Source organism: Heterodontus francisci, chromosome 29 (assembly GCF_036365525.1).
Source record: "Heterodontus francisci isolate sHetFra1 chromosome 29, sHetFra1.hap1, whole genome shotgun sequence".
NCBI lineage: Eukaryota > Metazoa > Chordata > Chondrichthyes > Heterodontiformes > Heterodontidae > Heterodontus > Heterodontus francisci.
In genome coordinates this window covers 2,392,021-2,536,199 of record NC_090399.1, presented here as the reverse complement: position 1 = coordinate 2,536,199, position 144,179 = coordinate 2,392,021, and the positions used below count along the sequence as shown (strand labels likewise).

Genomic DNA, 144,179 nt, shown 5'->3' with positions numbered 1-144,179 from the left:
TTCAAGATATGAAAAATGCCTCTATCCCTTTCCTCAAACTTAGGAAGAGCATGTATAAATTAAAACAATTTTTCGCTGTGTCCTGATCTAAATTCAGATTCTTCCTGACCCGAATTTTCCCCGGATTCAAGACTACCCTTTTGTCTTAGTTCCATCTCTTTGAACTTAAATTCCCTCTTTCTCCCAAATTTTGCAGTTTTTACTTATCTCTTCTATTATCCTCGTATGCCCTTCATCAATCACACCTGCATCTTTCAGTAGCATTTTTAATCTCTAACAAGAAGGGTAAGCAAATTGTCTATGTAACTTTAAGAAAATTTGCCTTTTATCTCTGATTCTTAACACCTGATGCCATTAACAATTCTAACACTCAGGTTTATCAGGTTTTTTTTAAGGGGATGCAATAATGCCGACTGGGTAAACTGCAAATTCACTGGCTTCCCGAAAACAATTGTTTTACCATGCTCCATATCAAGTTTCGTCTGTGCCTTTTTCATTGAAGGCTTACTCAGGAGTAAAGCTCTCACTGGAGACTACATCAGTACTGATGAAGTGGCTTACCCCAGCTATTTTACATGGGATTACTACTCTCTTCAGTAACTTCAATGTGTTGTCATCACCAAACTTGAAGCTGGTAGTACTTTTATACTCCTTAACCTTGCATCGATCCTCGCTATTGAGTGAATCCAAATAACACTGTAAGCAATCAGTTCCACGTGCTGTCGACATACAAGCACTATCCAGTACAGCACAGTTGAATGAATCCACAATTAACACATTCATCACAGCATTAAAACGCCTTGTGATTAGTACAATTCATTCAGATTCATCAGTATCTTCCTCTTCTGCCTCAGAATTCTTTGTGTCATATTTCAAAGACTCTGCCCCTCTGCTTAGGGAAGTTCATTGCATAATGATACTTTGGGTCACATCTGAAGCACCTATTAACTGTTTCTTGGGCATCCCTGGGATTCATTTACCTGTGATTGCTGTTCCAATTCTGTCTTTCACTGTAATATTCAGACCTGCAAAAGTTGTTTTCGTCCACATTCCTCCTGTCTTTAACTCTGGATTATTTTTAAATCTAGTAAATATTGAGTCCTCCATTCTTTATGTCACCGCCGAGTGACCTGTTTGTTCTACCAGGATTGTAGGAAATGACTGTTTCCCCAGGAATTTCTTTAAGGCTGCAGACATTTAGTTCAACAGGGAGTCTTTGTCCAAGAAACGAACCCCAGTTAGAACCAGGAGCCTGTTCAAATGCAACACCCAAGTACGATATAAATGCTAGCACTGAACCAGGGATCTCCAAATTGAATTTCTTCAATCTTTTATACAGTCTGTTGAAGTCCATGATGTATTCCTCCATTGAATAACCATCTGTTTTTCAAACTCTATCAAAGTCTGAACATGCCTCATATGCATTCAATAGGTCATCTTTCTTGTAAATCTAATCCAAGAATTACAAAAGAAGATTCAACCCTTCCTTAATCTGTATCCAACTGACGAGCATCCAGTTCACAAAACACTTTACTTCTGATTTTACTTTTGGTAGTAAGTGACAACACCAAAGCCATGCCTTGTTTCCTCTTTGGTAGAAATGTAACCCGTGTCCACATATCCACTTTATTCTTCCACTGGTCATATGGTACAAACTCCAAGAACACCGGAAGGAAATCACACCCTGACAATTTATATTTGCTTTCTACCTATTTTCCATATTTTCCGCAATAGCCCTTGAGATTTTAGTTTTCTATCCAAATTACTTTTTCTATTTACCAACCTTCCAACGTAGGCAAACGTGTTAAATTCCAGAACGCTTTTTTATGGAAGGGTAATGCTGGAGCCTATATTTACTCAGTTTCACATTTATTGTGCAGAATAAATGGATTACAAACATGTAGCTCCTCGCTCGAACCCTCCACCAATCTCAGTGAGTGTCTGCTCATGAGTGCTCAACTAAAACCCCAGTTAACACCCTTCACCTGCAGATAATCAAACCATTGACACACAATTAACAGATTAACATCTGTGCTATCATTTTTAAACCAGGCCTGCTGGGCTTCAATTAAGGAGGGTTTATTGTATACCTCCCCTAAATCTCCAAATAATGTTTCAGCCTGCCAGATCACTGAGCCATCTGACTGAATTACTCAGCTTTTTCTGGGGGAGCTTGCTTGGCCATGGCCCTAGTTACTACACAGGCAGGAAAGATTCCAGGGACTTACTCCTGTATTTATTCTGTCTCCCTGACCTCATTTGGCTGTTCCAATACCACTGGGGCTGAGACCATCTTATCTCCAGCCACATCATTACTGAGTAGAAAGTCTGTTCTGGCCACAGGTAGATGAGGGATAATCCCTACAGTAACCTGTCCAGAAACTAGGTCACACTGCAAGTAGATCTACTACTGGGGTACAGACATGTATATTCCCTCAATCCCTTTTACCAGAACCTTCACTTTTAGCAATCTGTCTTGTGGGAAGGTCATTCCTTTACTTAGCATGCAGGATTGAGTGACCCCCTAATTCTCGAAGTAAGACAATGGGTCTGCCTGTCTCTGTAGAGGGGTATGGGGACATCTTTCCCTTTTAAATGAAATCCTGATAGCCTTCAGGAATTTTCTGTACTTCTGCTGCACCTACGATGGTATTCTTTGCATGGTTGCTTACCATGGTTAGGGCCACAGGTGGGTCTATCGTGCTGATTGCTTGGGCACCCTTTTCTCAGCAGGCCTTGTGCACTCCTACAAAATTAGTTGGCTTTCCCTTAACTTCTAACATGTCAGCCTTCACATGCCCTACTTTATGGCAATGCCCTTTGCATTTTCTTTCCTTACTGGTGGAGGCCTTCTTGCATGCTTACCTTTTGCTTCCCTGTCACTAACACCCCATGTCTTATCATTTTCCTGTTTTCTGTCCTTTCTGAACCTCTGGGAATTATTTTGGAAGGATTTTCCCTGTAAAAGGGTTTATGAGTAAGCTCATAGTCGTCTGCCATGGCGGCAGCTTCTCTCATCCTTATAATTCTTTGCTCCTCAATACGGGTTCTTATGTCAATTGGGATGCTTTTAATGTTTTAATTTTTTCTAATAGAGTTACCTCTCTCAAATTTTCATATGAGAGGTCTAACTTGAGACATTGTGATTGAAAACCTTATGTTTAATTCTTTCAAATTCAATAAAAGTCTGGGTAGGTCTTTTACTAGCGTTTCTAATTTTCTGTCAATAAGCTTCAGGTCCCAACTCATATGCATTTAGAATTGCCATTTTAGTTTGTTCGTAGTAAGAAGAATTCTATTTTGACAACTGAAAAATAGCTTCACAGACCCTGCTTACCAATTCGCCTTGCAAGAGGACAGTCCAATGGTTTTTTCGGGCAATTTTAGGATATTAGCTTTTTTTTAAAAGGAGATACAATAAGTCTTGACCTCCTTATTAAATTTTGGCACTAGTCTTTAGTGTCTCATAATGTCACAGTTTTGCTCTGAATTGGGGATGCTGTTTGAATTGCTGGTGGCCTTCTTCACCACTTCCTCTCTTTCCTCTCTTCTACTCTGCAATTGTATTTCCTCTCCTTTCAACTGAAACTCTCTTTCCTCTCTTTCCTTTCGAAGCCGAAACTCTCTCTCCTCCTTTTCCTTCTGCAATTGCATTTCCTGTTTTTTCAACTGCATCTCCTCTCCTTTTATTTGCATCTCTCTTTCCTCCTGAAATTTAGCTGGGACTACCTTTTCAGACTCAAATTCCATGCTTACTTCTTCTGGTTCAGGGCAAAGAAATCCAGCTGGACTGTTCACTCTTTCAGGTTTCTTTGCTTTTTGCTTGAAAGTGACTCCTACTCGTACAGCTAAGGGTTTTTAAATCTTCAATATTTAAATGATTTAATTTATCATGGGAAATATCTCCCTGCTCCACAAACTCCTTAGCATTAAATGCAGTCATGTCTTTTTTTCTAGCACAATAAAGAAACGAAGAATACAAGAAAACCTGTTTGTTTAATTTCCCACAGCTTTAGAGATCAATCTTCCTCCTATTTCCAAATCTCTCATTTAATCTGATTGTTCAGAATCCCAGCTGAGCCCCCAGTTTGTTAGGGACAGGTGGGAAATGGGGTGGCTGATTTCCACTGATCACATTCCAACTGACCACAGATAGTGTTTTTGTTTTTGTTTTAGTGTTTTTGAAATAAGTGTTTCAACCCCTGTGTTTTATTTGCCAAATAAACAGATAGTGATGTTTTCTAGCAGGTTTAAAACAGAAGATTAAATATTTATTGAACAATAATCACTGGAAATGTTCACAACACCACCCACTCATGCATTCATTCTCACATGCACACTCAAGAAAGGATAGATAGAAGGTAAAGGGTAAGAGACATTAAGAATTCAAGGTGCAAAAGTCTGCTGTTCTCAGGAATTAATTAATGCAACATATTATTTAAATGAAGAGAATTTGCAGAACTCTGGGATGCCGAGGGATCTGGGTGCCCTAGTATGTGAAACATGAAAAGTTAGTATGCAGGTACAGCAAGCGATTAAGAAGGCAAATGCAGTGTTGCTGTGTATTGAACAAATGCGAGTCAATTAAGGAAAGCCAGCATGGATTTCGAGGGGAAAATCATGTTTAACTAGCTGCAGTTTTTGAGGAGGTAACAGAGAGGGTTGATGAAGGCAATGCTGTTGATGTGGTGTACATGAACTTTCAAAAGGCATTTGATACAGTGCCACACAACAGATTTGTGAGCAAACTTGTAGCTCATGGAATAAAAGGGACAGTAGCAACATCGATACGAAATTGGCTGAGTGACAGGGAACAAAGTGTTTTTCGGGCTGGAGGAATATTTGTAGTGGAGTTCCCCAGGGATCAGTGTTGGGACCCTTGCTTTTCCTGATATAGATAAATGACTTATGACTTAATGACTTAAACATGATAAAAATGACTTGGTGTACAGGGCACAATTTCAAAGTTTGCAGATGATATGAAACTTAGAAGCATTGTGAACTGTGAGCAGGATAGTATAGAACTTAAAAAGGGCATAGACAAGTTGGTGGAATGGGAAGACAGGTGGCAGATGAATTTCAATGCAGAAAAATGTGAAGGGATTCATTTTGGTAGGAGGAACATGGAGAGACAATATAGAATAAGGGGTACAATTCTTAAGGGGGTGCAGGAGCAGAGGGAAGTAGGTGTATATGTGCATAAGTCATTGAAGGTGGCAGGACAGATTGAGAGAGCAGTTAATAAAACATACAGTGACCTGGGCTTTATTAATAGGGGCATAGAGTACAAGAGCAAGGAAGTTATGTTGAACTTGTAAAAGACACTAGTTCAGACTTAACTGGAGTATTGTGTCCAGCTCTGGGCAATGCACTTTAGGAAAGACGTGAGGGCATTGGAGAGGTACAGAAAAGATTAATGAGAATGGTTCCAGGGATGAGGAATTTCAGTTATGAAGATTGATTGGAAAAGTTAGGACTGTTTTCCCTGGAGAAGAGAAGGTAGATGTGATTTGATAGAAATATTCAAAATCATGAGGGGTCTGGACAGAGTAAATAGAGAGAAACTGTTCCCACTCATGAAAGGATGGAGAACGAGAGGGCACAGATTTAAAGTATTTGGTAAGAGAAGCAAAAGTGATATGAGGAAAAGTTTTTTCATGCATTGATTAAGGTCTTCAATGCGCTAAATGAGAATGTGGTGGAGGCAGGTTCAATTGGAGCATTCAAAAGGGCATTAAACAGTTATATGAAATGGAAGAATGTGCAGGGTTATTGGGAGAAGGCAGGGGAATGGAACTGAGGGAATTGCTCTTTCGGAGAGCCAGTGTTGACATGATGGACCAAATGGCCTCCTTCTGCACTGTAACAATTCTGTGATTCTATGTATGGCAAGGGGAATGGAATATAAAAATAGAGATATTTTGCTACAGTTGCACAGACCACATCTAGAGTATTGTGTACAGTTTTGGTCTCCTTATGTAAGAAAGGATATAATTGCATTGGAAGCAGTTCAGAGAAGGTTCAGTCAACTGATTCCTGTGATGAGAGGGTTATCTTATGAGGAAAGGTTGGACAGGTTGGGTCTGTATTATTGGAGTTTAGAAGGATGAGAGGTGATCTTATTGAAACATATAAGATCCTGAGGGGTTTGGCAGGGCGGGTGTTAAAAGGATGTTTCTCCTTGTGGGAGAGACTAAACTCAGGGGCACAATTTAAAAATAAGGGGTCTCTCATTTAAGACAGGGATGAGGAGAATTTTTGTCTCTCAGAGGGTCGTGAGTCTGTGAAACTCTCTTCCCCGGAGAGCGGTGGAGACAGGGTCATTAAATGTTTTTATGGCAGAAGTCGACAGATTCTTGACAAACAATGTCAAGGGGTATCGGGATTAAGCAGGAAAGTGAAGTTGAGTACATAAGCAGATCAGCCATGATCTTATAGAATGGTGGAGCAGGCTGGAGGTGCTGAATGGCCTAATCCTGCTCCTAGTTGGTATGTTCGTATAAAAAACCCATGGGATTCTCTTGGAAGTGTTACAACTGCTCAGGATAAAGCCCCCAATCAAACTATGTTATGATTGTGATTGTGGTGGGGGCAACGCACTGTCAATTCAGTCCCGTCGCTCCGCAGGCCGCATCATATTTCTTTAAGCTATCCAAATCAAAAAAAGCAGCAGCCGAATTGAACCAATCTAGTAACTGCCTGAATGAGGCAAATAAAACCAGATATCTTTAGTTATAAACAAATTAACTGTTTATTAAAAAAACTAAAAAAACTTAAACACTACTCAGGTAAACCAATATTTAAAGACCTTATAAAGTCTTATTTAAAAATCTAACTCCTGCGTTCGCATACATATACTCAAACTAACAGTCGTTTGGTTTTTAATTAGCTGCCTGGAAAATAATAGAAAACAATAAAGTCTTTGCAGATTACGCTTCTGACGAATGGTCTTCAACTTCAACATAGTCCAAGTTCACTTGCAGTTTTCCAAGGTCCGATAAGAAAAGGGTCCTTCCAGAGATAGTGGTTCAACAGTATAGTTTGGCAGTTGTCGTATTACACTCTTCTTTTTTCCCAGTGATGAACACAGCAGATCAATAATTTGTTATTTCTTTAAAGTTTTAATCTGGCTTGAAGCTTTTTATAATTTTAGAAGAGAAACTACCCAGGGTCTAAATTGACCAGAGAGAGAGCTCTCCTATTTCCTTCAAGGGCTGGATCAGTCTGTCAACTGTGTGTCTCTGCTAGTCAGTTTCAAAGTCAAAATGGATAAATTGAAGCCCTGTTCTCCCTCTCTGTATGGTTGTTGCCTGGCAACCAGAATGCATCTTTGCCCACTGACTTCAGAGCTTGCTGTCTTAAAGAAGTACTGATCTTTTACAGCCTTAAAGGTGCACTACAATATTTCCCAAGGAGAAAATAAACAGGATCGCGACACCTCCACTCCTGGTGAAATGAATCACCATTCCTGAAATGCGTTTCATTACAATGTAAAAAATAGAAATTGAAAAAAAACAGTAAAAACTTTTTCCCCGCATTTACACACCATTCACTCTACTAATAATTTGCAGCATTCTCTTTATACCATCGGCACCTACATAAATTAACATGGTTAAATCAGTGACAAAGCGCCGGCGAGAACATTATTTTTCCCCAATATATCTACAACTCTTAGATGATAAGGCTGTAACAACAGACTCCATCTAAAGATTCTAGAATTTTAAACTTTTCCACAAACATTAGTGGGTTATGGTCAGACTATATTAATATTTCTTCACAGTCCTGGCAGACATATACCTCCAAATGTTTGAGAGCCAGAAAAAGTTCCAATGTTTCTTTTACCACAGTGGAATATTTTTCTGATGACAATTTAATTTTCTGGAAAAACACGCTACTGCCTTCTTCGTGGCTGATTCGTCATCCTGCAGTAGGACTGCACCAACGCCCAGGTCGTTAGCATCAATTGCTAATTTAAAGGGTTCAGCGAAATTTGGAGCAGCCAACATTGGTTCATTAGTTAGGATTGCCTTTAGCTTTTCAAAAGCTGCCTGGCATTCATCTGACCAGACCACTTTGTTTTTCTTTTTTTGTAGCAAGTCCATTATGGAGCAGCCACAGTACTAAAGTTTTGTACAAATTTCCGGTAAAAACCCCAAATCCCTAAAAAGCTAATTATTTCCCATTTATGGATAGGGAACTCCATTAAGGCTTGTACCGCTGCCGTTTTTGGAAATACCTGTCCTTGCCCCACTATGTGTCCGAGGTAAGTTATTCTTGCCTTTCCAAATTCACTTTTTTCCAAATTTATCACTAAGTCCACGCTTGTAACTTTTTAAACAGACTTTTTAGCTGGTTTAAGTGTTCTTACCAACTGTTACTGTATATTAGTACATCATCAAGATATACTACACAGTTGGGGACACTAGCTACCTGATTCATTAATCTTTGAAGAGTGGCTGGGGCATTTTTTAGCCGGAATGGCATCACCTGGCACTGATAAAGACTGTCAGATGTTACAAAAGCCGATATCTCTTTGGCTCGAGGAGTCAAAGGAACTTGCCAATATCTCTTTAAACAAGTCGATCTTGGTAAGAAACTTAGCGCTGCCCATTCTGTCAATACAGTCTTCTAAACATGGAATTGGGTAGGAGCCTGCCTTTGTTACCGCATTGACTTTTCTGTAGTCTATACAAAATCGGGTTGACCAATCAGGTTTAGGTACTAGAACTACTGGTGAACTCCAGCTACTTTGACTAGGTTCAATCAAATTGTTTTCCAGCATGTACTGGATCTCTGCTTTCACTTGGGCCTGTTTGTCTGGACTCAAGCAGTAGGATGTTATTTTAAAGGAACGGTTCCCCCTATATCCACATCATGTGTGACTAAGGTTGTACATCCCGGCTTATCCCTGCAGACTCTTTTAAACATTGTGAAAATATTGCTTAGGTCTTCATTCTGCCGCTAAGTGCAAAAGCATGTGGTCTAATTTTCCTTGACATTCTGTATTTGCTAATCTGATAGTTGGAGGTTCAATCTGAGAATTTCCTGGGCCTTCTTCTGCCACATCCTCATTATCGTTTTCCGCAGTGGTTAGCACTGCAGCCTCACAGCTCCAGCGACCCGGGTTCAATTCTGGGTGCTGCCTGTGTGGAGTTTGCAAGTTCTCCCTGTGTCTGCGTGGGTTTCCACCGGGTGCTCCGGTTTCCTCCCACAAGCCAAAAGACTTGCAGGTTGGTAGGTAAATTGGCCATTATATAAATTGCCCCTAGTATAGGTAGGTGGTAGGGAAATATAGGGACAGGTGGGGATGTGGTAGGAATATGGAATTAGTGTAGGATTAGTATAAATGGGTGGTTGATGGTCGGCACAGACTCGGTGGGCCGAAGGGCCTGTTTCAGTGCTGTATTTCTAAACTTCTCATCAGTCCCAATTACCTGATATACCTGTACTGGCTTATCCTCCTCCCCGCGATAATATTGATTTAGCATATTGAAGTGACACAAGTGGTTCTTCTTCCAACAATCAGGGGTGTCAACCAATATCCACTCTTTTGATCACTCTATATCGGCCACTGAACCGTGCTTTTAATGGTTCTCCTTGTAACAGTAACAACACGAATACTTCATCCCCGATTGAAAATCGTGGGCTTTTGAACTCTTGTCTGCCCGTTTTTTCATATTGGCTTGGGATGCTTTAAGGTGTTGTTGAGCTACACCACAAGCTTTCATGAGCCTTTCCTGGAACATAGATACATAGTCTAATATCGAAGATTCATTCTTTTGTTCCAAGAATCTGTCTTAGAGGACCCCTTACTACATGTCCCTAAACCAACTCGAAAGGACTGAAGACTGTAGACTCATTTGGTGAGTCTCTGGTGGCAAATAAAAGAAAGTCTAGTCCTTTATCCCATTCCCCATTCATGTGGATATTTGTGACAGTATGTTCTAATCATTTGTTTTGAGAGTTTGGTGAAATCTCTCTAAAGCTCCTGTGACTGTGGGTGATATGCTGAAGATTTCAACTGTCTAATCCCCAAATTGCCCATGACTTCTTGAAATATCCCAGACATGAAATGCAGGGGTCTAATTCTGCATTCCTAAAGGGAAGGGGGAATACACCGGGTTCTAACTCTACATTCTTAAAGGGAGCAGGGAGGGGGATATGTAGAGGTCTCACTCTGCACTCTGAAAGGGAGGGGGTCTGGGATTACTGGAGGGAAAGCTGTGCTGGCATGAAGGGAGGTACCATGTACCATCCCTCCATTAACAGTGCACGCTCTGTGTTTGTGAGGGGGCAATGGCACACTAGGCACCCTGTGTGTGGGGAGGGTGCCAGAAAGGGCAGGAGCATTAAGGTTTTATGGATGGTGGGGGAAATCGATTCAGCTGGTAGGATCGTGATGTGGTCATACTGTGCCACTCTGAGTGCTGGCCAAGATGGGCAATGCCATGGCACACCACATAGTTGATCCAGGAAAGCAGCTGATGTACCCGTCAACACCAATTCATGCCCTGTTAGGAACCTTCGAATACATGCAGGGTTCAACTTTATTTATCACATCGAAATAGGTATGGCGCATCCTACATTGTGTGGTCCTCTGCATGTGAGAATCTGTATGCACCAGAGGCAATACCACAGGCAGGTGTGATCCATGTAGAGGCCCCCGGTCGTGAGCAGCAGCCCCCAAGGGGAGCCCGCCATTACAGTTGCCGTGCATCTACAGGCCCCACATGACATGCCATCGGATGTCAGAGCACCTTGCGCATATAGCGAGGGTGGTGACACTTATCTGTGCCCTGCTCAAGGATGACCTGCAGCCCATGGGCTCCGGTGGACATCCCATGCCTTTGTTCCTCATGGTGGCAGCGCTTCTCAAGCCTGACACCTCTGCAGCCTTTTAGGGGCCCACCAGAGATCTTTGTGGGGTCACACAGTCAGCAGTGCACCCCTGCATCAGGGAAGTCACCAATGCCCTGCACCAGAGGGCCAGTGAGGATGTCTGCTTCAGGACGGACTGTCACAGCCAGGACCAGAGGGCCATTGGTTCTGGCACCATTGCTGGAGAACTATAGGTTATAATGTTCGTAGACTGCACTCATGTGGCCATCAGGTCTACTGCCAGGCTACCACCTGCAGACATCACCATTAAAGGAGCCCTCTCAATCCAGGTGAAGCTGGTATTTGAGCACTGCAGATGCTTGCAGCAAATGTGTGACCGCTTCTCAGGCAGCTGCCATGACACCTGAGTCTTGCGCCAGTCCCTGCTGCCACCGCTGTTCACTGAACTGGCTCAGATGGAGGGGTGGCTTCGTGGAGATAAGGGCTATCCTTTGTAGACCATGTGTGAACAGATTAAAGATAGGCTAACAGTTTATAAAGAAAACTATCAGGCAGAAACTGACAGGACAGCTGCAGCTCACGGTTCAAGGAAGAGGGGGTGGAATGTGAAACTTGCTGGTACGAGCTGACCAATTAGGCTCTGACACCACAAAAATTGCAGAAGTCTGCAGACCAATTAGGAACAAAGTTGGGGGGGGGGGTGGGTGGTGGTGTTACGGACGAGTATAAAGGAGACTGGTTTTGGCGCACAAAGAACAGTTCGTTTTCGGCGCGCAAAGTTCGGTCCGTCTTTTCTCCAAGCTGTAACACAAAGTTTGGTCCGTTTTTATAACGTGGCTGAGCTGTTTGCTGCAGTGAAGAAAACCTACATCAAGGAGAGCAAGTCAAGCTGTAACAATTACTTACCTCAATAAAGTTTTGAAAGTTACCATCGGACTCTGACTGTCTCTGAAATTGACAAGCTCAACAACTTGACGTAGTCGGCAGGATCGCTGGAGGATAGAGACCGAAGCCCTGGACATCGCACCTATATTGGCCCCGGAGGTAAGGACTCCTCTTTACTAAAAAAAAAGTCCTCGGCCGTTGTCTAGTTTTGGTACTCCACCCCGCGATCCCGAACTTTTCCGGCTCGAGACCCCCTTTATACTCGGCGGTGTTCAACGATAACACACCGACCAGGCTGAAAAGCCCCACGGCATCTGCAAAAGAAGCCCCACGGCTCGAGACCCCCTTTATACTTGGCGGTGTTCGACGGTAACACACCGACCCGACTGAAAAGCCCCATGGCTGAAAAGCCCCACGGCATCTGCAAAAGAAGCCCCACGGCTCGAGACCCCCTACACAAAATCGGTACAATGCCTGATGAAGGCAACCGACAGTTACCAACCACCGTAAAAGGCAGACGGGCCCCGCCAGACCTTCCCGAAGACGAAATTCTTCGGCAACTAAAAGAATAGATAGAGCAATGGTTTAACCTGGCCAAAACCTGTACTGAGATTGAAAAGAAATTCGGTGTCTCCAAGAGACAGTGGTCCCTGGAAGATATAAAAAGAGCTTGGGGGAAGGTGACCCGTTTAAAGGATAAAGAACGAAACAGATGGTCCTTAGCCATAATGGGCCAGATCCGACAGTGTAATGAAATTATCCGACAAGCTCAACATGATCGCGACCTGACTAATGTGAAGGACCAACTGAAGGCGGTCTGCGAACAATTAAGAAAGGAAAAGCTTAAATTAGAAAAATTAGAAACTGAAAAACTATCTGAAAAGGAAAGGCTGGAGACTGAAATTAAAGAACTTAAAAAACAATTACAAGACGGACAGTCGACCCAACTGAAGGGACCGGGACCGCCCTGCGGACCCCGCCGACCACAACCGTCTCACCTGTACCCAAATCTGGAGTCGTTACTAAAAAAACTACGAAAACCGCAACGGCGTGAAGCCGGTAGAGAGGAAGCTGAGTCCTCCAGCGATCAAAGTGATACTGATGATGAGTTGCCTTTTGCGCGGCTTGCTCCACTTAGGCAGAAACGCATTAAGGTCAAGCAGGAAAAGAGGACTACAGACGGTAACGAAGTGATCACGTCTGAGCACAACACTCATTGGATGAATGTCCCGGCGGATCCTGAGAAAATTGATATATGGTCTAAAGAATTGCCTGACCTGAAAAAGGGGGGCCAGAAGACGTGGGAGCAGTTGGAACGTCTGAAGGGAATTTACCACCTCCACCCGTGGGACGGGGTACAGATCGTGACTGTGATGGTGCCCGGGCGAGCGGGGCGAAGGCTGAGCAGAGAGGTCCAAACCGCTTTGGGCGAGGATGAGCAACAACTAGATGCCGGATGGGCTGCGATTAGTGAGTGGCTGTGAGCGTTCTGTCCCGCAAAGACGGATTGGGGTAAAATTGCCGCCTGTCAGCAAAAAGGCAGGGAGGAGGTGCGGGAGTGTGAAGAGAGGTTTAGATCTGCTTGGTTGGAATACTCGGGGATAACAGAGACATTGCCCCAGAGGCACTAGACGACACTTGCTTTCCAGCTCTGAAGTCGGCTTTTGTTACGGGATTAAAACTAGAACTATCCAAGATGTTGAAGGTAACCCTACCGAATTGGGACGGCACAGATACATCCTTTGCAGCATTGGTTGACCGATGCAGTCAGCTGGACAGGGACATGGGAGCAAAGCTCCGAGACCTGCAGGCGGGCTGGACGCCCAAAGGGCCTGATAAGTGACCCGGGATATACCACCACTGCGGGAAGGAAGGCCATTGGGCTAAGACGTGTAGAGTAAAGGGATGGGGAAGAGGACGGCAAGGATACAATCCGGCACCAAGACCAGGTCCCTCCCCTGAGGACAATGACCAAGAAAAATTCGAACAGTTGTCAACCCAGCAACGGAAGGAGATACTGGCGTTACTTGGTGCGGCAAAAAACTAGCAGCGCCCTCCCTCGCCCTTTCGGCGCCCCTCCTGGCACTAATAGGACAACAAAGAGATGGATTGTATATAACTGCGAGGGTGGACGATCAACATATAGACTGCCTATTATGGATACTGGGGCCGAATTAACATGTCTACCTCAACGACACAGGAACTCTATACCGATGGACAGTAAAGTTAAGACTGCCCACGGAGCTGGTGGCCATGGAATTCTGATCAGGAAAACTCAGCCCATACGTATTGGTCTTGGTCCACACGAATTGATAACATCAGTCTAGATAGGTCTGGTGGACCAGGCCCTTCTGGGTATGGACGTTCTTACCCAGTTGAACTCCTCGTTGCATTTTGAAGGCAGCCAGGTAACATGGTCTATCAGAAGTCTGAAGAAGGAGGAGCTGAGGGAGCACCCAAGATGGACTCAGGATAAGAACGATTGTGGGCTACTTCAAATGGAACCGGCAATGTTTACAGGATCCGCTCCGCCCTGTACTAAACAATACCCCATTAGTCCAACATCTATTGCAGGAATCTTACCTGTAATTGGACAGCTAGAGGAGCAAGGCTTGCTGGTTAAAACACACAGTACCTCCAATAGCCCTGTGTGGCCAGTACAGAAACCAAACGGGACCTGGCGGCTTACGGTTGACTATAGAAGGGCTAACCAGTGTATTGATCAAAAGGCCCCTCTGGTAGCTGACCTCTCCACGATATTCAATGCCCTGAGGCCGGAACATGAATGGTTCTCTGTTATCGACATGACCAATTAATTTTGGTCGGTGCCACTGGCACCCGAGGTCCAACCGTGGTTCGCCTTTACCGTACAACAACAACAGTACACATGGATCCGGTTGCTACAGGGTTTCCACAACAGCCCTACGGCATTTCATATGGCCCTACAAAACCATTTGAGGGAGTTACCTTCCATGCACTCCAAGGTCATACAGTACGTAGACGACATCCTGTTAGCCTCTGAAATGGAAGAACAACACGAACAAGATCTATGCACCCTGCTGGACCACCTTCATCGGAGAGGACACAAGGCCAGTATCGACAAAGCGCAAATAGCCCAAGAAGAGGTCGTGTACCTGGGACAGAAGATTTCGAAAGGAAAGAAGGAACTGACCCAGGACAGGACCACAGCCATCCGGGCTGCCAAACAGCCCAGCACTATCCAGGAGCTGAGGTCCTTTTTGGGTTTGTGTAACTTCAACAGAAATTGGATCGACTCCTACACACAACTGGCTCAACCGTTAAATGATCTCTTGAAAGGGCCTCGAAGGAAGCGGTCACCCTTATGAGAGACCAACAAGAGGCCTTCGAGAATTTAAAGAGAGCCTTGTGCTCGGCGCCGGCCCTGGGAATCCCTGACAACGGGAAACTGCTTACCCTGTTTGTACATGAAAAAGAGGGATATATGACCGCCATATTGACACAGGAGCATGGGGACCAACAGAGACCTATTGGATACTATTCAAGAAAACTGGACACCATGGCCCTTGGATGGGGCAGTTGCCTCAGGGCCATAGAAGCTACATGCCAAGCTGTGATGGCTACTGCGGGTCTGGTATTGGATCAAAAGCTAACAGTCAAGTGTCCGCACACCGTCCACACATTGCTATCCATGAATAGAGTATCCCAAGTAACAGCAGCCAGAAGGACCCGATGGACAACGGTCCGAGAGGCCCCCAACCTCCATATACTCCAAGCCAGCCCGATAAGCCCAGCAACTATGCTCCCGTTGCCTGGGGAGCAAGAGGGGGAAGAGCATGACTGTGTGGAGGCTATGAGAGAGACAGAGGAAGTAACCTTAGCAGGGGAGGAGGCATTGCACAATCCGGATTTAATCCTTTTTACAGACGGCTCCTCCTTTGTTGACAACGGTACCCGGAAAGCAGGATGGGCAGTTACAACCCTGCACACGGTCGTGGCGACGGGATGTCTGCCCTCGGGGACGTCAGCCCAACAGGCCGAATTATAGGCCCTGTCGGAGGCATGTCAGATAGCAGAGGGAAAGACGGTTAATGTTTATACGGACTCACGATACGCCTTTGGAGTTGCTCACGACTTTGGTCAGTTGAGGCGTAAGAGGGGATTTCTCACTGCTGCTGGTACACCTATCCGAAACGGGAAAGAGGTTCGAGACTTGCTAGAGGCGATGCAATTACCACAAGAGGTGTCCATTCTGAAATGTAAAGCCCATACGAAGGACAATACCATAGAGGCGCAGGGGAATGCCCTAGCTGACCAGGCAGCCAAGGGAACCGCCTCACTGGGTGATTCTTCGGATGTACTGACAGGAATATGTAAACCAGATGCACCCAGTCTGGCACAAGAGCTACAAATAATGCAGGGCGAGTGCTCCAGAGACGAAAAATGGACATGGATAGAGGCAGGGAAGACGGCATCTGGAGACGAAGGGACACCGATAGGCCAGTCGCGCCACAGGCGCTGATGCCCTTTTTAGCCCAACAGATTCACTCCTGGGGGCACCTGGCCCCGCAACAGATGACGGCTCGGTTCCAGAAAAGCTGGTGGGGTCGGGGGTTCAAAAAACACACCCAGCTGGTGACTGACCGCTGTGTGGTCTGTCAGAAAAACAATCCAGGACCCACCACGATAATGCCTCAACTAAGAGCTCCTGCTCCAGCCAGCCCATTACAGTGCTTGCAAGTCGACTATATCATTCTCCCACCTTGCCAGGGATACACCGGCATTCTCATCATTGTCGACAGATTTTCCAGATGGGTAGAGACCGTCCCAGCCAGAAGAGCCATGACCAATCACACCGCTAAGGTCCTGTGTAAGGAACTACATCCCCAGATGGGGAGTACCGGTCAGCATTGATTCTGACCAAGGGACTCATTTTACAGGCGAGGTCTGTCAGGAAGTCTGTCGGCTACTCAATATTACGTGGGCTTTACACTGTCCTCACCATCCACAGTCCTCGGGCCAAGTGGAGCGAATGAACCAGACTCTAAAACAACGACTATCTAAGTATCACCAGGAAGGAATACAATGGCCCCAGGCGCTGCTGATAATTCTGTGCAGTATTAGAGCGACTCCGAACAGAACTACAGGCCTGAGTCCATTTGAAATAATAACAGGGAGACCCATGTCTGCCGGGAACAATTGATTTGCGAAAAGCTGATTGTCACCTGCTGAGTGACGCTCTATTAGAGTATTGTCAGAACCTAACAAATGCTATCAGTTCTGCTTTCTCACAGGTATCAGCAGCTTGGGGTGTCCCACCAGAAGGAGGGCATGACATCGTCCTGGGAGTCTGGGTCTACATGAAGAAAATACATAAAGAACCATTGGGCGCCAAGTGGGAGGGACCTTTTCAGGTGATACTGACCACCCAGGCAGCAGTTAAAGTCGAAGGGAAGAAAGCCTGGATACACGCCTCTCACATCAAACGAGCGATCCGTGACTAAACACCGACCTGCTATTAGGACAATTACCATTTGCCAATATGTTCAGAATTTTTATTATCTGCTTACTTTTAGCTAACCAAACCTTTCCACTTTGGGGAACTAATCGTGTGTCCAGGGAACTGCATGTCAACTCTTTCCTTTATATGTCCTACATATATGCCAAAGGAGCTAACCTCTCTAGCTGTTGGGTTTGTGCCCACGTGCCTACCCACTCAAGGGAGGGCATCCCCTTATGAACCATCTCCCTCAATGCATCGGAAATGGCGGAATGGGTTGAACGAGTAAAAGGGTACCTCCCCGGGGGACAAGCAAGGAAATGGCAATCAGCGGGCTATTCCTTGAACACCTTCGCGGGGTGGAAACAGCCTGATTGCAATTGGACCCCAGAGCCCCCATTTTTGGTCCTCACTAATACCTCAGGAGTGGGAAGACCCCAGGGATTGGTGTGTATAGTTAACCAAGGAAACGGGAGCCGCGTAGGTTGGAGTACATGCAGGAAAAATATAACCATCAGGAGGTCCAGTACCACTGTCACTGTTCAGGGACAATTAAACTTTGAACCCCAGCCTGCAAACTTGTCAGGTGCGGGAGAGACCTCGGGACTGTATATAGCAGGCAGTAATGAGGGACTGGATACCCAGGGCAGGGACAATTTAACAGCATACAATGGCACTGACTTCATTTGCGGCCACAAGGCCTATCCCTGGTTACTGAAATCCTGGACAGGGTCTTGTTACTTGGGTTATGTGACACCCTATATCCGCCATTTGACCTCCCTGCTGGTGCCACATCACTGGCAAAGGAGGAAGCGAGCCATCACGGAGACAGAGAGATTCTTTGCGATCTTGTTTCTCTGGTATGGGACAGCCAAGCTGGCCAGGGAGTCTATTAACATGGCTTCTGTCCCGGAAAAGGTGGCCAACAACACCTCTGAGGCCCTGGTTAAAATAAATGCAGACATGGTGGCCATCCGAACCGTAGCCCTTCAGAACCGGATGGCCCTAGACTTTATCTTAGCTGAAAAGGGTGGGCACGTGTGCCGATTGGGTCCGAATGCTGCACCTACATTCCAGATAGCTCTGAAGAGATCACCAATCTGGCGGAACACATCCGAAAGGAGGTAGAAAAGCTCAAACAACCCCCAACTCCCACCTTGTGGGGTTGGGCGACCGGGTGGTTGGGCTCAATAGGGACCTCAATGGTACAGGGTTTGATCTTTTTTGTTATAATCATAATTTTGTGTTTTACGTTTTTGCTTATTAAGTGTTGCTGCAAACAAATGACCGAAACCCCCGCCAAGCTTATGCCCTTACAGAGCTCCTGCCGTTCCCTCTTGCAGCACAAGCGGGCAACGTATTAAGCACAACCCCTCCGGCTAGTAGACCATCAAAGGCACCAAGGCGGGATTGAGGGACTGATTCTTAAAAAAGTTTGAAGAATCAAAGGGGGGACTGTGGGAACAGATTAAAGATAGGCTAACAGTTTATAAAGAAAACTATCAGGCAGAAACTGACAGGACAGCTGCAGCTACGGTTCAAGGAAGGCGGGCGGGGGAAATGTGAAACTTGCTGGGAAGAGCTGACCAATTAGGCTCTGACACCACAAAAATTGCAGAAGTCTGCAGACCAATTAGGAACAAAGTGGGGGGTGTTGCGGAAGAGTGTAAAGGAGGCTGGTTTTGGCACGCAAAGAACAGTTCGTTTTCGGCGCGCAAAGTTCGGTCCGTTTTTTCTCCAAGCTGTAACACAAAGTTTGGTCCATTTTTATAACGTGGCTGAGCTGTTTGCTGCAGTGAAGAAAACCTACATCAAGGAGAGGAAGTCAAGCTGTAACAATTACTTACCTCAATAAAGTTTTGAAAGTTACCATCGGACTCTGACTGTCTCTGAAATTGATGAGATCTAACAACCATTGGAGGCAGCAGCTGACTGAGCCAATGTCCATGTCACTGAGTCCGTGGAGACGCTCATGAGTAATGGTGGCATGGCAATGATATTGCATAGATTGGCTCTCCTGAAGGGCCAACGGTGTAAAGGGATGCGATATTGGTGCTACATGCTGGCACACATCATTCACACAGAGAAAAGGACACACAGTAGCAGGGTAAGTATGTGGCAGCAAAGTGGGAAGTGTTAGGGGTCACGTAGTAGGTCAGGCAGTATTTCGTGAGAGAGAAGGAGAGTTAACTTTCAGGTCTGTGAACTTGGACAAGTTAACTCTGCTTCTCTCTCCACAGATGCTGCATGACCTGCTTGATTTCTGCAGGACTTTCTGCTTTGCTGCCAGATTGACGCAGCCCCAATCTTCAATAGTCAGGTCGGTATTCTTTGATGGCTGTCAGGAAGCGCGTGCTGGGTTGCTTAAAATAGGGCCCCAGCACCTGCTGCACAGCTGTCAAAGACTCTCTCACTGTGCCGAATGTCTCGGCTCTCCCCACATAATATGGGGAGGGCGGCTCGGCGCCATGATTCTAATGAGCCCCCCCGGCTCGACGGTGGCCAGCGAATGCGGGTACGTCACCAAGTTCAAAGGGCTCTGCAGCGGATGGCGGCGCCCCAATAAAATTCAGCCCACTGTGTTTTTAGCTCCCCTTGGTGAATCCTTGTTCATCACTTTCCAAATATAAGGCAAAGAAACCAGCACAAACAGGTTTTCTTAGGTTTAGATAAGAAAGATTTAAATTGATTAAAGTTAAACTTAAACTCTAATTCGGTTGACGCCTACGGATACATGACGTGCCCACACTAGCATGCATACGTGATACACACATGCAAATAGAGACAGAAAAGAGCAGAAGAAAAATAAAGTGAAACGTCTGAGGCAATATCTGAAGAGTTTTTGTTACAGTTCTCCGGGCTCACTGTAGAGTCCTTAATTGTAGATGGTTCTTGCTTTTTGTTGGGGCCCAGTATTCTTCTTAAACCTTGTTCGTTGCAGGACACTTTTCTCTCTTTGGGTTGTTTCCAGGAGCAAACAGACACGCTCTGAGTTCAGACTGTTTGTATGATTCGGAAAAAATCAGGTTGCCAAGCAGGTTAGTCATGTGACTAACTGGTCACCTTAGCAGTCTCTGAAATGCTCCTCTTACACACAATACATGATGATCAAGGTCCATTGTGGGTTGAATGTGTCAGGGAATGATTCTTTGTCCTTCTAAGCACCGTCTGCTAATATACAAATGTATTTTCCAGCCATGGCTGATCTGCTTAACAAGTCCTTTCTTCACTCCAGTAACAGTTTAAAATCAATGCTCATGACAAAATTAATGTGCCTCATTCTTGGCAGGTGGGGACCTAGCATGAGAATAGTAAGTATGTATTGATTCCCACTTTTGTTTTTGGCAAGTGTCCTACACAGTCTACCAATACCCTGCTAAATGGTTCCTTAACCACTGGTATAGGAACTAGTGGCCCCGGTTTTATGGTAGGTTGTGGTTTTCCCAACATGTGACAGGTCCAGTGTGTTCAACAGAATTGTCTCACACCCTTTGTAAGACCTGGACTGTAATAATGTTGGCTTATGTGTGATTTGTTCTTCCGAATTCCCCTATCTCCTGCAAAGAAATGTCATGTCTAACCTTAATAATTCTTGGCAATATTTAGGTGGCACCACTATCTGTTCAACAACAGTCCAAACTTCATCTGCAGGTCAATGAGGCGGCCTCCATTTCCTCCTCAAATCCCTGTTTGCCATATAACAGCCTTCCGGAGCTCCTTTCACCTCAGCGTCTGTCACAGCCGTCTGTGCCATTCGGTATATCTCTGGATCATCTTGCTGTGCTGCAATGATAGATGATCTATTAAACATCTCATTTGGATTATCTAAATCCCCAAATAAGGTTTCAGATACTTGGCTATCTACTTGCGGTGCCCCTTTCACCTCAACAGTGGATCCTGTTCAGCTATTGCTTGTATAACTACACACACCGGAAATATTCCTGGAACTTGTTATTCCAAATGTTCTGTTTCCTTAATTTCACTTGGTTCCTCTGTAAATATAGGAGAAACTATTACTTTTGATCCAGCCAAACTATTTCCTAGAAGTAGATCAATTTCCTCTACTGGCAAACCGTGGACAACTCCCACAGTTACTATCCCAGATGTTAAGTCACTCTCTAGGCGTATTTTATATAAAGGTATGGTTATATACTCCCCGCCAGTTCCATTAACTAAAACTTTAGCGTTCAAGGTGCTCTCTGGTGGAAACCTTATATCTTTCCCCAGCAAGAGTGTTTGGATTGCTCCTGTATCCCTGAGTATAATGATAGGTTTTCTTGCCTCACTTACAGGACACGGAGTTACTTTCTCCTTTGACAAGAATTTATTATAACATTCGGGTACTTTATTCTTAACCTCTACACTCCTTTTAGTTTTAGATCTGGTTTTACAACTATTGTTAAAGCTATAGCCTGGTCTGCTATACTCTCAGTCAGAGTCTTCTGCACGAGCTTTGTCTATCCCAACAAGTTCTATGGGGTTACCTCGCAATTTCCAGCATTCTGAACAAAGATGACCCGTTTTGTTGCAATGATAACACTTTGGCTTGCAAACCTCACTTCTACCCTCAGCACCTTCCTTTCTGACCTGAGGAGGTGATCCTGGGGCATTCCCAGCTGTTCCATCTTGTCTCCGGCTCCTTGCCTTCCTCCCACATTCTATCCTTGTCGGGTTTATGGGGTGACAGACAAAATAGGTTGGCTTATTCACAAGCTCAAAATCATCAGCAATTTCCTCTGCTTGCCGAGCTTTCAAAACTTTCAGGTTATCGACATGAGTTCTCACTACTGAGGGAATGGAGTTTTTAAACTCTTCTAAGAGCATCAACTCCCGAAGGTTCTCATATGTGGTTTTGATCTTTAATGCCCGTATCCAACGTTCAAAGTTAATTTGCTTCACTCTCTCAAATTCCACATATATCCCCTCAGCCAATCTCCGTGAGTTCTGAAACTTCTGACGGTAAGCTTCAGGGACTAACTCATACGCAGCGAGAATAGCCTTTTTTGCCATCTCATAATCTGCAGAAGCCTCTTCAGGAAGCATGGCATGAACTCCATGAGCTCTGCCTGTCAACCTGCCCTGAATAAGCAGTGTCCAGCTTTCTTTCGGCCATTTCATTTGTTTGGCCATTTTTTTCAAAATATATGAAAAACGCCTCAATGTCCCTTTCCTCTTCCAGACCCGAATTTTCCTGGATTCAAGACTACCCTTTTGTCTTAGTTCCATCTCTTTTAGCCTAAATTCCCTCTCTTCTCTTTCACTTTCTCTCCAAAATGTTCTCTCTTTCTTTCTCCTTTTTCCAATTCAAGTTTTCTTATTGCTATTACTTTTTCTGTTCACCATTGAAGCTCCAGTTTTTTCATTTCTAACTGAATCCTAGCCATTCCATTGCATTACTCTGTGACTTACGACCTTACTGTCTCTCGTCTTCTCCTTCTTCTTCTAATTCCAGATGTTGGGCAATTATGCCAATTATCTCTGCTGTTTTAGCACCTGATTTCAATTTGAACTCCAATTTTGCTGCCAATTCTTTTAATTTGTTCTTAGGTAAAGTTATCAAGTCACTGAGGGAAACATTCTGCTTTCTCAAAAACTCTGTTGCAACCACAAATGCCATTACCATGGTATAGACTGCACCTTATTATACAGACCTGGTTCCTTTTATTTCTTTGTAATTGGCGGTAGACTTAGATCCCAACAATCGAGTTTCCAATTAATATGATGCCAGACGCAAGACCCCAATTTATATGTTATCCCAGAGTTGAGCAATTAATATGATCCCAAACACGAGTCCTCCAAATTAGTCTGCTTCTGATCCCAGCTACGAGTCATCTAATTAAAATATGATTCAAAGAACAAAGAACAAAGAAAATTACAGCACAGTAACAGGCCCTTCAGCCCTCCAAGCCTGCGCCGATCCAGATCCTCTATCTAAACCTGTCGCCTATTTTCTAAGGGTCTGTATCTCTTTGCTTCCTGCCCACTCAATACCCTGTCCGATGAAGGAAAGCATGCCGTATGCCTTCTTGGCCACTCTATTGACCTGCGTTGCCACCTTCAGGGAACAATGGACCTGAACACCCAAATCTCTCTGGACATCAATTTTCCCCAGGACTTTTCCATTTACTGTATAGTTCACTCTTGAATTGGATCTTCCAAAATGCATCACCTCGCATTTGCCCGGATTGAACTCCATCTGCCATTCCTCTGCCCAACTCTCCAATCTATCTATATTCTGCTGTATTCTCTGACAGTCCCCTTCACTATCTGCTACTGCACCAATCTTAGTGTCGTCTGCAAACTTGCGAATCAGACCGTGGATGAGTCCCCAATTTAAGTAGAGTCATTGAGTCATAGAGTTATACAGCACAGAAACAGGCCTTTCAGCCCATCGTGTCTGTGCCGGCCATCAAGCACCTAACTATTCAATCCCATTTTCCAGCACTTGGCCCGTAGCCTTGTATGCTATGGGATTTCAAGTGCTCATCTAAATAGTTCATAAATGTTGTGAGGGTTCCTGCCTCTACCATCTCTTCAGACAGTGCATTCCAGATTCCAACCACCCTCTGAGTGAAAAAATATTTCCTCAAATCCTCTCTAAACCTCTTGGCCCTTACCTTAAATCCATGCCCCCTGGTTATTGACCCCTCCGCTTAGGGAAAAGGTTTCTTCCTATCTAACCTACCAATGCCCCTAATAATTTTGTATACCTCAATCAGGTCCCCCCTCAGCCTTCTCTGCTCTAAGGAAAGCAACTTCAGCCTTTTCAGTCTCTCTTCATAGCTGAAATGTTGCAGCCCAGGCAACGTCCCGGTGAATCTCCTCTGCACCCTCTCCAGTGCAATCACATCCTTCCTATAGTGTGGTGCCCAGAACTGTACACAGTACTCCAGCTGTGGCCTAACTAGTGTTTTATACAGCTCCATCATAACCTCCCTGCTCTCTCCCTGCTGTTCCGACCGCTCAGAACAAAACTCCAATCAAAATATGTAATGATGCAGTGGGAGCAAAGCACTGCCAATTCAATCCCGTCACTCCACAGGTCATATCATATTTCTTTAAGCTTTCCAAATCGAAGAAAGCAGCAGCCGAATTGAAACAATCTCGTAACCCCGGAACGAGGCGAACCAAACCAGGTATCTTTAGATATCAACAAATACACTGTTTATTAGAAAAACTAAAAAAAAACTTAAATACTACTAAGATAAACCAATATCTCAAGACCTTCTAACTTGTTATAAAAATCTAACTCCTGCATTCCCTTACGTAGACTCAAGTAGTTTGGTTTTTAATTAGCTGCCCGAGAAAAATAGAAAAAAAATGGAGTCTTTGCAGATTACGCTTCCAACGAATGATCTTCAAATTCAACACAGTCCAAGCTTTCTTGCAGTCTGCCAAGGTCCGATGAGAAAAGGTTCCTTCCAGAGATAGAGGTTCAATAGTTCAGTTTGGCAGTTGTAATATTGCACTCTATTTTTTCCCAGCGACGAACACAACAGATAAATAATTTGTTATTTCTTTAAGGAATTAATCTGGCTTGAAGCTTTTTAGAATTTTGAGAGAAACACTACCCAGGGTCTAAAGTGACTTAGAAAGAGAGAGAGCTCTCCTATTTCCTTCAAGTGCTGGATCAGTCTGCCAACTGTGTGTCTCTGCTAGTCAGTTTCAAAGTCAAAATGGATAAATTGAAGCCCTGTTCTCCCGCTCTGTATGGTTGTTGCCTGGCAACCAGAATGCATCTTCGCCCACTGACTTCAGAGCTTGCTGCCTTAAAGAAATACTGATCTTTTACAACCTTAAAGGCCCAATATTTCCTGTGGAAAAAAAAAGGTTCGTGACATAAGGTAAATTTTAAAGTTGCATGCCTTTTTGTTGGTTTTCTTGCCTTTGCTGAGTTGCCAAAGTCTTCTGGCAGTCAATATGTCCGTTTGATGACAGTGCTGGTATTCCTTAATTCAATATTCACAGGTGGAGGAGTTTTTTAAAAGGCATTCTCTTATTTCTCTGCTGCAGTTGGCTGCCAACTCATCTTCACAGGGTTCAACTGTCTTAGATGGAATTGATCTCTTTCTCTCTCGCCCTCAGCCTTGTGCTAGACTTGAAGATGACTTTCGATGTTTTCTCTGTGGCTGGAGTTTTCAGACTGATGTTCTGATGATTTGAGGATAGATAACTTGATGATTGACAACTCCCTTGTTCTCCAGAAAGGTTACCTTTAAAGGTAAACTCATAAAGTGTTAGTTTCGGCTATGTGACTTTAGGTTTCAGTTCCAGAAGGGCTATACAATTGCTTCTGATTGCATTCCATTTGATGGGATGAAGAATTTTCACACTATTGTCATGATTGTAGCTGTAAGACAGAGCGTCTGCCAGTGTCTTTGTGTTAGCTCACTTTGTGGAGAGCTCATATCCATATGCGATGAGCTGTCTAATTTTAATGCAGATGGGGTTAATGAGTTCCAGTTCTAGCAGACATGGATGCGTATTTCTTATTTTTTAGAGATACAGCACTGAAACAGGCCCTTCGGCCCACCGAGTCTGTGCCGACCATCAACCACCCATTTATACTAACCCTGCAGTAATCCCATATCAACTACCTACACTAGGGGCAATTTACAATGGCCAATTTACCTATCAGCCTGCAAGTCTTTGGCTGTGGGAGGAAACCGGAGCACCCAGCGAAAACCCACGCGGTCACAGTGAGAACTTGCAAACTCCACACAGGCAGTACCCAGAATCGAACCCGGGTCCCTGTAACTGTGAGGCTGCAGTGCTAACCACTGTGCCACTGTGCCGCACTGGAGAAGATATTTTTGACTGTGTTCTCCATCATGTTGAAGGCAAGTTTACTAGTCTTTTTAAATTGTTCTATTTTTTAATAACTCGTCAGTATATTTTTGTATTTCCATTGCTGCACTTCCTGTGAATGTGACAAAGGACTTTGGGATAAGATCAAATTTGTGATCCAAGAGACAGGCATCCAAATCATTGGGTTCGAATCTCGCAGGCAACTAGACTGGTTCAACGAGAATGATATAGAAATATGCCAGCTTCTTGATCTGAAATGCCAAGGCTTCTTTATATATCAAAATCAGCTTACATCGCAAGCAGAAAGAATATTTACTACTCAAATCCGAACCTCAGAGAATGATACGAGTCATAAAGAATAAGTGGTAGGTAGAGAAGGCCAGTGAAATTCAACGCAACATGCACAGCTTTTTCCAGGCTGCCAAAATCATCTATGGGCCAAAAACAAATGGTCCATTCCCCCCTCCAAGCTGAAGATGGCAATACTCTTCTCAAAGACGATGGAGACCTCCAAAACTTTTGGAAGGAGCACTACGGGAACCTTCTCAATCGGGAGTCTGTACTATCAGACAAAACCATCGAAATAATCCCTCAGCAGTCTGAAAGATCAAATTTGGGGATGCTGCCAAAGCCTGCTGAGATACTGAAGGCTATCCAACAGATGAAGAACAACAGGGTCTGTGGTCCGGACAGCATTTCCTGCAGAGATCCATAAAGCTGGTGGGCAAAAACTCTCGCTCAATATCTCAGACCTTTTTTACAAAAATCTGGAAAGAAGAGATACTAGCTCCTGACTTCCGCAGGGCAATAGATCTATCTGCAGGAACTATAAAGGCAGATCCCTTCTGTCCACTGTCAGGAAGATTCTCAGACAAATCCTTCTGAACTGTCTCCTACTTGTCAGCAAAGACATCCTTTCAGAGACACAGTGTGTTTTCCAGCCAACCAAGGGAACCACAGACAAGATCTTTGTTGCTCAATAAAAAGTTCTCCAGAGACTTGGATATCCAGCAAACTATTTTACTATTTTGCAACTTCTGCATGATGGTATGACAGCAACTGTTCTTTGAAATGGATTGGAGACCTTTCGTATCCAGACAAGTATCAAGTAAGGCTGTGATTGCACATACACTCTTCATTATCTGCCTCAGCCTGGTCCTGGAACACATTTGCAACCAACTTCCACAAGGGGGCATGATTGAGCTTCGACTCAACGAGAAGTTTAGCAACTTCAACAGGCTGAGAACCAAGACGAAGGTGACCCTCCAGCATATCCACGATTTACAATATGCTGATGACTGTGCAATTGTGGCCCACATTCAGACCACCTTCAACCTCTTCAATTCCGTATACAAAAGGGTTGGTCTGTCACTCAACATCAACAAGACCAAAATCCTCTACCAGCCCTCCCCCGGATAAGTATCTACACCTCCAGCTATTCATATTGATGGGGAGACTTTAGGAGTCATTGAACACTTCTCGTATCTCGACAGCTGCCTTTCTCAAAAGGTCACCATCAAGGTGGAGATCCAGCACAGAATCAGCTGTGCTAGCATAACCTTTCAAAAATCACACAATCAGGTCTTCAACAACAGACAGAGATCTCCAAAAGAGGACAAAGGCTTTAGTCTACAACACTGTTGTTGTTAGCACCCTTCTATATGGCAATGAGACTTGGATCACGTACCAAAGACACCTCCAGGCCCTGGAGAATTTCCAGCAGTGGAGTCTCCGTAAGATATTCAAAGGAAAGTGGGAAGACAAGCGAACAAATTCCAACAACCTCACCAAGGCCAATTCCACCAGCATCGCAACCATGATCATGTGAAATCAGCTCTGCTTTTGTGGACACTGCATCTGCATGTCAAATAATCAGCTTCGGAAGCAGATCCTTTTCTCACAATTTAGTGGCGCTCATTCTCAAGGAGGACAGAGAAAATGATTTCAGGACACTCTGAAGGCCTCAATGAAAAGAAGACAAATTATCATCGGTGCATGGGAGGAACTTGCCACAAACTGTACCACGTGGCAGTGCCTCATCCAACAAGCCGCAACACAGTCGGAAACTGACCGCATAAACTCTGCTTCAGAGAAGCGACAAAAGTGGAAGGGGAGAGAGCAGAATCCCAGCTTGAGAACCCCCATTCCTCAGGGCAATTCTTGTCTTCTCTGCCCGAAAACCTGTGGCTCTAGGATTGGCCTGTTGAGTCACCTGATGACACACAAATCATGAAGCCTGGTAGATGCCATCCTCATTTCAGGAGACTGACAACAACAACTTGTTTAAAACCTGTTCCTTCTCTTACTTTTCCAACTTTCCATAAAAGGACATTGAGCTGAAATGTTAACTCTGTTTTTCTCTCTCTCTCTCTTTCTTTCCCTCCCTCTCTCTCTTTCCCTCCCTCTCTCTCTCTCTCTCTCCTCCCCACAGATGCTGCCTGAGCTCCCGAGGATCTCCAGCATTTTCTCTTCCTGTTCTACATTTCCTCAGTGTTGACCCTCCAATAGTGAAGCACTTCCTCAGTACTGAACCTCCGACAGTGTAGCGTTCCCTCAGTACTGAACCTCCGCCAGTGCAGCACTTCCTCAGTACTGACCCTCCAGTAGTGAGGTGCTCCCTCAGTACTGACTCTTTGACAATGCAGTACTCCCTCAGTACTGACCCTCCGACAGTCCAACGCTCCCTCAATACTGACCCTCCGATACTGCAGTACTCCCTCAGTACTGATCTCCAACAGTGCAGCATTCCCTTTGTACTGATCCTCCAATGGTGCAGTGCTCTCTCAGTACTGCCTTTCAATAGTGTAGCCCTCCCGCAGTACTGCCCCTCTGACAGTTCAGTGCTCCATCAGTACTGCCCCTCCATCAGTGCAGCTCTTTTTCAGTACTGACCCTCCGACAGTCCAACGCTCCCTCAATACTGACCCTCCGATACTGCAGTACTCCCTCAGTACTGATCTCCAACAGTGCAGCATTCCCTTTGTACTGATCCTCCAATGGTGCAGTGCTCTCTCAGTACTGCCTTTCAATAGTGTAGCCCTCCCGCAGTACTGCCCCTCTGACAGTTCAGTGCTCCATCAGTACTGCCCCTCCATCAGTGCAGCTCTTTTTCAGTACTGACCCTCCGAAAGTTCAGCCTTCCCTCAGAATTGTCCCTCCAACAGTGCAGCACTCCCTCAGTACTGCCTCTCCAACAGTGCAGCCCTCCCTCAGTGTTATATTCCAGAAAGCCAATTACTAAAGGATGATACTGGAGCCAATGTTTACTCAGCCATATATTCAATTACAGAGTAAAACATTACAAGCTTATAGCTCCTAACTCAACCTCCACATAGTTTCAGTAAAGGTCTCTTTAGATGTGCTCAAGTAAGATCCCAATTCATGCCCTCCATCCACATATCATAAATCACAAAAATAAAAGCAAAATATTGCGGATGCTGGATATCTGGGATAAAAACAAGAAATGTTGGCAATATTCAGCAGGTTTGGCAGCATTCCTGGCCCCAACCACCTCCTCTACACTTTGGACGTCCAAACTCTCTATACCTCCATCCCCCACCAGGACGGTTTGTGGGCTCACCGCTTCTTCCTTGAACAGAGGCCCAACCAATCCCGATCCACTGCCACCCTCTTCTGCCTGGCTGAACTTGTTCTCACATTGAACAAATTCTGCATCAACTCAACTCACTTCCTTCAAGTAAAAGGTGTTGCTATGGGTACCCGCATGGGTCCTAGTTCTTCCTGTCTTTTTGTGGGATATGTCGAACATTCCTTGTTCCAGTTCTACTCAGGCCCCCTCCCCCAACTCTTTTTCCGGTACATTGATGACTGTATCGGTGCTGTTTCCTGCTCCCGCCCCGAGCTGGAAAACTTTATCAGCTTTGCTTCTAATTTCCACCCTTCTCTCACCTTTACATGGTCCATCTCCGACACTTCCCTTCCCTTCCTCGACTTCTCTGTCTCCATCTCTGGGGATAGGCTGTCCACTAATATCCATTATAAGCCCACTGACTCCCACAGCTATCTCGATTACACTTCTTCACACCCTACCTCCTGTAAGGACTCCATTCTATTCTCCCAGTTTTTCTGTCTCTGACGCATCTGCTCTGATGATGCTACCTTCCATGACAGCGCTTCTGATATGTCTTCCTTTTTCCTCAACCGAAGATTCCCCCCCCACTGTGGTTGACAGGGCCCTCAACCGTGTCCGGCTCATTTCGCGCACCTCTGCCCTCACCCCTTCCCCTCCCTCCCAGAACCACGACTGGGTTCCCCTTGTCCTCACTTTCCACCCCATTAGTCTCCATATCCAAAGGATCATCCTCCGCCACTTCTGCCACCTCCAGCATGATGCCACTACCAAAAGCATCTTCCCGTCCCTTCCCCTGCCAGAATTCTGAAGTGATCATTCCCTCTGTGATACCCTGGTCCACTCCTCCATTACCCCACCACCTCATCCCCTTCCCACGGCACCATCTCCTACAATCGCAGGATGTGAAAGACATGCCCATTTACCTCCCCTCTCCTCTAGCACCAAACACTCCTTTCCGGTGAAGCAGCGATTTACTTGTACTTCTTTCAATGTAGTATACTGTATTCGCTGCTCACAATGTGGTCTCTAGTACATTGGGGAGACCAAACGCAGACTGGGCGACCACTTTGCGGAACACCTCCACTCAGTCCGAAAGCATGACCCCGAGCTTCCGGTTCTTGCCATTTCAACACTGCTCCCTGCTCTCATGCTCACATCTCTGTCCTGGGTTTTCTGCAGTGTTCCAGTGAACATCAACGCAAGCTTGAGGAACAGCATCTCATCTACCGATTAGGCACACTACAGCCTGTTGAGTTCAATAATCTGAGAGCTTGATGGGCCCCCAATTTAACTTTTATTTTTAGTTATTTTTCTTTTTTTTTCTTCTTTTTTTTTGTCTTTATTTTATTTTATCTTAGTTAGTTCAGTTTTGCCTACCCACTGATTTTTTCATGTTTGTCCTTGTGTCTGTTCAGTTTTCAGTCCATTAACATCCCATCTGTACTCATGCTTTGTCTTTCAACACACCATTAACATATTGTTTGCCTTTGCTCCATGACCTTCTGGTCGGTTATTCTCTGTGACCTTGTCCTATCTACACCTTCTCCTTTGTTATCTCTTGCCCCACCCCCTCTTTACTTGCTTACAGCCTTTCACATTTCTAATATCTGCTAGTTCGGAAGAAGGGTCACTGACCTGAAACGTTAACTCTGCTTCGATCTCCACAGATGCTGCCAGACCTGCTGTGTATTTCCAACATTTCTTGTCCTCCAAAGGTGCAGTGCTCCCTCAGAACTGACCCACCGACAGTCCAGTGCTCCATCAGTACTAACCCTTCCTCAGTGCAGTGTTCCCTCAGAAGTGATCCTCCGACAGTGCAGCGTTCCCTCAGTATCGCCCCTCCGAAAGTACAGTGCTCCTTCAGTACTGACCCTCCGACAATGCAGCGTTCTCAGTACTGACCCTCTCACTGTGCGGCGCTCCCTCAGTACTGACCCTCCGTTGGTGCAGCGCTCTCTCAGTACTGACCCTCCGACAATGCAGCGTTCTCAGTACTGACCCTCCCACTGTGCGGCGCTCCCTCAGTACTGACCCTCCGTTGGTGCAGCGCTCTCTCAGTACTGACCCTCTGACAATGCAGTGCTCCTCAGCTTCTCAGTACTGTCATTCCATCACTGCAGTGGCCACTAAGTACTCCCCTGTATTGCCCCTCCGACAGTGCAGAACTCCCTCAATACTGACCCCCCGACAGTGCAGCACACCATCAATACTGACCATCCGACAGTGAAGCACTTCCTCAGTACTGACCATCCGACAGTTCCATTCTCCCTCAGTACTGACTCTCTGAAAGTTCCGTGCTCCCTCAGTACTGACCCTCCGACAGTGCTGTGCTCTCCCACTACTGACCCTCTGACAGTGCAGTGCTCCCTCAGTACTGACCCTCCAACAGTTCTGTGCTGCTTCAGTACTGACCCTCCGACAGTTCCATTCTCCCTCAGTACTGACTCTCTGAAAGTTCCGTGCTCCCTCAGTACTGACCCTCCGACAGTGCTGTGCTCTCCCACTACTGACCCTCTGACAGTGCAGTGCTCCCTCAGTACTGACCCTCCAACAGTTCTGTGCTGCTTCAGTACTGACCCTCCGACAGTTCCGTGCTCCCTCGTACTGCCTCTCTATCAGTGATGCACTCCTTCCTACTCTAAATTTGAATACGAACCTCCATTCTTCTGATTCAGAGGCGGGGTGCTCCCACTTGAGCCAAACCGTAGAGGAGGAATTCATGTGTATACAAGATAGTTTTCTGGACCAATATGTTGAGGAACCAACCAGAGAACAGGCTATCCTAGACTAGGTATTGTGTAATGAGAGAGGAATAATTGACAGTCTAGTTGTGTGAGACCCCTTGGGGATGAGCGACCATAATATGATAGAATTCTTCATCAAGATGGAGAGTGATGTAGTTGATTCTGAGACTAGGATCCTGAATCTTAATAAAGGAAACTACGAAGGTATGAGGCGCGAGTTGGCCATGACGGATTGGGAAATGTTACTTAAAGGGATGATGGTGGAAAGGCAATGGCAAATATTCAAAGATCGCATGGATGAACTACAACAATTATTTGTTCCTGTCTGGTGCAAAAGTAAAATGGGAAAGGTAGCCAAACCATGGCTTACAAGGGAAATTAGAGATAGCATTAGATCCAAGGAAGAGGCATACAAATTCACCAGAAAAAACAACAGACCTGAGGATTGGGAGCAGTTTAGAATTCAGCAAAGGAGGACCAAGGGATTGATTAAGAAGGGGAAAATAGAGTACGAGAGTAAGCTTACAGGGAACATAAAAACTGACTGTAAAAGTTTCTATAGGTATGTGAAGAGAAAAAAGATTGGCGAAGACAAATGCAGGTCCTTTACAGTCACAAACATGGGAATTTATTATGGGGAATAAAGAAATGGCTGACCAACTAAATGCAAACTTTGGTTCTGTCTTCACACAGGACACAGATATCATACCAGAAATGTTGGGGAACACAGGGTTTAGTGAGAGGGAGGAACTGAAAGAAATCAGTATTAGTAGAGAAATGGTGTTTGGGGAAATTGATGGGATTGAAGGCCGATAAATCCCCAGGGCCTGATAATCTACATCCCAGAGTACTTAAGGAAGTGGCCCTAGAAATAGTGGATGTATTGAACATAGAACATAGAACAGTACAGCACAGTACAGGCCCTTCGGCCCACGATGTTGTGCCGAGCCTTGAACCTACTCTAAGATCAAACTAACTACATACCCTTCATTCTATCATTCATGTACCTATCCAAGAGTCGCTTAAATGCCCCGAAATGTATCTGCTTCTACTACCACCACTGGCAGCGCATTCCACGCACCCACCACTCTCTGTGTAAAGAACCTACCTCTGACATCTCCCCTAAACCTTCCTCCAATCACCTTAAAATTATACCCCCTGGTGAGAGCCCTTTCCACCCTGGGAAAAAGTCTCTGGCTAGCCACTCTATCCATGCCTCTCATCATCTTGTACTCCTCTTTCAAGTCACCTCTCATCCTTCTTCGCTCCAATGAGAAAAGCCCTAGCTCCCTCAATCTTTCTTCGTAGGACATGCCCTCCAGTCCAGGCAGCATCCTGGTAAATCTCCTCTGCACCCTCTCGAAAGCTTCCACATCCTTCCTATAATGAGGCGACCAGAACTGAACACAATATTCCAAGTGTGGTCTCACCAGGGCTTTATAGAGCTGCAGCATAACCTCGCGGCTCTTAAACTCAATCCCCCTGTTAATGAAAGCCAACACACCATACGCCTTCTTAACAACCCTATCAACTTGGGTGGCAACTTTGAGCGATCTATGGACATGGACCCCAAGATCCCTCTGTTCCTTCACACTACCAAGAATCCTGTCTTTAAGCCTGTATTCTGCATTCAAATTTGACCTTCCAAAATGAATCACTTCACACTTTTCCAGGTTGAACTCCATCTGCCACTTCTCAGCCCAGCTCTGCATTCTGTCAATGTCCCGTTGCAACCTACAACAGCCTTCCACACTATCCACAACTCCAGCAACCTTCGTGTCATCGGCAAACTTGCTAACCCAGCCTTCCACTTCCTCATCCACGTCATTTATAAAAATCACAAAGAGCAGAAGTCCCAGAACAGATCCCTGTGGAACACCACTGGTCACCGAGCTCCATGCTGAATACTTTCCATCTACTACCACCCTCTGACTTCTATGGGCCAGCCAATTTTGTATCCAGACAGCCAACTTTCCCTGAATCCCATGCCTCCTTACTTTCTGAATGAGCCTACCATGGGGAACCTTATCAAACGCCTTGCTAAAATCCATATACACCACATCCACTGCTCTTCCTTCATCAATGTGTTTTGTCACATCTTCAAAGAATTCAATAAGGCTTGTGAGGCATGACCTGCCCCTCACAAAGCCATGCTGACTGTCTCTAATCAAACCATGCTTTTCCAAATAATCATAAATCCTGTCTCTCAGAATCCTCTCCAATAATTTTCCCACTACCGACGTAAGACTGACTGGTCTATAATTCCCAGGGTTATCCCTATTCCCTTTCTTGAACAAGGGAACAACATTTGCCACCCTCCAATCATCCGGTACTACTCCAGTGGACAGTGAAGACGCAAAGATCATCAGAAAAGGCGCAGCAATCTCTTCCCTCGCTTCCCGTAATATCCTTGGGTATATCCCGTCTGGCCCCGGGGACTTATCTGTCCTCGTATCATTCAAAATTTCCAGCACATCCTTCCTCTTAACCTCAACCTGTTCGAGCATATCAGCCTGTTCCACGCTGTCCTCACAAACAACCAGGTCCCTCTCACTAGTGAATACTGAAGCAAAGTATTAATTTAGGACCTCCCCTACCTCCTCTGACTCCAGGCACAAGTTCCCTCCACTATCACTGATTAGCCCTACCCTCACTCTGGCCATCCTCTTGTTCCTCACATAAGTGTAGAACGCCTTGGGATTTTCCTTAATCCTACCCGCCAAGACTTTTTCATGTCCCCTTCTAGCTCTCCTAAGTCCATTCTTCCTGGCTACCTTGTAACCCTCTGGAGCCCTGTCTGATCCTTGCTTCCTCACCCTTAAGTAAGCTTCCTTGGTGGTCATCTTCCAAGATTCTATAGTCTCTGGAACAGTTCCTACAGATTGGAGGGTAGCTAATGTAACCCCACTATTTAAAAAGATAGGTAGAGTGAAAACAGGGAATTATAGAGCAGTCAGCCTTCTATCAGTAGTGGGGAAAATTCTAGAGTCCATTATAAAAGATTTTATAGCAGAGCACTTAGAGACCAGTGATAGAATCGGACAGGGTCAGCATGGATTTATGAAAGGGAAATCATGCTTGACAAATCTACTAGAATTCTTTGAGGATGTAACTAGTAGAGTTGATGAAGGGGAGCCAGCAGATGTGGTTTATTTGGACTTTCAGAAGGCTTTCGACAAAGTCCTACATAAGAGATTAGCGTGTAAAATTAAAGTGCATGGGATTGGGGGTAGTGTATTGCGATGGATAGAAAATTGGTTGGCAGACAGGAAACAAAGAGTAGGGATAAATGGGTCTTTTTCTGAATGGCAGGCAGTGACTAGTGGGGTACCACAGGGGTCGGTGCCAGGACCCCAGCTATTCACAATATATATTAATGATTTAGATGAGGGAACTAAATGTAATATCTCCAAATTTGCAGATGACATAAAACTGGGTGGGAGGGTGAGTTGTGAGGAGGTTGCAGAGAGGTAATTTGGACAAGTTGAGTGAGTGGGCTAATGCATGGCAGATGCAGTATAATGTGGATAAATGTGAGGTTATCCACTTTGGTCGCAAAAATAGGAAGGCAAATTATTATCTGAATGGCTATAATCTGAGAGAGGGCAATATTCAACGAGACCTGCGTCTTCTCGTACACCAGTCACTGAAGGTAAGCATGTAGGTGCAATGGGCGGTAAAAAAGGCAAATGGTATGTTGGCCTTCATAGCGAGAGGATTCGAGTACAGGAGCAGGGATGTCTTGCTGCAATTATACAGGGCCTTGGTGAGGCCACACCTGGAATATTGTATGCAGTTTTGGTCTCCTTATCTGAGGAAGGATGTTCTTGCTATCGAGGGAGTGCAGCAAAGGTTTACCAGACTGATTCCTGAGATGGCGGGACTGACGTATGAAGTGAGATTGAGTCGGTTAGGATTATATTCGCTCGAGTTCAGACGAGTGAGGGGGGAATCTCATAGAAACCTATAAAATTCTAACAGGACTTAACAGGGTAGATGCAGGAAGGATGTTCCCGATGGTGGGAGAGTCCAGAACCAGTGATCATAGTCTAAGGATATGGGGTAAACCTTTCAGGACTGAGATGAGGAGAAATTTCTTCACCCAGAGAGTGGTGAGCCTGTGGAATTCGCTACCACAGAAAGCAGTTGAGGTCAAAACATTGTATGTTTTCAAGAAGGAGTTAGATTTAGCTCTTGGGATGAAAGGGATCAAAGGATATGGGGAGAAACAGGTTACTGAGTTATCATGATCATAATGAATGACGGAGCAAGCTCAAAGGGCTGAATGGCCTACTCCTGCTCCTATTTTCTGTGTTTCATGTTTCTCAACTGAGGCTTTCTTTGGGCTGCTGTGTCTCCATGGACTACTGATTCACCTTTTCCCCCAGCACATGCACTGACAGCAATTGGACTTCAATTTTCTTCCATAGTTTTTTTTTACATTTTACTTTTAGCTTCACTCGCACTATTTCTCTCTTTCTTCTATGACTCCGCACCCTCACATACTGGAATAATGTGGTGCAACATCCCGATGACTGGACTTAAAGCTGCTAATTTTTCAATGCAGTTTGAGTGTTGCAGGTGGGAGAGCCCACACTCATTGAAACAAGTCTTTTATGTTTATTAAGTGTCAGGAGGCTCAAGTTCTTTGTTAACTGTTGCAGTGTTAAAGTTTACAGTGTAAGTGCGCAAAGCCCATTGTCTGTATTTGCTCCTTTTAAGATCTTTCTTTAAACCTACTTCTTAGACTAAGGCTCTGGTCCCTCTTCCTCTTCCTCTTCTTAGACTAAGGCTCTGGTCCCTCTTCCTCTTCCTCTTCTTAGACTAAGGCTCTGGTCCCTCTTCCTCTTCTTAGACTAAGGCTCTGGTCCCTCTTCCTCTTCCTCTTCTTAGACTAAGGCTCTGGTCCCTCTTCCTCTTCCTCTTCTTAGACTAAGGCTCTGGTCCCTCTTCCTCTTCCTCTTCTTAGACTAAGGCTCTGGTCCCTCTTTCTCACATCTGCCTTTGTGGTTTGGCATCGATGTTTTTTATGGTGCCTCAGTGCAGCCTGTCCACCATTCTCTACACTAAAGGCACTATAGAAATGCAAGTTGTTGTTCCTTGGTGTAGATTTTTGTTATCCGTTGTGGGCAGGACATGACCCCTCTCTTCATAAGAACATACGAATTAGGAGCAGAAGTAGGCCATTCGGCCCTTCAATAAGATCATGGCTGATCTGTTTGTGTTTTGAATTCCACACTCCCGTCTAGCCCCGATAACCTTTGATTCCTTTCGCCTTAAAAATATTCAATGACCCTGCCTCCACCACCTTTTGAGGCAAAGAGTTCAACCCCCTCACCTATTGGGACTGAACACAAAGTCAGTTTCATCCCAGAAAGAATGGCCAAATTCCTGAAGTGAAGGTTGTTTTGTTTATTGGATGTGGATTGAAGATTTGCCAGCCAGAAACATATTCACATTTTATCACAATAATCAGCATTAAGCCTCAAATTGAGGCTTTTTTCACAAGGCCAGTGAATGATACAAGGAGCTTTGATAGAGCTTTTCAAAATGCACAGAAGTTTTGACAAGACAAATAGGGAATAGGGCGTGTTGATAGCAAGAGAGCATAAATTTAAGGTCATCACCAAAAGGATGAAGGGTGATGGTCAGAGATTTTTAATGTAAACAATTGTTCGAAGGAAGAAAAGACATGGTAACGGGGATAAGTGTACATCTCTTCCAGAGGGCTGGCACAGGCACAATGGGCGGAATGGTCTCCTATCCTGTAAAATTCGGATTCTGTCTGTATGGCACCCTGGTAATAAGACAGTCAATCACCCTACATTATCAACTCAAGACGGAGAGTGGGGCTTGGATGCACAACCTTTTGACTTTTGTTCTGGATATAGCACTGATCTAGCATACAAAATGTACAGTGTAGATTTCAGAGAAAGCGGGAGCTGCTGGGTGCAGGAACTCCACTCCCCCGGGCTGTCAGCTTAGTCACCACAAAAATCCAGTGGCAACCTGGTTAGTGTCTCAGTTCAGGCAGATTATTCAAAATATTATGTCTGAGCACCTCCACTGTCATCCCAGGCCTGTGAGGATGGGCAATGTGGGCTGATTCCCCAAGGAACAGAAACGTCACTCTCCTTTCATCCCCAGACAGGAAAAGTCACAACTTGCAGTTTTGACAATGAACTGACAACATGTTGTGGGAGATATTTGCCTTCTTTAGACAGTACATGTTATGTGACTCATTGTCTGAGAATGGCCACATCATGAATGTAAGTCAATACCTTGGAATCGGTTCTCTGCAGCTCTGGGCAAATATTATCCCAGGGACATGTTCATTAACTGAATGCTGTTATCCCACTGAAGTGCTCAGAGAAATAATTAACCCTTGAAGAACTGTTTCCTTTACTGTGTTGTAATAACCAGGGTTCCTATGAAATTAGAAGTTAGATGATGGGGGGATGTGACAAAAAGTATGCATTATATAAAGAGGTCATGTTTAATCAAGGTGTGAGACAGTAATATCAGACGGTGCTATAATCCAGGGCAGTGATACAGCGCTGACTGTTTTATCAGGGACAATTATATCAGATAGTGCTGTCATCCAGGGCAGTGATATATTGGTGACTGTTTATCGGGGCGGCACAGTGGCGCAGTGATTAGCACCGCAGCCTCACAGCTCCAGGGACCCGGGTTCAATTCTGGGTACTGCCTGTGTGGAGTTTGCAAGTTCTCCCTGTGACCGCGTAGGTTTTCGCTGGGTGCTCCGGTTTCCTTCCACTGCCAAAACTTGCAAGTGATAGGTAAATTGGCCATTGTAAATTGCCCCTAGTGTTGGTAGGTGGTAGGGAATATGGGATTACTGTAGGGTTATTTTAAATGGGTGGTTCTTGGTTGGCACAGACTCGGTGGGCCAAAGGGCCTGTTTCAGTGCTGTATCTCTAAATAAATAAATTATATCAGACGGTGCTGTAATCCAGGGCAGTGATCTATCAGTGACTGTTTTATCAAGGAGTATTGTACCAGATAGGGATGTAATAAAGGGCAGTGACATATCGCTGATTGTTTTATTGTGCAGTATTTTATCAGACTGTTCTGTAATCCAGGCCAGTGATAAATTGCTGTTCTATCGGGGAGTATTATTATCAGACGGTGCTGTAATCCAGGGAGGTGATACATCAGTGACTGTTTTATCAAGGAGTACTGTACCAGATAGGGCTGTAATACAGGGCAGTGATGTATCGGTGACTGTTGTATTGGGGAGCATTACATCAGATGGTGCTATAATCCAGGGCAGTGATGTATCGGTGACTGTTTTATCAAGGAGTATTGCACCAGAGAGGGCTGTATTACAGGGCAGTGATATATTGGTGACTGTTTGATCAAGCAGCAATATATCAAATGGTGCTGTAATCCAAGGCCGCAAAATGTCGGCGACTGTATTATTGAACAAAGAACAGTACAGCACAGGAAGAGGCCATTCGGCCCTCCAAGCCTGCGCCGATCTTGATGCCTATCTAAACTAAAACTTTCTGCACTTCCGGGGACCGTATCCCTCTTTTCCCATCCTATTCATGTATTTGTCAAGATGCCTCATAAACGTCGCTATCGTACCTGCTTCCACCACCTCCCCTGCCAGCAAGTTCCAGGCAATCACCACCCTCTGTGTAAAGAACTTGCCTCGGACATCCCCTCTAAACTTTGCCCCTCGCACCTTAAACCTATGTCCCCTAGTAACTGACTCTTCCACACTGGGAAAAAGCTTCTGACTATCCACTCTGTCCATGCCACTCATAACTTTATAAACCTCTATCATGTCGCCCCTCCACCTCCGTTGTTCCAGTGAAAACAATCCGAGTTTATCCAACCTCTCCTCATAGCTAATGCCCTCCAGACCAGACAACATCCTGGTAAACCTCTTCTGTACCCTCTCCAAAGCGTCCACATCCTTCTGGTAGTGTGGCAACCAGAATTGCATGCAATATTCTGAGTGTGGCCTAACTAAGGTTCTGTACAGCTGCAGCATGACTTGCCAATTTTTACACTCTGTGCCCCGACCGATGAAGGCAAACATGCCGTATGCCTTCTTGACTACCTTATCCACCTGCGTTGCCACTTTCAGTGACCTGTGGCCCAGATCTCTCTGCCTGTCAATACTCCTAAGGGTTCTGCCATTTATTGTATACTTCCCACCTGTATTAGATCTTCCAAAATGCATTACCTCACATTTGCACGGATTAAACTCCAACCGATCCATATCCTGCTGTATCCTCTGACAATCCTCATCACTATCCGCAACTCCACCAACCTTTGTGTCATCTGCAAACTTACCAATCAGACCAGCTACATTTTCTTTCAAATCATTTAAATATAATACAAACAGCAAAGGTCCCAGCACTGATCCCTGCGGAACACCACTAGTCACAGCCCTCCATTCAGAAAAGTACCCTTCCACTGCTACCCTCTGTCTTCTGTGACTGAGCCAGTTCTGTATCCATCTTGCCAGCTCCTCTCTGATCCCGTGTGACTTCACCTTTTGTACCAGTCTGCCATGAGGGACCTTGTCAAAGGCTTTACTGAAGTCCATGTAGACAACATCCACTGGCTTCCTTCATCAATCATCTTCGTCACTTCCTCAAAAAACTCAATCAAATTAGTAAGACATGTCCTCCCCTTCACAAAACCATGCTGTCTCTCGCTGATAAGTTCATTTGTTTACAAATGGGAGTAAATCCTGTCCCGAAGAACCCTCTCTAATAATTTCCCTACCACTGATGTAAGGCTCACCGGCCTATAATTTCCTGGATTATCCTTGCTACCCTTCTTAAACAAAGGCACAACATTGGCTATTCTCCAGTCCTCTGGGACCTCACCTGTTGCCAATGAGGATGCAAAGATTTCTGTCAAGGCCCCAGCAATTTCTTCCCTTGCCTCCCTCAGTATTCTAGGGTAGATCCCATCAGGCCCTGGGGACTTATCTACCTTAATGCTTTGCAAGATACCCAACACCTCCTCCTTTTTGATAACGACATGACCCAGACTATCTACACTCCCTTCCCTAGACTCATCATCCCCCAAGTCCTTCTCTTTGGTGAATACTGATGCAAAGTACTCATTTAGCACCTCGCCCATTTCCTCTGACTCCTTGCTTATATTCCTTCCTACTTTCTTTATATTCCTCAAGGGATTTGTTTGTTCTCAGCCTTCTAGCCCTTGCGAATGTTTCCTTTTTCTTTTTGACTGGGCTCACAATATCCCTCATTATCCAAGGCAAACACGAGGGGACATAGCTTTAAGTTGAGGGGTGATAGATTTTGGACAGATGTCAGAGGTAGTTTCTTTACTCAGAGAGTAGTAGGGGCGTGGAACGCCCTGCCTGCAACAGTAGTAGACTTGCCAACTTTAAAGGCATTTAAGTGGTCATTGGATAGACATATGGATGAAAATGGAATAGTGTAGGTCAGATGGTTTCACAGGTCGGCACAACATCGAGGGCCGAAGGGCCTGTACTGCGCTGTAATGTTCTATGTTCTATGTTCCCTAAACTTGCCAAACTTATCCTTCTTCCTCACAGGAACATGCTGGTGCTGGATTCTAATCAACTGACGTTTGAAAGACTCCCACATGTCAGATATAGATTTACCCTCAAACAGACGCCCCCAATCTAAATTCTTCAGTTCCTGCCTAATATTGTTATAAATAGCCTTCCCCCAATTTAGCACCTTCACCCGAGGACTACTCTTATCCTTATCCGCAAGTACCTTAAAACTTACGGAATTTTGGTCGCTGTTCCTGAAATGCTCCCCTACTGAGACCACTTGGCTGGGCTCATTCCCCAATACCAGGTCCAGAATGGCCCCATCCCCAGTTGGACTATCTACATATTGTTTCAAGAAACTCTGCTGGATGCTCCTTACAAATTCTGCCCCATCCAAGCCCCTAGCACTAAGTGAGTCCCAGTCAATCTAGGGGAAGTTAAAATCACCCACCACTACAACCCTGTTGCTTTTACATCTTTCCAAAATCTGTCTATATATCTGCTCCTCTACCTCCCGCTGGCTGTTGGGAGGCCTGTAGTAAACCCCCAACTTCGGGGACTGCACCCTTCCTATTGGGGAGCATTATATCAGACGGTGCAGGGCAGTGAAATATCAGTAACTGTTTTATCAAGGAGTCTTGCACCAGATAGGGCTGTATTACAGGGCAGTGATATGTCAGCGACTGTTTTATTGGGGAGATTATATCAGACTGTATTGTAATGCAGGGCAGTGATATATCAGTGACTGTTTTATCGGGGAGTATTATATCAGGCGGTGCTGTAATCCAGTGCATTAATATATTGGTGACTGTTTTATCAGGGAGTATTACACCAGATAGGTCTGTAATACAGGGCAGTGAAATATCGGTGATGGATTTATCAAGCAGTATTATATCAAACGGTGCTGTAATCCAGGGCTGTGATATATCTTCTTCTTTGGCCTCCTTGTCTTGAGAGACAATAGGTAAGCGCCTAGAGGTGGTCAGTGGTTTGTGGAGCAGCGCCTAGAGTGGCTATAAGGGCCAATTCTAGAGTGCCAGACTCTTCCACAGGCGCTGCAGATAAAATTAGTTGTCGGGCTGTTACACAGTTGGCTCTCTCCTTGCACTTCTGTCTTATTTCCTGCCAACTGCTAAGTCTCTTCGACTCACCACTCTTTAGCCCCAACTTTATGGCTGTCTGCAAGCTCTGGCGATCACTGGCAGCTGACTCCCATGACTTGTGGTCAATGTCACAGGACGTCATGTCGCGTTTGCAGATGTCTTTAAAGCGGAGACATGGACGGCCGGTGGGTCTGACCCCAGTGACGAGCTCGCTGTACAATGCATTTTTGGGGATCCTGCCATCTTCCATGCGGCTCACATGGCCAAGCCATCTCAAGCGCCGCTGGCTCAGTAGGGTGTATATGCTGGGGATGTTGGCCGCCTTGAGGTCTTCTGAGTTGGAGATACGGTCCTGCCTTCTGATGCCAAGGATTTTCCGGAAGCAGTGAAGATGGAATGAGTTGAGATGTCGCTCTTGGCTGACATACGTTGTCCAGGCCTCACTGCCATAGAGCAAGGTACTGAGGACACAGGCTTGAAACACTCGGGCTTTTTTGTTCCGTGTCAGTGCACCATTTTCCCACACTCTCTTGGCCAGTCTGGATATAGCAGCGGACGCCTTTCCCATGCACTTGTTGATTTCTGCATCGAGAGACAGGTTACTGGTGATAGTTGAGCCTAGGTAGGTGAACTCTTGAAGCACTTCCAGAGCGTGGTCGCCGTTATTGATGGATGGAGCATTTCTGACATCCTGTCCCATGATGTTCGTTTTCTTGAGGCTGATGGTTAGGCCAAATTCATTGCAGGCAGCAATCCTGTCGATGAGTCTCTGCAGACAATCTTCAGTGTGAGATGTTAAAGCAGCATCGTCAGCAAAGAGGAGCTCCCTGGTGAGACCTTTCCGTACTTTGGTCTTCACTCTAAGACGGGCAAGATTGAACAACTTGCCATCTGATCTTGTTTGGAGGAAAATTCCTCTTCTGAAGACTTGAACGCATGTGAGAGCAGCATTGAGAAGAAGATCCCAAACAGTGTAGGTGCGAGAACACAACCCTGTTTCACACCACTCAGATAGGAAAGGGGTCTGATGAGGCACCGCTATGCTGAATTGTGCCTTTCATATTGTCATGGAATGAGCTGATGATACTTTGTAGCTTTGGTGGGCATCTGATCTTTGCTAGTAGTCTGAAGAGATCACGTCTGCTGATGAGGTCAAAGGCTTTGGTGAGATCTATGAAAGCAACGTAGAGGAGCATCTGTTGTTCGTGGCATTTCTCCTGTAGCTGGCAAAGGGAGAGCAGCACGTCAATGATGGATCTCTCTGCTTGAAAGCCGCACTGTGCCTCAGGGTAGACATGCTCAGCCAGCTTCTGGAACCTGTTTAAAACGACTCGAGAGAAGACTTTCCCCACTATGCTGAGCAGGGAGATTCCACGGTAGTTGGTACAGTCACCGCAGTCACCCTTGTTCTTTTGGAGGGTGATGATATTGACATTGTGCATGTCCTGGGTACTGCTCCCTCATCCCAGCACAGGCAAAGCAGTTCATGGACTGTTGAGAGTATAGCAGGCTTGGCACTCTTGATTATTTCAGGGGTAATGCCGTCCTTTCCAGGGGCTTTTCCACTGTTTAGAGAATCAATAGCATCACTGAGTTCCGATTTTGTTGGCTGCATTGACGGCGGTATCAGTGACAATATTTTCCCTGGAGTACAGTTCTAGGTAGTGCTCCACCCAGCGCTCTATTTGCTTGCGTTGGTCAGTGATCGTTTTCCCTGATTTAGACTTGAGGGTGCGGGGCGGGGGGGGCGATCCTCTTGATGGTTGGACCAAAAGCTCTCTTAATGCCATCAAATATTCCTCTGATGTTTCCAGTGTCAGAGGCAAGCTGAATACGACTGCATATAAGTTGCCAGTAGTTCTTTGTAATCGGGGAGTAAAATCTCAAACGGTATTATAATCCAGGGCAGTAATATATTGGTGACTGTTTTATCAGGGAGTATTATTTCTGATTGTGCTGTAATCCAGGGCAGTGATATATTGCTGTCTGTTTTATTGGGGGGGGTGTTCTCTCAAACGGTGCTGTATTCCATTGCAGTAATATATCAGTGACTGTTTTATTGGGGAGCATTATGTTGGATGGTGCTGTATTCTATTGCTGTGATATATCAGTGACTGTTTCATTTCATTGGAGAGTATTATATCAGGCGATGCCGCTATCAAGGGCAATGATATATCAGTGACTATTTTAGTGGGGAGTCTTATATCAGATGGTGCTGTAATCCAAGGCAGTGATATATCGGTGACTGTTTTATCGGCGAGTATGATATCACACCGTGTTGTAATCCAGTCAGTGATATACCAGTGACTGTTTAATCAGGGAGTATTACATCAGATATTCTGTAATAGAATGCAGTGATATGTCGGTGACTATTTTATCAGGCAGTATTATGTCCGACAGTGCAGTAATCCAGGGCAGTGATGTATCAGTGACTGTTTTATCAGGGTGTATTATATCAGACAGTGCTGTAGTCCAGACTTAATCCAAAATAGACTACAGGGAAAGTCAATAGAGGAGGATTGGCAGACTTTTAAGCAGATAGTTCATAACACTCAGCAAACATTTATTCTGGTCAGAAGGAAGGACTCGATGAGAACGATGAACCACCCGTGGATAACAAAGGAAGTTAAGGAGAGTATCAAATCAAAAACAAAGGCGTACAAAACAGCAAAAGCTGGTGGTAGGCCAGAGTCATAGAGTCATACAGCATAGAAACAGGCCCTTCGGCCCACCGCGTCCATGCCAACCATAATGCCTAGCTATACTAATTCCACCTGCCTGCATTAATTCCATATCCCTCTATGCCTTGCTTATTCAAGTACCTGTCTAGATGCCTCTTAAATGTCACTACTGTTCCTGCCTCCACCACCTCCTCCGGCAGCTCATTCCAGATACCCACTATTCTTTGTGTGAAAGATTTACCCCTTTGATCCCCTTTAAACCTCCTCCCTCTCACCTTAAATCTATGCCCTCTAGTTTTAGTCACCCCTACCATGGGAAACAGACTCTGGCTATCTACCCTATTTATGCCTCTCATCATTTTATATACCTCTACCACGTCCCCTTTCAGCCTCCTTCGCTTCAGGGAAAACAGACCCAGCTTATCCAATCTCTCTTTATAACTCAAGCCCTCCAAACCAGGCAACATCCTTGTGAATCTTTTCTGCACCCTCTCTAGCTTAATCACATCACAGAGGATTGGGAAGTTTTTTGAAACCAGCGACGGATGACTAAAAAACTAATAAAGAGGGAGAAATTTGATTATGAGAGTAAATTTGCAAGAAATATAAAAACTAACATTAAGAGCTTCTATGGGTATATAAAAAGGAAGAGAGTAGCTCAAGTAAGTGTGGGTCCCTTAGAGGATGAGACTGGGGAATTAATAACAGGGAACAGGGAAATGGCAGATAAATTAAACCAATATTTTGCATCAGTCTTCACGGTGGAGGACACTATAATCATCTTGACAATAATAGATGAGCAAGGTGTAAATGGGAGGGAGGAACTTGGAACAATCTCTATCATGCGGGAAAAGGTGTTTGACAAACTGATGGGACTAAAGGCAGACAAGTTGCCAGGACCTGATGGCCTGCATCCGAGGGTTTTAAAGGAAGGGGCTGCAGAGATAGTGGAGGCATTGGTCGTAATATACCAAAACTCACTGGATTCCGGTCGGGTACCAGCGGATTGGAAAAGAGCTAATGTGACGCCCCTATTCAAGAAAGGAGGGAGATGGAAAGCAGGAAACTATAAACCAGTTAGCTTAACATCTATCATTGGGAAAATGCTAGAGTCCATTATTAAGGAAGAAATAGCAGGACATTTAGAAAAACATAATGCAATCAAACAGAGTCAACATGGTTTTATGAAAGGGAAATCATGTTTGACAAATTTGTTATAGTTTTTTGAGGATATAACAAGCTTAGTGGATAAAGGGAACCGGTAGATATAGTGTATTTGGATTTTCAGAAGGCTTTCAATAAGGTGCCACATAAAAGGTTATTGCACAAAATAAGAGCTCAGGGTATTGGGGGTAATGTGTTGGCATGGATTGAAAATTGGCTAACACACAGAAGGCAGAGAGTTGAGATCAATGGGTCTTTTTCAGGTTGGAAAGCCGTAACTAGTGGGGTGCCACAAGGATCGGTCCTAGGGCCTCAACTATTTACTATCTATATCAATGACTTGGAGGAAGGGACAGTGTGTAGTGCATCCAAATTTGCTGACGATACATAAATAGATGGGAAGGCATGTTGTGATGAGGACACAAAGAATCTGCAAAGGGATATATATAGGTTAAGTGAGTAGGCAAAAACTTGGCAGATGGAGTTCAATGTGGGAAAGTGTGAGGTTATCCACTTTGGTAGGAAGAATAAAAAGGCAGATTGTTACTTATATGGAGAAAGACTACAAAATACTGCAGTACAGAGGGATCTGGGTGTTCTTGTACATGAAACATGCAGGTGCAGCAAGTAATTAGGAAAGCAAATTGAATTTTGGCCTTTATTCAAAGGGGGTTAGAGTTTAAAAATAGGGAAGTCTTGTTAAAAGTGTACAGGGTGTTGGTAAGGCCACACCTGGAGTACTGCGTACAATTTTGGTCCCCGTATTTAAGGAAGAATATACTAGCATTGGAGGTAGTTCTGAAAAGGTTCACTAGGCTGATTCCTGGGATGAAGGAGTTGTCTTATCAAGAACGGCTAAACAAATGAGGCCTTTATTCATTGGAGTTTAGAAGAATGACGGGTGTTCTGATTGAAACATATAAGATTTTAAGGGGGCTCGATAGGGTAGATGTTGAGAATATGTTTCCACTGGTGAGGGAATTTTGAACTAGGGGACATAGTTACAGAATAAGGGGCACACATTTAATACTGAGATGCAATGGAATTTCTTCTCTCAGAGGGTGGTGAATCTCTGGAATTAGCTACTTCAGAGAGTTGTGGAAGCTAGGTCCCTAATGTATTTAAGGAGGAGGTTGATAGATTTTTGAAGTCACGGGGAGTCGAGGGTGATGCGGAGCAGGCCCGAAAGAGAAGTTGAGGCCTGGGATAGATCAGCCATAATCTTGTCGAATGGCAGGGCAGGCTTGAGGAGCTGAAATAGGAGCTGGCCGAGTTCCAAAGGACATAGCTGCTATACTGGGTCTGCGGCAGGTGGTGAGGGAACCAACAAAAGGGAAAACCATACTTGACCTCATCCTCACTATTCTACCTGCCGCAGATGCATCGTCCATGACAGTATTGGTAGGAGTGACCACCGCACAGTCCTTGGGGAGACGAAGTCCCGCCTTCACATTGAGGATACCCTCCTTCGTGTTGTGTGGCACTACCACCGTGCTAAATAGGATAGATTTCGAACAGATCTAGCAATGCAAAACTGGGCCTCCATGAGGCGCTGTGGGCCATCAGCATCAGCAGAATTGTACTCAACCACAATTGGTAACTTCATGGCTCGGCATATCCCCCACTCTACCATTACCATCAAGCCAGGAGACCAACCCTGCTTCAATGAAGAGTGCAGAAGGGCATGCCAGGAGCAGCACCAGGCATACCTCAAAATGAGGTGTCAACCTGGTGAAGCTACAACACAGGACTATCTGCGTGCCAAACTGTGTAAGCAGCATGCAATAGACAGAGCTAAGAGATCCCACAACCAACAGATCAGATCTAAGCTCTGCAGTCCTGCCACATCCAGTCATGAATGGTGGTGGACAATTAAACAACTAACTGGAGGAGATGGCTCCACAAATATCCCCATCCTGAATGATGGGAGAGCCCAGCACATCAGTGAGAAAGATAGGGCTGAAGCATTTGAAACAATCTTCAGCCAGAAGTGCCGAGTTGATGATCCATCTCGGCCTCCTCCTGAAGTCTCCAGCATCACAGATGCCAGACTTCAGCCAATTCGATTCACTCCGCATGATATCAAGAAATGACTGAAGGCACTGGATACTGGAAAGTCTATGGGTCCTGACAATATTCCAGCAATTAACTGAAGACCTGTGCTCCAGAACTTGTCGCGCCCCGAGGCAAGCTGTTCCAGTAGAGCTTCAACACTGGCAACTACCCTGCAATGTGGAAAATTGCCCAGGTATGTCCTGTACACAAAAAGCAGGACAAATCCAACCCGGCCAACTACCGCCCCATCAGCCTACTCTCAATCATCAGGAAAGTGATGGAAGGTGTCATCAACAGTGCCATCCTGACCTCATTACCGCCTTGGTTCAAACATGGACAAAAGAGCTGAGCTCAAGAGGTGAGGTGAGAATGACTGCCCTTGACATCAAGGCAGCATTTGACCGGGTATGGCATCAAGGAGCCCAAGCAAAACTGGAGTCAATGGGAATCAGGGGGAAAACCCTCCGCTGGTTGGAGTCATACCTAGCGCAAAGGAAGATGGTTGTTGTTGTTGGAGGTCAATCATCTCAGCTCCAGGGCATCACTGCAGGAGTTCCTCAGGGTTGTGTCCTAGGCCCAACCATCTTCAGCTGCTTCATCAATGACCTTCCTTCAATCATAAGGCCAGAAGTGGGGATGTTCGCTGATGATTGCACAATATTCAGCACCATTCGTGACTCCTCAGATACTGAAGTAGTCCGTGTAGAAATGCAGCAAGACTTGGACAATATCCAGGCTTGGGCTGATAAGTGACAAGTAACATTTGCGCCACACAAGTGCCAGGCAATGACCATCTCCAACAAAAGAGAATCTAACCATCTCCCCTTGACATTCAATGGTATCACCATCGCTGAATTCCCCACTATCAACATCCTAGGGGCTACCATTGACCAGAAACTGAACTGGAGTAGCCATATAAATACTGTGGTGACAAGAGCAGGTCAGAGGCTAGAAATCCTGCGGGGAGTAACTCACCTCCTGAATCCTCAAAGCCTATCCACCATCTACAAGGCACAGGTCAGGAGTGTGATGGAATACTCTCCACTTACCTGGATGGGTGCAGCTCCAACAACACTGAAGAAGCACGACACCATCCAGGACAAAGCAGCCCGCTTGATTGTCACTTTATCTACAAACATTCACTCCCTCCACTGATGCACAGTGGCAGCAGTGTGTACCATCTACAAGATGCTCTGCAGCAACTCACCGGGGCTCCTTGGACAGCACCTACCAAACCCGCGACCTCTACCAACTAGAAGGACAAGGGCAGCAAATGCATGGGAACACCACCACCTGAAAGTTCCCCTCCAAATCACACACCATCCTGACCTGGAACTATATCGTTGTTCCTTCACGGTCACTGTGTCAAAATCCTGGAACTCCCTTCCTAACAGCACTGTGGGTGTACCTACCCCACATGGACTGCAGCGGTTCAAGAAGGCAGCTCACCACCACCTTCTCAAAGGCAATTAGGGATGGGCAATAAATGCTGGCGTGGCCAGCAATGCCCACAGCCCATGAATGGATAGACAAAATGTTAACCAGGGCAGTGATATATCAGTGACTGTTTCATTGGGGAGTATTATATCTGACAGTGCTGTAATCCAGGGCAGTGATATATCAGTGACTGTTTTATTGGGGAGTATTATATCAGACAGTGCTGTAATCCAGGGCAGTGATGTATCAGTGACTGTTTCATTGGGGAGTATTATATCTGACAGTGCTGTAATCCAGGGCAGTGATATATAAGTGACTGTTTCATTGGGGAGTATTATATCTGACAGTGCTGTAATCCAGGGCAGTGATATATAAGTGACTGTTTCATTGGGGAGTATTATATCTGACAGTGCTGTAATCCAGGGCAGTGATATATAAGTGACTGTTTCATTGGGGAGTATTATATCTGACAGTGCTGTAATCCAGGGCAGTGATATATAAGTGACTGTTTCAGTGGGGAGTATTATATCTGACAGTGCTGTAATCCAGGGCAGTGATGTATAAGTGACTGTTTTATTGGGGAGTATTATATCAGACAGTGCTGTAATCCAGGGCAGTGATATATCAGTGACTGTTTCATTGGGGAGTATTATATCTGACAGTGCTGTAATCCAGGGCAGTGATATATAAGTGACTGTTTCATTGGGGAGTATTATATCTGACAGTGCTGTAATCCAGGGCAGTGATATATAAGTGACTGTTTCATTGGGGAGTATTATATCTGACAGTGCTGTAATCCAGGGCAGTGATATATCAGTGACTGTTTCATTGGAGAGTATTATATCTGACAGTGCTCTAATCCAGGGCAGTGATATATCAGTGACTGTTTCATTGGGGAGTATTATATCTGACAGTGCTGTAATCCAGGGCAGTGATATATAAGTGACTGTTTCATTGGGGAGTATTATATCTGACAGTGCTGTAATCCAGGGCAGTGATATATCGGTGACTGTTTCATTGGAGAGTATTATATCTGACAGTGCTGTAATCCAGGGCAGTGATATATAAATGACTGTTTTATTGGAGAGTATTATATCTGACAGTGCTGTAATCCAGGGCAGTGATATATAAGTGACTGTTTCATTGGGGAGTATTATATCTGACAGTGCTGTAATCCAGGGCAGTGATATATCGGTGACTGTTTCATTGGGGAGTATTATATCTGACAGTGCTGTAATCCAGGGCAGTGATGTATAAGTGACTGTTTCATTGGGGAGTATTATATCTGACAGTGCTGTAATCCAGGGCAGTGATATATCGGTGACTGTTTCATTGGGGAGTATTATATCAGACAGTGCTGTAATCCAGGGCAGTGATATATCAGTGACTGTTTCATTGGGGAGTATTATATCTGTAGTGCTGTAATCCAGGGCAGTGATGTATCGGTGACTGTTTTATTGGGGAGTATTATATCTGACAGTGCTGTAATCCAGGGCAGTGATATATCAGTGACTGTTTTATTGGAGAGTATTATATCTGACAGTGCTGTAATCCAGGGCAGTGATATATCAGTGACTGTTTTATTGGGGAGTATTATATCAGGCGGTGCTGTAATCCAGGGCAGTGATGTATCAGTGACTGTTTTATTGGAGAGTATTATATCTGACAGTGCTGTAATCCAGGGCAGTGATGTATCGGTGACTGTTTCATTGGGGAGTATTATATCTGACAGTGCTGTAATCCAGGGCAGTGATATATCAGTGACTGTTTTATTGGAGAGTATTATATCTGACAGTGCTGTAATCCAGGGCAGTGATATATCAGTGACTGTTTCATTGGGGAGTATTATATCAGGCGGTGCTGTAATCCAGGGCAGTGATATATCAGTGACTGTTTCATTGGGGAGTATTATATCTGACAGTGCTGTAATCCAGGGCAGTGATATATAAATGACTGTTTCATTGGGGAGTATTATATCTGACAGTGCTGTAATCCAGGGCAGTGATATATAAGTGACTGTTTCATTGGAGAGTATTATATCTGACAGTGCTGTAATCCAGGGCAGTGATATATAAGTGACTGTTTCATTGGGGAGTATTATATCTGACAGTGCTGTAATCCAGGGCAGTGATATATCGGTGACTGTTTCATTGGGGAGTATTATATCTGACAGTGCTGTAATCCAGGGCAGTGATATATCGATGACTGTTTCATTGGAGAGTATTATATCTGACAGTGCTGTAATCCAGAGCAGTGATATATCGATGACTGTTTCATTGGAGAGTATTATATCTGACAGTGCTGTAATCCAGAGCAGTGATATATCAGTGTCTGTTTCATTGGAGAGTATTATATCTGACAGTGCTGTAATCCAGGGCAGTGATATATAAGTGACTGTTTCATTGGGGAGTATTATATCTGACAGTGCTGTAATCCAGGGCAGTGATATATCGGTGACTGTTTCATTGGGGAGTATTATATCTGACAGTGCTGTAATCCAGGGCAGTGATATATCGATGACTGTTTCATTGGAGAGTATTATATCTGACAGTGCTGTAATCCAGGGCAGTGATATATAAGTGACTGTTTCATTGGGGAGTATTATATCTGACAGTGCTGTAATCCAGGGCAGTGATGTATAAGTGACTGTTTTATTGGGGAGTATTATATCTGACAGTGCTGTAATCCAGGGCAGTGATGTATAAGTGACTGTTTCATTGGGGAGTATTATATCTGACAGTGCTGTAATCCAGGGCAGTGATATATAAGTGACTGTTTCATTGGGGAGTATTATATCTGACAGTGCTGTAATCCAGGGCAGTGATGTATAAGTGACTGTTTTATTGGGGAGTATTATATCTGACAGTGCTGTAATCCAGGGCAGTGATGTATAAGTGACTGTTTCATTGGGGAGTATTATATCTGACAGTGCTGTAATCCAGGGCAGTGATATATCAGTGACTGTTTCATTGGGGAGTATTATATCTGACAGTGCTGTAATCCAGGGCAGTGATATATAAGTGACTGTTTCATTGGGGAGTATTATATCTGACAGTGCTGTAATCCAGGGCAGTGATATATAAGTGACTGTTTCATTGGGGAGTATTATATCTGACAGTGCTGTAATCCAGGGCAGTGATATATCAGTGACTGTTTCATTGGGGAGTATTATATCTGACAGTGCTGTAATCCAGGGCAGTGATATATAAGTGACTGTTTCATTGGGGAGTATTATATCTGACAGTGCTGTAATCCAGGGCAGTGATATATCAGTGACTGTTTCATTGGAGAGTATTATATCTGACAGTGCTGTAATCCAGGGCAGTGATGTATAAGTGACTGTTTTATTGGGGAGTATTATATCTGACAGTGCTGTAATCCAGGGCAGTGATATATCAGTGACTGTTTCATTGGAGAGTATTATATCTGACAGTGCTGTAATCCAGGGCAGTGATGTATAAGTGACTGTTTCATTGGGGAGTATTATATCAGACAGTGCTGTAATCCAGGGCAGTGATATATCGGTGACTGTTTTATTGGGGAGTATTATATCTGACAGTGCTGTAATCCAGGGCAGTGATATATCAGTGACTGTTTCATTGGGGAGTATTATATCTGACAGTGCTGTAATCCAGGGCAGTGATGTATAAGTGACTGTTTCATTGGGGAGTATTATATCAGACAGTGCTGTAATCCAGGGCAGTGATATATCGGTGACTGTTTTATTGGGGAGTATTATATCTGACAGTGCTGTAATCCAGGGCAGTGATATATCAGTGACTGTTTCATTGGGGAGTATTATATCTGACAGTGCTGTAATCCAGGGCAGTGATATATCAGTGACTGTTTCATTGGGGAGTATTATATCAGACAGTGCTGTAATCCAGGGCAGTGATGTATAAGTGACTGTTTCATTGGGGAGTATTATATCTGACAGTGCTGTAATCCAGGGCAGTGATATATCAGTGACTGTTTCATTGGGGAGTATTATATCTGACAGTGCTGTAATCCAGGGCAGTGATATATCAGTGACTGTTTCATTGGGGAGTATTATATCTGACAGTGCTGTAATCCAGGGCAGTGATGTATAAGTGACTGTTTCATTGGGGAGTATTATATCTGACAGTGCTGTAATCCAGGGCAGTGATATATCAGTGACTGTTTCATTGGGGAGTATTATATCTGACAGTGCTGTAATCCAGGGCAGTGATGTATAAGTGACTGTTTCATTGGGGAGTATTATATCTGACAGTGCTGTAATCCAGGGCAGTGATATATCGGTGACTGTTTCATTGGGGAGTATTATATCTGACAGTGCTGTAATCCAGGGCAGTGATATATCAGTGACTGTTTCATTGGGGAGTATTATATCAGACAGTGCTGTAATCCAGGGCAGTGATGTATAAGTGACTGTTTCATTGGGGAGTATTATATCTGACAGTGCTGTAATCCAGGGCAGTGATATATCAGTGACTGTTTCATTGGGGAGTATTATATCTGACAGTGCTGTAATCCAGGGCAGTGATATATCAGTGACTGTTTCATTGGGGAGTATTATATCTGACAGTGCTGTAATCCAGGGCAGTGATGTATAAGTGACTGTTTCATTGGGGAGTATTATATCTGACAGTGCTGTAATCCAGGGCAGTGATATATCAGTGACTGTTTCATTGGGGAGTATTATATCTGACAGTGCTGTAATCCAGGGCAGTGATATATCGGTGACTGTTTCATTGGGGAGTATTATATCTGACAGTGCTGTAATCCAGGGCAGTGATGTATAAGTGACTGTTTCATTGGGGAGTATTATATCTGACAGTGCTGTAATCCAGGGCAGTGATATATCGGTGACTGTTTCATTGGGGAGTATTATATCTGACGGTGCTGTAATCCAGGGCAGTGATATATCAGTGACTGTTTCATTGGGGAGTATTATATCTGACAGTGCTGTAATCCAGGGCAGTGATATATCAGTGACTGTTTCATTGGGGAGTATTATATCTGACAGTGCTGTAATCCAGGGCAGTGATATATCGGTGACTGTTTCATTGGGGAGTATTATATCTGACAGTGCTGTAATCCAGGGCAGTGATATATCAGTGACTGTTTCATTGGGGAGTATTATATCAGACAGTGCTGTAATCCAGGGCAGTGATGTGTAAGTGACTGTTTCATTGGGGAGTATTATATCTGACAGTGCTGTAATCCAGGGCAGTGATATATCAGTGACTGTTTCATTGGGGAGTATTATATCTGACAGTGCTGTAATCCAGGGCAGTGATATATCAGTGACTGTTTCATTGGGGAGTATTATATCTGACAGTGCTGTAATCCAGGGCAGTGATGTATAAGTGACTGTTTCATTGGGGAGTATTATATCTGACAGTGCTGTAATCCAGGGCAGTGATATATCAGTGACTGTTTCATTGGGGAGTATTATATCTGACAGTGCTGTAATCCAGGGCAGTGATATATCGGTGACTGTTTCATTGGGGAGTATTATATCTGACAGTGCTGTAATCCAGGGCAGTGATGTATAAGTGACTGTTTCATTGGGGAGTATTATATCTGACAGTGCTGTAATCCAGGGCAGTGATATATCAGTGACTGTTTCATTGGGGAGTATTATATCTGACAGTGCTGTAATCCAGGGCAGTGATATATTGGTGACTGTTTTATTGGAGAGTATTATATCAGACGGTGCTGTAATCCAGGGCAGTGATATATCGGTGACTGTTTTATCAGGGAGTATTATATCTGACAGTCCTGTAATCCAGGGCAGTGATATATTGGTGACTGTTTTATTGGAGAGTATTATATCAGACGGTGCTGTAATCCAGAGCTGAAAGGGGGCGGAAATCTTACGAAGAACTTTTTGAGCCAGCACATCGAAAGTCCCACAAGAGAATGGTTGATACTGGACCTAATCCAAGGGAATGAAGCCAGAAAAGTGGTAGACGTGTCAGTGGGGGAGAACTTAAATAGTTATAGAAAAGGACAACGAGGGACCAGAAATAAAAGTACTGAATTGGGGGAAGGCCAATTTCAATTTGATAAAACAGAATCTGGCCAAAGTGGACCGGGAGCAGCTACTAGTAGGAAAGTCTACATCCAACCAGCGGGAATCATTCAAAAAGGAAATTGTGAGTATTCAGGGCCAACATGTTTCCATAAAGGTGAAGGGTAGGACCAACAAGTCCAGGTAATGCTGGATGTCAAGGGATATAGAGGATTGGATGAGCAAAATAAAGGAAGCTTATGGCAGATTCAGAGTGCTGAAACATCTGAGGCCCTAGAGAGTATCGAAAGTGTTGGGGGTACTTAAAAAAATAATGAGGAGAGCGAAGAAGGGACGTGCAAAAACACTGACAGGCAAGATAAAGGAAAATCCCAAGGCATTTTATAATTGTATTATGGGCAAGAGGATAAGCAGGGAAAGAGTAGGGCCCATTAGGGACCAAAGTGGCAATCTGTGTGTGGAGTCAGAAGATATAGGTGAGGTTTTAAATGATTACTTTTCATCTGTGTTCACTATGGAGAAGGATGATGCAGGTGTAGAGATCAGGGAGGGGAATTTGTGATGTAATTGAACAAATTAGCATTGATAGGGAGGAAGTATTAACTGTTTTAGCAGGCTTAAAAGTGGATCAATCCCCAGGCCCAGATGAGATGTATCCCAGGCTGTTATGTGAGGCAAGGGAGGAGATATCAGGGGCTCTGACACAAATTTTCACAGGAGAGGTGCCAGAGGACTGGAGGACCGTGAATGTGGTACCATGATTCAAGAAGGATAGCAGGGATAAACCAGGTAATTACAGGCCGGTGAGTCTAATATCAGTGGTAGGGAAACTATTGGAAAAAATTCTGAGGGACAGGATTAATCTCCACTTGGAGAGGCAGGGATTAATCAAGGATAGTCAGCATGGCTTTGTCAGGGAGAGATCATGTCTAACAAAGGTGATTGAATTTTTCGAGGAGGTGAGTAGATGTGTAGATGAGGATAAAGTAGTTGATGTAGTCTACATGGACGTCAGTAAGGCTTTTGATAAGGTCATGCATGGGAGATTGGTTAAAAAGGTAAGAAGTCATGGGATCCAAGGCAATTTGGCAAATTGGTTCCAAAATTGAGTTAGAGCCAGGAGGCAAAGGGTGATGATCAAGGGTTGTTTTTGCAAGTGGAAGCCTGTGACCAATGGTGTACCGCAGGGATTGGTGATGGGATTCTTGCTGTCTGTAGTGTACATTAATGATTTAGACGTGAATATAGGAGATATGATCAGTAAATTCGCAGATGACACGAAAACTGGTGGCATCGTAAACAGTGAGGAGGAAAGCCTTAGATTACAGGACGATATAGCTGGGCTGGTAAGGTGGGCAGAGCAGTGGCAAATGGAATTTATTCCTGAGGAGTGTGAGGTGATGCATTTTGGGAGGACTAACAAGGCAAGGGAATATAGAATGGATGGTAGGACCCGAGGAGTACAGAGGGCCAAAGGGACCTTGGTGACTTGTCCATATATCACTGAAGGCAGCAGCACAGGTAGATTAGATGGTTAGGTATGCATATGGGATACTTGCCTTTATTAGCCGAGGCATAGAATATAAGAGCAGGGAGGTTATGATGGAGCTGTATAAAAGCCTAGTTAGGCCACAGCTGGAGTATTGTGTGCAGTTCTGGTCACCACAATAGGAAGGATGTGATTGCACTGGAGAAGGTGCAGAGAAGATTCCCCAGGATGTTGCCTGGGCTGGAGCATTTCGGCTATGAAGAGAGACTGGATAGGCTAGAGATGTTTTCCTGAGAGCAGAGGAAGCTGAGGGGGGAGACCTGATTGAGGTATACAAAATTATGAGGGATATTGATAGGATGGATAGGATGAAACTTTTTCTCTTAGCACAGGGGTGAATAACCAGGGGGCATAGATTTAAGGTAAGGGGCAGGAGGTTTAGAGGGGATTTGAGGAAATATTTTTTCATCCAGAGGTTGGTTGGAATCTGGAACACACTGCCTGAGAGGGTGGTAGAGGCTCAAACCCCCGCAACATTTAAGAAGAATTTAGATGAGCACTTGAAATGCCATAGCATACAAGGCTACGCGCCAAGTGTTGGAAAATGGGATTAGGATAGGTGCTTGATGGCCAGCACAGACACGATGGGCCAAAGGGCCTGTTTCTGTATTGTATAACACTATGACTCTATCGGTGACAGTTTTATCAGGGAGTATTATATCAGACGTTGCTGTAATACAGGGCAGTGATATTTCAGTGACTATTTTATCGTGCAGTATTATATCAGATGGTGCTGTAATACAGGGCTGTGATATATTGGTGACTGTTTTATCTTAGAGCATTATTTCTGATGGTGCAGTAATCCATGGCAGAAATATATCGGTGACTGCTTTATCAAGGAGTATTATGTCAGATGTTGCTGTAATCCAGGGCAGTGACGTATCGGCGACTGTTTTCTCAGAGAGTATTATATCAAACTGTGCTGTAATCTTGGGCAATGATATATCAGTGACTGTTTTATTAGAGAGTATTATATCAAACTGTGCTGTAATCCAGGGCAGTGACGTATCGGCGACTGTTTTCTCAGAGAGTATTATATCAGGCGGTGCCGTAATCCAGGTTAGTTAGATATCAGGAACTATTTTATTGTCGTTTAAACTGATTATCTTCAACTGACATGATCCTGCTCGCTGACATTGAATGCCTGGAATTGGATATAATGCCACGGTATGGATGGAAATTTGGTTGAGATATAGGATTTCAGAATTGGCGTAAAATGTATCCTCTGGATTGCATTCGTTGACATTTTCTGACTCCCAGGTGCTGTTGTTTATGCTGCAGTTTCTCTCAATGTGTAAATGACCCAGATTTGAGAATGGAGGGCAGTATATCTAAGTTGTCAGATTGTACTGACCCAAGATGTTTCCTTTTATTTATTCAGCCATGGGATGTGGACGTCACTTGCAAAACCAGCATCTGTTGCCCATTCCTTGCCTTTCAAATGTTGGTGGTGGAGAGCCTTCTTGAACTGCTGCAGTCCATGTGGTGTAGGTACACCCACAGGGTTGTTAGGAAGGGAGGATTTTGACCCAGCAACAGTGAGGGAATGGTGATATAGTTCCAATCAGGACGATGAGTGACTCGGAGGGAAACTTACAGGCGGTGGTGTTCCCATGCATCTGCTGTCCTTATCCTTTTGGGTGGTAGAGGTTGCAGGTTTGGAAGGTACAGTCGAAGGAGCCTTGGTGAGTTGCTGCAGTGCATCTTGTAGATGGTACACACTTCTGCCACTGTACGTTGGTGTTGGAAGGAGTGAATATTGAAGGTTGTAGATGGGGTGCCGATCAAGCGGACTGCTTTATCCTGGATGGTGTCGAGCTTCTTGAGTGTTATTGGAGCTGCATTCAACCAGACAAGTGGAGAGTATTCCATCATACCCCTGACTTGTGCCTTTGGATGGTAGACAGGCTTTGGGAGTCAGAAGGTGAGTTGCTTGCCGTAGAATTCCCAGCCTCTAACCTGCTCTTGTCACCACAGCATTTGTCACCACAGCATTTATATGGAAACCATTTAGATTTCTGGTCAATGGCTGGATGTTGATAGTGAGGGATTTGATGCTGATAATGCCATTTTACGTCAAACAGAGGTATTTTTTATTTTTTCATGAAATGTGGGTGTCACTGGCAAGGCCAGCATTTGTTGCCCATCCTGAATTGCCCTTGACAACTGAGTGGGCTGGGTTTTACCGTGGACTTCAGGACCAAATGGGGGTGCAGAACGCATGCTTTCCGGCAGCGAGCTTGGCAGCACAATCTTCCAGGAGGTGGACTGCTAATTGGCCACCTCTGAGCTCACTATTTTATTGAGGATGGGAGGAGGACTACCGATTCTGCAGGCCCAATTAGTGGCGCAGGTCCGGAGCCTCGGCAGCCCCACCAGGAAAGGTGAGTGCTGTTGAGGCAGGTCGTGGATTACAAGGGCACCTCAACATTGAGCACCATCAGAGGCCCCTCGCAGCGGAGGGGAAACCCCTGTAGAGGAATCGCTTGGGCCACATGTGCTGCTGCCCACGGCCCTGTCATGGATCCTCTGGCACATCGATGCCAACCACCCCCCCTGCCACATGCTGCTGTAGGGAGGCTGCTTCCATTGAGCTGGCGGCCTCAGCATGCAGCGGTGGTGCCGTTCCACTAGTGGCAAAATTCCTGTGAGGCTCTTCTCGGGATACCCGAGAAGAGCTGAGGAGAGGCGGGGCGAGAGACAGAGATAAAGAATGCAAACAGAGGTAGAGAGGCCGAGACCTGAGAGGAGCTGAGGAGAGGCCTACCTTCGGGACCTTCAGGCGGTGGAATTCCAAGTGACATCAGGATTCAAAAAGTGACCTGGGCGCAGGGAAGCAGCTGATTGGTAAGTAGGTTCAGGTGAGTTTTTCTACTTTTTCTACTATTTGTACTACTGCAGTCCATTAGCTTCAAAAGTAAAGGTAAGGACTTTAGATTGTAGTGGGCAGTGTTTGGAGTAGAACAAGGCCCCTAGCGTAATTAGTATCTTTTAATTAAAGGGAGTATCTAAGTAATCTAAAGGTAAGTCATGGCAGGAGATCTTGCACCCGTGATATACTCCTCCTGCACTGTGTGGGAAATCAGGAGGCTTCCAGTGTCCCTGACGACCATGTATGCAGGAAGTGGATCCATCTGCAGCTACTGGCTACCCGCATTACAGAGCTGGAGCTGTAGTGGATTCACTGTGGAGCATCCGCGATGCTGAGATCATCATGGATGGCACGTTTAGCGAGGTGGTCACACCGCAGGCAAATGCTGCAAAGGCAGAAAGGGAATGGGTGACCACCAGGCAGAGTAGAGGAAGGCAGGTAGTGCAGGAGTCCCCTGTGGCCATCCCTCTCTCTAACAGATATACCGCTTTGGATATTGTTGGGGAGATGGCTCAGGGGAAAGCTGCAAGCACCATGTTCATGGCACCATGGGTGGCTCTGCTGCACAGGAGGGAAGGAAGAAGAATGGCAGGGCGACAGTGATAGGGGAATCAATTGTAAGAGGAACAGACAGGTGCTTCTGCAGCTGCAAAAGAGACTCCAGGATGGTATGTTGCCTTCCTGGTGCTAGGGTCAAGGATGTCTCTGAGTGGCTGCAGGGCATTCTGAGGCAGTAGGGCAAGCAGCCAGTTGATGGTATGTATCAGTACCAATGACACAGGTAAAAAAAGGATGAGGTCCTGCAAGCTGAATATAGGGAGTTAGGACGTAAATTAAAAAGTTGCATCTCAAAGGTAGTAATCTCAGGATTACTACCAGTGCCACATGCTAGCGAGAGCAGAAATAGCAGGATATATCAGATGAATACGTGGCTGGAGAAATGGTGTCGGGGGGAGGGATTCAGATTCCTGGGACATTGGGACCAGTTCTGGGGAAAGTGGGATCAGTACAAGCTGGATGGGTTGCATCTAGGCAGGACCGGGACCAATTTCCTCGGAGCGGGAGGGGGGGTTGCTAGTGCTGTGGGGGAGGGTTAAGATGACTAACAATGTTAAAAAGACAAGTCTAAAGGCATTGCGTCTTAATGCGTGGTGCATTCGCAATAAGGTAGATGAATTAACAGCGCAAATAGATATAAATGGTTATGATCTAGTTGCGATTACAGAGACATGGCTGCAGGGATGACCAAGGATGGGAACAGAACATCCAGGCATATTCAATATTTAGGAAGGACAGGCAAAAAGGAAAAGAAGGTCAGGTAGTATTGTTAGTAAAGGAGGAAATCAATGCAATAGTGAGGAAGGATATTGGCTCGGAAAATCATGATGTGGAATCTGTATGGGTGGAGTTAAGCAACATCAAGGGACAGAAAACGCTGGTGGGGGATTGTCTACAGGTCCCCAAACAGTAGTGGAGATGTAAGGGATGGCATTAAACAGGAAATTAGAGATGCATGCAATAAGGGTACAACTGTAATCATGGGTGACTACATATAGATCGGTCAAACCAAATTAGCAATAATACTGTGGAGGAGAATTTCCTGGAGTGTGTACGCGATGGTTTTTTAGACCAATACATTGAGGAACCAACTAGAGAAGCAATAGAGTCTAGGCTATCCTAGACACGGTATTGTGCGATGAGAAAGGATTAATTAACAATCTTGTTGTGTGGGGTCCCTTGGGGAGGAGCGACCATAACATGATAGAATTCTTCATCAAGATGGAGAGTGAAGTAGTTGAATCTGAAACTAGGGTCCTGAATCTAAGTAAAGGAAACTACGCAGGTATGAGGTGTGAGTTTGCTATGTTAGATTGGAAAACTTTACTCAAAGGGTTGATGGTGGATAGGCAATGGATAATATTTAAAGAACGTGTGCATGAATTACAACAATTATTCATTCCTGTCTGGTGCAAAAATTAAAACCAGAAAAGTGGCTCAACCATGGCTTACAAAAGAAATTAGGGATAGCATTAGATCCAAAGAGGAGGCATATAAAATTGCTAGAAAAAGCAGCAGGTCTGAGGATTGGGAGCAGTTTAGAATTCAGCAAAGGAGCACCATGAGGTTGATTAAGTGGGGGAAAATAGAGTATGAGAGTAAACTTGTGGCGAACATAAAAACTGACTGTAAAAGCTTCTATAAATATATGAAGAGAAAAAGATTAGTGAAGACAAATGTCAGAAACAGGGGAAATTATAATGGGGAACAAAGAAATGGCAGAACAATTAAACACATACTTTGGTTCTGTCTTCACAAAAGAGGACACAAATAACCTCCCAGAAATGTTAGGGAACCAGGAGTCTAATGAGAGGGAGGAACTGAAGGAAATCAGTATTAGTAAAAAATATAGTGCTAGGGAAATTAATGGGGTTAAAGGCTGACAAATCCCCAGGGCCTGACAATCTACATCCCAGAGTACTAAAGGAAGTGGCCCTGGAGATAGTGGATGCATTGGTGGTCATCTTCCAAAATTCTATAGACTCTGGAGCAGTTCCTACAGATTGGAGGGCGGCAAATGTAACCCCACTATTTAAAAAAGGAGGGAGAGAAAAAACAGGGCATTACAGACCAGTTAGCCTTACATCAGTAGTGGGGAAAATGCTAGAGTCTATTCTAAATGATGTGATAGCAGAAAACACCTGGAAAGCATAAACGGGATTGGACAAAGTCAGCATGGGTTTACGAAAGGGAAATCTTAACAAATCTACTGGAGTTTTTTGAGGATATTACTAGTAGAATAGATAAGGGAGAACCAGTGGATGTGGTGTATTTGGATTTTCAGAAGGCTTTTGATAAGGTCCCACGTAAGAGGTTAGTGTGCAAAATTAAAGCACATGGGATTGGGGGTAATATACTGGCATGGATTGAGAATTGGTTGACAGACAGGAAACAGAGAGTAGGAATAAACGGGTCTTTTTCTGGGTGGCAGGCAGTGACTAGTGGGGTACCGCAGGGATCAGTGCTTGGGCCCCAGCCATTCACAATATATATTAATGACTTGGGTGAGGGAACTAAATATAACATTTCCAAGTTTGCAGATGGCACAAAGCTGGGGGGGAATGTGAGCTGTGAGGATGATGCAAAGAGGCTCCAATGTGATTTAGACAAGTTGGGTGAGTGGGCAAATGCATGGCAGATGCAGTATAATGTGGATAAGTGTGAGGTTATCCATTTTGGTTGTAAAAACAGGAAGGCAGATTATTATCTAAATGGTGATAGATTGGGAAAGGGGGAGGTGCAACGAGGCCTGGGTGTCCTTGAACACCAGTCGCTGAAAGCAAGCATTCAGGTGCAGCAAGCAGTTAGGAAGGTGAATGGTATGTTGACCTTCATTGCAAGAGGATTTGAGTACAGGAGCAAGGATGTCTTACTGCAGTTATACAGGGCCTTGGTGAGACCATATCTGGAGTATTGTGTGCAATTTTGGTCTCCTTAGCTAAGGAAGAATGTTCTTGCTGTGGAGGGAGTGCAAAGAAGATTTGCTAGGCTGATTCCTGGGATGACAGGATTGACGTATGAGGAGATTTTGGGCCTATATTCACTAGAGTTTAGAAGAATGAGAGAGAATGTCATAGAAACCTATAACATTCTAGCAGGACTAGACAGGCTAGATGCAGGGAGGATGTTCCCGATGGCTGGGGAGTCCAGAACCAGGGGTCACAGTCTCAGTATACGGGGTATGCCATTTAGAACCGAGATGAGGAGAAAATTCTTCACTCAGAGGGTGGTGAACCTTTGGAATTCTCTACCGCCGAAGGCAGTGGAGGCCAAGTCATTAAATATGTTCAAGAAGGTGATGGATATATTTCTTAATGCCAAATGGATCAAGGGATATGGGGGAAAGCGGGAACAGGGTACTGAATTAGACGATCAGCCATGATTGTTTTGAATGGCGGAGCAGGTCCGAAGGCCAAATGGCCTACTCCTGCTCCTATTTTCTTATCCAAAGTATCCAAATCACATTGGAGCCTCTTTGCATCCTCCTCACAGCTCACATTCCCCCCAAGTTTTGTGTCGTCTGCAAACTTGGAAATGTTACATTTAGTTCCCTCACCCAAGTCATTAATATATATTGTGAATAACTGGGGCCCAAGCACTGATCCCTGCGGTACCCCACTAGTCACAGCCTACCACCCGGAAAAAGACCCGTTTATTCCTACTCTCTGTTTCCTGTCTGTCAACCAATCTCTCAATCCATGCCGGTATATTACCCCCAATCCCATGTGCTTTAAGTTTGCACACTATCCTCTTCTGTGAGACCTTATCAAAAGCCTTCTAAAAATCCAAATACACCACATCCACTGGCTCTTCCTTATCTATTCTACTAATTGCATCCTCAAAACACTCCAGTAGATTTGTTAAGCATGATTTCCCTTTCGAAAACCCCTGCTGACTTTGTCCAATCCTGTTTATGCTTTCCAGGTGTTCTGCTATCACATCCTTTATAACAGACTCTAGCATTTTCCCCACGACTGATGCAAGGCTTGCTGCAGATGTGGTCACCAGGAACCACAATGGGGTCCACCAGCTCCCATATCTCTGTTTTATTTGATCAGATTTTAATTTGTTTTTTTTAAATTTCCGACTGGTCTTTAGTTTTTAATCTGTGAAATATTTCTCCTACTCACCTTTAATCTGAAATCAATTTAGAATAGGTAATTCAACTAGCAGTTACTTGCCAACCAATGAACTTGTGGTTTTCCTGTGATGTCACTCTTTTTTCTCTCTCTGTTTTTACTCCCTTAAAATACCCTCTCTCTCTCTCTCTCTCTGTGGTCTCCGATTCTGTTCCTTTTGGCACGCTTTTTAAAGCTCTGCTCCCACTGTGTTTTTTTTCTCCCTCTCTCTCTGTGGTCTCCGATTCTGTTCCTTTTGGCACGCTTTTTAAAGCTCTGCTCCCACTGTGTTTTTTTTCTCTCTCTCTCTCTGTGGTCTCTGATTCTGTTCCTTTTGGCACGCTTTTTAAAGCTCTGCTCCCACTTTTTTTTTCTCTCTCTCTGTGGTCTCTTTAGTTAATGTTCTTAGTTAGTCACGGATGGTGCATTTTTGTCAAGAGTCTTTTTTTCTCAATGGTATATTGCTTTGTTAAGAGTTATGAAATATCTTCTCAAGTGTCTGCCACTGCTTATTTACCGTGTTACCTTTTAATCCATTTTCCCAGTCCACTGTAGCCAGCTCTGTCTTCATACCTTTGTAATGCCTTTATTTAAATTAAAAATGCTAGTTTCAGACCCAAGTTTTTAACCTCAAATTGAATGTGAAATTCTATCATGTTATGATAATACTTGCCTCGAGGATCCATTACTATGATATTAGTAATTAATCCTGTCTCATTACACATTCCTACCAGATGGATCCGAAGAGACCCACGAGGAGTTTAGAGAAAAGTGGGGTCACAAGGTGACAGAGGCTCAGTGTTGTTCCTTCCCCTGAACAGATACTCCATGATATCCCAGTGAACCATTACAACTTATTCCCCATCCTTTGTTACTGAAGTGACAACCTTGGCTCAGTGGTAGGAGTCTCAGCTCTGAGACTCACTGCAGAGACTCAAGCACATAGTCCAGTCTCCACTTCAGTGCAGTGCTGAGGGAGTACTGCGCTGTCAGAGGTGGGGCCATTTGGATGAGATGCTAAATCAAGACAGTGTCCATTCTGTGGTATTGTCACTGGACTAGTAACCCAGAGGTGGGGGGGATATGGGTTTGAATCTCACCAGTGCAGAAGGTGGAATTTGAATTCAATTAATAAAAAAATCTGGAATAAAAAAAAGCTAGTCGAATGATGACCATGAAACTATTGTCGATTATCACAAAAACCCATCTTGTTCACTGATGTTCTTTGGGGAAGGAAATCTGCAGCTCTTACCTGCTCTCGCCTACATGTGACTTGAGGCCCACAGCAATGTGGTTGACTCTTAAATGCCCTCTGAAATGGCCTAGCAAGCCACTCAGTTGTACCTAACTACTAAAAAGTCGATAAGGAATGAATCCGGACGGACCACCCGGCATTGGCCCAGGCACTGGAAACGACAATGGCAAACCCAGCCCTGTCGACCCTGCAAAGTCCTCCTTACTAACATCTGGGAGCTTGTGGTATACAGTGGTATATAGTCGGGAGAAAGTTGCCCTGGGAGTCCACAACATTCGCACCACATCGAGTCTCATGGCATCAGGTCAAACATGGGCAAGGAAACCTCCTGCTGATTACAACATACCGCCCTCGCCCTCCTCTCCCCACCCCCCCCCCCCCCACCTCAGCTGATGAATCACAACTGCTCCATGTTGAACACCACTTGGAAGAAGTGCTGAGGGTGGCAAGGGCGCAGAACGTACTCTGGGTGGTGACTTCAATGTCCATCACCAGCACCACTACTGACCGAGCTGGCCGAGTTCCAAAGGACATAGCTGCTATACTGGGTCTGCGGCAGGTGGTGAGGGAACCAACAAAAGGGAAAACCATACTTGACCTCATCCTCACTATTCTACCTGCCGCAGATGCATCGTCCATGACAGTATTGGTAGGAGTGACCACCGCACAGTCCTTGGGGAGACGAAGTCCCGTCTTCACATTGAGGATACCCTCCATCGTGTTGTGTGGCACTACCACTGTGCTAAATGGGATAGATTTCGAACAGATCTAGCAATGCAAAACTGGGCATCCATGAGGCGCTGTGGGCCATCAGCAGCAGCAGGATTGTACTCAACCACAATCTGTAACCTCATGGCCCATCATATCCCCCACTCTACCATTACCATCAAGCTGGGGGACCAACCCTGGTTCAGTGAAGAGTGCAGGAGGGCATGCCAGGAGCAACACCAGGCATACCTCAAAATGAGGTGTCAACCTGGTGAAGCTACAACCCAGGACTACTTGCATGCCAAACAACGTAAGCACCATGTGATAGACAGAGCTAAGCGATCTCACAACCAACAGATCAGATCTAAGCTCTGCACTCCTGCCACATCCAGCCGTGGATGGTGGTGGGCAATTAAACAACTAGCAGGAGAAGTTGGCTCAACAAATATCCCCATCTTCAACGATGGAGGAGCCAAGCACATCAGTGCAAAAGATAAGGCTGAAGCATTTGCAACAATCTTCAGCCAGAAGCGCTGAGTTGATGATCCATCTTGGCCTCCTCCGAAAGTCTCCAGCATCACCAATGCCAGACTTCAGCCAATTCGATTCATTCCACATGATATCAAGAAACGACTGAAGGCACTGGATACTGCAAAAGCTATGGGGCCTGACAATATTCCGGCAATAATACAGAAGACCTGTGCTCCAGAACTTGCCGTGCCCCAAGCCAAGTTGTTCCAGTACAGCTACAACACTGGCATTTACCCTGCAATGTGGAAAATTGCCCATGTATGTCCTGTACAAAAATGCAGGACAAATCCAACCCGGCCAATTGCCGCCCCATCAGCCTACTCTCAATCATCAGTAAAGTGATGGAAGGTGTCATTGACAGTGCTATCAAGCGGCACTTGCTTAGCAATAACCTGCTCAGTGACATTCAGTTTGGATTCCACCAGGGCCACTCAGCTCCTGACCTCATTACAGCCTTGGTTCAGACATGGAAGAAAGAGCTAAACTCAAAAGGTGAGGTGAGAGTGACTGCCCTTGACATCAAGGCAGCATTTGATCAAGTATGGCATCGAGGAGCCCTAGTAAATCTACAGCTAATGGGAATCACGGGGAAAACTCACCGCTGGTTGGAGTCACACCTAGCACAAAGGAGGATGATTGTGTTGCTGGAGGTCAATCACCTCAGCTCCAGGACATCACTGCAGGAGTTCCTCAGGGTAGTGTCCTAGGCCCAACCATCTTCAGCTGCTTCATCAATGACCTTCCTTCAGTCATAAGGTCAGAAGTGGGGATATTCGCTGATGATTGCACAATGTTCAGCACCATTCGTGACTCCTCAGATACTGAAGCAGTTCGTGTAGAAATGCAGCAAGACCTGACAATATCCAGGCTTGGGCTGATAAATGGCAAGTAACATTCGCGCCACACAAATGCTAGGCAATGACCATCTCCAACAAGAGGGAATGTAACCATCTCCCCATGACATTCAATGGCATTACCATTGCTGAATCCACCACTTTCAACATCCTGCGGGTTACCATGTTACCATTGATCAAAAACTGAACTGGAGTAGTCATATAAATACCGTGGCTACAAGAGCAGGTCAGAGGCTAGGAATCCTGCGGCGAGTAACTCACCTCCTGACTCCCCAAAGCCTGTTCGCCATCTACAAGACATAAGTCAGGAGTGTGATGGAATACTCTCCACTTGCCTGGATGGGTGCAGATCCAACAACATTCAAGAAGCTCGACACCATCCAGGTCAAAGCAGCCCGCTTGATTGGCACCCTGTCCATGAATATGCACTCCCTCGACGCACAGTGGCAGCAGTGTGCAGCGTCTACAAGATGCACTGCAGCAACATACTGAGGCTCCTCAGGCAGCACCTTCCAAACCTGCGACCTCTACTACCGACGAGGACAAGGGCACACACCATCCTGACTTGGAACTATATTGCTATTCCTTCACCGTTGCCAGGTCAAAATCCTGGAACTCCCTTCCTAACAGCACTGTGGGTGTACCTACCCCGCATGGACTGCAGTGGTTCAAGAAAGCAGCTCACCACCACCGTCTCAAGGGCAATTCGGGATGGGCAATAAATGCTGGCCTGGCCAGCGACGCCCACATCACATCAACGAATAGTAAAAAAAAAATCCCACTGCTCTTTTCGAAGCAGAGCAGGGGTGTATCTCTGGTGTCCTGGCCAATATTCATCCCTCAATCAACATCATGAAAACAGATTATCTTGTCATTTATCTCATAGCTATTTGTGAGAGCTTGCTGGGTGCAACTTGGCTGCTGCATTTTCTACATTACAAGTGTAATTCAAAAATGTACTTCATTGGCTGTAAAGCACTTTGGGATCTCCTGAGGTAGTGAAAGGCCTTATTGAAATGCAAGTTCTTTCTTTTATTATTGTAGCCCCTAACCCACCCAATCCCTCCTGCTTCCCTCACCCACTCCTCCCTCTCCCCACAGCTCCCACAATCCAGTGACCCCTGTTGTGTAACTCAGTAGACATGGCACAGAAAGCACCTAAAAAATAAAGAGGAAAGTGAGAGAGTCTGCCTTGCACTACGATTACATTGAGCAACTGTACACTTTCATAGACAGGGGAGACAGTTAATGCTGACAAGTCACTTGTGGTCACCAAGTATCAAAATAATTAAATGTTGCAGAAAATCTGGCATACACCCTGCTGTGTATGTGTGTGTCAATTTCCTAATTAGATGAGGAAAGATGGGGTGTTCGAGTTAATATAAACACAGACAGCCAGCCAGCTACATCAGCTGGGAAGATCACAGCAGGGAGTAAGTCTGTGTTATATAAGTGTTTTCTGCCTTGGACTCTTTTGGTGCTGAGCTGTCTACGGGAGTGCTAATACCAGTCGGCAGTGGGCTCTGTAATTGGCTTTGGTATTGTCATGAACAACTGGGTAAAGGTAGAAATTTAAGCAGTTGAGAAACTGGCTGTCTTCAGGTCGAGGCCCGAGTCAGACAGTCACGGTGGGGGTTTGCTTGTCCTGTACACAGGTGGGTGTTACCTGCTGTTATGTAAATGGGAAGCTGGCATGGCCGGGGGTCTGAGCTTTTGTGACCCACGTAAATACTGCTAACAGATCAGGGAAAGTGCCCCGAAGAAGGCTTTGAACACACACTGAGCTCAGAAATGAGCTTTTGCAATGTTGAATAGTTAATGGCCCAGAAATTGCTGGAGTTGAGCATGTTGTAGCAGCCAGTATGAAGTCGATGTTTTTTCCTCACCCTTCAGGTCGTATTACTTTTGCGTTACACTTTGCTGGAAATGTGAATTGATAGCAGTGCAGCGAGGGCAATGGGAATCTCCTTAACAATTGCAACTTAAGGATCGAGGGAGAAATAGAGTGAACAACAGAGATGGAGGATGAATTACAGTTAAATTTGATACCGATAGAGGAATAAAGAGAAGGGGTGGAAGTTATCGGGGGTAGGTGGAAATGTGGAGTAATCAGTTCAGCCCTGAACTATTGAATGGCGGAGCAGGTTTGAAGAGCCAAGTGGCCTACTCCTGCTCCTAATTCATATGTTCGTATGTTCGAAAGAAAGATTGGACGTAAAGATTCCCGTTACTTTGCTACCAATTTGTGAGAATGTATTTGTGGGACATTCCTTGCTCTTTTTTTAATGAACCTATTTATTTTATTGCTTTTATCGCTCCTGCGGCAGCATGTCCTTTTAATGGAGTTTACTGAAAGGTCTTGGATGTGTCCTGCCAGTTACAGAACCAGAACCCTAGGGCATAGATAAAGGGCCAACGTCTGAAGCAGAGAAACTGAGAGCATGGTTCACTGCAGGTCCAAAGACATTTCTGGTGGGGTTGATACCAGAGGAACATCCTTGAACAGATCGGGGGATGATCCCAATGCCTTGGTGAGATTACTCATTGAGCCACACAGAGCAGGAAGGTCCCACGTTCGATCTGTTGTTTGGGCTAAGTCAGTTGTCTTCAGTGCTTCTAGGATAAAGTTCCTGCTCCTGATGGCTCAACATCAGCCCTCCCTCCCTCCTCCCCTGCTCCCACCATCATCACCTCCACAACCCTTGCTGGAGCTGTACATGTGGTTTTTCAGGTGAAGAAAAGATTGTCCTCAGCAGAGATGCTACAATAGTTGAATAGCCTCTCAACACTTGCTGCCAAGGCTCACGCTTTACTAACAGCTGCTTATGTGAAGAACTGGAGGGTTTTGGGAGTTCATGCAACTTGAACCCCAGCAAGGACTCCTGAGGAGGGATGAATGGTAGAAGGGGAGGAGGAGAGGGAAATGAATTGGTAACAAATATTAAGCAGTAAAGACTTGGAGCTAACCTGTTGGATTTTTCTCTGTTCTCCAGCTTGCAGTGATCACATCTTGGACATAGCCGAGCTGGTAAAATGCTTCCAGTGTTAATGATGACTTTGCATTTGCTGTCTCAAGGTGTTTTGGCTCAGTGGTAATGAACCATTTTGCATTTTCAATATTAGTGAAAACCAAGCTCGATGATTGTCTTAGAAACAGAGAAATTGCTAAACAAGAAAAGAGCAAGGTCCATCTAGTGCATCATCTACCAGCCTGGTAGTCACATTATACAGTAATAATGGAGTTGTTGACAAATGATGGCAATCATTCTCAATCAGTTCATTTACAGCAGACCCAGGCATGAGGTGAGGAAAGGTCTGAGGAGTGGAGGGCCTTGGGAACCACAGAAACACAGCCCTAGAAACATAGAAAATTTACCGCAAGAAGGAGGCCACTCGGCCCATTATGTCTGTGCCTGCTGAAAAAGACCTATGGAGCCTAATCCTACTTTCCAGCACTTGGTCCGGAGCCCTGTAGGTTACGGTACTTTGAGTGTATATTCAAGTACTTTTTAAATGTGATGAGGGTTTTCTGCCGCTACCATCCTTTCAGGAAGTGAATTTCAGGCTCCCACCCTGTGGGTGAAAAAAATTCCACCTTTCCAGGCCCCTCATAATTTTATACACCTCAATTAAATCTCCCTTCAGCCTCCTCTGTTCCAAAGTAAAGAACCCCAGCCTATCCAGTCTTTCCTCAAAACTAAAATTCTCCATTCCTGTATAAATCTCCTGTGTACAGTCTCTTCAAAATTCATTTGTGGGGGATGTGGGCATCGCTGACCAGACCAGCATTTATTGCCCATCCCTAATTGCCCTTGAACTGAGTGGCTTGCTCGGCCATTTCAGAGGGCATTTAAGAGTCAACCACATTGTTGTGGGTCTGGAGTCACATGTAGGCCAGACCAGGTAAGGACGGCGGATTTCCTTCCCTAAAGGATATTGGTGAACCAGATGGGGTTTTACAACAATCGACAATGGTTTCATGGTTTTCACCATTAGACTTGCTTTTAATTCCAGATTTATTAATTAAATTCAAAGTTCACCATTTGCCGTGGTGGGATTCAAACCCATGTCCCTAGAGAATTAGCCTGGGCTCTGGAATACTAGTCCAGTGACATTACCACTACGCCACCGCCTCCCCTTTAGTGTGATCACATCCTTCCTGTAATACAGTGACCAGAACTGCATGCACTGACCTAACCAGTGTTTTATACACTTCTAACATAACCTCCCTGACCTTATACTCTATGCCTCATACAATAATAATGGCAAGTATCCTGTATGCCTTCTTAACCACCTTATCTACCTGCCCAGTCACCTTCAGGGATCTGTGGACATGTACTCCAAGGTCCCTCTGCTCCCCTACACTTCTCAATATCCTTCCCAGTACAGGTCCAAAGTCACCTGTTCCTCCTGCATACAATACACTTACCACGTCATGTCTCAAATTACTCCTATATTGTATCCTGAAATCATGCTTTCTGAAGAAATCTATTTAATTTGTATTTGAATGAATTAAACTAACTGATTCCACTGACTCTCTAGGGAGCCTTTCCGCAGATTATGAACGGGTTTCACTGTGGTTGACTGACTCATGGTGCAATGACATTTAAGGATTAAATTGTGTCATTGGATTTTGCAGGAACAGGAGGCCGTACTTCTGTGCTGAGGCTGAGGATTGTTACTCCTTCATGACCGTCTGCAGGGATTCAGAGTACGAGGTAATCTTGGACAGTCAGTCCGATGCTAATAAAACTAATCACAGTGAGCCACCAGTGGGCATTAATGCATTCTGAAATCATAGAACGGTTACAACACAGAAGGAGGTCATTTGGCCCTTTGTGTCTGTGCTTGCTCTCTGCGAGAGCAACTCAGCTAGCCTCACTTCCCTGTCCTTGCCCCATAACCCTGCAAATCTTTTCTCTGCAGATAATTATCCAATTCCTTTCTAAAAGCCACAATTGAATCTGTCTTCACCACACCCCCGGGCAGTGCATTCCAGACCCAAAACACTCGCTGTGTAAAAGATTTTTCCTTATGTCAGTCGGTTTAACTTGGTTTCCTTTGGTTCTCTACCCTTCGGCCAATGGGAACAGTTTCTCCCTAACCACTCTGTCCAGACCCCTCATGATTTTGAACAGCTAATCAAATCTCTTTTCAACCTTCTCTTCACTAACGAGAACAGTCCCAGCTTCTCCAATCTATCCACTTAACGGAAGTCTCTGATCCCTGCAATCATTCTCAGAAATGTTTCCTCCACTCTCTCCAATGCCTTCACATCCTTCCTAAAGTGTAGTGCCCAGACTGGGCGCAATACTCTAGTTGAGGCACAAAACTTCTTCCTTTTGTATTCTATGCCTCTATTTATAAAACCCAGAATCCTATATGCTTTATTAACCGCTTTCTCAATCTGCCTTGCAACCTTCAATGATTTGTGCACATAGATTCCCAGGTCCCTCTACTCCTACACCCCCTTTAAAATTGTACTCTTTAATTCATATTGCCTCTCCTTGTTCTTCCAACTAAAATGAATCACTTCACACTTCTCTGCATTAAATTTAATCTGCCATGTGTCTGCCGATTCCACCATCCTGTCTATGTCCGCTTGAAATTTATTACTATCCCCCTCACAGTTCACAATACTTACAAGTTTTATGCCAACTGCTGAGCATCCACCTTCACGCATCAATATATTTCATTAAATGGTCAAATGTAGAAAGTTGAGATGCACAATTGATTTAAGTTGGTCTGATTATAATGTTCTATTTCTTACACGGGAACAGAAGGAGGCCATTCAATTCTTAACGCCTTCTCTGTCCTACCACTAAAACATGGCTAATTTCTACCTAATCTCCATTTACCCACTTTTTCTCCATATCTCTTGAGAGTAAAACAAAAATCTGTCGCTGTCAGTTATGAAAATTCCAATTGTGACACCTTTTTTGGGGAGAGAGTTCCAGACTCCCTCAGCCCTTTGTGTGAAAAAGTATTTCCTGATTTCACTCCTAATGGGCCCAACTCTAATTTAGATGTTTAAGATTTTTGAGGTTGTCAGAAGGTTGGCGGGTGCCTGAAGTGTGCCCCGTTTCTGCTGTTAATTAGCGTTAATGAGAAAAAGGGGAAAACGAACAAAGGATCGTTTGTGCTCAAGCAGCCTGTATGTTGGCAGTGGCTTAGAGAAATAGCTGGGACAATATTGCTTTGTTGATGCAATGACAAAGTAAAATAACACGATCACAAAAGGTGGAGCAACCATTACCTAGAAACCAGAGAAATCAGCTATGTATTCCCATCTTTACCTGACCTTACAGTGCTGACTTTAAAACAATAGATATTAGCAGATAAAAGCTTGACATTCGCATCTGATCATCAATTTCCACCAATTCTCATCGAGGTTTCAGACCATTTATTTTGTCATCCCTGTAAGCCAGGGTGTTCTTCTGTTATCATTGCCAACAGTACTTTTTTAGAATTTATCCTTTCTTGTAATGTGGTCTGCTTTTTTTTTGCCCAACCTGAAGTGGTTTAGAGACAACCAAGTGGCTTTCTTCAGAGGGCAGCTAAGAGTCGACCACATTGATGTGACCAGCATAGCAGGTTTCCTTCCCTGAAAGACAATTGGGCTGGAGTTTATACGGTGGCGGCCGGATAAAAATGGCGGCCCGCACAGCGGAGCCACTGCGCTGCTCATTTAAATAGCTGGGGCGGATCGCCCACCCCGATGACGAGGGAGCGGGCCGTCCATCCCTGGCAACGGCGTCAGCAGCCTTTGTGCTGGTGCTGGCGCCATTTTTAAAGGGCTTTGAGCCCAACATTTTACTTTAAATATTTAAAGATATATTGATGTAAAATGGATTTTAAAAAAAATTAATGTCTCTAGTCCAACTCCCACCCCCCCCCAATAACCATGGAATTAATTACCTGCTCTCTCCCCCCAACAGAACATTTACTTTGAGCACCTCCCCTTCCCCCGCAAAGGTTCATAAGCTTTTAACTTTACCCCTTCCCACCAACGCCTACACCAATGAAATTACTTTGACGCCTCTTCCCCCCACCCCTGCACTGAGAAACCTACCTGCTCCCCCGTCCCCATCAATGTTCCACCTCAGGCGCGAGAGTACCGGCCACCAACACTAATATTGCAGGGGGATGGAATGCGGAGGTGCAGGTCGGCTTAATTCATTAATTTTAATGGATGTAAATATGTTAATGGATGTCCCGTCGCTGAGTGGCAGGGGAGGCCACCACGAGGCTTCGCTGCCGCCAGCAATATCATCCCGACCTTCCCAACATCGAGGCCCGTGGCGGGCCTCTGCTGGAGGCATTCTCCGGCCCACCACCACCCCCAATGTCGGGGTGCCTGTAAAATTTGCACCAATTATGACAATCTAATAGCTTCATGGTGATTTTTACTGGCACCAGCTTTCTATTTCCAGATTTTAAAAACTGAATTCAAATTGTCAGACTGCGTTGGGGGGATTAGAACTCACATCCTCAGCATTACTAGTGTTAACTGTCTAGCCTTCGGTCCTCCATTCTCCAGAATGTTTCCACAGCGACTGATTTGCTCAAGCACCCTCACCTCCACCTTTGATGCCCTAGTCCCCAATAAAATGATCAGTCTCTCTCACCCAGGCTGATCCCCGGTATGGCCCTCATCTCCGCTCCCTTAAGTCCAAGGGATGCAGACTTGAAAGGATATGGCGGACAACATTCTTTTCTCTACTGCAAACTTTTACCTTAAAACCCCCTCCCCTGTCCCCTCCACATTCACCTCCAACGATAAGTGTGAGGAGCTCATGGACTTCTTTGTCACTAAGATCGAGGCCATCCAATCAGCTGCCTCTGCCCCATACCTCCCTTCCACTAGCCCACTGGGCCAAACTTCCTATAATGTTCCCCCCCACGCTGGACCTGAACTTGCATCTTCCCCTAGTTTCGCTGGTATCCTCTCATGCTCCCTCTGAGCTCATCTTGTCCATGAGACCCGGCTCTTGTTCCCTCGCTCCTATTCCCATCAAGCTGCTGTTCACCCAACTTCCCCTCCTGGTCCCCATATTAGCTGATATTGTAAACAGTTCTCTCTTTTCAGGTGTTGTCCCTCTCTCCTTTAAATCTGCCGTCATCACCTCTCTCCTCAGAAAAAAACAACTCTTAACCTTACCACTCTTGCAAACTACCATCTCATCTCCAACCTCCCTTTCCTCTCCAAAGTCCTTGAACGTGTTGTCGCATCCCAATCTTTTCCGGAACTCCACGTTTGAATCGCTCCAATCAAGTTTCCTCCCCTGCCACAGTGCCAGAACAGCTCTCATCAAAGTCATAAATGATAGCTTATATGATTGTGGAGGTAAACTTTCCCTCTTCATCCTCTCGACTTTGACACGATTGACCACACCATCCTCCTTCAATGCCTCTCCACTGTTATCCAGCTGGTTGGGACTGCTTTCAGTTGGTTCTCTTCATATATATCTAATCATAACCAGGGAATCACTTGCAATGGCTTCTCTTCCTGCTCCCATACCGTTACCTCTGGTGTTTCACCAAGGATCTATCCTTGGCCACCTCCTATTTCTCATCTACATGCTGCCCCTCAGCAACATTGTCGGAAAGCACACTGTTAAGTTTTCACACATATGCTGGTGACACTCAGCTGTACCTCACCATCACTTCTCTTGACTCCTCCACTGTTGTTAAATTATCAGATTGCTTATCTGACATCCAGTACTGGATGAGCAGATATTTCCTCCAGTTAAATATTGGGAAGACGCAAGCCATTGTTTCAGTCTCTGTTCCAAACTGCATTCCCAAGCTACCGACTCCATCCCGCTCCCTGGCAAGTCTGAGCTTAAAGCAGTCTGTTTGCAACCTTAGTGTTACATTTGACCCTGGGATGAGCTTCTGACCTCATATTCCTGCCATCACTAAGATCGCCTATTTCAACCTGTGCAACATCGTTTGACTTTGCTGATGTCTCAGCTCATCTGCTGTTGAAACCCTCATTCGCACCGTTGTTACCTCTAGACTTGACTATTCCAAAGCATTCCTGGCTGGTCTCCCACATTCTACTCTCTGTAACCTTGAGGATTTCCAAAATTCTCTGCCCGTGTCTTAACTCGCACCCAGTCCCATTTCGCTATCACCCCTGTGCTTGTTGACCTACATTGCTTCCTGGTCAAGTAATGTCTTGATTTTAAAATTCTCTTCCTTATTTTCGAATCCCTCCATGGCCTCATCCCCTCCCTGTCTCTGTAATCTCCTCCAGCCCCAGAACGCTTCAAGATCTCTGCACTCCTCTAATTCTGGCCTCTTGTGCATCCATTGGTGGCTGCACTTTCAGTTGTTTCAGCTCTGGAATTCCTTCCCTACAACTCTCCACCTTGTTTTTCTTCTTTAAGACACTCCTTAAAACCTATCTCTTTGACCAAGCTTTTGGTCATCTAACCTAATATCTCCTTTTATCCTCAGTGTCATACTTTATTCTATAATGATCCTGTGAAGCGCCTTGGGATGTTTTATGACGTTAAAGGTGCTATATACATTTAAGTTGTTGTTGTAATATAACCACTGTACCCCAAACATCTAGATACAAAAATGGCATATTGCCTTCATTGTACTCCATTGGCTGTGAAATGCTTTGTGATGTTCAGAGGCTATGAATGGCATGATAAATGTACAGGTTTATCCTTTCCAAAAATCAAAAGCAAATCCATCAAGCACTAATATTTAGAACTTAGAGATTGTTAAAAATTGTATAAATAATAAATGAAGCTCTTCAATAAAGGAGCAAAATTGGAAAGTCAGCCAGAGGTGTGCCTCTGATACAAAAACAAGAAATGCTGGATTCACTCAGCAAGGTCTGGCAGCATCTGTGGAAAGAGAAGCAGAGTTAACATTTCGGGTCAGTGACCCTCGGGGTTCCGAAGAAGGGTCACTGACCCGAAACGTTAACTCTGCTTCTCTTTCCACAGATGCTGCCAGACCTTGCTGAGTGAATCCAGCATTTCTTGTTTTTGTTTCAGATTTCCAGCATCTGCAGTATTTTGCTTTTATATATGTGTGCCTCTGATATCTGGACTTATTGTGTGTAATCTGAGCAAGTGAATCATGTTCAGACTTTGCTTCTCCCAACAGACACGTGCCTATGAACCCAGTACGTGGATTGGGACCCGTATTTTTCCCAGAGAGGGGAGGTACCGTGCCGTTGCTCGCCTATCAGAATACTTTAATAAGAAAAATTTACCAGGTAAGCGAGGGGTGTAGGGAGGGAATTCCAGAGCTTGGGCCCGAGGCAACTGAAGGCGCAGCCATCAATGGATGGTCAAGAGGCCAGAATTAGAGCAGCGTAGATTTCTTAGAGGGTTGTGAGGCTGGAGGAGATTACAGAGATAGGCAGGGGACGAGCCTATGAGTTAAGTGAAGAAGAGCCCTAGAATTACATCTAAAATAATGCACAGCAAGAAAGCAAACTAATCACATGAAAGGAATACAAATCGAACTCAACCTATATAGATATAGACAAGGATATAAGTAGGTTAAGTGAGTGGGCAAAAATTTGGCAGATGGTGTTCAATGTGGGAAAATGTGAGGTAATCCACTTTCGTAGGAAGAATAAAGAGGTAGACTATTATTTAGATGGGGAAAGACTACAAAATACTGCAGTACAGAGGGATTGCAAAAGGTTAGCATGCAGGTGCAGCAAGTAATTAGGAAGGCAAATGGAGTTTTGGCCTTTATTGCTAGGGGGTTAGAGTTTAAAAATAGGGAAGTCCTGTTACAACTGTACAGGGTGTTGGTGAGGCCACACCTGGAATACTGCGTACAGTTTTGGTCCCCGTATTTAAAGAAGGATATACTAGCATTGGAGGCAGTTGAGAAAAGGTTCACTGGGCTGATTCCTGGGATGAAGGGGCTGTCATTTAAAGAGTGGCTAAACAGGTTAGGCTTTTATTCATTGGAGTTTAGAAGAATGAGAGGTAATCTTACAGAAACATACAAGATTTTAAGGGGGCTCGACAGGGTAGATGTTGAGAAGATGTTTCTACTGGTGGGGGAATCTTGAACTCGGGGACATAATTACAGAATAAGGGGACACACATTTAAAACTGAGATGCGAAGGAATTTCTTCTTTCAGAGGGTGGCGAATCTCTGGAATTCTCTGCCTCAGAGAGTTGTGGAGGCTAGGACACTAAATGTATTTAAGTAGGAGGTAGATTTTTGAAATCTCGGGGAATCGAGGGTTAGGCAGAGCAGGCCCGAAGAGAAGTTGAGGACTGGGACAGATCAGCCATGATCTTATTGAATGGTGGGGCAGGCTTGAGGAGCTGAATGGCCTACTCCTGCCCCTATTTCTTATCTTCTTATGTTTAACCTAAGAAGACGAAGCCAAACCAAACTAATTTGATCCAAGCCAAACCAAATCAAACTAATTTGATCTAAGCCAAGCCAAATCAAACCAATTCAATCCAAGCCAAGCCAAATCAAAACAAACTAACTCATGCCAAGCCAAAACAAAGTAATTTGATCCAAGCCATACCAAAATCAAACCATTTTGATTGAATCCAAACCAAACCGAACTAATTTGATCCAAGCCAAACCAAACTAAGCCAAACTAATTTGATTCAATCCAAGCCAAGGCAAACCAAACCAAATTAATTCAAACCAAACCACACTAATTCAATCCAAACAGAACCAAAAAGACCATGCTAAACCAAAATAATTTAAGCCAAGTCAAACCAAACCAAACTAATTCAAGCCAAGCCAAACCAAACCAAACCAAACTAATTCAAACCAAATCAAACTAATTCAAGCCAAGCCAATCCAGATTAATAATAATAAAAGCAAAATACTGTAGATGCTGGAAATCTGAAATAAAAAACAAGAAATGCTGGAAATACTCAGCAGGTCTGGCAGCATCTGTGCAGAGAGAAGCAGAGTTAACGTTTCAGGTTCGTGAACCTTCATCAGAACTGGCAGACATTAGAAATGTAAAAGGAATTAAGCAAGTAAAGTGGGGATGGGGCTAGAGTTATCCAAAAAAAAAAGGTGTTGATAGGACAAGGTCACAGAGAATAACTGACTAGAAGGTCATGGAGAAAAGGCAAACGGTATGTTAATGGTGTGCTGAAAGACAAAGTGTTAGTACAGAGAGGGTGTTAATTGACAGAAAACTGAGCAGCCTAGCCCCAAACACAAACATGAAAAAAGTGGGTAGGCACGGTAGGAACAAACTAAAATAAAATAAACACATAAAAATAAAAAATAAAAAATAACTAAAAATAAAAATAAAAAGGGGGGGCCCCATCATGTTCTGAAATTATTGAACTCAGTTCAGTCCGGCAGGCTGTAGAGTGCCTAATTGGTCAATGAGATGCTGTTCCTCGAGCTTGCGTTGATGTTCACTGGAACACTGCAGCAATTCCCGATCCAAATTAAACTAATTTAAGCCAAGCCAAACCAATTCAAACCAAACCAAACTAATTCGAGTCAAACCAAGTGAACTAAGACCACAACAAAACAATCCAATCCAAGCCAAGACAAACCAATTCAAACTAATTTAAGATCTGCCATTTGATTTAATTTAAATGTAAGATTTAGGTCAATTACAATTACAGACTAAGTTGGGAGAGCAGATCTAAAAGGTACTTTCAGCTCAGACTAGGTACAAAACCACACAGGTACAAGGGTGTTTTCAGAAGCTTCACAGACTTTATTAAGTTTTCCACAATAAGCACAAAATGGTGATAATTAGCAAAGGGCAGTGGTCAGCAGCTGCGTTCACAATGGAACACTGCTCCTCAGCCTCCAGTTAACTGGGTGCCTTGTCTCTTGATTAAAATCTATCTTCTGTCTTCTCTTCTTGATGATGATGCCGCTTTTGGGGTCTTACAGGTTCTACTTTATACACCTTTCCCAGCTTGGCTCGGTGCTAATTTAGGTAGAATTCCTTTTCCAACCATCTGATTGGTCAGTAATTACTGCTTTTCTAAGGTGGTAACTTGTTTGAGCCTGGCACATAATCCACAGTTTTCACAACCTCTTAGCACCTGGTTTATGCTTCCTTGACTCTATGATCTCCTTCATTAAAGGTCATATCTTGATCCAGTGCCGCCCTGATGTGGCTATTGTTCCACAGTGATCACTTTATGGGACTGATATGTGCTTATCTCATTTCACAGCTTCATGACCAGACAGGGATTGTTTACGTAATAATAAAAGCAACAGACTGCAGATGCTGGAAATCTGAGATAAAAGCCAGAAAGTGCTAGAAATACTCAGCAGGTCAGGCATCATCTGTGGAGAGAGAAGCCGAGTTAACATTTCAGGTCTGTGACCTTTCATCAGAATGGGCATAAGTTAGAAAAGAATTAGGTTTTAAGCAAGTGGGGGGGAGGGGGCTGGAGGTGGGGAAGAGAACAAAAGGGAGATGTGTGATTGGGCAGAGGGCAGGGGAGATTAAATAATAAAGCTGCCAGACCTGCTGAGTGGTTCCAGCATTTCTTGTTTTTATTTCAGATTTCCAGCATCTGCAGTATTTTGCTTTTATATATAAATGATAAAGCTGTCCTGGGACAAAGGCAAAGAGCACGTTGGTGCTTGTGGTGAAAGGCAAAGCATTAGTCCAGAGAGTGTTAATGGCAGAATAATGAGCAGCTCTGACTACATGAAAAACAGGCACATGGTTAAAAAAAAATGGAAAAATAGAAAAAAGGCCAGTCATGCTCTGAAATTGTTGAAGTCAATGTTCAGTCCGCAATGCTGTAGAGTGCCTAATCGAAAGGTCAGGTGCTGTTCCTCGAGCTTGAGTTAATGTTCACTGGAACACTGCAGCAGGCCAAAGACAGAAATGTTAGCATGAGAGCGGGGGGGATGGTGTTGGTGGGGTTTAAATGGCAAAAAACTGGAAGCTCGGAGTTATGCTTTCGGACTGAGCGGAGGTGTTCGATAAAACAGTCACCCAATCTGCGTTTGGTCTCCCCAACATAGAGGCAACCGCATTGTGAGCAGTGAATACAGTATACTAAATTGAAAGAAGTACAAGTAAGTCGCTGCTTCACCTGGAAGGAGTGTTTGGCACCTAACTAACCAAGCTATGTACTGAGCCAAATTGCACCAAGGTAAACTAAACTACATCAAAGTCAACCTAAACTAAATTAAACTGTGCTGAACTAAACTAAATCAAATGAAAGAAAACTAAACCAAATGGGTGCATTTTTACTGTAGTGATAAATTTCTGTTTACAATCAAGTTGCAAACTGCTTAAAACATCATAATAATTCCATTGCTTTGTTGCTGTCCATCAGTGTGTTTCTGGGACAGTGTGGATCTGGTTAACATGGAGCTGATGACTTTTCTTCCTGTTTCTGCAGGGATACAGATAGAGAGAACAGCTCCTATACTCACTATCTTCGTGAACATCAATGGGGTTCCCACAGAGACAAGTGTATATTCCATGCTTCCCAGAAGATTGTTCAACAATCCCCCAATTCCCAGAGATGTGACTGTGAGTATGGCTTTTAGACCTCTTCCGGTAGCTGATCCAAGCATTCATAATATCCATGCTGAATAGGAGCTTTGCTGGCAAAGCTGAGATATTTCTGCCTCTCGGTACTCTGTGCAGCACCGTGAACAGGCAGTCGATACCAGGGGATGTGGAACTGGAGTTCCCTATTGATAATATTAGCTGATTAGCTGACAAATGTTCAACATGTTCCTTTCACAGCCCTCTTTCTGCTAGTTCAGAGACATTAGCAGTGAATTCCCTTCGGCTTTATAACTGGACTGAGGGCGAGTAGAGGAAAATAGAGGTGGGGGTAGAAATTATAGTGAGACCCAGTTATGCTTGGACTTGACTCCTTTTACCCACCCGTGTGCAAATACAGGACATGATTTCTGTCTTCAAGCCCCTCAGTGATGCTGGGTCAAAAGATGCCGAAGGCGTCCCTAACGTCCAGCATTGACTTGGGTATCAGATTGCTGCAATGATGCAGATCAGGTCCTTCCTCACTCTCCAACTGAGTGTCCATAGTGTGGAAACCAGCCTTTTGCAAACAGTGCCACTTCCAGGGGCTGGCCCAGCAACTCTGTCCTAACTTCCCTCGGGCCCACACACCCCCACCCACAAAGACCTTCCCCCGAGCCCACACCCCCCCACCCACAAAGACCTTCCCTCGAGCCCACACCCCCCCACCCACAAAGAACTTCCCTCGAGCACACACCCACCACCCACAAAGACCTTCCCTCGAGCCCACACCCCCCCACCCATAAAGATTTCCCTTGAGCCCACACCCCCCCACCCACAAAGACCTTCCCTCAAGCCCACACCCCCCCACCCACAAAGTCCTTCCCTCGAGCACACACCCTCCACACACAAAGACCTTCCCTCGAGCCCACACCCCCCCACCCACAAAGACCTTCCCTCGAGCCCACACCCCCCCCCACCCACAAAGACTTCCCTCGAGCCCACAAAACCCACCCACAAAGACCTTCCCTCGAGCACACACCCACCACCCACAAAGACCTTCCCTTGAGCCCACACCCCCCCACCCACAAAGACCTTCCCTCGAGCCCACACCCCCCGCCCACAAAGACCTTCCCTCAAGCCCACACCCCCCCACGCACAATGACCTTCCCTTGAGCCCACACCCCCCCAACCACAAAGACCTTCCCTGGAGACCACACCCCCCCACCCACAATGACCTTCCCTTGAGTCCACACCCCCCCACGCACAAAGACCTTCCCTTGAGCACACAACCCCCACCCACAAAGACCTTCCCTTGAGCCCACACCCCCCATCTACAAAGACCTTCCCTTGAGCCCACACCCCCCCATGCACAAAGACCTTCCCTTGAGCCCACACCCCCCACACACAAAGACTTTCCCTTGAGCCCACACCGCTCCACGCACAAAGACCTTCCCTTGAGCACACACCCCCCACCCACAAAGACCTTCCCTGGAGCCCACACTCCCCCACGCACAAAGACCTTCCCTCGAGCCCACACACCCCCACGCACAAAGACCTTCCCTTGAGCCCACACCCCCCACCCACAAAGACTTTCCCTTGAGCCCACACGCCCCCACGCACAAAGACCTTCCCTCGAGCACACACCCCCACCCACAAAGACCTTCCCTCGAGCACACACCCACCACCCACAAAGACCTTCCCTCGAGCACACACCCCCCCACGCACAAAGACCTTCCCTTGAGCCCACACGCCCCCACGCACAAAGACCTTCCCTCGAGCCCACACCCCCCACCCACAAAGACTTTCCCTTGAGCCCACACCCCCCCACCCACAAAGACCTTCCCTCGAGCCCACACCCCCCCCCCACAAAGTCCTTCCCACGAGCCCACACCCCCCACCCACAAATACCTTCCCTCGAGCCCACACCCCCCCACCCACAAAGTCCTTCCCTCAATCCCACACCCCGCACCCACAAAGACCTTCCCTCGAGCACACACCCGCCACCCACAAAGACCTTCCCTTGAGCCCACACCCCCCACCCACAAAGACCTTCCCTGGAGCCCACACCCCCCCACCCACAAAGACCTTCCCTCTAGCATACACCCCCCACCCACAATGACCTTCCCTCGAGTACACACCCCGCCACCCACAAAGACCTTCCCTCGAGCCCACACCCCCCCTCCCACAAAGACCTTCCCTCGAGCCCACACCCCCCCATCCACAAAGACCTTCCCTTGATCCCACACCCCCCCCACCCACAAAGACCTTCCCTCGAGCATACACCCCCCCCACCCACAAAGACCTTCCCTTGAGCCCACACCCTCCCACCCACAAAGACCTTCCCTCGAGCCCACACGCCCCCACCCACAAAGACCTTCCCTTGAGCCCACACCCCCCCACCCACAAAGACCTTCCCTCGAGCATACAACCCCCACCCACAAAGACCTTCCCTCGAGCCCACACCCCCCACCCACAAAGACCTTCCCTCGAGCACACACTCACCACCCACAAAGACCTTCCCTCTTGCCCACACCCCCCCACCCACAAAGACCTTCCCTCGAGCCCACACCTCCCCACCCACAAAGACCTTCCCTCGAGCACAAAACCCCCGACCCACAGGGACTTTCCCTCAAGCCCACACCCCCTGACCCACAGGGACTTTCCCTTGAGCCCACATCCCCCACCCACAAAGACCTTCCCTCGAGCCCCCTCCGACAAAGACTTTCCCTCGAGCCCACACCCCCCACCAACAGGAACTTTCCCTGAGGCCCACACCCCCCACCCACAAAGACCTTCCATCGAGCCCCCCTCCGACAAAGAATTTCCCTCGAGCCCACACCCCCCACCCACAGGGACTTTTCCCTCAAGACAACACCCCCATCCACAGGGACACCCCCTCCCTCAAACCCACCCTCAGGGACTTTCCTTCCCTCCCCCACACCCACCCACGGCAATATTCCATCCCTACCCCACTCCCAGTGACATGCCCTCCCTAATTGGAACAAGTGAGGGCAATCCCTGGAGTACAGGTATTAGAGAAGTTGTGGTTGACTGTCAAAAGCATCTGAGGTTGTGGAGGACAGAAAGGATAATGCACCATAGTCACTGTCATTGATGACTAGTTTTGGCCTCTTTAGTGCTATGCAAAGGATGGAAACCTGATGAAAGGGATTTAAACAGGGAGTTGCAGGATAGATGGGTATGGATCCAGGAGACAACATATTCAATGACTTTTAGAGAGGAAAGTGAGTTTGAAGATATGGTTATAATGTGTAATAGCTGAGGGGTTAAGAGCGGGTTTTTTTTTTGAGAGGGTGATATGATGATGACTATTTTGAAGGGGATTTGGACAGTGTCTGAGGAAAGGGAGCCATTTACAGTGTCTGCTAGTAGGTGGCCAGTTGGATGGTCAAGAGATTAGTGGGAATAGGGTCAAAGGCATCAGTGCGGGTGGTGCCAGAGGACTGGAGAATTGCAAATGTTATGCCTTTGATCAAAAAAGCATGTAACGATAAGCCCAGCAACTACAGGCTGGTCACTTCAACCTCAGTGGTGGGATAAATTTTAGAAATGATAATTCAAGACATAATTAACAGTCATTTGAACAAAAGAGCCAACTGTGTAACAGCCCCGACAACCAATTTTATCTGCAGCACCTATGGAAGAGTCTGTCACTCTAGAATTGGCCTTTATAGCCACTCCAGGCGTTGCTTCACAAACCACTGACCACCTCCAGGTGCTTACACATTGTCTCTCGAGACAAGGAGGCCAAAGAAGAAGAAGAAGATTTGGACAAATGTGGATTAATTAAGGAAAGCCACCATTGATTTGTTAAGCAAATTGTGCGTACCTAACTTGCGAGTTTTTTGATGAGGTAACAGAGAGGGTTGATGAGAGTCATACAGTTGATGTGGTGTCCACAGATTTCCAAAAGGCATTTGATAAAGTGCCACACAACAGGCTTGTGAGCCTAGAATCAAAGGGAAGTGGCAGCATGGATACGAAGTTGGCTGAATGACAGGGAACAAATTGTCGTGGTGAACAGTAATTTTTCAGACTGGAGGAAGATATATAGAGGGATACCCAGGGGTTGGTGTTAGGACAAATGTTTTTTCTTGATGTATATTAATGGCCTAGACTTTGGTGTACAGGGCACAATTTCAAAATTGTGATTAAACATAACTTGGAAATATTGTGACCTGTGAGGTGGATAGCGATAAATTTCAAGAGCACTTAAGCTGGTGAAATGGATGGGCAAGTTGGCGACTTGAGGAAAAACTATTATGCAGCGAGTGGTTAGGATCTGGAATGCACAGCCTGAGAGTGTGTTGGAGGCAGATTCCATTGTGATTTTCGAAAGAGAATTGGATAATTATCTGAAGTGGAAAAGTTTTGCATAGCAGGGCTATGGGGAAAAGGCAGGGGAGTGGGACGAGTGAGTTGCTGTTGCAGAGAGCCAGCATGGATTCGATGGGCTGAATGGCCTCCTTCTGTGTTGTAACTATTCTATGATCCCACACCCACCCACGGCGACATTCCCTCCTTACCCCTACCCATAGAGACATTCCCTCCCTCCCTCCCCCATTCCCAGAGACATTCCCTCCCTTCCACACTCACCCACGGGGACATTCCCTCCCTTCCTCTCGCACTCCCAGAGACATTCCCTCCTCCCACACCCACCCACGGGGACATTCCCTCCATTCCTCTCCCACTCCCAGAGACATTCCCTCCTCCCACACCCACCCACGGGGACATTCCTCCCTCCCCCACTCCCAGAAACGTGCCCTCCCTCCCACACCCTTCCACAGGTACATTCCCTCCCTATCCTACCCAAGGGGACATTTCCTCCCTCACCCACCACCAGAGACTTTCCCTTCCCCCACACCCACAGTTCTCGTTCAGACTACATCCAGTCTGCAGCTGCCTCGATCCCAGCCTCATTGTGCTCAGGAACGGGAACAGGAACCTGGAAATGCACCATCTCTTGTTTGACACATCAGCTGATTTTATTTTCAAGCACCCCCAGGTATTGACATCAGTCTCTCGGTGCCAGGTGCGAAGTAGGGGCTACAGAGTGAGTGTTTGTAAGGTATCTGTGAAGATTCAGGTTTTCGCTGTCATGATATAGAAACAGTACAGCGTAGAATCACATCTTCCCAGGATAGGCAGTGCATCATGGAAACCCTTGGTTTTGTATTGCAGGTATTCATAAAACAGTTCCCTCCAATGACTGTTTTTGTGAAGTCGTTTGGAGGCTGGTTCACAAATATACGGCAAAAAGCGCAAGATCTCTTTGAGGACCTGCTTCGCCAAAGGGAGAGCTTTCTGCAGAATCGCTTCTACACTGCACAATACAATGGGTACGGAAGCATCAACCGGGGTACGGGATAAGGGAACATGAACCAGGGCACATGGACATAGACTCGGGTGTGGGAACACAGACCGAGTGTGAGGTACAGGGACATGGGAACGCGAACCAGGGCATGGAAACGCAGACCAGGGTATAGGAACAGAGACCCAGGGGTATGGGAACACAGAACCCAGGAGTAGGGTATGGGAACACAGAACTGGGGCGCAGAGACAGGGTATGGGAACACAGACTGAGCATGGGGTAGGGGGACATGAACCAGAACATGGGAACGTGAACTGATGCATGGGAATGCAGAGACACTGGGGTAGGGGACGATGCAGAGACACTGGGGTAGGGGACGATGCAGAGACACTGGGGTAGGGGACGATGCAGAGACACTGGGGTAGGGGGTGACGCAGAGACACCGGGGTAGGGGGCGACGCAGAGACACTGGGATAGGGGACGATGCAGAGACACTGGGGTAGGGGGGGATGCAGAGACACTGGGATGGGGACGATGCAGAGACACTGGGGTAGGGGGCGACGCAGAGACCCGGGGTAGGGGGCGACTCAGAGACACTGGGATAGGGGACGATGCAGAGACACTGGGATAGGGGACGATGCAGAGACACTGGGGTAGGGGTTGATGCAGAGACACTGGGATAGGGGACGATGCAGAGACACTGGGGTAGGGGGCGACGCAAAGACCCGGGGTAGGGGGCGACGCAGAGACACTGGGATAGGGGACGATGCAGAGACACTGGGGTAGGGGGTGATGCAGAGACACTGGGATAGGGGACGATGCAGAGACACTGGGGTAGGGGGCGACGCAGAGACACTGGGATAGGGGACGATGCAGAGACACTGGGGTAGGGGACGACGCAGAGACCCGGGGTAGGGGGCGACGCAGAGACACTGGGATAGGGGACGATGCAGAGACACTGGGATAGGGGGCAACGCAAAGACCCGGGGTAGGGGGCGACGCAGAGACACCGGGGTACAGGGAACATAGAGACACCGGGGTATAGGGAACACAGAGACACCGGGATGGGGGAACACAGAGACACCGGGGTATAGGGAACACAGAGACACCGGGGTACAGGGAACACAGAGACACCGGGGTACAGGGAACACAGAGACACCGGGGTAGGGGAACACAGAGACACCAGGATACAGGGAACACAGAGACACCGGGGTAGGGGAACACAGAGACACCAGGATACAGGGAACACAGAGACACTGGGGTAGGGGAACACAGAGACACCAGGATATGGGAGCACAGAGACACCGGGGTACAGAGATACCGCAGTACAGGGAATACAGAGACACCGGGGTACAGAGATACCGAGGTACAGGGAACACAGAGACACTGAGGTACAGGGAACACAGAGACACCGGGGTAGGGGAACACAGAGACACTGAGGTACAGGGAACACAGAGACACCGAGGTACAGGGAGCACAGAGACACCGGGGTAGGGGAACACAGAGACACCAGGATACAGGGAACACAGAGACACTGGGGTAGGGGAACACAGAGACACTGAGGTACAGGGAACACAGAGACACTGAGGTACAGGGAGCACAGAGACACCGGGGTAGGGGAACACAGAGACACTGAGGTACAGGGAACACAGAGACACCGAGGTACAGGGAACACAGAGACACCGGGGTAGGGGAACACAGAGACACTGAGGTACAGGAACTGAACCATCCGCCCTCCCCCCCACCCCCGGAGTGTGTTTGTCCGTGATCTCTGGGAAGAACATGGGGTTAAGTTGGTGCTGGAGATGTCGCAGTCTGCTGTTGGGTGAGGATAACGTCCTGCCCTTTGCCTAGAATCCGGCCATGTCGCTTTCTGTCATTATGCAGGCAGGCTGATTGAGAAGTTCTTTGGGGTACAGCCTCCTGATACAGTGGGGTCCCCTCACCTCCCGAAGGAAACTGGTGACCATAGCGGGACACGGGGCAGTGAGGCACCCCAAAGATGCAGACTCCTTATGATCAAACTCCTTCCCTTTTATCATTCGTTCCCAGGATGGGGCATCACTGGCAAGGCCAGCACTTATTGCCCCACAGCAGTTACCCTGAGAAGGTGTGGATCAGCATTCAACTGCTTAATACAAAACTTTCTGAGCCTCTTCAGAGGACAACTAAGAGCCAACAAGGCTGATTATGGGGGATGTGTGGGGGCTCTACTGAAGTCATCTTTCGGCCGAGACTGGGTAAAGCGGGGCATGTTTCTACCCTTTACTGAACCGACTGGGTTTTTCTGACAATCCTCGCAGATGCAGAGTCTCTTTTACCCACAGCAACTTTTCTATTTCTAGAATTTAAAAAAAAACTGTTTTCTCAAAGGCCCTGTGTGTGATTGGAACTCACCTTCTACCTGAATTATTAGTTCAATAACATAACAGAACCATATCTATATTACAGGTATTTCCCTGCCCTTATGTCCTGTGTTGCTGCATCCCGTCTTGGGACCACCAATTCCATCTCACAAACAGTTTTATTCCACTGATCCCTCTTTCCACCCACTTGAGCCAAGGTGTGATCTGATCACATTTGATGACAAAGCTGCTGAGCAAATTGGAAAGGAGGAAAACTTTATCTGTTGACTAATTGTCCTGTTTTATTTTTATTGGGGCCAACGATGTCCTTTCTGCAGGCCTCTGACGTTATTCAGTCGGCACAATGAAGTTTGGTACCTGTCCTTTGGAATGCCCAGGTGTTCAGCCAGGTACGGGCGGTCACAGTCGGCAGCATGATGTCCCTGAGCCACGTTAGCCCAATCCAGCACACCAGCGATGGGAGAGGCTCCTGCAACAACCTGTCTAATTGCTTGGTGCTTTTTTAAACTCTCCTGTCTCCCACATTCTTCCTTTAAGGTCTGCTTTGTCTATTTCATTTGTTTAGTTTCCCCTTCTGTCTCCTAAGATGTACCTCATCTGAGAGGGGTCACTATTCCTGCGCAAGCGTTGACAATCAGTACCAGCAGCCTATTCCAGTGCTAAGGGGACAACCCCACAGCTACAGCCCTCTCCTGGAATTTCATGCATCATGCTCCCTGGGACAATGATCAGGAGTGGGAACCCTGACTGATTATTTTTATTTCATGTTTATCCCGAGTCAGCGAGGCCAGTTGCAAATACCAGTTCTGAAGAAGGGGCTCTGACCTGCAATGTTAACTCTGCTTCTCTCTGCACAGATGCTGCCAGACCTGCTGAGTGGTTCCAGCATTTCTTGTTTTTATTTCAGATTTCCAGCATCTGCAGTATCTTGCTTTTATATTATTAAGCAAATACCAGTACCCTGGCTGAGAAGAGCTAACTCATTAAAAATATTGCCAGGCTATCTCCCCAATCTGATCAGACACACCAGGGGTAAAGTTAGCAGAGGTTTAGGTACATGCAGGAGTTTTTAATTCACACGCGTCAGGTCAGGAGATGAAGGCAGACTGTGACAGACACCTCTGTGACAATGTACCACTGGACCTTCAACATTAACGTCATTAGACAGACTGAGGCATATTCCCCTGCAGCTCAAGTGCTTTCAGGTGTCAGCAGCTGATCATTTCCCCTCCATTTAAATGAAATGACAGATCATTGTGAGCAGCTCATTCACAGGAAGCGTTTACACCCTGTTAACCCCTTAAAGTCCAGACAATGAGCAGGAAAATTGCAGCATCCCATTACTGTGTTTTCTCATTGGTAATAGGGATGTGTAACAGAATCCTCTTCCATTCCACCATTTAAGGCATTTCATGGGCAGCACAGTGGCGCAGTGGTTAGCACTGCAGTCTCACAGCTCCAGTGACCCAGGTTCAGTTCCGGGTACTGCCTGTGTGGAGTTTGCAAGTTCTCCCTGTGTCTGCGTGGGTTTTCTCCGGGTGCTCCGGTTTCCTCCCACAGCCAAAGACTTGCAGGTTGATAGGTAAATTGGCCATTATAAATTGTCACTAGTATAGGTAGGTGGTAGGGGAATTGAGGGAAGGTGGGGATGGGGTAGGAATATGGGATTAATGTAGGATTAGTATAAATGGGTGGTTGATGGTCAGCACAGACTCGGTGGGCCGAAGGGCCTGTTTCAGTGCTGTATCTCTAAATAAAATTTAAAATGGCTCAGTCAGAAGTTAGTACTCTGCCTCTCAGTCAGAAGTCCATGAGTTTAAGACCCATTTCATACAATCATAGAATGGTTAAAGCACAGAAGGAGGCCATTTGGCCCATCGTGTCTCCAAGAGTAACTCACCTACTCCCACTCCCTTGCCTTTTCCCCATAGCCCTGCAAATTTTCTGTCTTCAGATAATTGTCCAGTTCCCTTTTGAAAGCCATGATTGAACCTGCCTCCACCACATTCTCGGGCAGTGCATTCCAGATCCTAACCACTCGCTGCACAAAAAAGTTTTTCCTCATGTCACTGTTGCTTCTTTTGCCGATCGCCTTACATTGGTGTCCTCTGATTCTCAATCCTTTCGCTAACGGGAACAGTTTCTGCCTTTCCACTCTGTCCAGACCTCTCATGATTTTGAACACCTCTATCAAATCTCATCTTAACATTGTCTTCTTCAAGGAGAACGGCACAGCTTCTCGAGTCTATCTACACAACTAAAGTTCCTCATCCCTGGAACCATTCTCATGAATCTTTTCTGCATCCTCTCTAACACCTTCACATCCTTCCTAAAGTGTGGTGCCCAGAACTGGACACAATACTCCATTTGAGGCCGAATCAGTTTTTTCTAAGTATATCTTCCTTGTTCTTGTACTCTTTGTATAAAGCCCAGAATCCCATATGCTGTATTAACCACATTTTCAACCTCCGCTGCCACCTTCAATGATTTGTGGACATATACCCTGAGGATATATGTGTCCCTCTGCTCCTACATTCACTTTAGAATTGTACCCTTTATTTTATATTGTCTCTGTTCATTCTTCCAACCAAAATGAATCACCTGACACTTCTCTGAATTAAATTTCATCTGCCACTTGTCTTCCCATTCCACCAGCCTGTCTATGTTCTCTTGAAGTTTATCATTATCCTCCTCATAGTTCACAATACTTGCAAGTTTTGTATCATCCTCAAATTTTGAAATTGTGCCCTGTGCACCCAAGTCTGGGTCATTAATATACATCGAGAAAAGCAGAGGTCCTAACGCTGACCCCTGGGGAACCCCACTGTATACCTTTCTCCAGTCTGAAAAACAACCATTCAAGACCACTCTGTTTCCTGTCACGCAGCCAACTTCATATCCATGCTGCTACTATCCCTGATATTCCACGAGCTCTTTAACTTTGCTGACAAGCCTGTTATGTGGCACTTTATCAAATTCCTTTTGAAAATCCATGTACACAACATCAATCCTCTCTGTTAGTTTTTTTTTAGTTTTAGAGATACAGCACTGAAACAGGCCCTTCGGCCCACCGAGTCTGTGCCGACCATCAGCCACCCATTTATACTAATCCTACACTAATCCCATATTCCTACCACATCCCCACCTGTCCCTATATATTTCCCTACCACCTACCTATACTAGGGGCAATTTATAATGGCCAATTAACCTATCAACCTGCAAGTCTTTGGCATGTGGGAGGAAACCAGAGCACCCGGAGGAAACCCACGCAGACACAGGGAGAACTTGCAAACTCCGCACAGGCAGTACCCAGAATCGAACCCGGGTCCCTGGAGCTGTGAGGCTGCGGTGCTAACCACTGCGCCACTGTGCCGCCCACTGTTACCTCGTCAAAAACTACAGCAAGTTAGTTAAACATGATTCGCCCTTAAATTAGTGCTGGCTTTCCTTAATTAATCTACATTTGTCCAAGTGACTAGATTTTGTCACGAATTATCATTTCTAAATGCTTTCCCACCACTGAGGTTAATCTGACTGGCCTGTAGTTGCTGGGCTTATCCTTACATGCTTTTTGAACAAAGGTGTAACATTTCTAATTCCCCAGTCCTCTGGCACCACCACTGTATCTAAGGAGGATTGGAAGATTATGGCCAGCGCTTCCGCAATTTCCACTTTTACTTCTCCCAGTATCCTTGGATGCATCTGATCCGGTCCTAGTGAAGTCAACTTTAAGCACAGCCAGCCTATCTAATACCTCCTCCTTATCAATCTTCAGCCCATCCAGTGTCTGCATTACCTCCTCTTTCACTATGACTTGGGCAGCATCTTCTTCCTTGGTAAAGACAGATGTAAAGTACTGTTTTAGTACCTCAACCATGCCCCCTGCCTCCATGCGTAAATCCCCTTTTAGGTCTCTAATTGCCTCACTTCTCGTTTTACCGCTCTTTTACTATTTATATGTCTATAGAAGATATTGAGATTCTATTTTATGTTGTCTTCTCATACTCTCGCTTTGCTTCTCTTATTTGATTTTTCACTTCCCCTCTGAACCTTTGATATTCTCTAGTCTAGTTCTCAATTGTATTATCCAACTGACATCTGTCATATGCACCCTTTTTTCTGCTTCATCTTACTCTCTCATAGAAACATAGAAAATAGGAGCAGGAGTAGGCCATTCAGCCCTTAGAGCCTGCACCGCCATTCAATACGATCATGGCTGATTATCCAAACTCAGTACCCTGTTTCCGCTTTCTCCCCGTATCCCTTGATCCCTTTAGCCCAAAGAACTATATCTAACTCCTTCTTGAATATATTTAATGATTTGGCCTCAATTAGAATTCCACATGTTCATCACTCTCTGGGTGAAGAAATCTCTCCTCATCTCAGTCCTAAATGGTTTACCCCTTATCCTTAGACTGTGACCCCTTGTCCTGGACTCCCCCGCCATCGGAAACATCCTTCCTGCGTCGTGTCTGTCCAATCCTGTTAGAATTTTGTAGGTTTCTATGAGATCCCCTCTCATTCTTCTAAACTCTAGCGAATACAAGCCTAATTAACCCAAACTCTCTTCATATGTCAGTCCTGCCATCCCAGGAATCAGTCTGGTGAACCTTCACTGCACTCCCTCCATAGCAAGAACATCCTTCCTCAGATAAGGAGACCAAAACTACACACAATACTCCAGATGTGGTCTCCTCTCACCAATTGTATAATTGCAGCAAGACATTCTTGCTCCTGTCCTAGAATCCTCTCGCTATGAAGATCAACATACCATTTGCCTTCTTAACTGCCTGCTGCACCTGCATGCTTACTTTCAGTGACTGGTGCACAAGGGCACCCAGGTCTCGTTGCACCTCCCCCTTTCCCAATCTGTCACCGTTCAGATAATAATCTGCCATTTTGTTTTTGCCACCAAAGTGGATAACCTCACATTTATCCACATTAGACTGCATCTGTCATGTATTTGCCCACTCACTCAACCTGTCCAAATCACACTGGAGCTTCTTTGCATCCTCCTCACAGCTCACACTCCCACCCAGTTTTGTGGAGATAAACTTGGAGATATTACATTTAATTCCCTCATCTATATCATGAATATGTATTGTGAATAGCTGGGGTCCTGGCACTGATCCCTGCAGTACCCCACTAATCACTGCCAGCCATCCAGGGAGCTCTGGATTTGTTTGCTGTACCTTTCCTCTTTCTGTGAATATGCCTTGACTGTGCTCGAACTGTCTCCTATTTAAAGACAGCTTATTGTTCCGTTATAGTTTTGTCTGCCAGTCTTTGATTCCGATTTATTTGGGCCAGATCCGTTTTTACCCCATTGAAGCTGGCCTTCCCCCAATTAATTATTTTTACTCTAGATTGTTCCTTTTCAATAGCCAACTTAAACCTTATGATACAATGATCACTGTCCCCTAAATGCTCTCCTCCTGATACTTGATCTACTTGGCCCACCTCATTCCCAAGAACCACATCTAGCAGTGTCTCCTTTCTTGTTGGACTGGAAACACATTGATATAGAAAATTTTCCTGTATACACTCTAGAAACTCTTGCCTCTGTGCCCTTTACACTATTACTGCTCCAGTCATATTAAGATAGTTAAAGCCCCCATTATAACTACTCTATAATTCTTGCGCCTCTCTGTAATTTCCTTGCAGATTTGTTCCTCTATATCTTTCCCACTAGTTGGTGGCCTATAGAATACACCCAGTAGTGTAATGGTACCTCTATTGTTTCTTAGCTCCAACCAATAGATTCCGTCCGTGACTCCTCTACAACATTCTCTCTTTCCAGCACTATAATATTTTCTGTAATTAATACTGCCACCCATCCTCCTTGCTTTTCTTCCCTATCTTTCCTGAACACTTTGTATTCAGGAATATTTCATACCCAATCCTACCTTTGTTGAGCCAGGTCTCTGTTATTGCCACATCATATTTCCACGTGGCTATTTGAGCTTGCAGCTCACCAACCTTACCACACTCCACCCATTCACATACATCCATGGTAAACCTAATTCAGACATTATTACATTGTCTCTTTCTCTGACTACCTAATAGCTTATTATTATCTACTCTAGTGCTATCTGTCTCTCTCAATTCTCTATGCACTCTCTAATATTACCTCCTGGCTCCCACAATCCAGCCAGGTTAGTTTAAACCCTCCCTAGTAGCACTAACAAGGAGACCTGAGTGCCTAATTCAGGCCGCCACTACAGTACTGAGGGAATGCAACACTGTTAGAAGTGCCATCTTTTGGTGTCAGCCCTGTCTGCCCACTCAAGTGGAGGTACAAGATCCCACATCCACTTCTGAATGAACAGCAGGGGGAGTCCTAGCTAATATTTATCCCTGAACTGACACCTGAGGTACACTCTCAGTCCATTTATCGCATTGCTATTTGTGAGTTCTTGTGGTGCACAAATAGGCTGCCCCATTTCCCTATATTCCAACTGGAACTACATTTCAAAAGTGCTTCATTGGCTGTGAAGCCAATATGAGGTCGTGCAAGATGCTGTAGAAATGGAAGTTCTTTCTTGAAGACTGGCTGACTGAGACAGCCTGCATCAGACAGAGTCTCCAGAACTACCTTTGTATTGATCCAGTGACCATTAATGGCGACAAACCCCAATTCTTGTGCCACTAGGGGGATGATTTTCTGTAGATTGTCCACTGCTCATCTGCCTCTCACCAGTAGTTTATATAACTGCGAACACCTGAGTACATGGACACAGTCTCTCTCTCTCTCCCAGTAAATCTACAAATAGCCAGTGGCTGCCAGTACTTTCAGGCTGATAGATAGATTCAGATACACCTTGATTTAGAATATTTGAAACATTTTCCATCTGTTTAATAGTTACTCTCTTTCAATTTTGATGCAATTCAATAAAAAAAACCTTACCAAAAAACTCCTTGTACTGATTTCTATAATTAGAAAAATCATAGAAATTGCAGCGCAAAAGGCGGCCATTCGGCCCGTTACAAGTATGCTGGTGCTGGCTCATCAAGTGGAGGTTTTTGTCCTAATCGCAGGTCCCTGTATCCTGTAACCCTCTTTATTGTCAGTTATCCAGCTCCCTCCCATGTGATGTTACAGTCTCTGCCCCAAGAGGGTTGCTTCTTGTTGTTGGCCGATTGTGGGGAATTCTGCTGGAAAGTCCCCAGCAGACAGTTTTGGCAGCGGCGCTCCGGGCCGAGCTCACTCCAGTCGGAGGAAGGAGCGTTTTCAGTCCCAGGCTTTAAGCAAGTGGCTTTTAATCTCACCTCTGGCACGCAGAGATCCTGGGGCTGCCAGAAAGTGAATAAAAAAAAAACTGTTCTTTCAGTGGGTCTAAGGTGCCGGCACCTGGTCTGAACATTTCTGGATGGATCACTCCTTCCCACCCCTTCCCCTCTCTCCACTTGGTACAGGGTGTTATAGGAAACAGAAATGAAAGTAAAAGTCAAAAGCTTTCCGCAACTACAACAGGCTCGAATCTGCATTGAACTGGGGGGGAGATTTAGGAACCTTTAACCTTCCCTGTAAAGCGTCCCTAACTGCTGGAGCTCGAGGTAAATGGACAGTATGTACAAGCTGTCGCTGATCCTCACCATTTGTTCCGTCCCAGGTAAGCACCGCTCAGCTACTATGAGTCGAGGACGAGACGGGCGTCAGAGTCTCTTAAATCTGCTGCTTCCTTTATGGGGTGTCGCTGGGGGAATTTAAATTCAATGAATATAATAAATCTCGAATAAAAAGCTAGGCTCCCATCTGGTTCCCTAATGTCCTTTAGAAAAGGAAATCTGCCCGACCTTCCATGGCCGATCTGTGACTCAACACCCACAGCGACGTGGTTAACTCTTGACTGCCCTCTGAAATGTCTAGCAAGACACTCAGTTGCTTTCAAGAAGGCGGCTCACCAGCACCTTCTCGAGAGTAATTCAGGGATGAGCAACAAATACTGGCCTTGCCAGCAACGCCCACACGCTCGGAATCATTTAAAATAAAATTGGCTTGAGCCTCACTGCTTACTGAAGAAGTTCCCCATGTTTGGCCCTTCGAGGCATATGCTTGACAATGTGGAGATATGGTTTTAATAAACCACCTTAGAGTGCAGGTTAATTTTAGTTGTGCAACTGAAAAATACAGAGATGACTTACTGGTTGGGCTGAATGGCCTGATTTCTCTGCTGTATATTCCATGGTAATATTCTTCAGACAGGGTGAAGTTAGAATGTGTAATCTGATCGTGTAGTGTAACATGGCATGTTCTTGGACTGTGTACTCCAGGCAATGTCCTAATCTGTAATTTAGAACCTGTAGACATAGCATAGAAATCTAACTCTTTCACTGCTGGTTGCTCATTTATTAAATTAACTTAAATCCTGTGAGCACTGCATAGGAACAGGAAGAGGTCATTCAGCCCCTTAAGCCTGTTCTGTCGTTCAGTTACAACGTTGCTGATCTGTATGGTAACTCCATTTTACATGCCTTGGCTTCATATCCATTGATACTAGGATTTGCCAACCATCCAGGTTTGCATGGAGTTTCCCGGAATTAAAGAATAATCTCTTGGACCCTGCTGGGAGAACAACATAAGGCATTTAAAAAAAATAAAAATACTTTCAACATTTTTGTTTTGTAATTGTAAAAATGTTGGGTGAAAGAAAGGCAGTTTGACTGACAGTTCATGAATCGTCCAATGAGATGAGGGGTGTTGTGAAGATGGACATGTTAAGTGACCAATGGTTGGAGTGTGCAGGCGGGGCCATGGAAGGGAGAAATAAATTCATCAGCCAGAGTTGGCAACCCTGTTTAATACCCTTACCTAATAAAAAAATTATCTATCCCAGTCTTAAAGATTACATCTGAGCTCCACCCAGCCTTTTGTGGGGCAGAGCATTCCAAATTTCCGCAAACCTTTGTGCAGTGAAAGTGCTTCCTGATTTCATTCCTGTAAGATTAGATAAACTAGGGATGGTTTATGCCCCTTCCTAAGGCAGGAAAAGACTTGGCAGCAAAAGCTATATTGTGAATCGACTTTATTGAGATAAAGGTAAGGACAAGTTAATTAAATTTTCAGATAAACCATGTGTTACGAGTTCACAGGACACCAGTCTGTCTTTAATGAAACTGCTTGTCTATAGCGGCCTGCAGTCTCAGAGTGCTTCATGGTAGAGGTCACATGACTACAGCAAGCCAGGAGGCACATTGACACAGTATTACATTTCTATCCCACACACAAAAAAATTGCCCATAGTATAGGTAGGGGGATTGGAATATGGGATTAATGTAGGACTAGTATAAATGGGTGGTGGATGGTTGGCACAGACTCGGTGGGCCGAAGGGCCTGTTTCAGTGCTGTATCTCTTCATAAACATCCCCCCCCTTTCATACAAAAAAACAAAAAAAAACTTGCATGTATTATCATTGACACTGTGAGTTGCCCAAGTTACTCACGATGCACACAACTGTTTTCATGCATTAGCAGTTTGTCATTCTCGTCAGTCTCTGCACATGCATTGCACGCAGTCTTTCAATTGTGCCGGTCTCTTAATGGTGCACGTTGTTGTTGGCTGTTCATCTGGTTGATTTTCCTTCTCTGACAAGTGTTGTTCACTTGTTGCCCTGGTAGCTGTTGTTGCTCTATTTCCATTGTTGGGGTGCTGTGGACCTCTGGGGCTGATGGTTGTTCTGTGGTCTGTGCTGTTGGTGAGTTCTCATCTTCCTGAATGGCCGCCTGCCATGAAGGAACAGCTTCTCCAGTTGTGCGTACGTGCCTGCGGTTGTGACGGTACCTCTGGTCCTTCACTGCCACCGTGTACGATCAGGGTGACAACTGTTTTCCGAAGGTCCCAAGTTACCACTTGGGCTGACTCTTGTTGAGCGCATTGAAGGTTTGTACCCTGACTGGCTCTCTGCTGCTCAATTCTGGCAATATTTCGGCAGTTTTGTCAAAATGAAATTTGGCTTTCTGCCATTTCACCTTGATTTTTGTCTGCCCGCTCTCCTGAATCCGAGCATTCCTTTCCCAAAGCCTCCACCTGGGGCGCCTGAGCAGATGACTGCCAGATCTCCCTCTTCCTTGGTGCCTATATGTCTCGTGTCACCTTGCCACTGACAAAGGCGTTCTTCTTGTTCCAGTGCCCGCTCTTTAGGCCATCTCCTGGGCTTTCTCTTTTTGCATGTTGAGGGTAACCAGTCCAAGCTTTAGATTTGCTTCTGTTGCGATGAGTGGCTTTTGCTTTCCACCTATGATTTAGAACTCCGGATCTTCGTTCTCGTCATTGCACTGGGCTCTTAGAGTAACTTGTCCTCTTAACACTAGTACGGTGCCATCATATAGCCTCAACCTTATTTTTGAGGGCTTCATTTTTGGATCGCCACGTTGAGCCACTTTGCACAGGTCTGTGAAGGTCATGATGTTGTATGATGCATCGGTGTCTATCTGTCACTTTATGTTGACTTGATGTTCTCCTTTTGCAGTCATCATTCCAACAGTCACAAACCTGTCTGAACCAACCTGTCGGCTGATCAACCTGTCAGAATCTTCGGCTGATGTCTCTCCAGTGGCCATCTGTACTTTCTTGTTGTGCTTCCTTCTAACCGAGCTCTTGCGTGCAAAATGATTCCGCTTCTTACAGTGAGAAGACTGCTCTCCCCACGCTGGATATGCTTTCTTTTCCTGTGCGTGATGTCCTGCCCTTTGTTATCTTTCTGCCCTTTCAGTCTGGAATGTCTGTCAGCATAATGCAAGGCCTGGTCTGTTCAGCCATGAATATGCTGTAGCTGCTGATTTACAACTCAGCTTTTCTGCACACGTCGATCTCTTTCCTGAGAGTCAGTTTTTCCTCTCTCATTAGAAGTGCTGAGTTGAGGAAGCAAGGATCAGACAGGGCTCTAGAGGGTTACAAGGTAGCCAGGAAGGAACTGAAGAATGGACTTAGAAGAGCTAGAAGGGGACATGAAAAAGTCTTGGCGGGTAGGATTAAGGAAAATCCTAAGGCGTCCTACACTTATGTGAGGAACAAGAGGATGGCCAGAGTGAGGGTAGGGCCGATCAGGGATAGTGGAGGGAACTTGTGCCTGGAGTCGGAGGAGGTAGGGGAGGTCCGAAATGAATACTTTGCTTCAGTATTCACTAGTGAGAGAGACCTGGTCGTTTGTGAGGACAGTGTGGAACAGGCTGATATGCTCGAACAGGTTGAGGTTAAGAGGGAGGATGTGTTGGAAATTTTGAATGATACGAGGACAGATAAGTCCCCGGGGCCAGACGGGATATACCCAAGGATATTACGGGAAGCGAGGGAAGAGATTGCTGTGCCGTTGGCGATGATCTTTGCGTCTTCACTGTCCACTGGAGTCGTACCGGATGATTGGAGGGTGGCAAATGTTATTCCCTTGTTCAAGAAAGGGAATAGGGATAACCCTGGGAATTATAGACCAGTCAGTCTTACGTCGGTAGTGGGAAAATTATTGGAGAGGATTCTGAGAGACAGGATTTATGATTACTTGGAAAAGCATGGTTTGATTAGAGACAGTCAGCATGGCTTTGAGGGGCAGGTCATGCCTCACAAACCTTATTGAATTCTTTGAAGATGTGACAAAACACATTGATGAAGGAAGAGCAGTGGATGTGGTGTATATGGATTTTAGCAAGGCGTTTGATAAGGTTCCCCATGGTAGGCTCATTCAGAAAGTAAGGAGGCATGCGAAACAGGGAAAGTTGGCTGTCTGGATACAAAATTGGCTGGCCCATAGAAGACAGAGGGTGGTAGTAGATGGAAAGTATTCAGCATGGAGCTCGGTGACCAGTGGTGTTCCACAAGGATCTGTTCTGGGACCTCTGCTCTTTGTGATTTTTATAAATGACTTGGATGAGGAAGTGGAAGGCTGGGTTAGCAAGTTTGCCGATGACACAAAGGTTGCTGGAGTTGGGGATAGTGTGGAAGGCTGTTGTAGGTTGCAACGGGACATTGACAGGATGCAGAGCTGGGCTGAGAAGTGGCAGATGGAGTTCAACCTGGAAAAGTGTGAAGTGATTCATTTTGGAAGGTCGAATTTGAATGCGGAATACAGGCTTAAAGACAGGATTCTTGGTAGTGTGGAGGAACAGAGGGATCTTGGGGTCCATGTCCATAGATCGCTCAAAGTTGCCACCCAAGTTGATAGGGTTGTTAAGAAGGCGTATGGTGTGTTGGCTTTCATTAACAGGGGGATTGAGTTTAAGAGCCGCGAGGTTATGCTGCAGCTCTATAAAACCCTGGTTAGACCACACTTGGAATATTGTGTTCAGTTCTGGTCACCTCATTATAGGAAGGATGTGGAAGCTTTCGAGAGGGTGCAGAGGAGATTTACCAGGATGCTGCCTGGACTGGAGGGCATGCCCTACGAAGAAAGATTGAGGGAGCTAGGGCTTTTCTCATTGGAGCGAAGAAGGTTGCGAGGTGACTTGATAGAGGGGTACAAGATGATGAGAGGCACAGATAGAGTGGATAGTCAGAGACTTTTTCCCAGGGCGGAAAGGGCTATCACCAGGGGGCATAATTTTAAGGTGATTGGAGGAAGGTTTCGGGGAGATGTCAGGGGTAGGTTCTTTACACAGAGAGTGGTGGGTGCGTGGAATGCACTGCCAGCGGTGGTAGTAGAAGCAGGTACATTAGGGGCATTTAAGAGACTCTTGGATAGGTACATGGATGATAGTAGAATGAAGGGTAGGTAGTTACTTAGATCTTAGTTAAAGGTTAAAGGTTCGGCACAACATCGTGGGCCGAAGGGCCTGTACTGTGCTGTACTGTTCTATGTTCTATGTTCTAAGTGCTCTTACTGCAGGATCTCTTATGCCTAATACAGTCCTGTCTTTATTTTGATCTACTTTTAGTTGTGCAGATTCACAGGATTCTGTGAGCTGTGTTAATGCAGTCACATATTGATCAATGGACTCTTTTTCACCTTGGGCCCCTAATATTGAACACATACCGTTCATAGGTTACATTCACTTTGGGTTCAAAGCCTGCCTTCAAGGCTTTCAAGACTTCTGCTGTCCTTTTTTTTTTGATTTAGGGTGGAATATACTTTGTAACAATCTCTCCCCAACAGTTATAAAAGTGTAGCTACTCACAGCTGCTCTGGTTTCTTAATTAAATCTGTCGCAATTTCATAATTTTGCCATTGCTAAAGGAAAAACTGCCAGATCTGATTCATATTACCTTTCATTTCGACCGGCGCAGGCAGAGGAAAATTTGCAGCCATTGTCTTACACTGTGCTTTCAGCTATTTCTTTGTTCCTTTAAGGGTCTGCTGTATACTCTGTCTTTGTTGAAACTGCTTATCTATGGCTGCCTCCAGTCAGAGTGCCTCATGGTAGAGGTCACATGACTACGACAAGCCAGGAGGCACATTGGTACAGTATTGCATTTGTATACCAAACGCCATAGTTACAAACTCAGGCAGTGATTAACAGTCTAATACAGATACTACCTATATTAGAGACTGCATGGCAGAGTGCCCAACTTTTTTTTTTCCTGCAGCTTCTGGTCTTTAAGTTTTTTTTTAATGTGGGTGTGTCTCACTCTCTCGTTTCTTGTTTGAAAATTCTCTGCCGTACAGGACAAAGTCAAGGCTTCCTTTATCTTGGCTGCTTTCTAATTAACCCTTCCTACCCCCAATCATCTTTAGCTTTGTGTTCAAAGGATAGCTTTCTTAACCAATCAAGGATCATTCTTTGGCTGTTGCTAACTTTTTTGATTTACATAGGTAATACCCTTTTTGTTGACTTTATCTCGATGCTTTTACATTTCGTGGTCCCTTATCTCGTTACGACACAAATCTACATTTTGTTCGTACAGAAACTGTTTTCACTGTCTGCTCTCAAGGTCTCACGCTTTTACTGCAAGTAAGCATTTTAACACTTGACATAATCTCCCAGAATTCCTCCAGCCTGACATTTTGTCTATACTAGGCCCTATTTCCTAGGTTTTTTTGCTTATCATACGAAAAAGAATGGTTCGAATAAAGCTAAATGTTAGTTTATGATAAGCCATTTGTTAGTTTTGAATAGCTAGATTTTAACAATTAGTGTTCTGGTTAGTAACTTTCTAGTAATCTAATAATCTTACACTCCTGAACGGCCTGGCTCTAATTTGGAGATTGTACCTCCATGTTCTGGATTCATCAAAACCTTAAGTATAGCACCCAATAATCTTCCATACACAAGGGAATACAAACCTTGTCTAAGCAACCTGTCCTCATAATTTAACCCACTGAGCCAGGGTATCATTCTGGTGAACATCCCCTCCAAATCAAGTATACCCATCGTGAGGTGCGGTGCCCAGAACTGATTGCAGTTACTATGGATGGGGTCTAAGCAGGGCTCTGTACAACAAGAATCACTTTCTCAGCTTTGTATTGCAGCCACCCCCAGAGAAAGGGAGTAAATCCTGGTTTAAAAATACATTCAGCCTAATACTGTGAGTAGCTTATCCGCAGGGTTATTGAAGTTGTGATAGAGCGGAGAGCGAGAGAGGCAGGGACCCATATATTGTCAGTCTGTGGTTCATACCCTGCCATGTGCACACTGCGTGCAAGCGAAATGCTGCAAAGTGTTTGGCAGGAGCTGTTTTACAGTGTCATGAGGTGCAATTACACAAATACTACAACAAAATACATCAGCAGGCAAATTGTGGAAAGAACCCATTCCATAACACAGCCAAAAGGTGAGTGAAACACTTCACAGGAACTGTAACTAGCAGCAATACACTTAAAGGAGGGAGTGAGTTTAAAGGAGTGCCTGACACAGACTATTAAAAGGGGAGGGTGAGTTTAAAGGAGTGCCTCACACAGACAATTAAGGGGGAGGTTGAGAGCAACCTGGTCTTATCTACAAGTTAAAATTGTGACCCTGAAACTATTAAATTGGAACAAACTGTCAAATGAAACACAATCTATTCCTTTCATTATCTTATCAACCTCATTCAAAACACCCTCATAGTCTACACTACTGTAAAGAGTAGAATCCCAGCACTATTAGCCTATCTTGATAACTAAGATGACTTAAACTGGGAATTAATCTATGATGCTGCTCTGCACCATGTCACGATGTTCAAACCTCTGGATAAGGGCAGGAAAAATGTACCCAACGTGGCCCTCATCCTGATGACTACCTTCGGGTGTGGCTGCATCAAGCTGTGTTTCGACCTCCAGTACGCAAACGGCAAGTGTCACTACGTGCTGAGGTTCTATCTGTCCCCGGTGTTGCGAAGGATGGGCCTGGTCACATTGCCGTGGAACGCTCCATGCAGTTGGACCGTGCCGTACCACCTATCCTTCGTCGAACAGTTTCTGTGGAAAAATGCCTTTGACCACCGATCCATCAGGCAGTGGTCTGCACAGAATGTCCTCAAGGCCCTACGGGAAAAGGAGACGGTGGATCCTGTCGGATGGTTCCCCGAGCAGACCGCCAAAGTCATTTGGCGGAATGCCTCATCACCAGAACTTTCAAACAAGCACCAAGATGTAGCTTGGCTGGTGGTGAGAAGAGCCCTCCCCGTCAGATCCTTCCTGCCCGAAGTCTCACCCCCTCCGCACAATGCCCCCGCGGGGGCTGTGGTGGGGAAGAGATGGTCGCCCACCTCCTTCTGGAATGTGTCTTTGCAAAGCAGGTGTGGAAAGAGATGCAGTGGTTTTTGTCAAGGTTCATCCCAAGCAGCTCTGTAACACAGCAGTCTGTGCTCTACGGGCTGTTCCCAGGGATGCACACCGAGACAAACATCAACTGCTGCTGGAGGAATATCAATTCGGTGAAAGACGCCCTTTGGTCTGCCCGGAACTTGCTGGTCTTCCAGCGCAAAGAGTTGTCCACGACCAAATGTTGCAGACTGGCACATTCCAAGGTCCAGGACTACGTGCTGAGGGATGCACTAAAGCTTGGGGCAGCCGCAGCAAAGGCTCAATGGGGGAAAGACCACAGTGTAAGGTCCCCCCACCAAGCTGAACTGAGGGGCTGGATCCATGGGAAACCCCTCAGGCAGTATCGGGAAAATTTTCGTTTGCTGTAAAATGTATATGGCATGAAAAATGAAATGGAAGGGTTGTGAAGCAACTCATGATTGTATTGAAGGAAACTGACCTCCTTTGCACTGTTTGTAATTTTTGACTTGGTGCTGTTTAGAACTGTTTTGTCATGTATTTTTTTTTCTATAGATTTTTATGAATAAAGTATATTTTGGAAATAAATTTTTTTTTTCCAAATCCTCACTATGTGAGGAGGTTAAAACGGGATCAGTATTCTAACTGAGGCCTGACCGCAGTCTTGTCCAGTGACAAATTTATATGCTTTTTCCCAGAAGCAATACACCAGTTCAGTCGCACAATAATCGCAACCCTCGTATTTCACGTTACATCCTTGAAGACCAAGCTCACTAACATTTCCTGCAAGTTCCAGATGTGGAATCACATTATAAAAATGAGTGTCCATAGATTCTAGAAGGTGACAAAGCAGCCAAAGGTATGAAGAAGCTTGAGGGTGGACTATTCAACAGACACCTTCACTTTCAGCTCTCCAACTGCATCAAAAACAATTTCAGCTCCATTATGCTCAAACCTCGAAGTAATATTTTAAAAAAGGCATGGTGAAAAGCTGATTTTTGTAAATACCAAGAAATAGTGTATAAATACTGACACACTCGCAAGAACCCTCGGTAAATATTAACACATGCCCAAGGACACCCCCTGTAAATACTGACGCACGGCCCGGGACCCCCTATAAATACTGACACTCTCCTGGGGATCCCCTGCAAATACTGACACACTCTTGGGCACCGCCCCCCCACCCCACGTAAATACTGACATACTGCCAGGGACCCCTGTAAATGCCGCTACACTGCCAGGACCACCCATGTAAATACTGACACCCTGCCTGGAGCTCTCCCCTCCATCCCTGCCATGACCCGCCCCCCCCCCCCCCCCCCGTAAATACAGACGCACTCCTAGGAACACCCCCACCACCCATGTAAATACTGACACCCTGCCTGGAGCTCTCCCCTCCATCCCTGCCACGACCCCCCCCGTAAATACAGACACACTCCTAGGAACACCCCCACCACCCATGTAAATACTGACACCCTGCCTGGAGCTCTCCCCTCCATCCCTGCCACGACCCCCCCCGTAAATACAGACACACTCCTAGGAACACCCCCACCACCCATGTAACTACTGACACGCTCCCGTAACCCCCGCCCCCCCCTGTAAATATTGACACACTCCCTGGGGACCCCCTGTAAATACTAACACACTGCCAGAACTTCCCCTGTGAATACTGGCACATTCCCCAAGGACTCCCTGTAAATGCTAAAACACTCCCGGAACCCCCACTCCCCTTGCAGTGGACTCTACTGATATAAGCAATGGAAATCAATAGCTTGATGTGCATAGTTTTTGCTATAGGTGGTTTTGGTATCTACTGGCTGCATTCAAATAAAAAACATGCCCAATAGTCGACCTCCTATGGTGTTGCACACAGTGCGGAATGTGTTCAGTATATCAGACTGTAATGACACCATCCCGGCAGTGGTGATGGTATAGCACCCTTACTGGGAGGGTGTACTTACAGCGTGACATGTTTACATAGAGAATTCCCATTATAAATATGGGTAAGCAATTTACAAGGTTAAATGCTGACAGGAAATGGACATCAGAAGTTTAATATATTTGTGCAAATTGTAACTGGATGGCACTGGGAAGGCTCCCGTCACTGGCAATAGGGAGGAAGCACCACAATGAGCTTAATGTGAAATTTGGAGATGAGAATTCCAAGGGAATGATATCAAGTCAGGATTAGAATTTGTGCAGAGATGCTTGTCATCCAGTTCACTGTGTTGACAAATGTCACAATAAAGCTCTTTCTCGCTACAGTGGTAAGTCTCGATGGTTTGTCGGACATTGGCACGGTGGTGGACTGCTGGTTTGTGGAGGAGGGTGGTGGAAAAAGCAGTTTCCCCAATTCCATTACCCAGGATCAAGCTCTGCTGCTGTTTCGCCAAGTCCCGTATCAAAATGGAGGGGAGAAAGAGTTACCCTCGGATCTGGCCATTCCTTCCAACCTCAAGCCAAGCATGTTCTTTGATGTGAGAGGTAAGACCGCAGACTCTAACACGCTGAATGTATACAAAGTATTTATTATGCGTAAGAGATTGAACAAAGTAATTGTGCAATATTACAATTGTACCTTCAGGTTTCTATCTCACAAACAGTGTCCATGGACTAAGCAAGTTTAGTTTAGTTTTAGTTTAGTTTAGAGATACAGCACCGAAACAGGCCCTTCGGCCCACCGAGTCTGTACCGACCATCAACCACCCATTTATACTAATCCTACACTAATCCCATATTCCTACCACATCCCCACCTGTCCCTATATTTCCCTACCACCTACCTATACTAGGGACAATTTATAATGGCCAATTAACCTATCAACCTGCAAGTCTTTTGGCATGTGGGAGGAAACCGGAGCACCCGGAGAAAACCCACGCAGACACAGGGAGAACTTGCAAACTCCACACAGGCAGGACCCAGAATTGAACCCGGGTCGCTAGAGCTGTGAGGCTGCGGTGCTGACCACTGATCAAATCTGGGACGTGCCTGACCTTGTCACCAGCTTTAAGCCCTGTTGTCCCAGTGTGCACTAGGCTGCTCACTGCCTCCCTGTTTAAAACCTTAAACTACATACCATGTGACTCTTAAACAACCGCCAATTCAATCATTATATCAAAGGAAAGTTGCAGAGCAAACAGCCTCACGTGGTTAATGTTAATGGAGTAACAAAGGCCCTCTGTCTAACTGAAAAATTATTACTTCTTTATCATCCCATTTGCATTCCTTCCACAGAAGGGTTGGCCTTGTCGGATTGTTCCTGTTCTAACATATTTTTCTCCCCTAATTACATGCTATGCTGCGACACTCCCATCTCCACCCTGACTGCTCCTCTCAGTGGAATTTATAAATTACTGCATGTTGGTGCTACAGGCTAACTCTAGCATGTTGGGCTAATTAGAAACTGTTCCAATGTATCTCACATAAAGAGCTCTTATAACCGAAAGCACAAGGCTTCTTTGCTATCCGACTGAGCTCGATCAGTGACAGGGTCCTTGAGGTGAAAGGGCAGTGTTCTAATAGATGGCAGTGTCTGACGTTAATGTGAACTGTAACAGACAAACGATTGACCAAAATCTCTCAGTTATTTCATGTGCTTGATTCCCTCTTCTTTTTTTTTTAAAAAAACAGACGATTCAAGAATTACCACTCACCCCGGTTTCAAAAAGCCCAAAAATCCGAGTGAGAAGCCACACTGTGAGATTAATAAGTATTTACCCCAAGAGACCAATTTAAACTGGGCCACGCACCTGACCGAGGATGAAAGGACTCCTGCCTATGACTCGAGCACCTGGTTCTGCAGCCACCTCCAGACATTTGATCACTCGTTCAGTGTGGCCAGTCTCCATCGGGTCATCTCTGGCCACAGCAGAGCAGAGGACACCTCCCCCCGTCAGACATCAGGTATCATTGACAAGAGGGCTCCCACTGACTGAGCCTCCAGTATCCAACCTGCTCCAACTTCATGTAGTATCCTGTTCTGACTCAGCGTACATTGTAAAGGAGGAATGGGTGACTTTGGACAGTTGGTTCCCAAAGCACTCCACCAATGGGGGTTTTCCTCGCCTCGTGTCTGGGTCTGTTACAGACTCATTGATAAAGGGATTGAATGCTCTGATTAGCCAAGAAAGCCATTCCCATTGTAACATGTGACTACCAGGCCTTTTATCACCTAGGAATTTCTATATTCCGATATAATCTGATGCTGTGTGATGCCCTCTCTTCATTTGTGAAGACATAGGTGTTAAGGGGAGTTTTGACAGAGTAGGTAGGAAGAAACTGAAGAGATGGTAGAGGCAGGAGCCCTCACAACATTTAAGAAGTATTTAGATGAGCACTTGAAATGCCATAACATACAAGGCTACAGACCAAGTGCTGTAAAATGGATTTAGAATAGTTAGGGATAAAAACAAGAAATGCTGGAAATACTCAGCAGGTTTGGCAGCATCTGTGGAGAGAGAAGCAGAGTTAACGTTTCAGATCTGTGACCCTTCTTCGGAACTGGGTTCACTGGGAGCAGTAACCACTGCTGGGACTGCACCCAGCCCAGAGCTGCATCATAGGTGCCAGCACCGAAAGGTGAGTGAAAAATTGGCTGGTCCCTGGCGAGGGGGGGTGGGGGTCAATTAGGAGGGTGGGGGGAGGTGCTTCAGCAGGGGCAGCTTGTGCCACGGGGTGGGGGGGGGGCGGGGGAGGAGTTGGTGGGTGTCCCAGGTTTTACCAGGCAGCCTCCCCAGGTGGCAAAGAGCCCGCAGCAGCGGGAGGAGGCTCTTAAGTGACAATTAATTGGCCACTTCAGGGCCTCAATTGGCATGGGACGGGCAGGCTATTTTCAACCTCTCCTGCTGCTAAAATGGCAACAGGGGAAGGTTGGCAACAGGAACGGCACCCTCCCCCACCCCCAGTCCCCTTCCCCAGGGGGTGTGTAAAATTCTGGCCTGGTTGTGGGACTTGAACCCACAATCTCATGCTACACACTTTACATGTACTTCATTGGCTGTAAATCACTTTCAGACATCCTGGGGTTGCAGAAGATGCTTTACAAATGTGAGTCTTTCTTTCCATGATTCATTGCTTCTTGGTCTGACCTTTTCTTTTGCAGTTGTCCTGAATGTTTTCACTCGATCGCCAACAGTGCGGACGGAACTGAAGCGGGACGTCCTGTTGGACTGTGGCTTTGCTATGGACAGGCAGACTGGCTTTGCAGTAGAGTGGCGCTACCAGTTTAAGGGCAGCGGGCACTTGGTGTACGCATATCACGGGGCGCAAGACCGCGTGGACACAGCGGAGGAGGGGACCGAAATGTTTTTCTACGAGCTTCACAGTCGTGGAAACGCCTCGCTCCTGATTCGCAATGTTAACATCAGGCATGAAGGAAGCTACATCTGTACAATTTACATGCCAAACCTGCATGCTCAGCAGTCCATTGACCTCGAGATCACAGGTAGTCAACAGTTCCATTGTAAATAGGACATGATAATAGAATTCCCAATGGCATTGCTCATAATGAATATAGACAGTTAACAACAAGATTGGGTTGGTCGGAAAAGTGGGACAGGGAAAGTGCGACAGAGCATATGTTACAGGCAGTAGAACAAAAGAAGTTTACAGCACAGATGGAGGTAATTCAGCCCATCATGTCTGTGCTGGCTCTTTGTAAGAGCAACTCTGAACCACAGAAGCAGCAACAGTCACAAGAAGTGATTGTGGTATTTTGGTCTGTCTGCTAACCCCATTTTCTTAAGGTGTGACCCTCTGGTGGGGTACAGTGTTTGCCTCAGTCCCATTCTCCATACTCCCTTAACCATTTCTCCCCACTTCTCTGTTAAAAAACAGTTTTCGATTCTGCATCCCATACTGCTTCTAATCGACTATTTCCATTTCCTACCCGGACACTGTATAAAATGAAATTCTCCTTTGATCTCCTGGTGATCGTGTTAGATTTATTCCCTCTCATGATCGACTCGCTAACTTATAAAAATTGTTTCACCTGAAATCTCATAATTCTGAGCTCATTGTCTGAGGAGGAGATGGTGGCATTGTGGTAATATCACCAAACGAGTAATCTAGGGGCTCAGCCTAATGCTTTGGGGACATGGGTTCAAGTCCGACCACGGCAGCTGGTGGAATTTAAATTCGATTAATTCAGTCTGAAAGCTAGTGAAACTGGTATTGATTGTTGTAAAAACCGCTTAGGTTGACTGATGCTCTTTGGGGAAGGAAATCTGCCATCCTTACCTGGTCTGGCCTACATGTGACTCGAGACCCACAGCAATGTAGTTGACTCATAACTGCCCTCTGAGTGGCGTAGTAAGCCACTCAGTTGTCAAGGGCAATTAGGGATAAGCAACATCCAGTGATGCCCACGTCCCATGAAAGAAAAAAATTCTCCCCTTGACCTTTTGCGTTGCTGTGAAAGGTGCCCTGGTTTTTCTGATCTCTCTCTCAAACCACTTCCCTGCCTGATTTTTCCCACACATGAGCTTTACAGTAGGGTCACAAGGTAACAATCAGCAGAACTGATGCCAATTGTAGCAGCCACCCCTTCGAGCAGGTAACTCGGTGCCAACCAGGGATTGAACCCGTGATTGTGCTGTACAGTTCCACAGTGGGTGCTGATTATTCACATGCTCGGCACCACACTGCAGTTACATCGTGCTTGAGTCTCTGGAGTGGGCTCAAACCCACAACTGTCTGACTCGGTAGTGAGTGTCACCCACTGAGCCACAGTTAATGGCTGGTAGACATCCATGTGCTAGTTGTTATTTCTTTCAATTTACATTCGCAGAGCCGCCAAAACTCACACTGGACCCGGATCCCTTGTACCTGATGCCTGGCCAGGAACACAATGTCTTGTGTGAGATCAGCTCCTACTATCCACTGGATGTCAGCGTAACATGGATGGAGAAGAAGGCTGGTAATGGCACTGCCAGTCACATCACCAAGAGCTGTCTGAGTGGCCACCGCCGGAATCCTGATGGCACATACAACATGACGAGTTACATCACAGTCAAGCCCACCTCGGGCGACCACGACACCATCTATACCTGCTATGTTGACCATATGTCTGTCAAGTCAGCAGTCCGGAAGAGCATAACCCTGAAGGTGGCAGGTAAAGACAGTGCAAACCAGGAGTTAATACAGTTTCTGTTTGAATTAGTGCCGGACCCTGATGCCTTTAAACCCTGGGGTTTGAGTTCAAGACATGGGGACTGATTTTACCAGTTTGTGCACAGATGGTCTCTAGCCTTCATGCTTTGATATTCCAGTGTGCGCATACCTGGTCTAAGAGTTTCTGTACCAGGAGTGAGAGCTCATGAGGTGTTTCCACCCCCACCAGCTTATGACCCTCTCAAGTGACCAACGTTCTTCACCTGCAACAGTTTAAAGAGGGAGGCTTGAGCCGGGATCCACTATCAAAGAGAGCCGCACATCCGAATTAAAGAAGGAGTTATGCTTTTTTCAGTGCAATCAGCTGTGGCATTGCAGAATCCAGCTCTGTATAGTACGAGCATTCCCTCTGGACTGTATTGTCCCTATCTCTGGAACATCCCCCAGCCCTACAAGCCTCCAAGAACTCAGCACTCCTCCAATCTGGCCAATCCCACATTCCCCAATGCCTTTGCCCCACCATTGGCTTCAGCTTTCAGCTGCCAATCCCACACTCTGGAATTTAGGAGGAGGCGGTAGTGTGGTGGTAATGTCACTGGAGTAGTAATCCAGAGGCCAAGAATAATCCTCTGGGGACATGGGTTTGAATCCCACCATGGCAGATGGTGAAATTTGAATTCAATTCATAAATCTGGAATTAAAAGCTAGTATAATGGTGACCAATGTCGATTGATGTAAAAACCCATCAGGTTCACTAATGTCCTTTTAGGGAAGGAAATCTGCCATCCTTACCTGGTCTGGCCTACATGTGACTCCAGACCCACAGCAATGTGGTTGACTCATAAATGCCCTCTGAAATGGCCTAGCAAGCCACTTAGTTAGGAATATAGGAAATAGGAGCAGGACTAGGCCATTCGGCCCCTTGAGCCTGCTTCGCCATTCAGTTAGATCATGGCTGATCAATGCCATTTTCTCGCACTATCCCCGTATCCCTTGATATCTTTAATACCTAGATATCTACTGATCTCTGTCTTGAATATACTCAATGACTGAGCATCCACAGCCCTCTGGAGTAGAGAATTCCAAAGATTCACCACCCTCAGTGTGAAGAAATTCCTCCCTATTGTCAGTCCTAAATGGCCTGCCTCTTATTCTGAGACTGTGTCCCATGGTTCTAGACTGCTCAGCCAGGGGAAACTTCCAGCATCCACCTTGTTGAGCCCTGTAATAATTCTGTGTGCCTCAATGAGATCACCTCTCGTTCTTCTAAACTCTGGAGAATATAGGCCCATTCTCCTCAATCTCTCCTCATAGGACAATCCTGCCATTGCAGGGGTCAGTCTGGTGAACCTTCATTGCACTCCCTCTATGGCAAGTATATCCTTCCTTAGGTAAGGATGTATTATCAATCTGACATGTGTCCTATACACCCTGTTCCTGCTTAATCTTACTCTCTATCTCTTTCGTTGTCCCACCTTTCCCCTGCATGGGAATGTACTTTGATTGTACCCAAATTACCTCCTCTTTTAAGGCAGGCCATTGTTCCATTACAATTTTGCCTGCCAAGGGCAATTAGGGATGGATAACAAATAGAAAAATAAATTCCCTCCCTAAACCCCTCTCTCTGCTCACCACATAACCCCCCCCCCCTCTTTGGCCAAGCTTCCATACATCCCCTAATTTCCTATATTCTTTGACCCAGTGTCAGTTTTGGTCTGATTACACATTTGTGGAGTGTCTTCAAATGTTTCTCTATGATAAAAGCACTATAGAAATTTGTTAGCGTGGAATTGACTAAAATGAACCACTTGATGCTCAGGTCTGTTCCAATTGTCAAAAGGTTTATTTTACACCGGTGTGGAGTAAGATGCTGGGCTTACCATGCACTTCTCCACTGAACAAAGGAAAATCCACAACGGACATACGGTTACTCAGCCCATCCCGGCTGAACACAATCCAATCATAATGGTTATTGATTACATAGATTACATTCATTACCAATAAAATTACGAATTAGGTATCATGTGGTTGTGGGGCTAGCTCGTGGTACGCCCCTGACCATCTCAGGATGTTTACCAGGCCCCCTTATCAACTATCCTTGAGTCTTCACAATGAATCTTTCTACCTCTGTCAGGCCTGCTTTCCTAGCTGTTTTGTGCAGTCTGCAATTAGACGTCTGCGGTCTTGAGCACTGATATGAGGGGCCCTCTTTGGTCAGCCTAATTGCCTGTGCTAAGCAGTACCATGCTCAAGACTGCAAGCTAACTAACTTGTCCCACAATGCCTTGGGTAAATACTCCATTTTGTACACACTTTCATCTTGTATATACGTGTATATTTATTTAGCTGCATCGGCCACAATTTTTCCCCCTACAAATTCAAGTTGTTGTTGTTGATGAGTCACCAATTCAAAGCGACCTTTTAGAGGGAGAATTACAATTAACTGTTTTTTTGTGGGGGCGGGGGGGGGGGTGCGGTTATTTCTGAACACTTTGGGGTTTGAAAGGAATATTCTGGATCACGGTTAGATAACGGTTAGTCTGAGAGCTTCCTTCATAAGCCTGTGAAAAGCAGACTTCCAATGTATTTAATATTAATGACCCATTGTGAATGCCCCATTCTCTCAAACTGCCTTTGTTCTGGTGTCAGAGAGGATGCAGAATCTTGACTGGCTCCCCATCTGCTCGTCCCTGCCTTAAATGGATAACTGGACAATTGGCGGGAGCTGACTGACGAGGCAGGTTTTGGTCTTTACCTGGTAGGGAGGATGAACTGGCTCAATCTGCATTCCATTAAAAAGCAGCTGGTTCTGTAAAGAACAGGCGACCTTTTCCATCGGATGGGGAAAGACTGAAACTTGGCCTGAATTGTCCACATTGGGCTGGTGTCGGAGGGGAGCCAATTCCACCTCGGTACTCCTGAGTCACGGACAAGCACAGGTTCCCCACGCCCACAGCCAGAGTTTCTTCATCCACTACCATTAACAGGCAGACTGTCCCAAGCTGGGTGTGTAACTTTACAACAAGTGAACATCTTGCTGATTTTGAGGCCGATGCCCTCACAAACATCTGACCTTTGAAGGGGATCCTGATCCTCACGGTGAGATTGTACATTGGGTTCTGGACTGAGGAGGGTTCACACAGGGAAAGGTACATGATTAGGATCTGACTGTTAGCAGGAGCAATGGTACCAAGAGGTAATTAACAGCATTTCTCTTGATCTCCATGCAGGAGCTGCCGGTCCTTCCATTGAAGATGCCATTGGGATGTTTATTTGTGCTTTTGTTCTGTACGGGATATTGAAACTGCTCCACTGGTTATTCATTGAGAAAGGTAATTACTTCAATTCCCACACTTTCAACTGCTTTACCCATCAGATGATAAATAACATCATAGGAAATAGAAGCAGGAGTAGACCATTCAACCCCTCAAGACTACTCCACCATTCAGTACAATCATGGCTGATCACTTACCTCAATTCCACTTTTCCACCCACTGCCCACATCACTTGATTCCTTGAGAGACCAATAATCTGTTTATCTCAGTCTTAAATATACTCAGTGATGGGGCATCCACAACCCTCTGGGGTAGAGAATTCCAAAGATTCACAACATTTTGAGTGAGGAAATTTATCCTTATTACAGTCCTAAATGATCGTCCCCTTATCCTGAGATTGTATCCCCATGTTCTAGATTCCCCAGCCAGGGGAAACAATCTCTGTGTCTACCCTGCAAAGCGCCTTCAGAATCTTTTACGTTTCAACGAGATCACCTCTCGTTCTTCTAAACTCCAGAGAGTATAGGCCAAATTTACTCAGCCTCTCATCATAGGACAACCCACTCAACCCAAGGACCAATCTAGTGAACCTTTGCTGGACCGCTTCCAAGGCAAGTATATCCTCTAAATATGGAGACCAAAACTGAGCACAGTACTCCAGGTGTGGTCTCGCCAAAGGTCTGTATAATTGTAGCAAGACCTCTTTATTCTTGTACTCCAATCCCCTTGCAATTAAGGCCAACATGCCATTTTCCATCCTAATTGCTTGCTGTACCTACATGCGAACTTTCTGTGATCCATGTACAAGCACACTCAAATCTCTCTCAACATCAACTTTTAGAAGTTTCATGCCTTTTAAAAATATTCTGTTTTTCTATTATTGTCAAAGTGAATAACCTTTCATTTCCTCACATTATACTCCATCTGCCACCTTGTTGACCAATGTCTTTATCTGTCGATATCTCTTTGCAACATCTTTGTGTCCTCATCACAGCTTACACAAGAACACAAGAAATACGAGCAGGGTAGACAATATCACCCATTGAACCTGTTCTGCCATTCAGTACTGATCATGGCTGATCTTGGGATTCAACTCCACTTTCCTGCCCACTTACCATTCCCCTTGAGTTCCTGAGAGACCAAAAAACTGCCTATCCCAGTCTTAAATATATTCAACCATGGATCATTCACAACCCACTTGGGAAAAGAATTCCAAAGATTCACAATCCTTTGAGTGAAGTAATTTCTCCTTATCTCAGTCCTAAATGATCAGCTTTTTATCCTGGGACTATGCCCCCATGTTTCAGATTCCCCAGCCCAGCAGAAACAATCTCTGTGTCCAACATTCCCACCTAGCTTTATATCGTAGAAAACGTAAAAATTTACAACGCAGAAGGAAGCCATTAAACCCATATTTTTTAAAAGGCGTGTAACTTCTAAATGTTGATGTTCAGAGAGATTTGAGTGTGCTTGTACAAGAAACACAGAAAGTTAGCATGTAGGTACAGCAAGCAATTAGGATGGCAAATGGCATGTTGGCCTTAATCCCACTTTCCAGCTCTTGGTCTGTAGCTTTCCCCCAAACCCCCATTTATTTGGTGCTCACCCCAGTGTCCCATTATATACCCATTTCCTTCATTTACTGGTGCCTTTCCCCAATTCCCCCCATTTACTAGAGTCCTTCCCGCAATTCCCCCCCCCATTTACTGGACTCCTTCCCACAAATCCCCCCCCCCCTTTTACTGGAGTCCTGCCCGCAAATCCCCCCCCATTTACTGGAGTCCTTCCCGCAATTCCCCCCCCCCCATTTGCTGGAGTCCTTCCCACAATTCCCCCCCCATTTATTTGGTGCCTTCCCGCAATTCCCCCCCATTTACTGGAGTCCTTCCCACAATTCCCCCCCATTTACTGGAGTCCTTCCCGCAATTCCCCCCATTTATTGGTGCCTTCCCGCAATTCCCCCCATTTACTGATGCCTTCCCGCAATTCCTCCCCCATTTATTGGTGTCTTCCTGCAATTCCCCCCCATTTACTGGTTCATTCCCGCAATTCCCCCCCATTTACTGGAGTCCTTCCCGCAATTCCCCCCCCCATTTACTGGAGTCCTTCCCGCAATTCCCCCCCCCCATTTACTGGAGTCCTTCCCGCAATTCCCCCCCATTTACTGGAGTCCTTCCCGCAATTTCCCCCCATTTACTGGAGTCCTTCCCGCAATTCCCCCCCATTTACTGGAGTCCTTCCCGCAATTCCCCCCCATTTACTGGAGTCCTTCCCGCAATTCCCCCCCATTTATTGGTGCCTTCCTGCAATTCCCCCCCCATTTATTGGTTCCTTCCCGAAATTCCCCCCAATTTACTGTTGCCTCCCCGCAATTCCACCCACCCCCATTTACTGGAGTCCTTCCCGCAATTCCCCACATTTACTGATGCCTTCCCGCAATTCCTCCCCCCATTTACTGATGCCTCATTCCGCTGCACCACTACCTGCCCAGTTTTTGTCTGATTCACTTTCCAATGACAAGCCTTGGGAGTTTGCATTATTTAACTGTTCAGTATAAAAGCAGGTTTTTGTTGAGAGATGGAAGTAAAGTTGACATATGGACTTTTTTTAAAAATTCTCTTTCAGTTTATCGTCTTGTATTTGGGTCAATGGAAGAAACCAAGGTAAAATGTTTTTTTTTAAGAGATACAGTACTGAAACAGGCCCTTCGGCCCACCGAGTCTGTGCCGACCATCAACCACCCATTTATACTAATCTTACACTAATCCCATATTCCTACCACATCCCCACCTGTCCCTATATTTCCCTACCACCTACCTATACTAGGGGCAATTTATAATGGCCAATTTACCTATCAACCTGCAAGTCTTTTGGCTGTGGGAGGAAACCGGAGCACCCGGAGGAAACCCACGCAGACACAGGGAGAACTTGCAAACTCCGCACAGGCAGTACCCAGAATCGAACCCGGGTCCCTGGAGCTGTGAGAATGCAGTGCTAACCACTGCGCCACAGGTCACACAGTCACAGATAAAAGTAACATCTGCTGTTTGGAGGGGAACATGAACTAAGCTGATATGGGGCAATCCTGCTGATTGGGGCAGTTCTGAAGGTGATAGCTCCTTCATTGCAGGGTTCCAGAGTTCAAACACCTGCTTCCAGCACTCAGCTGAGATGCCAGAGAGTTGCAGGGTCAGGACACAAGGGTGAGGGAGGAGTGCCCTGGGATTCAGTGGTATCAGCTGTAGCTCAGCAGTCTGGCCTCTTGGCTCAGTGGGTTCAAGTTTAGCGCTGGCATCTTGAGCACGGAATCTAGGATGACACTTCAGTGCAGCACTGAGTGATTGGCACCCATCCTCTCTACTCTCTCTTCCTCTCCCCTTCCACTCTCCCCCCCCGCCCCCCCCCCCCTGGTCTCTTCCATCCTTCCCCATTCCATCCCAGACCGGTTTGGTCTCAGGGCCTCTGTTTGGTGCAGGGTGAAACATAGATCAAGGTTCGTGCAGCTGATGATGATGCAGTGCCACTCCTCGCCCAGATTCTGACTTGAGGCTTGGATCAGAATGGGTATTGGTGCTGCCCCTGTGGTTTGATAGGCACTGACTGTGGACACTCCCACAGCAATAGTGCACATTTTGCGAGATATCATAGGAGACAAAGGGAGGAATTGGGTGAGGAAAAGCCTGGTGCGTCTTCTTTACTGTCAGACCGAGGTACAGCAAATAAAAATGGATATTCAGTGGCAGTGAGTGCTAGGTCAGTCTCTTACATGTTGTGATATTCTGGCCTATTCTCCCATCTATTTCAGGAGAAAAGTCACTAAACCTGCGAAGTGCAGTCAGCGAGGGGCTGAAGCATTGCTGGTATGTATAAGCTGGTACTCCAACCTGTCTCCATTGGCTGGGGCGAGCACTGTAACCACTCGCCCCTGCATTTCACATTCACTAAACAGCAGGTGATGCTCGCAGGAGCCCATTGATAACTGAGCTTGGTAGGACACCAAATTTGTTGAGTAACATCAGTCCACAATAGTAATACCACTCGGTTACCTATTTCTACTTCCAATTTCATTCGGACAGCAAACAATCAACAAGCAAAAACATGCTGTGTACTAGACCGGGCTCGCTGTGGACCAGTCTGTGTACTAGACCGGGCTCGCTGTGGACCAGTCTGTGTACTAGACCGGGCTCGCTGTGGACCAGTCTGTGTACTAGACCGGGCTCGCTGTGGACCAGTCTGTGTACTAGACCGGGCTCGCTGTGGACCAGTCTGTGTACTAGACCGGGCTCGCTGTGGACCAGTCTGTGTACTAGACTGGGCTCGCTGTGGACCAGTCTGTGTACTAGACCGGGCTCGCTGTGGACCAGTCTGTGTACTAGACCGGGCTCTCTGTGGACCAGTCTGTGTACTAGAACGGACTCGCTGTGGACCAGTCTGTGTACTAGACCGGGCTCGCTGTGGACCAGTCTGTGTACTAGACCGGTCTCTCTGTGGACCAGTCTGTGTACTAGACCGGGCTCTCTGTGGACCAGTCTGTGTACTAGACCGGGCTCGCTGTGGACCAGTCTGTGTACTAGACCGGGCTCGCTGTGGACCAGTCTGTGTACTAGACCGGGCTCGCTGTGGACCAGTCTGTGTACCAGACCGGGCTCGCTGTGGACCAGTCTGTGTACTAGACCGGGCTCGCTGTGGACCAGTCTGTGTACTAGACCGGGCTCGCTGTGGACCAGTCTGTGTACAAGACCGGGCTCTCTGTGGACCAGTCTGTGTACAAGACCGGGCTCACTGTGGACCAGTCTGTGTACTAGACCGGGCTCGCTGTGGACCAGTCTGTGTACTAGACCGGTCTCTCTGTGGACCAGTCTGTGTACTAGACCGGGCTCGCTGTGGACCAGTCTGTGTACTAGACCGGGCACGCTGTGGACCAGTCTGTGTACTAGACCGGGCTCACTGTGGACCAGTCTGTGTACTAGAACGGACTCACTGTGGACCAGTCTGTGTACCAGACCGGGCTCGCTGTGGACCAGTCTGTGTACTAGACCGGGCACGCTGTGGACCAGTCTGTGTACCAGACCGGGCTCGCTGTGGACCAGTCTGTGTACTAGACCGGGCTCGCTGTGGACCAGTCTGTGTACAAGACCGGGCTCTCTGTGGACCAGTCTGTGTACAAGACCGGGCTCTCTGTGGACCAGTCTGTGTACAAGACCGGGCTCTCTGTGGACCAGTCTGTGTACAAGACCGGGCTCTCTGTGGACCAGTCTGTGTACAAGACCGGGCTCGCTGTGGACCAGTCTGTGTACAAGACCGTGCTCACTGTGGACCAGTCTGTGTACTAGACCGGGCTCACTGTGGACCAGTCTGTGTACTAGACCGGGCTCTCTGTGGACCAGTCTGTGTACTAGACCGGGCTCACTGTGGACCAGTCTGTGTACAAGACCGGGCTCACTGTGGACCAGTCTGTGTACAAGACCGTGCTCGCTGTGGACCAGTCTGTGTACAAGACCGGGCTCGCTGTGGACCAGTCTGTGGACTAGACAGGGCTCACTGTGGACCAGTCTGTGTACTAGACCGGGCTCGCTGTGGACCAGTCTGTGTACAAGACCGGGCTCACTGTGGACCAGTCTGTGTACTAGACCGGGCTCACTGTGGACCAGTCTGTGTACAAGACCGGGCTCGCTGTGGACCAGTCTGTGTACTAGACCGTGCTCGCTGTGGACCAGTCTGTGTACTAGACCGGGCTCACTGTGGACCAGTCTGTGTACAAGACCGTGCTCGCTGTGGACCAGTCTGTGTACAAGACCGGGCTCGCTGTGGACCAGTCTGTGGACTAGACAGGGCTCACTGTGGACCAGTCTGTGTACTAGACTGGGCTCGCTGTGGACCAGTCTGTGTACAAGACCGGGCTCACTGTGGACCAGTCTGTGTACTAGACCGGGCTCGCTGTGGACTGGTCTGTGTACTAGACCGGGCTCGCTGTGGACCAGTCTGTGTACTAGACCGTGCTCGCTGTGGACCAGTCTGTGTACAAGACCGGGCTCACTGTGGACCAGTCTGTGTACAAGACCGGGCTCACTGTGGACCAGTCTGTGTACAAGACCGGGCTCACTGTGGACCAGTCTGTGTACACGACCGGGCTCGCTGTGGACCAGTCTGTGTACTAGACCGGGCTCGCTGTGGACCAGTCTGTGTACTAGAACGGACTCGCTGTGGACCAGTCTGTGTACCAGACCGGGCTCGCTGTGGACCAGTCTGTGTACTAGACCGGGCACGCTGTGGACCAGTCTGTGTACCAGACCGGGCTCGCTGTGGACCAGTCTGTGTACTAGACCGGGCTCGCTGTGGACCAGTCTGTGTACAAGACCGGGCTCTCTGTGGACCAGTCTGTGTACTAGACCGGGCTCGCTGTGGACCAGTCTGTGTTCAAGACCGGGCTCTCTGTGGACCAGTCTGTGTACATGACCGGGCTCTCTGTGGACCAGTCTGTGTACAAGACCGGGCTCTCTGTGGACCAGTCTGTGTACAAGACCGGGCTCTCTGTGGACCAGTCTGTGTACAAGACCGGGCTCGCTGTGGACCAGTCTGTGTACAAGACCGTGCTCACTGTGGACCAGTCTGTGTACTAGACCGGGCTCACTGTGGACCAGTCTGTGTACTAGACCGGGCTCTCTGTGGACCAGTCTGTGTACTAGACCGGGCTCACTGTGGACCAGTCTGTGTACAAGACCGGGCTCACTGTGGACCAGTCTGTGTACAAGACCGTGCTCGCTGTGGACCAGTCTGTGTACAAGACCGGGCTCGCTGTGGACCAGTCTGTGGACTAGACAGGGCTCACTGTGGACCAGTCTGTGTACTAGACCGGGCTCGCTGTGGACCAGTCTGTGTACAAGACCGGGCTCACTGTGGACCAGTCTGTGTACTAGACCGGGCTCACTGTGGACCAGTCTGTGTACAAGACCGGGCTCGCTGTGGACCAGTCTGTGTACTAGACCGGGCTCGCTGTGGACCAGTCTGTGTACTAGACCGGGCTCACTGTGGACCAGTCTGTGTACAAGACCGTGCTCGCTGTGGACCAGTCTGTGTACAAGACCGGGCTCGCTGTGGACCAGTCTGTGGACTAGACAGGGCTCACTGTGGACCAGTCTGTGTACTAGACCGGGCTCGCTGTGGACCAGTCTGTGTACAAGACCGGGCTCACTGTGGACCAGTCTGTGTACTAGACCGGGCTCGCTGTGGACTGGTCTGTGTACTAGACCGGGCTCGCTGTGGACCAGTCTGTGTACTAGACCGTGCTCGCTGTGGACCAGTCTGTGTACAAGACCGGGCTCACTGTGGACCAGTCTGTGTACAAGACCGGGCTCACTGTGGACCAGTCTGTGTACTAGACCGGGCTCGCTGTGGACCAGTCTGTGTACTAGACCGGGCTCGCTGTGGACTAGTCTGTGTACTAGACCGGGCTCTGTGTGGACCAGTCTGTGTACTAGACCGTGCTCGCTGTGGACCAGTCTGTGTACTAGACCGTGCTCGCTGTGGACCAGTCTGTGTACAAGACCGGGCTCACTGTGGACCAGTCTGTGTACTAGACTGGGCTCTCTGTGGACTGGTCTGTGTTCAAGACCGGGCTCGCTGTGGACCAGTCTGTGTACTAGACCGGGCTCTCTGTGGACTGGTCTGTGTTCAAGACCGGGCTCGCTGTGGACCAGTCTGTGTACTAGACCGGGCTCACTGTGGACCAGTCTGTGTACAAGACCGGGCTCTCTGTGGATCAGTCTGTGTACTAGACCGGGCTCACTGTGGACCAGTCTGTGTACTAGACCGGGCTCACTGTGGACCAGTCTGTGTACTAGACCGGGCTCACTGTGGACCAGTCTGTGTACGAGACCGGGCTCGCTGTGGACCAGTCTGTGTTCAAGACCGTGCTCACTGTGGACCAGTCTGTGTACTAGACCGGGCTCACTGTGGACCAGTCTGTGTACTAGACCGGGCTCACTGTGGACCAGTCTGTGGACTGGGCCGGGTTCACTGCGGACCGGTCTCCGCACTGGGCCGGGTTCACTGCGGACCGGTCTCCGCACTGGGCCGGGTTCACTGCGGACCGGTCTCCGCACTGGGCCGGGTTCACTGCGGACCGGTCTCCGGACTGGGCCGGGTTCACTGCGGACCGGTCTCCGCACTGGGCCGCGTTCACTGCGGACCGGTCTCCGCACTGGGCCGGGTTCACTGCGGACCGGTCTCCGCACTGGGCCGGGTTCACTGCGGACCGTTCTCCGCACTGGGCCGGGTTCACTGCGGACCGGTCTCCGGACTGGGCCGGGTTCACTGCGGACCGGTCTCCGCACTGGGCCGGGTTCACTGCGGACCGGTCTCCGCACTGGGCCGGGTTCACTGCGGACCGGTCTCCGCACTGGGCCGGGTTCACTGCGGACCGGTCTCCGCACTGGGCCGGGTTCACTGCGGACCGCTCTCCGCACTGGGCCGGGTTCACTGCGGACCGGTCTCCGCACTGGGCCGGGTTCACTGCGGACCGGTCTCCGCACTGGGCCGGGTTCACTGCGGACCGGTCTCCGCACTGGGCCGGGTTCACTGCGGACCGGTCTCCGCACTGGGCCGGGTTCACTGCGGACCGGTCTCCGCACTGGGCCGGGTTCACTGCGGACCGGTCTCCGCACTGGGCCGGGTTCACTGCGGACCGGTCTCCGCACTGGGCCGGGTTCACTGCGGACCGGTCTCCGCACTGGGCCGGGTTCACTGCGGACCGGTCTCCGCACTGGGCCGGGTTCACTGCGGACCGGTCTCCGCACTGGGCCGGGTTCACTGCGGACCGGTCTCCGCACTGGGCCGGGTTCACTGCGGACCGGTCTCCGCACTGGGCCGGGTTCACTGCGGACCGGTCTCCGTACTGGACCGGGTTTACTGCCTTTAAGCAGTGTTCTGTGTAGTCACTGACACAAGTGCAACAGAACTGCATTTGTTATATGTTCAAGGTTACATTCAGTGTGTCCTGGGAATGCCACACATTATTCCAGTGTCTAGTTTCACCTGAAAATGTGCTGGTGGGCCTTTTCTGGAACCACTGTTATAAACAACTGTTTGTTTCTATTCCAGGTCCAGCTGAAGCAGTGATGGGGCCATTCATCTCCTCCCAGTCCTGGTCAGCTGATTTCCATCCCAGACCAAGACTCGGTTTATCTCTTTAATTTTTACACTTGCTTTTGCGTAGCTTGAATTTACAGAATAGTCATGCAGGATGTAAATGATTTCTGATTGGGTCATGTAAATAATTCTCTGAAGTTTGTGTTGAAAATGCATAATGATGGTGATTCAAATCGCTTAAGCCCTCATTACTTCACTTTTCTTGGCTTATTTATTGCAAATTCAAAACGTGGCGAGGCAAATCCCCCAATTTCCTTTTGTTAGTGACACTGTAATCACAGTGGGAAGATTCTCTCTGGTCTGTGTGTGTGTGTTCGTGACACTGTAATCACAGTGGGAAGATTCCCTCTGGTCTGTCTGTGTGTGTGTTAGTGACACTGTAATCACAGTGGGAATATTCTGTCTGGTCTGTGTGTGTGTGTTAGTGACACTGTAATCACAGTGGGAAGATTTCCTGTGGTCTGTGTGTGTGTGTGTTAGTGACACTGTAGTCACAGTGGGAAGATTCCCTCTGGTCTGTGTGTGTGTTAGTGACACTGTAATCACAGTGGGAATATTCTGTCTGGTCTGTGTGTGTGTGTTAGTGACACTGTAATCACAGTGGGAAGATTTCCTGTGGTCTGTGTGTGTGTGTGTTAGTGACACTGTAGTCACAGTGGGAAGATTCCCTCTGGTCTGTGTGTGTGTTAGTGACACTGTAATCACAGTGGGAAGATTTTTTTAAGTCAGAGTTTATTTTAAGGAGACTGCAGGAGAAGTTATCCATTTGTTGGGATGCCCAGAGCCATGATGAGTTGTGATATAAATATTATCTCCTCTCTTTTTCTTTCACATTTCTGAATTTGCTGGAGGTACCAAATATAGGATACTTGTTGGCTGCCGTCCCTATTGGGGACCAGAGACAATCCACTCCCCCAATTGGATCTCGCACCAAGAAGCAGTCTTAGGCTGGGAGACCAAGAGCATGTACATGGTATGGATGGAGCTTGCATTTCAAGATGTTCTCTCCTCCAATAGACTCCCAATGGTGTGGTCAGTTGAAGTTTTCCAAACTGAGATGGATGGATTTTTGTTAGGAATGGAATGTGTATGGAATACCTACATCCTAAGAACAAATTCTGTCAGGCAGTGGGGAGCCAAATAGGGACCTTCTAACTAGAAGGAATGAAGTGGAATGTGAATGAGCCCAGTCAGTAAGGAGAAGGTGAAATAGTTCAAGTTTGAAGTTACTTAAAGCCGTATTCAGATCCGAGGCTGCCACAAGTGTCCAGGAGCAAGATGAAACTCAAGGAGCTAGATTCCTGTGGTGCACAACGCCACAGTTTAAAATCCTCAGCTTTGGTACAAATCTCTCACCTCCCCCTCACTCTGCAGCCACCTCAATCCCTATAACCCTCTGAGATCTCTGCATTTCTCCAATTCTGGCCTCTATTCATCCCAGAATTTAATTGCTGCACCATTTGTGGCTGTGCCTTCAGCTGCCTGGGCCTAGAATTCCCTCCCTAAACCTCTCCACCTTTCTCTCCTCTTTTAAGACATTCCTTAAAACCTACCTACTTGACTAACCTTTTGATCACATGTCCCAGTGTCTCCTTCTTGAGCTTGGTGAACCTTTGCAGTCATTGTGTGAAATCAGATCATTGCCCATGCTGATCAGGATAAAAGACTAAAAAGATAACCTATGTGTAGGGGCGGAAGATATTGGTATGGTTCTTAATGAACAATTTGCATCTGTCTTCATAAAACAGGGGCATGATGCATATATTATAGTTAAGGAGGAGGAGCGTGAAGTATTGAATGTGATAAACATAGGGAGAGAAGAAGTATTAATGGGATTAGCATCCTTGAAAGTTGTAAATCACCAGGGCCAGATGAATGGTACCCTAGGTTGCTTGCATAAGGTCTGACCATCATTTTCCAGTCCTCATTGGATACAGATGTGATACTGGAGGATTGGAGAACTGCTAACAGTTCTGAGTGAAGGATAGACTGAGTAATTACAGGTCAGTCAGTCTAACCTCAGTAGTGGGCAAATTATTGGAATCTATTCTTAGAGACAGGATAAAGTGTCACTTAGAAAGGCACAGGTTAATCAAGGATAGTCAGCATGGATTTGTTAAGGCTCAGTGGCAGGAAACCAAGGGTAATTGTTGACGGCTGTTTTAGTGACAGCTGTACAGAACTTTAGTTAGGCCACACTTAGAATATTGCGTGCAATTCTGGTCGCCACACTACCAGAAGGACGTGGAGGCTTTGGAGAGGGTACAGAAGAGGTTTACCAGGATGTTGCCTGGTCTGGAGGGCATTAGCTATGAGGAGAGGTTGGATAAACTCGGATTGTTTTCACTGGAACGAGGTGGAGAGGCGACCTGATAGAGGTTTACAAAGTTATGAGCGGCATGGACAGAGTGGATAGTCAGAAGCTTTTTCCCAGGGTGGAAGAGTCAGTTACTAGGGGACATACGTTTAAGGGGAGAGGGGCAAAGTTTAGAGGGGATGTGCGAGGCAAGTTCTTTACACAGAGGGTGGTGAGTGCCTGGAACTTGTTGCCGGGGGAGGTGGTGGAAGCAGGTACGATAGTGACGTTTAAGAGGCATCTTGACAAATACATGAATAGGATGGGAATAGAGGGATACGGACCCCGGAAGTGCAGAAGGTTTTAGTTTAGGCAGGCATCAAGATCAGCACAGGCTTGGAGGGCCGAATGGCCTGTTCATGTGCTGTACTGTTCTTTGTGCTTTGACTGGAGGGCGACTGTTTCCAGTGATGTTCCACAGGGCTCAGTACTGGTTGCCCTGCTTTTTGTGGTATCTGTAAATGATTTGGACGTAAATGTAGGGGGCATGATCAAGAAATTTGCTGATGACACAAACATTGCCCGTGTGGTAGATAGTGAGGAGGATAGCTGTAGGCTGCAGGAAGATATTGATGGTCTGGTCAGATGGGCAGAAAAGTGGCAAATGGAATTCAACCTGGAGAAATGTGCGGTGATACATTTGGGGAGATCAAATAAGGCAAAGATTGAATGGGAAAATACTGAACTGTAGAGGAAGTGAGGGGCCTTGGAGTGCAAGTCCACAGATCCCTGAAGGTAGCAGGACAGGTCGATAAGGTGATTAAGAAGGCATATGGAATCCTTTCCTTTTTTAGCTGAGGTATAGAATATAAGAGCAGGGAGGTTTTGCTAGAACCTTTACAACTCGTTGGTTAGGCCACAACTTGAGTACTGTACAGTTCTGCTCACCTCTTTACAGAAAGGATGTAATTGCACTAGAGAGGGTACAGAGGAGATTCACGAGGATGTTGCCAGGACTGGAAAAATGCAGCTATGAGGAAAGATTGGATAGGCTGGGGTTGTTCTCCTTGGAACAGAGAAGGTTGAGGGGAGTTCCGATTGAAATGTACAAAATTTTGAGGGGCCTGAATAGAGTGGAGGTGAAGGGTCTATTCACATTAGCAGAGAGGTCAGTTGACTAGGGGGCATAGATTTAAAGTGATTGGTAGAAACATTAGAGGGGAGATGAGGAAAAGCATTTTCACCCAGAGGGTGGTGGGGGTCATTGCTTGATAGGATAGTTGAGGCAAAGACCTTCAACTCATTCAATGGAGTCTGGATATGCACCTCAAGTGCTGTAATCTGCAGGGCTACTGACCAAATGCTGGAAGATGGGATTAGAATAGGTGGATCGTTTTTCTGCCGGCACAGACACGATGGGTCAAGTGGTCTCTTTCTGTGCTTAAACTTTCTATGATTCTATGTTGGCTGCACTGAGCTTGAGTGGAACACGGTGGGAGATGAAAGGTGGAAATGTGAGTGTCAGAATGTGAAGCGTAATTGAAGTGAGCCACCGGGAAATCAGACGGACAAAATGGAGATGTTCAACTAAATGTTCCACCTGTTTATGGCATTTGCTGTGTTGAAGACACCACAGGATGACACCACTGGAGAAGATCCAACATAGACTGGGTAACAGCACTGCTGCTCTTGTATAATATAGAAACAGAAAGTGTTGGAAATACTCAGCAGGCCGGGCAGAATCTGTGGAGAGAGAAGCAGAGTTAACGTTTGAGGTCTGTGACCTTTCATCAGAACTGGCAAAGGTTAGAAATGTAATAGATTTTAAGCAAGTGAAAGGGGAGGGTGGTGGTGTTGGTGGGGAACAGAACAAAAGGGAAGATGTGTGATCGGACTGAGGGCAGAAGAGAGTAAATAACAAAGCTGTCAGGGGACAAAGGCAAAGAATGTGTTAATGTCTGTGGTGAAAGCTTAGCTGAGATGGTCTTTGCATCTCTTTCACCAACTTGTCACCTCAGTCTAGTTGCTTATTAAAGTTTCTTAATCTGCCACTAACCCCTTTTAAGTGTTTAGTTCTGATGCTATTTTGCTTACCTAGCTCTTTGCTATGTGTGCCCCTACTTCTCTCCAGTCCTATTAAGGAGTTTAATTATCTTCGAGCTTCCAATGCTGATGAAGAATCGGTACCTGGTACATTAATTATCCTGTTACAGATGTTGATAACATTTTCTCTCTGCGAATCAGATTTCTAGCTGTCACAATTATTTTTCTTTTTGTTTCACCTTTGGTGTTTTTTTAAGTTGTTGAGAAATTTCAAACAAGTAAACCAAGCAATAGAATTTTTTTTTATATATATATATATAAAAAAGTGTAGTTTTCCCTCCACCTGCTTTTGTGCCTGGTGATCTGCAGGCAACCAGTTGCTAAGACTCAGTGGATTGTCACCCTCAAGAGAGGTCAGATAGGGAGAAAATGATGGATGCATCAGATGTAAGAGCAGTGACAAAGGCACGATTATTTTTGGGGAGTGGTGGAGAAGTTGGGGGGCATGCTTGGTTATAAGGTTACCAAAGGGGCTAATTCCCTTATGAGATTTTAGTGTTCAGATAAAGTGACAGTCCAGTGCATGTGGAAGCAGTTGGTGTTGGCTGAAGAAAGGCTCCTTCTTTGTGTCAAACAGCTTTGTGCTTGAGTAAGGTAAAAGGAAACAGTGAGTCTTATGAGTGAGATTTTAGCCAAGCATTCGAAACTGTTAAATCTTATGGCTGAGGTTTGGGTAAGAATTAGCAAGCAGTATCTTACAGCTGAGGGCTTAGGTAAGAAGTAGGAGCTGTTAGGTCTTGAGTTAGCTTTGGATAAGAATTAGTAGGTTGTATGTCAAGGGAATTATGTAATGACAGTTCTTCACTATGTTCCAGTTTAACGTGCTGTCTTGCTCAATCTCCTTCCCCTGACAGTTACAACAATCTAAGACATGACTTGTGTTCTTCAGAGATACCTTCACAAATGGCTTACATAACAGAATTATGTTTTGATTGGTGAATTGTAATGTTATCACATTCACCCTTACCCCACAACATTTGCTGCTTTATTAAGTATTTCTAATTAAAATGCTGTTGAATCACTTTCATCTTTAATTCATTGTATGATCTCTGTATGTACTCCGCTACCTGACTTTGATCATTGGAACATTGGGACATCGAACAGGAGGAGGCCATTCAGCTCCTCGAGTCTGTTCCACCGTGCAATTACAGCAACTGAGCCATATCTTAATTCCATCTACTGGCCTTGGTTCTGTATTCCTTGACACCCTTAACTCACAAAACAATCAAGTGTTTACATTTGCAACTAATGCGCAGCATCAGTAGCTTTTTAGGGTAAATTTTCACTACCCTTTGTGTGAAGAAGTGCTTCCCGCCATTACCCTTGAAAGTTCTAGGTGTAATTTGAAGATGGCGTCCCTTTGTTCTGGACTTGCTCACCAGAGGAAATACTTTGGCTCCGCCTACCTGATCAAACTGTTCAATTATATGAAACATCTAGAATCGTAGAAGGGTTACAACACAGAAGGAGACCATTCAATCTGTCGTGTCCATGCCAGCTCTCTACAACAGAAACTCAGCTCGTCCCACTCCCCTGCCTTTTCCCTGTAGCCCTGTGAATATTTTCTCTTCAGATAATTATCCAATACTCCTTTGAAAGCCTCAGTTGAATATTCCTCCATCACATTCTCAGGCAGTGCATTCCACATCCTAACCCTCACTGCGTAAACCAGTTTTCCCTCTTGCCGCTTTTGGTTCTTTTGTCAATTACCTCAAATCAGTGTCCTCTGGGTCTCAATACTTACACAATGGGAACAGTTTCTCCCTATCTACTTTATCCAGACCCCTCATGATTTTGAACACCTCGATCACATCTCCTCTCAACCTTCTCAAATGAGAATAGACCTAGCTTCTCCAATCTGTCATCATAACCAAAGTCCCTCGTCCCTAGAACCATTCTCATAAATCTTGTCTGCACCCTCTCCAATACCTTCACATCGTGTGGTGCCCAGAATTAGACACAATACTCCAGTTGATGCCGAACCAATGTTTGATAAAAATTCACCATAACCTCCTTGTTTTTGTACTCTGTGCCTCTATTTATAAAGCCCAGGATCCTGTATGCTTTATCAACCACTTTCTCAACCTGCCCTGCCACCTTCACTAATTTGTGCACATACACCCAACTGTAGTACTGAAGACTTGTGCTCCAGAACTAGATGCATCCTTAGCCAAGCTGGTCCTGTACAGCTACAACACTGGCATCTACCTGACAATGTGGCAAATTGCACAGGTATATCCTGTCCACAAAAAGGACAACTCCGACCCAGCCAGTTACCCCCTCCATCAGTATACTCCCAACCATCAGCAAAGTGATAGAAGGTGATGTTGACAGTGTTATCAAACAGCACTTCCTGATCAATAACCTGCTCAGTGATGCTCAGCTTGAGTTTCGCCAGGTTCATTTAGATCCTGACCTCACTACAGCCTTGGTCCAAACATGGACAAAAGAGCTGAACTCAAGAGGTGAGGTGAGAGTGACTGCCCTTGACATCAAGGCAGCATTTGACCGAGTACGGCATCAAGGAGCCCTAGCAAAACTGGAGTCAATGGGAATCGGGGAGAACTAGTGCAAAGGAAGATGGTTGTGGTTGTTGCAGGTCAATCATCTGAGCTCCAAGACATCACTGCAGGAGTTCCTCAGGGTAGTGTGCTAGGTCCAATCATCTTCAGTTGCTTCATCAATGACCTTCCCTCCATCATATGGTCAGAAGTAGGGATATTCGCTGATGATTGCACAATGTTTAGCACCATTCCCGACTCCTCGGATACTGAAGCAGCCTGTGTCCATATGCAGCAAACATTCAGGCTTGGGCTGATAAGTGGCAAGTAACATTCGTGCCACAGAAGTACTAGGCAATGCCCATCTCCCCTTGACATTCAATGGCATTATGATTGCTGAATCCCCCACTATCAACATCTTGGGGGTTACCACTGACCAGAAACTGAACTGGAGCAGCCACATAAATACTGTGGCTACAAGAGCAGGTCAGAGGCTGGGAATTCTGCAGTAACTCACCTCCTGACTCCCCAATGCCTGTCAACCATCTACAAGGCACAAGTCAGGAATGTGATGGAATACTCTCCACTTGCCTGGATGGGTGCAGCTCCAACAACACTCAAGAAACGCAACACCATCCAGGACAAAGCAGCCTGTTTAATTGGCACTTCATTCACAACCCTTAAACATTCACTCCCTCCACCACCGACACTCAGTGGCAGCAGTGTGTACCATCTACAACATGCAGTGCAGCAACACACCAAGGCTCCTTCGACAGCTCCTCCCAAACCTGTGCCCTCTACCATCTAGAAGGCCAAGATCAGCAGTTGCATGGGAATGCCACCACTTGCAAGTTCCCCTCCAAGTCACACACCATCCTGACTTGGAACTATATCGCCGTTCATTCACTGTCAATGGGTCAAAATCCTGGAACTCCCTTCCTAACAGCACTGTGGGTGTACTTACACCACATGGACTGCAGTGGTTCAAGAAGGTAGCCTACCATCTTCTCCAGGGCAATTAGGAATGGGCAATAAATGATGGCCTTGCCAGCAACGTCCACATCTCATGAACAAATAAAAAAAAGCTCCATGCGCTCCTGCACCCCCTATAGAATTGTACCCTTTATTTTATATTGCCTCTCCTCATTCTTGCTCCCAAAATGTATCATTTCACACTTTCCTGCATTAGATTTCGTCTGACATGTGTCCACCCATTCCACCAGCCTGTCTGTATGTTCTTGAAGTTTATCACTATCCTCCTCACAGTTCACAATACTTGCAAACTTTGTGCCATCTGAAAATGTAATATTGTGTTCTGTACACCCTTAATACATATCGAGTGAAGCAGGGGTCTGAACACCAACCGCTGGGGAACCTCACTGTATACCTTCCTTCAGGCCAAAAAATCAACTGTTCACCACTACTCTCTGCGTCCTGTCACTCAACCAACTGTGCAGCTACTAGAACCATAGAAAAGTTACGGCACAGAAAGAGGCCATTGAGCCCATCGTGTCTGCGCCAGCTGAAAAAAACTAGCTACCCATTCTAATCCCACCTTCCAGCATCTGATCTGTAGTGTAAAAGTGGGAGGGGGGGGGGGGGGGGTCTCACTTCCCTCTAAGGTCCTGACCCCATACTGAGTATCAATTGCATGAAACAGACTTTGGATACATTTTCCACTATATGTGAAAAACCTTTATTTACCCACCAAGCAATAGTATATATTTACAACACCAGTTGCTTGGTAGACCTGCATACAGGAGCTCATTTCTGGATGGTCAGATCCGCTGAACAGGTTCTTCTGCTTGACGTCCTGTGACTGACCAATTCACACTTCCCGACTGCAGCAAAAATGTCCTTGCGGGCTGCGGCTTTATATCCGTTTCTGACCCTGGTCCTTGACATATAAGGTAATGTTCTGAATTGGGTCATCCGATTGGGTTTCAGTGCATTATCATTCCCACCCTGACTATACAAGACCACTCAAATGTGGTCACATCCTGCTCTCAGCAGGGAGAGTTCTGAGGTGTATACCACCCATGGATGTGATATCTGCATCTTGATAAGGCAAGAAGGAAACCATTCACACATATTTCAAAAGGTCTATGATGGTGGTTGTAGACAGTGTTATGACCAGGTGAGAAAGGTGTCCAAGGGTCTTTCTCCGCCTTCACCTGGTCTTATTACAACAGGGTTTTAATTTTAAACACAGTGTTTTTTGAGCTCCCCCTTGGTGAATCCTTGTTCACCACTTTCCAATCGTAAGGCAAAGAAATGAGCAAAAACAGAAGAAAACTAAAAAAGAAGGAAAATGAAATCTATTAAAACTTAAACTCTAATTCAGTTAACGTTTACGGATACACGGCACATCCCACGCTCGAATGCATACGCATAATGTCCATGTGGTGAAATATCTGTGCCTTATTCTTGGCCGGTGGGGGCCTGCATGACAACAGGCTGTTTGATGTTGTAACGGTCCAGGCTACCACATCAGTGGCATATCCTGACTTGTCTGTCTGTGTGTGTACGTGGGAGCCCTAGTTCAGTGGCATATCCTGACTTGTCTGTCTGTGTGTGTACGTGGGAGCCCTTGTTCAGTTACATATCCTGACTTGTCTGTCTGTGTGTGTACGTGGGAGCCCTAGTTCAGTTACATATCCTGACTTGTCTGTCTGTGTGTGTACGTGGGAGCCCTAGTTCAGTTACATATCCTGACTTGTCTGTCTGTGTGTGTACGTGGGAGCCCTAGTTCAGTTACATATCCTGACTTGTATGTCTGTGTGTGTACGTGGGAGCCCTAGTTCAGTTACATATCCTGACTTGTCTGTCTGTGTGTGTACGTGGGAGCCCTAGTTCAGTTACATATCCTGACTTGTCTGTCTGTGTGTGTACGTGGGAGCCCTTGTTCAGTTACATATCCTGACTTGTCTGTCTGTGTGTGTACGTGGGAGCCCTAGTTCAGTTACATATCCTGACTTGTCTGTCTGTGTGTGTACGTGGGAGCCCTTGTTCAGTTACATATCCTGACTTGTCTGTCTGTGTGTGTACGTGGGAGCCCTAGTTCAGTTACATATCCTGACTTGTCTGTCTGTGTGTGTACGTGGGAGCCCTAGTTCAGTTACATATCCTGACTTGTCTGTCTGTGTGTGTACGTGGGAGCCCTAGTTCAGTTACATATCCTGACTTGTCTGTCTGTGTGTGTACGTGGGAGCCCTTGTTCAGTTACATATCCTGACTTGTCTGTCTGTGTGTGTACGTGGGAGCCCTAGTTCAGTTACATATCCTGACTTGTCTGTCTGTGTGTGTACGTGGGAGCCCTAGTTCAGTTACATATCCTGACTTGTCTGTCTGTGTGTGTACGTGGGAGCCCTAGTTCAGTTACATATCCTGACTTGTCTGTCTGTGTGTGTACGTGGGAGCCCTTGTTCAGTTGCATATCCTGACTTGTCTGTCTGTGTGTGTACGTGGGAGCCCTAGTTCAGTTGCATATCCTGACTTGTCTGTCTGTGTGTGTACGTGGGAGCCCTAGTTCAGTTGCATATCCTGACTTGTCTGTCTGTGTGTGTACGTGGGAGCCCCAGTTCAGTTGCATATCCTGACTTGTCTGTCTGTGTGTGTACGTGGGAGCCCTTGTTCAGTGGCATATCCTGACTTGTCTGTCTGTGTGTGTACGTGGGAGCCCTAGTTCAGTTACATATCCTGACTTGTCTGTCTGTGTGTGTACGTGGGAGCCCTAGTTCAGTTGCATATCCTGACTTGTCTGTCTGTGTGTGTACGTGGGAGCCCTAGTTCAGTTACATATCCTGACTTGTCTGTCTGTGTGTGTACGTGGGAGCCCTAGTTCAGTTGCATATCCTGACTTGTCTGTCTGTGTGTGTACGTGGGAGCCCTAGTTCAGTTACATATCCTGACTTGTCTGTCTGTGTGTGTACGTGGGAGCCCTAGTTCAGTTACATATCCTGACTTGTCTGTCTGTGTGTGTACGTGGGAGCCCTAGTTCAGTTACATATCCTGACTTGTCTGTCTGTGTGTGTACGTGGGAGCCCTAGTTCAGTTACATATCCTGACTTGTCTGTCTGTGTGTGTACGTGGGAGCCCTTGTTCAGTTACATATCCTGACTTGTCTGTCTGTGTGTGTACGTGGGAGCCCTTGTTCAGTTGCATATCCTGACTTGTCTGTCTGTGTGTGTACGTGGGAGCCCTAGTTCAGTTGCATATCCTGACTTGTCTGTCTGTGTGTGTACGTGGGAGCCCTAGTTCAGTGGCATATCCTGACTTGTCTGTCTGTGTGTGTACGTGGGAGCCCTAGTTCAGTGGCATATCCTGACTTGTCTGTCTGTGTGTGTACGTGGGAGCCCTAGTTCAGTGGCATATCCTGACTTGTCTGTCTGTGTGTGTACGTGGGAGCCCTAGTTCAGTGGCATATCCTGACTTGTCTGTCTGTGTGTGTACGTGGGAGCCCTTGTTCAGTTGCATATCCTGACTTGTCTGTCTGTGTGTGTACGTGGGAGCCCTAGTTCAGTTACATATCCTGACTTGTCTGTCTGTGTGTGTACGTGGGAGCCCTAGTTCAGTTACATATCCTGACTTGTCTGTCTGTGTGTGTACGTGGGAGCCCTTGTTCAGTTACATATCCTGACTTGTCTGTCTGTGTGTGTACGTGGGAGCCCTTGTTCAGTTGCATATCCTGACTTGTCTGTCTGTGTGTGTACGTGGGAGCCCTAGTTCAGTTGCATATCCTGACTTGTCTGTCTGTGTGTGTACGTGGGAGCCCTAGTTCAGTGGCATATCCTGACTTGTCTGTCTGTGTGTGTACGTGGGAGCCCTAGTTCAGTGGCATATCCTGACTTGTCTGTCTGTGTGTGTACGTGGGAGCCCTAGTTCAGTGGCATATCCTGACTTGTCTGTCTGTGTGTGTACGTGAGAGCCCTTGTTCAGTTACATATCCTGACTTGTCTGTCTGTGTGTGTACGTGGGAGCCCTAGTTCAGTGGCATATCCTGACTTGTCTGTCTGTGTGTGTACGTGGGAGCCCTAGTTCAGTTACATATCCTGACTTGTCTGTCTGTGTGTGTACGTGGGAGCCCTAGTTCAGTTACATATCCTGACTTGTCTGTCTGTGTGTGTACGTGGGAGCCCTTGTTCAGTTACATATCCTGACTTGTCTGTCTGTGTGTGTACGTGGGAGCCCTTGTTCAGTTGCATATCCTGACTTGTCTGTCTGTGTGTGTACGTGGGAGCCCTAGTTCAGTTGCATATCCTGACTTGTCTGTCTGTGTGTGTACGTGGGAGCCCTAGTTCAGTGGCATATCCTGACTTGTCTGTCTGTGTGTGTACGTGGGAGCCCTAGTTCAGTGGCATATCCTGACTTGTCTGTCTGTGTGTGTACGTGGGAGCCCTAGTTCAGTGGCATATCCTGACTTGTCTGTCTGTGTGTGTACGTGGGAGCCCTAGTTCAGTGGCATATCCTGACTTGTCTGTCTGTGTGTGTACGTGGGAGCCCTAGTTCAGTTACATATCCTGACTTGTCTGTCTGTGTGTGTACGTGGGAGCCCTAGTTCAGTGGCATATCCTGACTTGTCTGTCTGTGTGTGTACGTGGGAGCCCTAGTTCAGTGGCATATCCTGACTTGTCTGTCTGTGTGTGTACGTGGGAGCCCTAGTTCAGTTGCATATCCTGACTTGTCTGTCTGTGTGTGTACGTGGGAGCCCTTGTTCAGTTGCATATCCTGACTTGTCTGTCTGTGTGTGTACGTGGGAGCCCTAGTTCAGTTACATATCCTGACTTGTCTGTCTGTGTGTGTACGTGGGAGCCCTAGTTCAGTGGCATATCCTGACTTGTCTGTCTGTGTGTGTACGTGGGAGCCCTAGTTCAGTTGCATATCCTGACTTGTCTGTCTGTGTGTGTACGTGGGAGCCCTAGTTCAGTTGCATATCCTGACTTGTCTGTCTGTGTGTGTACGTGGGAGCCCTAGTTCAGTTGCATATCCTGACTTGTCTGTCTGTGTGTGTACGTGGGAGCCCTAGTTCAGTGGCATATCCTGACTTGTCTGTCTGTGTGTGTACGTGGGAGCCCTAGTTCAGTTGCATATCCTGACTTGTCTGTCTGTGTGTGTACGTGGGAGCCCTAGTTCAGTTACATATCCTGACTTGTCTGTCTGTGTGTGTACGTGGGAGCCCTAGTTCAGTGGCATATCCTGACTTGTCTGTCTGTGTGTGTACGTGGGAGCCCTAGTTCAGTTACATATCCTGACTTGTCTGTCTGTGTGTGTACGTGGGAGCCCTAGTTCAGTGGCATATCCTGACTTGTCTGTCTGTGTGTGTACGTGGGAGCCCTAGTTCAGTTACATATCCTGACTTGTCTGTCTGTGTGTGTACGTGGGAGCCCTAGTTCAGTGGCATATCCTGACTTGTCTGTCTGTGTGTGTACGTGGGAGCCCTAGTTCAGTTGCATATCCTGACTTGTCTGTCTGTGTGTGTACGTGGGAGCCCTAGTTCAGTTACATATCCTGACTTGTCTGTCTGTGTGTGTACGTGGGAGCCCTAGTTCAGTGGCATATCCTGACTTGTCTGTCTGTGTGTGTACGTGGGAGCCCTAGTTCAGTTGCATATCCTGACTTGTCTGTCTGTGTGTGTACGTGGGAGCCCTAGTTCAGTTACATATCCTGACTTGTCTGTCTGTGTGTGTACGTGGGAGCCCTAGTTCAGTGGCATATCCTGACTTGTCTGTCTGTGTGTGTACGTGGGAGCCCTTGTTCAGTTACATATCATGACTTGTCTGTCTGTGTGTGTACGTGGGAGCCCTAGTTCAGTGGCATATCCTGACTTGTCTGTCTGTGTGTGTACGTGGGAGCCCTTGTTCAGTTACATATCCTGACTTGTCTGTCTGTGTGTGTACGTGGGAGCCCTTGTTCAGTTGCATATCCTGACTTGTCTGTCTGTGTGTGTACGTGGGAGCCCTAGTTCAGTTGCATATCCTGACTTGTCTGTCTGTGTGTGTACGTGGGAGCCCTAGTTCAGTGGCATATCCTGACTTGTCTGTCTGTGTGTGTACGTGGGAGCCCTAGTTCAGTTACATATCCTGACTTGTCTGTCTGTATGTGTACGTGGGAGCCCTAGTTCAGTTACATATCCTGACTTGTCTGTCTGTGTGTGTACGTGGGAGCCCTAGTTCAGTTACATATCCTGACTTGTCTGTCTGTGTGTGTACGTGGGAGTCCTAGTTCAGTTACATATCCTGACTTGTCTGTCTGTGTGTGTACGTGGGAGCCCTTGTTCAGTTGCATATCCTGACTTGTCTGTCTGTGTGTGTACGTGGGAGCCCTAGTTCAGTTGCATATCCTGACTTGTCTGTCTGTGTGTGTACGTGGGAGCCCTAGTTCAGTGGCATATCCTGACTTGTCTGTCTGTGTGTGTACGTGGGAGCCCTAGTTCAGTTACATATCCTGACTTGTCTGTCTGTGTGTGTACGTGGGAGCCCTAGTTCAGTTACATATCCTGACTTGTCTGTCTGTGTGTGTACGTGGGAGCCCTAGTTCAGTTACATATCCTGACTTGTCTGTCTGTGTGTGTACGTGGGAGCCCTAGTTCAGTTACATATCCTGACTTGTCTGTCTGTGTGTGTACGTGGGAGCCCTAGTTCAGTTACATATCCTGACTTGTCTGTCTGTGTGTGTACGTGGGAGCCCTAGTTCAGTTGCATATCCTGACTTGTCTGTCTGTGTGTGTACGTGGGAGCCCTAGTTCAGTGGCATATCCTGACTTGTCTGTCTGTGTGTGTACGTGGGAGCCCTAGTTCAGTTACATATCCTGACTTGTCTGTCTGTGTGTGTACGTGGGAGCCCTAGTTCAGTGGCATATCCTGACTTGTCTGTCTGTGTGTGTACGTGGGAGCCCTAGTTCAGTTACATATCCTGACTTGTCTGTCTGTGTGTGTACGTGGGAGCCCTAGTTCAGTTACATATCCTGACTTGTCTGTCTGTGTGTGTACGTGGGAGCCCTAGTTCAGTTACATATCCTGACTTGTCTGTCTGTGTGTGTACGTGGGAGCCCTAGTTCAGTGGCATATCCTGACTTGTCTGTCTGTGTGTGTACATGGGAGCCCTAGTTCAGTTACATATCCTGACTTGTCTGTCTGTGTGTGTACGTGGGAGCCCTAGTTCAGTGGCATATCCTGACTTGTCTGTCTGTGTGTGTACGTGGGAGCCCTAGTTCAGTTGCATATCCTGACTTGTCTGTCTGTGTGTGTACGTGGGAGCCCTAGTTCAGTTGCATATCCTGACTTGTCTGTCTGTGTGTGTACGTGGGAGCCCTAGTTCAGTGGCATATCCTGACTTGTCTGTCTGTGTGTGTACGTGGGAGCCCTAGTTCAGTTACATATCCTGACTTGTCTGTCTGTGTGTGTACGTGGGAGCCCTAGTTCAGTGGCATATCCTGACTTGTCTGTCTGTGTGTGTACGTGGGAGCCCTTGTTCAGTTACATATCCTGACTTGTCTGTCTGTGTGTGTACGTGGGAGCCCTTGTTCAGTTACATATCCTGACTTGTCTGTCTGTGTGTGTACGTGGGAGCCCTAGTTCAGTTGCATATCCTGACTTGTCTGTCTGTGTGTGTACGTGGGAGCCCTAGTTCAGTTGCATATCCTGACTTGTCTGTCTGTGTGTGTACGTTGGAGCCCTAGTTCAGTGGCATATCCTGACCTGTCTGTCTGTGTGTGTGCGTGGGAGCCCTAGTTCAGTTACATATCCTGACTTGTCTGTCTGTGTGTGTACGTGGGAGCCCTAGTTCAGTTACATATCCTGACTTGTCTGTCTGTGTGTGTACGTGGGAGCCCTAGTTCAGTTACATATCCTGACTTGTCTGTCTGTGTGTGTACGTGGGAGCCCTTGTTCAGTTGCATATCCTGACTTGTCTGTCTGTGTGTGTACGTGGGAGCCCTAGTTCAGTTACATATCCTGACTTGTCTGTCTGTGTGTGTACGTGGGAGCCCTTGTTCAGTTGCATATCCTGACTTGTCTGTCTGTGTGTGTACGTGGGAGCCCTAGTTCAGTGGCATATCCTGACTTGTCTGTCTGTGTGTGTACGTGGGAGCCCTAGTTCAGTGGCATATCCTGACTTGTCTGTCTGTGTGTGTACGTGGGAGCCCTAGTTCAGTTACATATCCTGACTTGTCTGTCTGTGTGTGTACGTGGGAGCCCTAGTTCAGTTGCATATCCTGACTTGTCTGTCTGTGTGTGTACGTGGGAGCCCTAGTTCAGTGGCATATCCTGACTTGTCTGTCTGTGTGTGTACATGGGAGCCCTAGTTCAGTTACATATCCTGACTTGTCTGTCTGTGTGTGTACGTGGGAGCCCTAGTTCAGTGGCATATCCTGACTTGTCTGTCTGTGTGTGTACGTGGGAGCCCTAGTTCAGTTGCATATCCTGACTTGTCTGTCTGTGTGTGTACGTGGGAGCCCTAGTTCAGTTGCATATCCTGACTTGTCTGTCTGTGTGTGTACGTGGGAGCCCTAGTTCAGTTACATATCCTGACTTGTCTGTCTGTGTGTGTACGTGGGAGCCCTAGTTCAGTTACATATCCTGACTTGTCTGTCTGTGTGTGTACGTGGGAGCCCTAGTTCAGTGGCATATCCTGACTTGTCTGTCTGTGTGTGTACGTGGGAGCCCTTGTTCAGTTACATATCCTGACTTGTCTGTCTGTGTGTGTACGTGGGAGCCCTTGTTCAGTTACATATCCTGACTTGTCTGTCTGTGTGTGTACGTGGGAGCCCTAGTTCAGTTGCATATCCTGACTTGTCTGTCTGTGTGTGTACGTGGGAGCCCTAGTTCAGTTGCATATCCTGACTTGTCTGTCTGTGTGTGTACGTTGGAGCCCTAGTTCAGTGGCATATCCTGACCTGTCTGTCTGTGTGTGTACGTGGGAGCCCTAGTTCAGTTACATATCCTGACTTGTCTGTCTGTGTGTGTACGTGGGAGCCCTAGTTCAGTTACATATCCTGACTTGTCTGTCTGTGTGTGTACGTGGGAGCCCTAGTTCAGTTACATATCCTGACTTGTCTGTCTGTGTGTGTACGTGGGAGCCCTTGTTCAGTTGCATATCCTGACTTGTCTGTCTGTGTGTGTACGTGGGAGCCCTAGTTCAGTTACATATCCTGACTTGTCTGTCTGTGTGTGTACGTGGGAGCCCTTGTTCAGTTGCATATCCTGACTTGTCTGTCTGTGTGTGTACGTGGGAGCCCTAGTTCAGTGGCATATCCTGACTTGTCTGTCTGTGTGTGTACGTGGGAGCCCTAGTTCAGTGGCATATCCTGACTTGTCTGTCTGTGTGTGTACGTGGGAGCCCTAGTTCAGTTACATATCCTGACTTGTCTGTCTGTGTGTGTACGTGGGAGCCCTAGTTCAGTTGCATATCCTGACTTGTCTGTCTGTGTGTGTACGTGGGAGCCCTAGTTCAGTTGCATATCCTGACTTGTCTGTCTGTGTGTGTACGTGGGAGCCCTAGTTCAGTGGCATATCCTGACTTGTCTGTCTGTGTGTGTACGTGGGAGCCCTAGTTCAGTTGCATATCCTGACTTGTCTGTCTGTGTGTGTACGTGGGAGCCCTAGTTCAGTTACATATCCTGACTTGTCTGTCTGTGTGTGTACGTGGGAGCCCTAGTTCAGTGGCATATCCTGACTTGTCTGTCTGTGTGTGTACGTGGGAGCCCTAGTTCAGTTGCATATCCTGACTTGTCTGTCTGTGTGTGTACGTGGGAGCCCTAGTTCAGTTACATATCCTGACTTGTCTGTCTGTGTGTGTACGTGGGAGCCCTAGTTCAGTGGCATATCCTGACTTGTCTGTCTGTGTGTGTACGTGGGAGCCCTTGTTCAGTTACATATCCTGACTTGTCTGTCTGTGTGTGTACGTGGGAGCCCTAGTTCAGTGGCATATCCTGACTTGTCTGTCTGTGTGTGTACGTGGGAGCCCTTGTTCAGTTACATATCCTGACTTGTCTGTCTGTGTGTGTACGTGGGAGCCCTTGTTCAGTTGCATATCCTGACTTGTCTGTCTGTGTGTGTACGTGGGAGCCCTAGTTCAGTTGCATATCCTGACTTGTCTGTCTGTGTGTGTACGTGGGAGCCCTAGTTCAGTGGCATATCCTGACTTGTCTGTCTGTGTGTGTACGTGGGAGCCCTA

General features: G+C 46.3%; 2 protein-coding genes across 2 annotated transcripts; both read left to right on the top strand.

Annotated features, from left to right (window-relative positions):
* Nucleotides 1-71,819: 71,819 nt before the first annotated feature.
* LOC137346332 (heme-binding protein 2-like) lies at nucleotides 71,820-91,362 on the top strand. The gene is made up of 6 exons (XM_068009826.1): nucleotides 71,820-71,878; nucleotides 73,426-73,504; nucleotides 78,918-79,029; nucleotides 83,153-83,286; nucleotides 88,450-88,607; nucleotides 91,263-91,362. Exons 1-6 carry the CDS (start codon nucleotides 71,820-71,822, stop codon nucleotides 91,360-91,362), a joined length of 642 nt encoding a protein of 213 aa, XP_067865927.1.
* Nucleotides 91,363-98,351: 6,989 nt separating this feature from the next.
* LOC137346061 (tapasin-like) lies at nucleotides 98,352-131,527 on the top strand. Its single transcript, XM_068009342.1, has 9 exons — nucleotides 98,352-98,558; nucleotides 108,841-109,059; nucleotides 110,206-110,478; nucleotides 111,677-112,018; nucleotides 113,363-113,686; nucleotides 116,916-117,017; nucleotides 119,586-119,623; nucleotides 120,766-120,820; nucleotides 126,060-131,527. The coding sequence occupies exons 1-8, from the start codon at nucleotides 98,507-98,509 to the stop codon at nucleotides 120,778-120,780; spliced, it is 1,365 nt and encodes a 454-aa protein (XP_067865443.1). The 5' UTR covers nucleotides 98,352-98,506; the 3' UTR covers nucleotides 120,781-120,820; nucleotides 126,060-131,527.
* Nucleotides 131,528-144,179: the final 12,652 nt, after the last annotated feature.

Coding starts and splice junctions, on each gene's coding strand:
- LOC137346061 (XM_068009342.1), top strand. CDS start 98,507: ATGGACAGTATGTACAAGCTGTCGCTGATCCTCACCATTTGTTCCGTC. Junction 110,479..111,676: donor CTCCCCCCGTCAGACATCAG/GTATCATTGACA, acceptor TTTCTTTTGCAG/TTGTCCTGAATGTTTTCACT. Junction 113,687..116,915: donor CATAACCCTGAAGGTGGCAG/GTAAAGACAGTG, acceptor ATCTCCATGCAG/GAGCTGCCGGTCCTTCCATT.
- LOC137346332 (XM_068009826.1), top strand. CDS start 71,820: ATGCTTCCAGTGTTAATGATGACTTTGCATTTGCTGTCTCAAGGTGTT. Junction 73,505..78,917: donor GCAGGGATTCAGAGTACGAG/GTAATCTTGGAC, acceptor TTCTCCCAACAG/ACACGTGCCTATGAACCCAG. Junction 83,287..88,449: donor CAATTCCCAGAGATGTGACT/GTGAGTATGGCT, acceptor TTTGTATTGCAG/GTATTCATAAAACAGTTCCC.